General features: G+C 36.5%; 3 protein-coding genes across 5 annotated transcripts; 2 read left to right on the forward strand and 1 right to left on the reverse strand.

Annotated features, from left to right (window-relative positions):
• Positions 1-60992: 60992 nt before the first annotated feature.
• On the forward strand, positions 60993-94381 carry MSH4 (MUTS-like protein 4). 2 transcript variants are annotated; one of them, XM_039051134.2, is made up of 24 exons: positions 60993-61163; positions 61733-61936; positions 62013-62048; positions 62156-62268; positions 62482-62527; positions 63440-63486; positions 63581-63688; positions 63957-64032; positions 65304-65376; positions 65495-65640; positions 65719-65804; positions 65981-66120; positions 66214-66353; positions 66496-66546; positions 88990-89053; positions 89164-89307; positions 89402-89469; positions 89889-89947; positions 90691-90847; positions 90965-91017; positions 91105-91203; positions 92072-92186; positions 92266-92388; positions 92842-94381. In XM_039051134.2, the coding sequence occupies exons 1-24, from the start codon at positions 61098-61100 to the stop codon at positions 93004-93006; spliced, it is 2379 nt and encodes a 792-aa protein (XP_038907062.1). In that variant the 5' UTR covers positions 60993-61097; the 3' UTR covers positions 93007-94381. The 2 variants fall into 2 exon arrangements, with proteins under 2 accessions (XP_038907062.1, XP_038907063.1); XM_039051135.2 differs by having other exon boundaries at positions 91108-91203.
• A 20333-nt stretch (positions 94382-114714) lies between these two features.
• Positions 114715-116029, forward strand: LOC120068432 (3-isopropylmalate dehydratase small subunit 1-like). Its single transcript, XM_039020199.2, has one exon. The coding sequence runs from the start codon at positions 114886-114888 to the stop codon at positions 115744-115746; it is 861 nt and encodes a 286-aa protein (XP_038876127.1). The 5' UTR covers positions 114715-114885; the 3' UTR covers positions 115747-116029.
• Positions 116030-120360: 4331 nt separating this feature from the next.
• Positions 120361-125266, reverse strand: LOC120092560 (Tryptophan RNA-binding attenuator protein-like protein). 2 transcript variants are annotated; one of them, XM_039050681.2, is made up of 10 exons: positions 125035-125266; positions 123655-123714; positions 123484-123523; positions 122838-123016; positions 122643-122681; positions 122336-122422; positions 122157-122217; positions 121442-121566; positions 120904-120995; positions 120361-120811 (listed from the first exon to the last, which is right to left on the reverse strand). In XM_039050681.2, exons 1-10 carry the CDS (start codon positions 125080-125082, stop codon positions 120697-120699), a joined length of 846 nt encoding a protein of 281 aa, XP_038906609.1. In that variant the 5' UTR covers positions 125083-125266; the 3' UTR covers positions 120361-120696. The 2 variants fall into 2 exon arrangements, 1 of the variants encoding a protein (XP_038906609.1); XR_016525175.1 differs by having other exon boundaries at positions 120516-120811; positions 120904-121205; positions 125035-125263.
• Between the last annotated feature and the right edge of the window lie 18913 nt (positions 125267-144179).

Raw genomic sequence — 144179 nt, forward strand, 5'->3', positions numbered from 1 at the left:
CGTGATAACCATTGCTTAGTTTTTAAATTATTTATTTATTTATTTTGATTTAGATTATTGATTGATGTTGTTATTCTCAAACTTTTAATTTAACAAAAATGGCACTATTTTTTTTTTTTTAATTTCATGAGAATATTGTCTGATATTTTTAAAATACAATCTTTTTTAGTTAGATGGTTTGATTAACCACTTAATTTCTACTTTAGTTTAAACTTTTGTTCCAGTTGCAACGAGGCGTGCTGATACTAAAACTGATCCTAATAGGGGTGGCTTCCTTCTTCAATGAAAGAGGCTCTAAGACTTTGTCCACGACAAGGCTAATAGCTTGAGGATCAGGAAGAGTATTATTAAAACGAATCGTGTATGGTAATTCCAAATACTCCCCATTATGGCCATAATTTTCCCCGCATCCCCTTTGTTATTGATTTTACAAAGGTAATCCTAATACTCCATCAGTTTCCAACAACCCCTACCCAAAGACAACACAACAACATTAGAGAGAAAGTAAAGCTTCCACAAGTTTCTAGTCATTTTGCACTCCCAAATCAAATGACTGGCGATTTCCAAGTGAACCCTACAAAAAGAACCTCCCATGTTAGTTGTTATTCCTCTTTTCATTAAATTAGAATGAGTAGGAATAATATTCTGGATAATTTTTCACCCCATGATTTTAGAATTTGGAAGAGCATTGATCCTCATGGAGCATCCCACGAGGTCTTGAACTCAACTTTATCGAACTGGGAGTCTTTAAGAGCCTTGATATTGTGTCTTCTTAATTGACAAGTGCTCTTCACAAAAAAAAAAAAAAAAAAAAAAAATAACTCCACGTAATCTCATTAGAAAATTGACACCTACTAAGAGGGATTTTGAGAATGTAAGCCACATCGTATGGAACAAAAGCTTATTTGACCAATTTCTTATTCCAACTGTCACGTGTTGTAATAAAGTCTAATACCCTCTTCAACTTAAAAGAGTCGTGGACCACAATCAGTTTAAAATTTTTGCCATTAGGAATCCAAGAATCTTCAGACACATAGATTTGTGTACCTGATCCCACTCTTCACCTATATCCTTTCTCAAACAATTCTCCTCCCCCCTCCCCCCCCCCCCCCCCCCCCCCTCATAGAATACTTCTCAAAGTGAGACAAGGGTTCAATCCCAACATAGCCTCTAGATAAACCCATTATGAAAATACCTTCCTTTAAGAATCTTGCAAGGAGACTATTTGGATTCCGCACCAGATTCTAGTTGTATTTTGTTTGCATAGCTTGGTTAAAAATTTTAAATTTTCTTAATCCCAACCCACCTTCTGTTGTGTTTTATGCCAAAAAACTCGTAGATAGTAAATATAAATAATTGACCATCATCAATAAAGAGTTATCGATGTTATATCAATAAGTGTTATTGATCATATTGTATTCTATTTTTTGTCTTAATAAACCTAAATCCAATGAACTAACATCCTAGGCTGTCTTATGAGTCTTGAACTATATGTGGAGACATACATGGATCAATGTTCAAGATACAACCTAAAGGATCCATAATATAGGGATAAGGCTGGATACCTTATCCTGGTAACATTATGGATATAATCCATTTTGTATTTGATACAAATGCAATGATCTAACACGTTTGTGTAGGTGACATATGAGTGGGGGCATCCTATGCAATGAGTTTGAATAAGACCAGACTACAAAATAGTAACCACTAGATGTAACACCATTGACTAATCAAGTTTATATTTCAATAGGATAACCTACGCAACTTAATCTTAATCCTGAATGTATTATGAACTCCTGTTCATGAGGGATTGTCCTTTGATTTGTATGGGTGTGGGTGGCCAGTTCGCCAACCCAATATGCCTACCATTTTGGGGACAATGTTTAGTGGGGAGCTGGAAACATAATAATACAAGATATAATTCATTTCTTCCCATCTTAAGGGTAAGTAGATGAGTGTTCCCTTAAGTGGTGTCTATGGTACTTAAACAAGGGGCCATATCCTCTCACTAGCCCGAGAGGGGTTTATGTTTAATAGTTGGACTATAAAAATGTTATTCATTAGATGAGCATTAGTACTTAAGGATACAAAGGTAGGGACTAAGGCCTGTCAAATCAGTTGAAGATAGGCATCCTCCGGATAATTCAAATCGAAGAAAGTAGATGTCCGACTCGAACCTATATGACATGACCGAGCAATAGAAATACTCTAACACTCCACCTTTGTCATATATTCCATACATTGTTGGGGTTGATGCACATGTCCTGTAGTTTGTAAACAGTTTGTACGAACGCTTGTGATGTATGATATATGATATTTACTTCACTTCTTGATTTTGCTCATTTGGATGTTTTATTTACTTCACCACAAACCAATAAACTAAAATCCCTGGTTGTCTTTATGTAACTTAAGTATGTATATGGTGACATACAAGTGGATCATGTCTTAAATGATAACCAAAATGGTATGTGGTATATGGATATAGGATGGAAACCTTATCCTGGTAATGCTACAGATGCGGTCCGTTTTGTGGAATGGTTATAAGTGCTGTGACTTGCCACAGATGATCTAATCCTGATCATTCGTGTAGGGGACGTGCAAGCGAGGGCGTCCTATATAAAGAGTTTGTATCAAATCTGACCACGAAATGTTAATGTCTCTTTATATAACCCCGTTCATGATAGAGACTTCACTTCACTAGAATGACCATAGGTAATATGACTTCAATCCTGAGTGAGTTTGGAACTCCTGCCATTGAGGGCGGTCATTTGATTTGCATGGGTGCGAGTGGCAAGGTCGCCGACTCAAACCTACCACTTTGGGGATTCGTCTGATTTGGGAGCTGGGAGCTCAGTTACACAAGATGGAATTCACTCCTTCTTTGAAGTAGGGGTAAGTAGATAGATAGCTTTCTTAAGGGCTGATTCTAGGGCTTAAACGATGTAACGCCATACACCTTCTCATGGCCCGAGGGGTGTTCACACATATTTGGACTATGTTGTACTGTTCATTAAAGGAATCAGTGGTACTTAAGAAGTGAGATGTAACTACAGGGGCAAAAAGTAAACTGGCCCAACTGTACTTATGAGCATCTGTGAAGGGTTAACGTACTCATGATTGGTTATATCTGATGGACACAGAAATATATCTGTGGTAAAAAGAGTTCAGTTGTCGGTCTTTAGTAGAATGTCTGACAGTTAACAGATGGTGGATCTCGTGGCTAAAGAGTTTAGTTAGCTATTCACGTACCGTTGGAACTTCGAGCCATAGGTCCAAAAGGTCTCATTGGTAACTTGGATATAAGTTGAGAATCAGTTTTTGGGTGAGTTTGAAATGTTCAAATTAACAAGAGGGAGATCGATTATATATGATATAATTGAATTGGTTAATTATATATGATATGATTGACTAAATGTATGAGATACATTATTTTGGAGGAAATTGGATATAAATATGATTTATATCAAGAAGAGGAGAAAATACTATAGTTGATATATGATATCAAACTATAGGTTATGAATATAATATGATTATATTAATTAGGCGGTTATGAGATAATTGGCCGACATTTTCTCTGAATTCATGCGTTGATGTGAAGTTCAATACAGTTCTAGTAATTAAAGAATAAAATAAAAATGGTTTTCATTTTGCACGAGACACGCATAATCGCTCACAGTATGTTAGCATTTTATGGCTTAGTGTTTGAGAGCCTATACGATAGCGCCTACTTACTAAACGATCGCACACTCGCGCTTTCCTAAACGATCACCCGCGATTTCTAAATGATCGCTTACCTTTTCATAGACAATCGCTTAGCTTTTACTACACGATCTTGTACCCCGCACTAAACGATCGAGCACCCGACTATATGATAGTCTTCCCATTCTCCCATTTGCTTGATCATAGTATACGATAGCCTGTCCTCCTTCCCTCTACCAATTTCATCAAAGCCCACCCTTTGGATTCTCACTCCGAGAATACTGAGGGCTCCGAGTGGTGGTGTCGTCCCTATTGCCTGTTGTTCGTGCGCTGTTCGTGGAGACGACCGTGGTGTTGCTGGGTGATTACTTGCTGGATGAGAAAGAGCGAGAGGAGTTCGTTCACGGTGAGACTGAGATTTGTGAAGAAGATTCTTCAACTGGTATGTTCTCCCAGTCTTTTATTTTTAATCCTTTAAGCATGCCAGTAATTTAGTGTAATCAATGCATTTCTGTATGTTCGAATGTATATGTGGAAATTCTGTCACAATGAATTGGAAAGATTCACTTCCGCTCATAGGTATTCTTGTATAAGAGTTCCTTCTCATCACACTAGATAGATATCATATTCATGGAATATGATTCACTTTCAAGATGCCTTGATGGTGAAATGGTAGACACGCAAGACTCAAAATCTCGTGCTAAAGAGCGTGGAGGTTCGAGTCCTCTTCAAGGCATAATATTGAGAATACTTGTTGAATTGGAAGGAATAAGTTCAGTAGTGGATAACGAAATCTTGGCGATCTTCTCTAGCTAATGAATGGGAGTCCGCTTTGAAATCGTTTGCCCTGTACCCACCCCTCGAGTATATGTTTCAACAGGAATTAAACAAGGGTAGATTGATACAATAGAAACTCTAGTAAAATGCCTACCCGTATCCCAGCAGATAAAGTACATTACATAGTCCGTTGGACATTCCAAAAATGGGGTACTATCGGGTTAATTTGGTTAATGAGCACGTCGTTGGAGCTTCTAACCTGTAGGTCCATGAGGTCCCCTTCCTAGCTCGTAAAGAGAATTGAGGTCATTATGTCTTGAATAGAGTTTGAAATGTTCAAATTCACTTATGGAAATAATAAAATCTATAAAGCTTATTTTTTTTAATTGGTTAAACTTTATAATATAAATTTAATTTTGGATATGATTCAAAATTAATTTATGGGAGAACTAAAAATTTGAAGGAATTCAAATATTAATTTAATATGAATTAGATTCATATTAAAATAATAAATTAAAATTAATGTATATCTGATGTACATTAAAACTATAGGTTATGAGAGAAATATAACTGAATATGATTCATTTGTAAGTAAAATTAAATATTTAATATTTAATTTGGTATTATTTAATTGGAGAATTAAATAATTATTAAATTTAATTAAATTTGATATAATTAAATTAATTGAATTAAAACTATAGGTTATGTGAGAGATATTTCATTTAAATATGATTTAAATGAAATGATTAATTAAATTAGATTTAATTAATGAGTTTAATCAAATAACTCCCATGTAGGGGAGTTATTTGAATCGTGTGTTCTTCTACGTTCATCTCTCTCTTTTGTAAAAAAAGCACTATGTTTTTTTATCACAGGCAACACACAACATACACAATAGTTCTATCAATTTTTTCCCTCTCAAATTCTCCTTCTCTTATCCCAATTAGAATTGGTTTCCACAAACCAATTTTACCTTAAGAATTTTCATAGAATAGCTCTTTGTGGTATTCGTGAAATCCCATTGGAGAATTGGATTTTCATCTTGTTCTACAAAGTAAGGTTTCTATCTCTTTTTCCGTTGAAAAATTAATTGCATGAACCTAGGAAATTTTTGCAGTAGGTTGTAATTTTATTTGTCTTTGTATTTTTTCTGAATTTCTTAGTGTATGGGTGTTTCAGAAATCTTAAATCAATAACGAATTTGATTCTGTGATTTTCGTTGCATTAGGGCTTTCATCCCCTCATCTTCTTACTTCCGACAGTAGAGGCTAAACTAACTCTTCCAATGAATCCTCTTTCTTCTGTTAGAAAAGCCCCACAAGAAGCGTCCACACATCGGATCCAAATCATGACACAAACCATCAAGAAGTTTGAAACAACTCATTGTATAGCCCGAGCCACCGATTTGATAAAAAACCTCCTTACCGTTGGCATAAAACATCTTATCCTTTTAGCTCCGAAATGCCATATGTTTCTCAACATTATATTGTATATATTTATTCTCACTGGAGTTTTAATCCAAGTGGGAGATTGTTGGGAATGTCCTAGAACAGAATTCACAGTTCATGTTAAACATTCTATTTATCAATAATAATGATTTGTTGATTTTGCATCTTATTAAGAAAATCTAATAAACATATCCTTGTATATAGTCTGAATACTATAACTTTATGTAGTGACATAAACAAGATCAAGTTGACAGTATATAGCCTAAATGGTCTAATGACTATATGGATGAAATTGGGCATCTCATCCTGGTAACACTATTGGATGCGGTCCACTCTGTAGTTGTTACAATAAGTTGTAAAGTGCTACAAACGATGTGATCCACAAATTGTTCATGTTGAGACACGTGAGTGGGAGAGTTTGGATATAGACTGAACCACAAAAATAGCCATTTTTCTTTATAACAACCGTTTGCTGTTAAAACTGACTATTTCATTTATCAAATAACCTAGGTTAACTCGATCTTAATCCTGAGCTAGCTATGAACTCCTGTTTGTTCGAGATTATCCTTTGATCTACAAATGGTGAGAGTGGTCCAATAGCACTGCTCAATAAGCTTCCCATTTTGGGGATAAGACCGAATGAATAGCTGGGGACATAGCCTTGCAAGATGGAATTCATTCCTATACGATTTAGGATTAGCAGAAGGTCATTTTCTTAAGTACTAATTCTAGGTCTTGAACAATTGGGGCCCCGCCTTCTCATGATAGAGAAAGGATTTGATTCATAAAGATTATGAATCTGAATTATTCATTAGAGGGTCAGTAGAAACTTAAGGAACAAGATGTATTCACAAGGATAAAACGATAATTTTGACCTAGCTATGACTACGAACAACCTGTGAAGGATCAACTTACTTATTATGGTTATTTAGTAGACATAATATATCTAAAGTGGGAGGAGTTCGACTATGGGATATAGTGGAGTGTCCCATTAGTCAACGAATGGGAGTTAGATTGGACTAATGAGTTTAGTCGATTAATCTCGAATTGTTGGAGCCCATGATCTGTAGGTCTGCAAGGTCCCCCTACTAGTTCGTAAATGGTTAAACTTTAGAGTAGTTCGAGAGATTAATTTAAAACGTTCAAATTAAACAGATTTGGAGAATATATATTTCAATATGATTTAAGTATATGAAGATGATTATTATGCAAAAATTAATTTAATATTTGTATTAAATTAATTAATATTTTAAATGAATTTATGAAATTAATTTTAGAAAATTATTTTTTAGTTTTGAAATCAAATTTTGGTTTTAAAGAAAAATTGGAAAATTAGATTACATGCACAAATGAAAAAACTTGGTTTTTCATTATCATCTTCTTCATGCTCACACAAAGCCCACTTCCTCTTCTTCATTAAAACTCCAAGCATGAGCTGCAAGCCATGCACATCTCTTCTTTGCATGTTCATCTGCAATAAATAAAGAAGATTGGAGTGATTTGAAGGCATGCATTATACATAAATTTTGAGAGAAAATTTCAGCTGGAAGAAAGGGTTCTTCGGAAGTGTGCTGCTGTGAGTTTTTTGATGACTAAAATTAGATGGACGCAATATGCGGTGCATGTCTTAAGTTATGCGTTGGTTCTCATGCGTCGGTGGCCATGCGATGGAATGGAATGTATGCGTTGATCTCATATGCAATGACCATGCGTTCATGTCACAAGTTTTCTTGCGCTCTCACCAAGTATAACGAGAATGCAAGTTTCTCGGGTGATTCAAGGTCGAACTCAGGGACTTGTAGCTAAAGTGTATGCGGTGATGTGTTTGCGATGGATAAATAAAAGAATGATAGGGGGTGATAAGCTAAGCACTACTCCTACTCCTAACGAACAGACAAAGCAGTGGAAGTATGGATGAGAGGTAGAGACATGACAATTGTTGACGCATAGTAAATTGCATGGAAAATTAGATAAAATGTGAGGATGTCTTCACTGCAGCACTAAGCTTGACCGCAAGGGCAACCCCAACCAACGAAAACTTATGTGATCATGCTATACACACCCGACGCAGATGCACGTGATGTGTAATAGTAAACGAAACTTATTCCTAAGTCTCCATTCTTGCTTATGTGATCTTAATCTAGCTCTCTTAAGCCTCGATTCTAACCTAGCTCTCTCAAGTCTTAGGTTCTTTCTTTAGACTCTCTCTCGAGTAGCTCTAAAGGGGTGATGGACGCATACATAAGACAAGGTAATCACATAAGCCTGGCTGACGTAAGATTATTCCTATCCCTAGTGAACACTTGTTTACATTGCTTAATGCGATCAACTATTTACCCTCCCGAGTAGTTGATTGTTGCTGATTTTACTCATAGACAAGCATTGCGTCCGCCTATAGACAAGCGTTGCTACAGCTTCACACTAAGCAAATAAGGTTTTCTCACAAGACTCACGCAACGCACACCTTCCGGTGGTTTGCTACATGCTTCATATCCCTAATCCACATGATTAAGTATGCGATACTCTAACAATCTTACTCAGCGATGCAATGAAAGTAAAGGATGCTAAGTAAATGAGGATGAAGATGGAATCGAAGGAAATATAGAAATGCATTGATCACAAAATGTATTAATTCCCTAAGCCAAATAGTAATACAATACAAGGAAATAAGATAAATGGAAGGACCAGCTGGAAGCAATGTCTTGCTTCTAGCAGATGTGTGTCAAGACTACCGGTGGTGCCATGGATGGGCGGTGGAGCAGACTCTTTTGAGCTCTAACTCCGACGAAGGCCCTAGTCGTCACTCAAAATGGATGAAAGGGATGAAGAACTCTCAAGCTATCTTCTCACGCTAGGGTCTGGATCACAAGGATCTGCCCTAAGGTAGGGAACCTCAGGCGAAAAACCTTGGATGATTTGAAATTCTGCTCAATGGCCTCTATTTATAGAGCCTGATTGTCCACAACAATAATGAACCTGCTCTGAATCTGACACTCCCGCGCAATGGTCCTTTTCTAAATCTCTGCTGCTAACGGCGTGGTAGGTGAAATGTCAACATCAACTTTTGATACTCCCGAGGTATGCGTTCATGCTTGCATTCCACCAACCTTACGTTCATCCCTCTATTAGTTATCATTATGTAGCTGTAATCTCTCTATGATGACCGCATTCGCTTAACGGTCACAACTTCTCTGCGATGACCGCATTCGTTTGACGATCGCAACTTCTATGTGATGGACGCATGCGGTCAATGGCCGTAACATCCATGCGCCGAACGTATGCCTTCGCCTCTGCGATGGAGAGATTCCACGCATGCGATCGTCTTTGCGATAGTCCGGCTTCCGCGTATGCGATCGATTTCTACGGTTGCTACAAAAATAAACAGTTGAACGCATAATAATGGATTAGCTGAGATTCTTAATGCCGATCGACGCAAACTCATTTTCTCATAAATTCTTAAAATAATCGCCGCATATTTTACTTAACAGCCCTCATAATTCTAAATAAAAGGTCTATAATGACGTGCATTTCTGCCTGTCATCACTTTTCTCTGTTCTTCATCACTTCAAGCTGTTCTTGAGTCCTAAAACTTAGTCTAAAGCTCCAAAAAGATAATGGGGAAGATCTTGAGATGGTTCACAATGATCTTTGTTGAAGATTGTTGTTGTTTGATCAAGTTCTTGAAGAGTTCTACAAAGGTATGATCTAAAACCATCTTATTTAGATAAGCATGCTTTAATCTTTGCCAAAATTAGTGAATTTAAATGCTTATGGATCCTTGATACTTCCACTGCATGTTATCTTACACTAACAATTGGTATCAGAGCATCATACAAACATTCAATTCGGTTTAATTTTGGTGTGGTGGGTGTTTTCCATGAGATATATAAAACTGATGCACTGATATGGTTTTCTGAGTTTTGGCATTTTAATTCTCCTTAATTTCTCAATTAAATTTGTAATTGGCTCTTGTTTCATGAGCTTATTGTTGGGGTTTGTGCCCTAAAGTCTCATGTCCTATAGTTTGTAAACAACTTTGTACGAACACTTGTGATGTATAATATAAATGATATTTACTTCACTACTTGACTTTGCACATTTAGATTTTTTTTTTTAATTTTACCACAAACCAATAAACTTAATATCTTTAGTTGTCTTTATGTAACTCAAGCATGTAATGTATGTAGTGACATACAAGTGGATTATGTCTTAAGTGACAACAAAAATAGTCTGTAGTATATGGATATAGAAGGGAAACCTTATCATGGTAACACTATGGATGCGACCCTCTTTGTGGAATTGTTACAAATGTTGTGACTTGTCACAGATGGTATGATCCTGATCATTCGTGTAGTGGACATGTGAGCGGGGGCGTCCTATATAAAGAGTTTGAATAAGACTTGACCTCGAAGTGTTAATGTCTTGTCATATAACTCTATTCATGACTGAGACTTCACTTCACTAGGATGACCATAGGTAACATGACCTCAATCTTGAGTGAGTTGAGAACTCTTGCCATTGAGGGTGGTTCTTTGGTTTGCATGGGTGCGAGTGGCCAAAGCGTCGACTCAAACCTACCATTTTGGGGATTCGTCTGATTTGGGAGTTGGGAACTCTACTTCACAAGATGGAGTTCACTTCTTCCCTAAAGTAGGGGTAAGTAGATAGATTACTCTCTTAAGGGCTGATCCCGAAGCTTGAACGATGTGGCACCACGCACCTTCTTATGGCCCGAGAGGTGTTCACACATAATATGACTATGTTGTATTGTTCATTAGAGAGATCAGTGGTACTTAAGGAGGAAGATGTAATTATAGGGGCAAAATGGTAAATTACCCTACTGTAATTACGAGCATCTGTGAAGGGTCGTCATACTGATTATTGGTTATATCCAATGGACATAGAAATATATCTTTTGGCAAGAAGAGTTCAATTTTTTGGGATTGGTGTCCTAATTCTCCCGGAGTCTTGTTGTTTTGTAAAGATACACATTGTTTAATGAAAAAAATAATTGTTATTTAATTTTGACATTTACTCATATCCAATAAACAAAGCTCTTTGGTTATCTTATATGAACTTAAGCATGTATATGTGATATACAAGTGGATCATGCCTTAAGTGATAACTTAAATAGGTCTGTAATATAAGGATTAAGGTGGGATACCTGATCCTAGTGACACTACGGATACGGCCCGCTTTGTAGAAGTTTGCAAGTGTTGTAAACTACTACAGATGGTAGATCCTAACCATTCATGTGGAGACGTGCGAGCGAGGGTGTCCTATACAAAGAGTTTGTATAAGACCTAGACCACGAGATGACTAGACTCTTTATATAACGTCGTTGATACTAGAGACTTACATCTCACCTAAACGACCATAGGTGACATGACCTCAATCCTGAGTGTTTTGGGAACTCCTGCCTTTGAGGGCAATCCTTTGATTAGTATAGGTGAGAGTGGCCAGATTGCCAACTCAACATGCTTACCTTTTTGGGGACTTGTCTGATCTGGGAGCTAGGAACTCAATCCATAAGATGGAATCCACTCCTTTCCAGAAGCAGGGATAAGTAGAAAGATTGCTCCCTTAAGGGCTGATTCTGGGGCTTGAACATAGTGGCCACGACTTCTCTTTGGAAGAGAAGAATCAGTCATAGTAGGATTATGACTTATGTTCATTAAAGAGATTAGTGGTACTTAAGGAGACAGATGTAACTATAGGGGCATAACGATTATTGTCTCAGCTATACTTACGAGCAATATGTGAAGGGTTGTCACATTGCTGATTGGTTAAGATGAACACGTAATATATCTGTAATAAGGAGAGTTCATCTGTCGGTCTTTAATGGAGTGTCTGACAGTTAACGGATGGTGGATCCCGTGACTAAAGAGTTTAGTCAGTTATTCACGTACCGTTGGAGCTTCGAGCTACAGATCCATAAGGTCCCCTTGGTAGGTCAATGGATTCAGTTGAGGACCAGTTCTAGGTGTTGATTGGAAATGTTCAAATTGACAAGAGGTATTTGATTATATATGATATAATCGGTATGATGTATGAGATACATCTAGTGGAGGATTGATGTAAATAAGATTTACATTAAGTACCATAGAATAGAAAAAGAACTATGGTTTATATGCTTCATGAGATGAAATATTAAAACTATAGGTTATAAATATAGTATGATAAGTTGGTCATCATTTATATTTATAATAATATTAATTATTGAATAATTAATTATTTTTCTTTAATAACCAAAGTAGTGGGTGGTTATTGGATTCATGGTAACCGTGAGTTTAAAAGGAAAGTGGTTTTCCTATTTTGAAAAGAAGTTTTACAAACGCTAATTTTTTTTTTGAGTTTTCTCTCTCATGCAAAAGAAACTCATGGGGTTGTCGAGTGAATACAGATTTACTAAACCATCGCTGAGCGAGTGAAACGATCGTGCATTGGCGAGCTAAACAATCGTGCAGTATTTACTAAACGATCACATAGTTTTGCTAGACGATCGCTTGCCCTAAGTAAACGATCATGTAGAGTCTATAGGCGACAGACCAAGCTAAATGATGAATTAAACGATCGCATAGTTTTGCTAGATGATCGGTTAGCTTTATTTAAATGATTGGGCATCGACCTATACGATAGGTCTTCGCCATTTCCCACTTGCCCAGTCGTGTATGCGATCGTTTTTTCCTCCTTTGTCTGACGCATTCCAAGTCCGAACAAAGCCCACCCTCTGGATTCTCACACCGAGAATACTAAGGTTACCTTGTTGGTGGTGTCAAATCAACTCGACACCATTGAGGTTTCCTGGAGGCCGTTCGTTTTGTTGCTGAGGAGTTCGTAACTAAGGCAATCGTTGAGGACGAGCGCGAAGTATTCGTGCTATGTTCGTTTCTGTGTTGCGATCGTGTAGATCGAGCGTTCGAGGTTTCTATTGTTCGAGCGTTCGTAAGCAAGGAGCGTGGAGACGAGGAGACAAATGTTCATAGAGTTCTTCCTTGTTCATTTGTTGTTCATGCGATAATTTCTGTAATTATTTGTATAACCGTTTGTTTGAAGTCGACTGTAAATGTTTTGTTCATTCATGACTGTGATTTGGAATAATCATTCTTCCGCTGCTCATAGAAATCTTGAATATGATTTCCTTCACAATTGTCGGTCTTTAGTGGAATGTCTGGCAGTTAACGGATGGTGGATATTGTAACTAAAGTGTTTAGTCAACTATTCATGTACTGTTGAAGCTTCAAGCCATAGGTCCATAAGGTCCCCTTGGTAGCTTGGATACAAGTTAAAAGAGTTTTTGAGTCAGTTTGAAATGTTCAAATTGATAAGAAGGAGATATAATCAAACGAGTTAATTAAATATAATATAATTAACTTTATGTATGAGATACATTAATTTGGAGAAAATTGGATATAAATATGATTTAATCTATTAGATGAAATATTATAATTAATATATGATATTAATTTATATGTTATGAATATGATAAGATCACATTCATTGGACAGTTATAAAGGAAAAATGGGATGACGTCTCTTCTGTTCTAAATAACGGATGAGTGCATTGAAAGATCAGTTTGAGATGCATAAATAGCTGACGGTGTGTTGAGCATATAGGCACAGACAGTGTGTTAAAGAGAGTGCCATCGTTTAGAAAATCAGTGCATATACGATAGTGCCTGCACGATCGCTTACATATACGATATTGCTAAGCGATCGCTTACCGACTACACTTTCATGCGCTATTAACTAGACGATCATTTACCTTTTCCTAAGCGATCGTTTATCTCTCGATATTTACTAAAGACGATCGCTTAGTTTTTCCTACGCGATTGTTTAGATGATCGCTCACCCTTTTCCTACACAATCGTTAATACGATCGCTTACCCTTTCCTACACAATCGTTTAGACGATCGCTTATTGTTTTACGCGTTTCTTTATTTGATCTCCTGTAAGAGGATAAGGTTACTTAGTCTCTTATCCTAATTTGCTTTTTTTTTTCTACGGTGAACACATTAGGGCGGGACTCTGGGGCCGAAAACGAGGGGTTACACTTACGAGGATTATTGAGGGTTAACTATTCTGGACCGAACAAATGGTGGCTATTAGGTTTAGTTCCAAGAGTTGGTTCGGCCTAATGGTTAAGAATGTCTCATCCCAGTGAAGAACATCCGATCACCCCACCGGTGACGTTTGTCCTACCTCGCTGGAGCATCATTGCAAAATAGAAGTCTTTTCACTTAGAGTACTTGGAATCTGTTTTGCTAAAAATTAATTGGTTAATTAAAAAAAAAAATGTGGTTTTTACAAAGTCTTATAAAAGTTTATTCATTTTTTTTCATCAACGGGTTTTAATGGCATTGGCCACTATCAATTTACTTAGCGCCGAAAAACTGAATGGCCAAAACTATTAAAATTGGAAACATATACTCACATGATACTCAACATCGAGGATCTGAAATTTGTCCTTACGGAGGAATGTCCTCCTATTCCACCTCAGGACGCTACTCAAAATATTCGGGCGGCGTATGAGCGTTGGACACGGGCAAACGAGAAGGCCCGAGCCTATATTCTGGCTAGTCTTAGTGACGTGTTGGCCAAGAAACACGAGTCAATGGTCTCAGCTCATGAGATCATGGAGTCCTTGTAGGGAATGTTCGGACAACCGTCTGGATAGCTCAAGCATGAGGCTCTAAAACACATCTTCAACTTCAAAATGGAGGAAGGCACCTCGGTTCATGAGCACGTGCTTAATATAATGGTCCACTTTAACATGGCGAAGATGAATGGGTCTAAAACCGATGAAGATAGTCAGGTTAGCATTATCCTACATTTATTTCCGGAGAGCTTCCTCCAATTTTTTAGTAATACGATTCTTAACAAAGTGGACTACTTTCTTACCACTCTCCTCAATGAGTTGCAGACTTACCAATCCTTGCTAAAAAGTAAAGAGAAAAAGGGAGGTGAGGTAAATGTTGTCTCGTCCTCTAAAAATCTCTATGGAGGTTCAACCTCAGGAACAAAGTCTGCACCTTCAACTTCTAACTCTTGAAAGGGGAAAAAGAAGAAAAGTGATAAAGGGAAAGGGAATGCGCCTGCTAACCCGCCACCTATAGCCTAGAAAAAGCGTCCACCGCCGGTTGAAAAAGGAAAATGTTTCCACTATAACCAGGACAGACACTAGAAGAGGAATTGTCCTCATTATCTGAAGGAAAAAAAGGCTGCCAAGGCGGACAAAGGTAAATATGATTTTCTTGTATTAGAAACTTGTTTAGTGGAGAATGATGATTCTGCTTGGATAGTAGATTCAGGCGCCACTTGTCACGGTCATACTTCTCCAACTGTGCGGCACCATGATTCACTCATGATCATGGTCAGCCTTATGGGATGCTTCAGTCCCAATTCACTTTTTACTCGACTCTTTGAAGCTTCATCGAACCTTAGGCGAGGTTATTCCATCCTCGACCGAACTGAACTCATGCGGAACTGAACTCCATTCAACCATACACGTCGCCCGTACGTGTATTTTCCTGTATGTGCGATTCTAGCCGACTTGCCTCTACTCTCGGCCAAGTCCTAAGGCTTCACCTTGCCCATATATGAGGCTAAGGTCATCATAATGCAACGTCACATTACTCTTCATCATCTTGGTTCCCAACAACACGTCCCTCACACTTCTACATCACTTTGAAACTTCACCAGGACGACTCATGACGCTTTGTTGGGCCAAAACAGGCTTATAACCCTCTACCGGGGCTTACCGGGTGATTCGGACATTTATCAGGGCTTTTCGAGACATAACAATGCTTACTGGGCTCTACCGACCTACTTCAGCGCCTACCGGGCTTCTCCAGCCTAATGGTCGCTTACCGAGCTCTACCGAACCATCACACTGCTTATCAGGACCACTCGAGCAAGTATTGGGCCAATCGGGAACTATCAAGTCCCATTGATGCTTTAGGATGCCATCCCGAGTGTCGGGATGTCATCAACTTTCTCTCTTCTTCGGGCACGCTTATCGAGAACCATCATCAACCGACCCATGGACAACAATCTAACTCGGGACTTCCCGGACATCCATCCATCCAGACATAATCGAGACTTAGGCCATTCCAAGCCATTGTCGAATCAAAACGGCATACCAGTTGGTATATCGGACCTCTGGCCCATGGGAAGGGGTGCAATGCCGGCGCACTCGTGCCATCCGACACTATCAATGAGATCCCATTCTCAATGGAAGACGCCCAAGACACTTGTCTTGTAATGGTCAGTCATGCCATGACATACATGGGGTAGCTCACTTAGGCCACAGGTCCCAGGGGTGGTGGAGAGCTGACACCGTGCCTCCCCCTATAGTGCATTCTGAACATTTTCCTCTTTGCCACCCATGCATATTAAATGTGGCGAACTTTCACTCACCAACGTAGAGCGCTCATCTAAACTCTGATTTACATGAAATTCGACGTGCTTGCATATCTTATCAATATGCATTTAACTTTAGAGCCGCTCGTCCAAACTCGTGACGGAACCCCACCTTTCTAGGTCACAGCTTGGGGCCTCATTTGGCTCCCACGGAGCTTGTCACTAACACCACCGATGACACGATTGTTTGTCCTTTTGCTTAATGTTCAACATGGCATGCTTGCCCATTTATGTTGGTGTGTTGGATGATGCACCGTCCTCCTCGGTCGCATCATGACACTCCTCTTGGCCCTCTGTTGCCAGATATATCGACACTTAAGTGTCGCCATTACACTGTCTGCACAAGTGGGGTCACAATCTACCATCTCAAGTTAGATTGTGACACCACTAATCATTTATGTTCTTCTTTTTAGGGGATTATATCCTGGCGACAGTTGGAGGCTGGTGAGATGATGTTATGTGTAGGCACCGGACACGTCGTCTCAGCTTTGGCAGTGGGAGACATCCAGTTAACTTTACAGAATAGGTTTCTTATATTAAAAGATGTCTTCGTAGTTCTTAAACTAAAAAGGAATCCTATTTCTGTAAAGTGTCTGTTACAATACAATTACACTATTTCTTTTAAATTGAATAAAGCGTTTATTCATAAGGATGGTGTTGAAATTTGTACAACTAAACTAGAAAATAAATTGTGTGCTAAGACCTTTAGCCTTAAGTTCCCTTCATAACATGGAGATGTTTAAATCTGTCGTAACTCAATCTAAACACCAACGAGTTTCTCTAAAAGAAAATGCCCGACTTTGGCACCTTCGATTATGGCACATCAATCTCAGTAGGATTGAGAGATTGGTGAAGAATGGACTTCTAAGCGAGTTAGAGGAAAATTCTTTACCAGTGTGCAAATATTGCCTTGAAGATAAGATGACTAAACGACCTTTTACTGGAAAAGATTATCGAGGCAAAGAGCCTCTTGAATTAGTACATTCTAACCTTTGGGGTCCTATGAATGTGTGAGCTCGAGGAGGCTATGAGTACTTTATTAGTTTTACTGATGATTACTCGAGATATGGGTATGTTTATCTGATGCAACGAAAGTCTGATTCTTTTGAAAAGTTCAAATTATTTAATGCCAAAGTTGAGAATGCTTTGGATAGACTAATAAAAACACTTCGATCAGATCAAGGTGGAGAGTTTTTGGATTCTGAGTTCCAGGACTATTTATTAGAACACGAAATCATTTCTCAACTCTCGGCATCGGGTACACCTCAGTAAAATATTGTAGTAGATAGGAGAAATAGAACCTTGTTGGACATGGTTCATTCGATGATGAGTTACGCTTCCTTACCAGACTCGTTTTGGGGTTTCACAGTGGAGACTGCGGTATACATTCTCAACTGTGTTTTTTTTAAGAGTTTTGCAAGAACACCTCTGGAGTTATGAAACAGGCGTAAAACTAGTTTATACCACTTCCGCATATAGGTTTACCCAGCACATGTGCTTGAGGAAAATACCAAGAAGTTGGAATCACGATCGAGGTTATGCCTCTTTGTAGGCTACCCCAAACGTACACGAGGAGGTTACTTTTATGATCCGTCCGAAAACAAGGTGTTTGTTTCCACGAACGCTACTTTTCTGGAGGAAGATCATATCAGGGAGCACAATCCATGTAGTAAAGTCATGTTAAATGAGCTTTCCAAAGAAACTATTGAAACTTCAACAAGAGTTATTGAAGAACCTGCTTCATCAATTAGAATTGTTGATGATAGTTCATCTGGTACGTCGGTTCCACCTCAAGAGTTAAGAGAACCTCGACGCAGTGAGAGGGTTACGAACCCACCTGATCGCTATCTGGGTTTCACGAAAATCCTAACTATGGTGACAGATGGCGACGTTGAGGATCCGTTGTCCTATAAAAAGGCAATGGAGGATGTTGACTGGGATGAATGGGTCAAAGCCATGAATCTCGAGATGGAGTTAATGTACTTCAACTCGTTACGGGATCTTGTAGATCAGCCTGATGGGGTAAGGCCTATAGGTTGTAAATGGATCTACAAGCGCAAACGGTGTGTTGATGAAAAGGTGCAAACCTTCAAGGCGCAACTTATGGCAAAGGATTATACCCAAGTGGAGGGAGTCGACTATGAGGAGACTTTTTCACCTGTTGCCATGTTAAAGTCGATCTACATCCTCCTGTCCATTGCAGCTTGATTTGGCAAATGGACGTCAAGACGACCTTTCTAAATGGCAATCTTGAGGAGACCATTTACATGGTGCAACCCGAAGGATTCATTGCCCAAGGTCAAGAGCAAAGAGTTTGCAAACTGAATCGGTCCATTTATAGGGTGAAGCAGGCGTCTCAATCTTTGAATATTCGATTTGATGCTGCAATCAAATCATATAGCTTTGACCAAAACGTTGATGAACCTTGTGTTTACAAAAAAAATAGTCAACAGTTCAATAGCTTTCTTAGTATTGTATGTAGACGATATACTACTCATTGGGAATGATGTAGGTTTACTGACTACAGTTAAGAACTAGCTAGCGACCCAATTACAAATGAAATATTTGGAAGAGGCTCAGTTTGTTTTGGGTATACGGATCTTTCGAGATCGTAAGAACAAAGTGCTAGCGCTGTCTCAAACATCGTATATTGATAAAATCTTGCTCAAGTACTCAATGCAAAACTCCAAAAAGGGCCTACTACCATTCAGGCATGGAGTCACTTTGTCTAAGAACATGTGTCCTAAGATGCCTCAAGAGGTTGAGGGCATGAGACGGGTTCTATATGCATTTGTTGTTGGCAATTTAATGTATGCGATGCTCTGCATTAGGCCAGACATCTGCTATGTTGGGGGAATAGTCAGTAGATATCAGTTTAACCTAGGCGAGGGTCACTGGACAGCAGTTAAGAACATCCTCAAGTATCTTCGGAGAACGAGGGACTACATGCTCGTGTATGGATCTCGAGATTTGATCCTTACTGGATACACGGATTCTAACTTTTAGACTGATAAGGACTCTCAAAAGTCCACTTTAGGGTCAATATTTACTCTTAATGGATGAGCTGTAGCGTGGCGTAGCACAAAGTAGGGGTGCATCTCCGACTCGATGGACGCCGAGTACGTAGTGACTTGTGAAGCTGCTAAAGAGGCTGTCTGGCTCAGAAAGCTCTTGACAAAGCTGGAAGTTGTTCCAGATATGTCTAGGCCCATCACCTTTTATTGTGACAATAGTGGTGCTATGGCGAACTCCAAGGAGCCCAGGAGTCATAGACGCGACAAACACGTCGAGCGGAAGTATCATCTAATCCGCGAGATAGTGCATTGAGGAGACGTAATCGTCACGAAGATCGCCTCGGTGCAAAACGTTGCTGATCTGTTTACGAAGGCTCTCATGGCTACAGTGTTTGAGGGTCACTTTCAGAGCATGGGTCTACGGGACCACTCGCGGCTGGACTAGGGCAAGTGGGAGATTTTTTTTGCACTGGTTTTCTATGCCCTAGTTTATTGTTTTTTGCCTGTTTACTTATACTACCCACTTCGCTTTAGGACAAGTGAGAAATTGTTGCGGTTTGTGCCCTAAAGTCTCGTGTCCAGTAGTTTGTAAACAACTTTGTACGAACACTTGTGATGTATAATATAAATGATATTTACTTTACTACTTGACTTTGCACATTTAGATGTTTTTCATTTTACCACAAACCAATAAACTTAATATCCCTAGTTATCTGTATGTAACTTAAGCATGTATGTGGTGATATACAAGTGGATCATGTCTTGAGTGATAACTAAAATGGTTGTTAGTATATGAATATAGGTTGGAAACCTTATCCTGGTAACACTACGGATGCGACTCGCTTTGTAGAATGGTCACAAGTGTCGTGACTCGTCACGGATGGTCTTATTCTGATCATTCGTGTAGGGAACATGCGAGCGGGGGCATCCTATTTAAAGAGTTTGTATAAGACCTGACCACGAAGTATTAACGTCTCTTTATATAACACCATTCATAATTGAGACTTCACTTCACTAAGATGACCATAGGTAACATGACCTTAATCCTGAGTGAGTTGGGAACTCCTGCCATTGAGGCCGATCCTTTGATTTGCATGGGTACGAGTGGCCAGAACGCCGACTCAAACCGACCATTTTAGTGATTCGTCTGATTTGAGAGCTGGGAACTCAGCTTCACAAGATGGAATTCACTCTTTCCCCGAGGCAAGGGTAAGTAGATAGATAGCTCCCTTAAAGGTTGATTCCATGGCTTGAACGATGTGGCGCCACACACCTTCTAATGGCCCGAGAGGTGTTCACACATAGTAGGACTATGTTGTGTTGTTCATTAGAGGGATCAATGGTACTTAAGGAGGAAGATGTAATTACAGGGGCAAAACGGTAAATTAGCCTGCTGTAATTACGAGCATTTGTGAAGGGTGATCGTACTAATGATTGGTTATATCCAATAGACATAGAAATATATCTATGGCAAGAAGAGTTCAACTGTCGGTCTTTAGTGCAATGCCTGACAGTTAACAGATGGTGGATATCATGACTAAAGAGTTTAGTCAGCTATTCATTTATCGTTGGAGCTTCAAGCCATAGGTCCATAAGGTCCCCTTGGTAGCTTGGATACAAGTTGAGAGTCAATTTTTTGGTTAATTTGAAATGTTCAAATTGACAAGATGGAGTTTGATTATATATGATATAATTGAACGAGTTAATTATATATGATATAATTAACTTTATATATGAGATACATTAATTTGGAGGAAATTGGATATAAATATGACTTATATCTAGGAGAGGAAAAAATATTATAATTAATATAAAATTAACTTATAATTTATGAATGTGATAAGATCACATTCAATGGACGGTTATAAAGGAAACGGGAAGACGCCTCTTCGTTCTAAATAACGGATGAGTGCATTATAAATAGTAGACAATGTGTTGATCTCGGGGTGCGCGGGTATTGTGAAAAAGATAGTGTCATCGTTTAGAAAACCAATGCCTATACAATAGTGACTGCACGATGCTTACGTATACGATATTGCTAAGCGATCGTATAACGATTACACTATCGCGCGCTATTATCTAAACGATAGTTTACCTTTTTCCTAAGCGATCGTTTAACTCATGGTATTTACTAAATAATCGTATAGACGATCGCTTAGTTTTTCTTACGCAATCATTCGAACGATCGCTCACCCTTTTCCTATACGATTGTTTAGACGATCGTTTACCTTTTCCTACACGATCGTATAGATGATTGCTTTCTTTTGCTAGATCGTATACTTTACCTAAACGATTGAGCATATTGTCTATGCAATAGACGACCGCATCTCCCACTTGCTTGATCGTTGTGTACGGTCGCTCTTCCTCTTTTCCTTCGCCAAATCCGAACAAAGCCCACACTTTGGATTCTCGCTCCAAGAATACTGAGGGCTCTGAGTGGTGTTGTCTTCTCCGATTCCTTCTGTCCAAGTGGTGACTGTTCGAGGCAGATGGTTGGGCTTCAGACTCGTTGTGAAGAAGAAATCTTCATCTAGTATGATTTCTTGATCCCTTTTGCATTATGAAAGTATGTTTGAATGTATATGCGGTAATTCTGTCACAATGAATTGGAAAGAACCACTTTCGCTCGTAGGTACTCTTGAATAAGTGTTCCTTCAATTGGTATCAAACCACTCGGTTTTCTGATATTCCAATTCATTGCTACAAAAGAATTGCAAATACGTTCTTGGTGGGTACATTTCTAAACTGTTTAATCGTTAAATTGTTGTGGGTGTGCGGATTTATGGATGTTTAGTGGATGTTTGCCTTGGTTTGATTTAATGCTTTTACATTTGCGGTTTTTTGTAAAGGCCCCCACAGTTTTTTGGGCATTAATAATTGTTATTGAGTCTGTATTCAAAGTCTGTTTGAGTTTTGAGTCGTTCATGAAGAAGATCGAAGCAAGAGTTGCGGTTCTTCATGGAAGGAGACGATCAAGTGTTGATCGCATCGTGCAGTCGATGGGGTACGCGATCGCTGCTGATCGCATTGTGTAGATGATCGGGTATGCGAGCAAGGGTTGATCGCATCATGCAGACGATGAAGTACGCGATCGCTGTTGATCGCGTTAGTTAAACGATGAGGTTTTCAATCAAGTGTTGATCGTATCATGCAATCGATGGGGTACGTGATCGCTGATGATCGCATTGTGTAGATGATCGGGAATGCAAGCAAGGGTTGGTCGTATCGTGTAGACAATGGAGTACACGATCATTATCGATCGCGTTAGTTAAACAATGGTGTATGCGATCAAGTGTTGATCGCATCGTGCAATCAATGGGGTACGCGATCGCTGATGATTGCATTGTGTAGACGATCGGGTAAGCGATCAAGGGTTGATCGCATCGTGTCAAAGATCGGTTACGCAATCACTTAGTATTGGGTCATGTAGACGATGTGATGCTCGCGTATCGCTTAATGCGCGCGTGCAATAGACGATCGCTTTTGTCAGCAAGCTTCATCGCTTAATAACTGACTAAACGATCGCTTAGTAACGAAGGTAAATTGTTTACCTGACGTCATGTTAAGTGATTGCATAGACGATCGTTTTGGTCAGCAAGCTTCATCGCTTAATAACTGACTAAACGATCGCTTAGTAATGCAAGGTAAATCATTTACTTGACGCCGCGTTTAGTGATCACATAGACGATCGTTTTGGTCAGCAAGCTTCATCGCTTAATAACTGACTAAACGATCGCTTAGTAATGCAAGGTAAATCGTTTACCTGATGCCGCGTTAAGTGATCGCATAAACGATCGTTTTGGTCAGCAAACTTCATCGCTTAGTAACGTAAGGTAAATAGTTTACCTGATGCCGCATTAAGTGATCGCATAAACGATCATTTTGGTCAGCAAGCTTCATCGCTTAGTAACTGACTAAACGATCGCTTAGTAACGTAAGGTAAATCGTTTACCTGACGCTGCGTTAGTGATCGCATAGACGATCGTTTTGGTCAACAAGCTTCATCGCTTAGTAACTGACTAAACAATTGCTTAGTAATGGAAGGTAAATCGTTTACCTGATGTCGAGTTAAGTGATCGCATAGACGATCATTTTGGTTAGCAAGTTTCATCGCTTAGTAACTGACTAAACGATCGATTAGTAACGCAAGGTAAATCGTTTACCTGACGCCACGTTAGTGATCGCATAGACGGTCGTTTTGGTCAGCAAGCTTCATCATTTAGTAACTGACTAAACAATCGCTTAGTAACGCAAGGTAAATCGTTTAGCTATCACCGCATTGAGCGATCGCATAGACGATCAGGCTTCACTGCCTCATTGTCGTCTACGCGATCGTTTAATTATGCTTCTATCGTCTAGTGTGCGTTGAATGATCGCCTACCTACGACATTTACTACATAATGGAGTCCTCCTAGCGGTTTAAGACCTGGTTCGTCGGTGAACCGGTTTGCTCGATGAAAAATGAAATAGATAGGATTATTTCATTTCGGATTTGTAAAGGCTCATCCCGGTCCATTAATCCTTTATTTATTACATGCGATGTATGTTTTTAATATGTCATATAATATGCACATATAGATAAATCTCACCTTAGGTCATGCATATTCTCTTTATTATAAGTGTTATAATTTAGAAAAACATGTTTTAATTTACATAAATGCATGCTCATGCATCATATAATATAAGGGTTATATTTATGTATGCTTTATTTTTTTTAACGTTATATTTGTAAGCATTATAAATACTTCGTTATGGGGGATGGGTGTTTTAGTTGTTTATTTTATAAATGGTTATAAAATGAAATTAGAACTAAAATAATCAGTAAAAGATTAATATGTAGCAAGTCTATCTATAGTAGACCTTTTGTCGAAGGCAGGTTCTGTCTAGGCTGGGGTATTTAAGATGACGACAACGGAACACCCCTACTTGGGAACCTACTTGGAAATGTAATTTAGATAGATTTGATGCATGCAAACTAAGGCTAGTCCATTAAAGAGTTTAATGTGACTACTTGGATTTTTTTTTTTATTTCAAAGACAAAAGTTGTTTTTTAGCAAACTTTATAAATGACTTATATCATAATCAGTAGTCGGATTGTCTAGGTTAATAAACCCCTAGGTAGAACATTCAGTGGGAGGTTCTTAGGGCATTTGATGCCTCATTTTCACCTCTCGCATTTCTCTTTCATAGTTCACACTGTAAGATCTACCCTTGGCCTCGAGGTACCTTTCGCATGTCCCCCCAAAGGATGGTGTTTGGGTAGGTCAATATCAAGGTGGATGGAGAAAGTGTTCATAGTAAGTGGGAGCGAGAAGTGCGACAGCATATCCCTCGGTCTCTCTCATTGGATTGAATAAATTTTCTTCGCATTGCCTCGTGGCACCCTGGGTGTGTCCTCCTATAGGATGGCTGTTTTGCGTGTTTCTTTATTTGATCTTCTGTAAAAGGATAAGGTTACTTAGTCTCTTATCCTAATCTGTCTTTTCCCTACAGTGAGCGCATTAGGGCAGGACTCTAGGGCAAAAAACGAGGGGTTACACTTACACAGGATTGTTAAGGATTAACTATTCTGGACCAAACAAATGGTGGCTATTACGTTTAGTTCCAAGAGTTAGTTCTGCCTAATGGTTGAGATTGTCTCATCCTAGTGAATGGCCATCCGATCACCTCACCGGAGACGTTTGTCCTGCCTCACTGGGGCATCATTGCAAAATAGAGGTCTTTTCACTTAGGGTACTTAGAATCTGTTTTGCTAAAAATTAATTGGTTAATTAAAATGTGGTTTTTGCAAAGTCTTATAAAAGGTTAATCGTTTTTTTCAGCAAAGGTTTCTAATGGCATCAACCACTATCAATTTACTTAGCGCCGAAAAACTGAATGGCCAAAACTATTCAAGTTGGAAACATATGCTCAAGACGATACTCATCATCGAGGATCTGAAGTTTGTCCTTACGGAGGAATGTCCTCCTATTCCACATCAGGAAGTTACTCGAAATGTTCGGACGGCGTATGAGCGTTGGACACGGGCAAACGAGAAGGCCCGAGCCTATATTCTGGCCAATCTTAGTGATGTGTTGGCCAAGAAACACGAGTCCATGGTTGGTAGCTTGTAGAAATACAAGTTATTTATACTGTTTTATTTAGATATTGCGGCCAAAAGAAAGGAAAGTTGCGTCAATTGTATAGAAATTATCTAAGAAATGCGAGAATTATAAATTGTCATCAATACACCCACTGACACCATTACAATGGTAGAAAAGAATATTTCAAGTCTGTTTTGCAGGAGATCAAGTCACCGCATGCGTTCAAGGCTCAAGATAAATTGAACAACGCATCTACGTCGCATTGCGCCCATCATTCAGAAATGAATAGGTGATCAACGCAATGACGGCGCATGCAACAATTGATCAAGAGCTAAGCGATCAACGCAATCTCAACCACATGCGATAATAAAAAATAACACTGCATGTGGGCAAACGATCGAAGATGTAAAGAGCAAAGCAAATGCGGAGGATTCTGACGCATGTACAGCTGACCGTTGTGCATTTTGGATGGGATTGATTGCATAACAGAAGGAATATTCATTCCACCATTTTTGGAACTGCCTTAAGAATAAAGTGGGGACTACAATGCAAAGAGTCAAAGCTTAGCCTATAAATAGCTCTGGCCATTCCACTGAAAAAGGATGCTTGAATACATAAAAAAGTGTATATACTGATATGAGAGAGAGACTGGTTGAGCGACTAATCAGAGTAGAACCGGGAAGAATTAAGAGACAAGGACAAGAGGTGAGTCTCTGGGTAAAGAATCCTTCCGATCCCCGCCGTCGAAGCTCTGTACGAAGGTCACCTCTACCAGACGAGCAAGCCTGAGAGAGAAGCTCATCTATTCATCCATTCCACAAGCCGACAAGCAAATCCACCATCCAGATCTGTGTCAAGACGTTGACACTCTTCTGTATTTGTTTCTATCTCTTTATCGTCAATTGTATTCATCTTCTTAGTCTATCATTCACACCATGTATCAGACGCTAAATCTTAGTATTGAATGTCATGATCATTTCCATTTCCATCTTTCTGCCTATTTTCGTTCTTCCACAATTCACTTTCTCCACGATGTTTTCTTAATCCCTTGGATAATTAGCAATAATTGAGCAAGTAAATTAATTGGGTTAAAGAAATAATTATATTTAGTCAAAGCATGCTAGACGACATCTTCATCTATGAGAGCAAAAATGAAGATGCCATTCCGCCTATCGAGAGAGGGTTGGAAAAATGCGTTAACTAAAGCGAGAAGTACTTCCAGAGATAAAAGTAACCTTGCGTTCATCACGTTCATCCCTGTTTCACCATAGAGATATGGGAACGCGATCGATCACCGAGAGGTGTACGCCAAGGGAAAGCGGAACCTTAGTTACATCTTTAATGCAATTAACAAACTTGAGACGTTTGTACTATTTATTCTTTCCCCTTCTGATTCATCCATAAAGACTTGCCATCACATACCACGATCCTTTGTATAAACTTCACAGTCAGTCTCAAACTCAGCATCATATATATCATGTATCTTGTATCTTGCATCACGTTAGCTTAGGTTTATTTTTATCGCACTTTATTTTATTAACGCAACTTTAGTTTATATGCACAATTTTACTTTACTGCAATTTAATTTCTAGTACAAACACACAATCTTTATTAATTGTAAAAACCGGTCGCATATATTACAAATGTAACACATTAACGATAACAATCCCTGTGTTCGACCTCGGATTACTCTGAGAAACTTGCGTTGGAATTATACTTGGTTTCAGCGTAAGAAAACTTGTAACAACGCATATCATACTACAAGCATTTCATTAATAACGCATACATCTCGAAGTAGTATCGCATAAAGTGTAAATAAGCATAACACAACATCCACACTCCATCTCCATCTTTCCAAGTCATCAAGTTTATGGCAATATGAGCTTGAATGATTCACATTCATCATTATCCATATCTACATGCTTAGAGAATCAATTCACGAGTCTACAATGGTCTCAGCACGTGAGATCATGGAGTCCCTGCGGGGACTGTTCGGATAACCGTCTGGATAGCTCAAGCATGAGGCTCTGAAACGCATCTTCAGCTAAAAAATGGAGGAAGGAATCTCTGTTTATGATCACAGGCTGAAAATGATGGTCCACTTTAAAGTGGCGGAGATGGGGTCTAAAATCGATAAGGGCAGTCAGTTTAGCATTATTCTACATTCATTGCCTGAGAGCTTCCTCCACTTTGTTAGCAATATGATTCTTAACAAAGTGGACTACTCCCTTACCACTTTCTTCAAAAAGTTACAGACTTACCAATCCTAGCTGAAAAGTAAGGAGAAAAGGGGAGGTAAGGCAAATATTGTCTAGTCCTTTAAAAAGTTCTATCAAAGTTCGACCTCAGAAACAAAGTCTACATCTTCAACTACTAACTCTGAAAAGGGGAAGAAAAAGAAGGGTGGTAAAAGGAAAGGGAATGCGCCTGCTAACCTGCCACTAGTTGCCCAAAAGAAGCATATACCGTCGATTAGAAGAGGAAAATGCTTCCACTATAACCAGGACAGACACTGGAAGAAGAATTGTCCTCGTTATCTGAAGGAAAAGAAGGTTGTCAAGGCTAAGGCCAAGGCAAAAAAAGGGGATTAGATCCAGGCGACAGTTGAAGGCTAGTAAGATGATGTTGCAAGTAGGTACCGAGCGTGTCATCTCAATTGTGGCAGTGGGAGACATCCAGTTTACTTTACAGAATAGGTTTCTTATATTAAATGATGTCTTTATAGTTCATGTACTATAAAGGAACCTTATTTCTGTAAAGTGTATGTTACAATACAATTACACTATTTCTTTTAAATTGAATAAAGCGTTTATTCGGAAGAATGGTGTTGAAATTTGTATAGCTAAACTGGAAAATAACTTGTATGTGCTAAGACCTTTAGCCATAAATTCCCTCTATAACATAGAATATTTAAATCTGCCGTAACTCCATCTAAATGCCAACGAATTTCTCAAGAACCTTGTTGGACATGGTTCTCTCGATGATGAGTTACGCTTCCTTACCAGACTCGTTTTGAGGTTTTGCATTGGAGACTGCGGTATAAATTCTCAACTATGTTTCTTCTATGAGTGTTGCAAGAACAACTCTAGAGTTATGGAACGGGCGTAAAACTAGTTTATGCTACTTCCACATATAGGGTTGCCCAACACATGTACTTGAGGTAAATACTAAGAAGTTGGAATCACGATCGAGGTTGTGCCTCTTTGTAAGCTACCCCAAAGGTACACAAGGAGGTTGCTTTTATGATCCATCCGAAAATAAGGTGTTTGTTTCCACAAATGCCACTTTCCTGGAGGAGGATCATATCAGGGAGCACAGTCCATGTAGTAAAGTCTTTTTAAGTGAGCTTTCTAAAGAAACTATTGGAATTTCAATAAGAATTGTTGAAGGACCTGATTCATCAACCAGAATTGTTGATGATAGTTCATCTGGTAGGTCGGTTCCACCTCAAGAGTTGAGTGAACCTCGACGCAGTGGGAGGGTTACGAACCCGCCTGATCTCTATTTGGGTTTCATGGAAATCCTAGCTATGGTGACAGATGGTAATGTTGAGGATCCGTTGTCCTATAAAACGATAATGGAGGATGCTGACTGGGATGAATGGGTCAAAGACATGAATCTCGAGATGGAATCGATGTACTTTAACTCGGTATAGGATTTTGTAGATCAACATGATGGGGTAAGACCTATAGGTTGTAAATGGACCTACAAGCACAAACGAGGTGTTGATGGGAAGGTGCAAACATTCAAGGCTCAACTTGTGGCAAAGGGTTATACCCAGTGGAGGGAGTTGACTATGAGGAGACTTTCTCACCTGTTGCCATGTTAAAGTCGTTCTGCATGATAGTGTATCGAGGTGACATGATCGTCACGAAGATTGCTTTAGAGAAAAATGTTGTTGATTCGTTTACGAAGGCTCTCACGGCTACAGTGTTTGAGAGTCACCATCAGAGCATGGATCTACGGACCGCCCGCGGCTGGACTAGGGTAAGTGGGAGATTTTGTTACACTGGGTTTTATGCCCTAGTTTATTATTTTGTGCACATTTACTTGTACTCCCCACTTCGCTTTAGGACAAGTGAGAGATTGTTAGGGTTTTGCCCTAAAGTCTCGTGTTCAATAGTTTGTAAACAACTTTGTACGAACACTTGTGATGTATAATATAAATGATATTTACTTCACTACTTGACTTTGCACATTTAGATATTTTTCATTTTACCTCAAACCAATAAACTTAATATCCCTGGTGCATGGGTATTGTGAAAAAATAACGAATGAGTGCATTATAAATAGGATGAGGCGCCTCTTCGTTCTAAATAACGGATTAGTGCATTATAAATAACATACGGTGTGTTGATCTTGTGGTGCGTGGGTATTGTGAAAAAGATAGTGTCATCGTTTAGAAAATCAGTGCCTATACGATAGTGACTGCACGATTGCTTACATATAAGACATTGCTAAGCGATCGCATACCAATTACACCATCGCGCGCTATTATCTAAACAATCATTTACCTTTTTCCCAAGCAATCTTTTAGCTCATGGTATTTACTAAACGATTGTATAAACGATTGTTTAGTTTTTCCTACACGATCGTTTGGACGATCGCTCACCCTTTTCCTACATGATAATTTAGATAATCGTTTACCTTTTCCTACACGATCGTATAGACGATCGTTTACTTTTGCTACAAGATTGTAAACTTTACCTAAACGATCAAGCATATTGTCTATGTGATAGACGATCGCACTTGCTTGATCGTTGTGTACGGTCGCTCTTCCTCCTTTCCTCTGTCAAATCCGAACAAAGCCCACACTTTGGATTCTCACTCCAAGAATACTAAGGGCTCTAAGTGGTGTTGTCTTCTCCGATTCCTTCTATTTGAGTGGTGACTGTTCGAGATTGACGTTTGGGCTTCTGAATCGTTGTGAAGAAGAAATCTTCATCTGGTATGATTTCTTGATCCCTTTTGCATTATGAAAGTATGTTTGAATGTATATGCGGTAATTTTGTCACAATGAATTGGAAATATCCGCTTTCACTTGTAGGTACTCTTGAATAAAAGTTCCTTCACGTTCATGACTGAGACTTTAGTTCACTTGGATGACAATAGGTAACACGACCTCAATCCTGAGTGAGTTGGGAACTCCTGCCATTGAGGGTAGTCCTTTCATTTGCATAGGTGCAAGTGGCCAGAACGCCGACTTAAACCTACCATTTTGGGGATTCGTCTAATTTGGGAGCTGGGAACTTAGCTTTACAAGATGAAGTTCGCTCCTTCCCCAAAGTAGGGGTAAGTAGATAGATTTCTCCCTTAAGGGCTGATTCCAGGGCTTGAAATATGTGGCGCCATGCATCTTTTCATGGCCCAGGAGGTGTTCACGCATAGTAGGACTATGTTGTATTATTCATTAGACGGATCAGTGGTACTTAAGAAGGAAGATGTAATTACAGGGGCAAAACAGTAAATTGGCCTATTGTAATTACGAGCATTTGTGAAAGGTGATCGTACTGATGATTGATTATATCCAATGGACATAAAAATATATCTATGGCAAGAAGAGTTCAACTATCGGTCTTTAGTGAAATCCCTGGCAGTTAACGGATGGTGGATATCATGACTAAAGATTTTAGTCAGCTATTCACGTACCATTAGAGCTTCAAGCCATAGGTTCATAAGGTCCCCTTGGTAGCTTGGATACAAGTTGAGAATCAATTTTTGGTTCAGTTTGAAATGTTCAAATTGACAAGAGGGAGTTCGATTATATATAATATAATTGAACGAGTTAATTAAATATGATATAATTAACTTTATGTATGAGATACATTAATTTGGAGGAAATTGGATATAAATATGATTTATATCTAGTAGAGGAAAATATTATAATTAATATATGTTATGACTATGATAAGATCACATTCATTGGACGGTTATAAAGGAAATGGGACGACATCTCTTCTGTTCTAAATAACGGATGAGTGCACTATAAATAGCTGATGGTGTGTTGAGAACAAAGGTGCACGAACATTGTGAAAAAGATAGTGTCATCGTTTAGAAAATCAGTGCCTATATGATAGTGACTGCATGATCGCTTGCATATATGATACTGCTAAGCAATCCCTTACCGATTACACTATTCGCACGCTATTAACTAAACGATCGTTTACCTTTTCCTAAGCGATTGTTTAGCTCCCGATATTTACTAAATGATCATATAGACAATCGCTTAGTTTTTCCTACGCGATCGTTTGGACGATCGCTCACCCTTTTCCTACACGATCGTTTATACGATCACTTATCTTTTCCTACACGATCATTTAGACGATCGTTTACTTTTTCCTACACGATCGTATACCTCACCTAAACGATCAAGCATCTTGTCTATACGATAGACGACCTCATCTCCCACTTTCTTGATTGTTGTGTACGGTCTCTTTTCCTCATTCTCTATACAAAATCCGAATAAAGCCCACACTTTGGATTCTCACTCCAAGAATACTGAGGGCTCTGAGTGGTGTCGTCTTCTCCATTTCCTTCTATTCGAGTGGTGATTGTTCGAGGTAGACGGTTGGGTTTTAGACTCGCTGTGAAGAAGAAATCTTCATCTGGTATGATCTATTTATCTCTTTAGCATTATGAATGAATATTAGTATGTTTTGAATGTATATGTGGTAATTCTGTCACAATGAATTGGAAAGATCCGCTTCCGACCGTAGGTACTCTTGAATAAGAGTTCCTTCACTTATATGTGTTAGCAAGAGTCTATAATTTATTTGGAGTCATTAGAGTTGAAATTAAGATGTAATAGAAAAAACAAGTGAAGGAGGCCAAGTTGTTGTTCCAGTTTTTCAGCTTCTACTCAAAATCGTTGTTGAGGTTTAGTTGCTAAGTGATCGTCTAATTCTAGGCATTACACGATGTGAAAAAAAGCTAGACGATCATATAGCAATGGGCACTGGTCGTTGTGATGTTGAACGCTAAACAATCGTGTACCTGAAGGAGCTAAACAATGCGTTCAAATGCTATACGATAGCACTACGCGATCGTTTAGCTTTTGCGTGGGAACTAAATGATACGTTGGATTTGCTATACGATGGCACTACACGATCGTGTAGTTGTGGCACGCGCTAAGCGATGCGATAACGCTAAGCGATCGTCTAGATGCGACGCTGAGCGATCGTGTAGATGTTGTGCTAAGCGATACGTTAAAGTTTCTATACGATGGAACTAAATGATTATTTAGCTATGATGTTGAACGACGCGATGATGTTTTGTACGGTAGAGCTAAGCGATCATTTAGTTGCGGTGGACACTAAACGATGACATGATGCGCTAGGCGATGGTGTTAAGCGATCGTTTAGTTCTACCCGAGAGCTAAGCGATTGCACTATGCGATAGACAAAAGTCACTAAGCAATCGTGTATCTCTTCTCACCCAAGGCGATGGTGTTAGAAGATTGCCTTCAGTGCTACACAATCAGCCTTAGCAAGACTATGAGGTTGGATCGAGAGCAGCCGGTTTGACCAGTTTTCTCAAGGTCCAATCCGATTCAGCCTCAAAGGGTTTTTGGCTGGTTCAGTTCAGACTTTATTGATCTGATTCAGACTCATCCAATCCGATTCAAGATGTTTGGGTTCGGTTTGGAGCGGTTCAAAGACAGTTTTGAAGTTGTTTGTAATAGTTACGCATCTGTTTGCTTGTTTATGCCAAAACAAAAACCATATCAGTTAGTATTTAATTGTTTATGCCTGTGATGTATGTAATAATTAAATAATTCATGTATATGCATACAGTATGCCATGTAGATTTAAAACCCCACCGTAGGAAGCATGTTACATACATTGAAAGTATGTTATAATTGTTATAATATATAGTATATATGTTAGGGTTATGTTTAATATAATGGTTCTATTAGATGCCTTTGTTGAATGTTGTGGATGTTAAGCATGTCTAAAATTTTGTAAGTTGTTATAAAATGGGTTAGACGTTTAAAATCCATAACAAAGAACAGTTGCATGCTCACTTAGGTTAACAACTAGTTTTAAACGTTAAAATAGATTGTTACCTTTTAAAATCTGAAGGAAATCGAACACGAGGATTTCCATGAGTAGTGAAAAGATCTTTCCAAATTACAATCATATATGAACTTTACAATTATAGTCATAAACAAAAACACACGGTTATGCATTAATTACATAAATTATAGCATGATAATACAAAAGATCAAGGACCAAAGCTACACACTTTTGTCGACTCATCACAGTGCTCCTTGATCTCGAACGCTCGAACATAGAAACACTTCAAACACGAACGTCATCCCACACGATCGCTACACTGCACGAACACCGCGTACTTAAACTCAGTGATCGCCTCGGTCACAAACACCTCAAAAACATGAACGGCCTCCATAGAACCTCGACAGTGTCAAGTTGAGTATGACACCACCAAAAAGGCTACCTTGGTACTTTCGGTGTGAGAATCCATAGGGTGGGCTCTGTGTGGACTTGGTTTAAGGTAGAAGACGGAGGAAAAAATAATCATGTAAATGATTGAGTAAGTGGGAGATGGCAACACCTATAGTATAGGTCGATGCCCAATCGTTTAGCAAAAGCTAAGTGATCGTCTAGCAAAAGCTATGTGATCATTTAGCTCATCGCTTAGCTGACTATCAGTCACCTACTAACACTCCACGATCATTTACCTTATCCAAGTTGTCGCTTAGTAAATTCTATTTACTTGACAACTTCCATGAGAATATTTCTGAGAGAGGAAATCTCTACTTCACAAAATTCAACATTTTTTTCTTACTAAAATTAGGAAAACATTTTTCCTTTTATCTCACGGTTACTGATGCGTTGTAAATGTGATGAAATAATGGTGTATAATTGTGATGATGATTTATGCATTGCAAATGCAAGTTTTCCTAGTAAAACCCAAGTATAAATCTCACTAGGTTTCCTGGTAAGTCCAGGGTTGAACACAGGGACTACTGAGATACTATGCGATAGTAAATTTTGATTCCTTTGCGGTGGAAAAAACAAGTTGCTTGGAGTTTAGTTAAGTATAAATCTACGCAACGGATTTGAGCAAAGAGCTGATGAAATCGAAAGTTACACTGAGTATGCGATGAATGGGTTGAGAAGGGATTTAGTTAACACTTCCTAAGATTGCGTTCACGTTATGCAATCATGCTACACACACACAACAACATGTCATCTCTCAATGCAAATGCCATAGTTCCTATTTCTAGGACGCATGCGATGTATATGATAATGTCGATAGGACTTATGTCTAAGCCTCTATTCTTGTCTATGTGATGATGAATGATACATACATACACAAGGTGACCACATACTATCATATCATATTTCTAGGGTGCATGCGATGCATAATAGTAAACAGAACTTATGTCTAAGTTTCCATCTCTTGCTTATGCGGTTCTAATCTGACTCTCTCAAGCCTAGATTCTAACCTGACTCTCTCAAGTCTAGGTTCTTTCTTTAGACTACTCTCTCAAGTATCTCTAAAGGGTGACTGACGCATACATAAGACAAGATGATCGCATAAAGTGAAGATCTTCGGTCATGCTAGCTGAGTACTTCTCAACCCATTTAGAAATTTAGCTACTCATGCGAAATGTGAAGAGATTGAACAGATGTTGAGAAGAGAATTCAATTTTATAAATAAAGTCAGAATACGAAACAACAATGAAAAGTAGGGATAAGAAGCCCGGTAGAAAGTCTTGCTTCCCAAGGCTTTTACACTGTGTTTTTACTCTACTCTGCCAGAAGAATATCCTTACTTTCGTAAGTGTCGGCCCTCTCTCCTTTTACAATGCTTCCCGGCAGTCTTTCGAGCTAACCAGGAATGATCTCTCGGCGTCTTCTTCTATTTACTCGCCTCCGCCTTCTAAGTATATAAAAAACTACAGACTAACGGCTATCTATTTGTATATGATCTATCTTCTATGTGTTGGTGAACTCTTCAATGATGGTGGCCTTCGATATTTATAGAGCTCAAGGTGAAGAAACTTTTCTCTCTAATGATTGTAATGATGGGAGGTAATTAAATCTTCTATCTGATGTGCCGATTAATGGTCACCGAAAAGTTGAATGTCCTTGCTACAGTGTGTCGTTAACGGCTTGTCAACTAAATTCGGATTCAACCGTCATCAGCTTTCCGTCCCATCACGATTTATTATGCTTTCACCTTGATGCGTCGTCTTTATGCGGCAACCTTCTTGAGCAAATTCCCGTGAGCGCATACGATCGCATAGCTTTACGGTCTCAATCTTTTAATATGAGCGGTCGCCAAATTCCTTGGATCGCAATTTGCTTTGCGCCAACGCATTTTTCTTGCGCAAAATAAGTGAATTAGATGCTTTTATGCGATGGGCGCATGCGATCGTAATCTTCTTAGTTTGACGCTTTTGGACATGATTTTGTATATTTTTACCATCGCATTCCCTCATTATTTTACTTATTTGCTGTAATCACATGCATTTCTGCCCGTCATCATACCCCCAAATTTAAAACAATGCTCGTCTTCAAGCATAAAGTAAAGATTTTCTTTAGAGAGCCAGCCGTCTTCTCCTTACCTAGATTTCTCGAGGTGCCTTATTAATATTTTATGAACCACAATCTTCTTAATTTCTATCCTAGTCTCTTCCTAAAATATTTCTAAAACTTAGGGACCGTAAGTTTAACTATAAAAAAGACTTTACTTATTTCCAGGACATCGCATGGTTTATTTCAAAACTTTTTCCAGGGCTATAATAATGTGCATTTTTGCTTGTTATCAGTGTCCATGAAACAACCAATAACCTCCCACTCAACTGGTTATTAGAGAAAAAGAGTTAATTATCCAATAATTAATATTATTATAAATATAGATGATAACCAACTTATCATACTATATTTATAACCTATAGTTTTGATATTTCATCTCATGAAACTTATAAACCATAGCTCTTTTTCTATTCCATGATACTTAATGTGAATCTCATTTACATTAATCCTTCATTAGATGTATCTCATACATCATACCGATCATATCATATATAATCGAATTACCTCTTGTCAATTTAAACATTTCAAATCAACACTAAGAACTGATCCTTAACTGAATCCATTGAGCTACCAAGGGGACCTTATGGACCTGTAGCTTAAAGCTCCAACGGTACGTGAATAACTGACTAAACTCTTTAGTCACGAGATCCACCATCCATTAACTACCAAGCACTCCACTAAAGACTGATAGTTGAACTCTCCTAATCACAGATATATTATGTGTCCATCTTAAACATTGGTGTGCGTGTAAACGAGCCAAAAGCGACTAGTCGCTTCCCGAATGCCTCTTGACTTTAGTATGGTCTAGTCTTCTTTCCAATGCCTCCTTCCTTGCTGCCAACGGAGAGTGAATTGTCCATACGTAAAATCATAATTATTGATATGGGCCTTTTCCACATAATCCACATAAAAAGGGAATATTTTATTACAATAGAAGCAGACAACGTATTAACTGCGAATGCACCTTTCTTTTATCAAATCTCAGGGACATGGACTAATCATGAGGGTAGTATTTTATCATGGTGTCGGATCCCAAGTTTTTATGGATTCCTTATTTGTTACCGGGGTCGTCCCCAAAGCCATAATGTCTCAGACCCACAGGTCGGGCAAGGGCTCTGCGCTCTTTCTTTCTGTGTCTGTCTGGCGTTCCCTCGCGTAAAGGGCGACTTTGGCATCGGCTCTCTCTCGTTAGGTAATTACCGAGCCTAAATATCCTTGTGGCTGGATTAAAGGCAACGTAGATTCAAAGCTGGTGTTAAATATTATAAATTGACATATTATACTTCTGAATATGAAATCAAAAATACTGATATCTTGGCAGCATTCCGAGTAACTCCTCAACCGGGAGTTCCACCCATCTGGAAATTTTAGTTCAAATCCTTCGCTCCTGGGTGAAAGATGCCTCTTCTTTTCATTTATTACGGGACGATTGGGGCGTGGACATAAAGGTCGCGACAACCCTTCACATATCACTCGTAAGTTTAGCTCGACCAATAACCGTTATGCCCCTGTAGTTACATCTAACTCCTTAATTACCATTGATCCCTCTAATGAACATAAATCATAGTTCTACTATGAATGAGTCCTCTCATCCAAAGAGAAGTTGTGGCCACTATGTTCAAGCCCTAGAATCAGCCCTTAAGGGAGCAATCTCTCTACTTATCCCTGCTTCGAGAAAGTAGTGAACTCCATCTTGTGTAAGTGAGTTCCTAACTCCCAGATAAGACAAGTCCTAAAAAAGGTAGGCATGTTGAGTTGGCAATCTAGCCACTCTCACCCATACTAATCAAAGGACCACCCTCAAAGGCAGGAATTTCCAAAACACTCAGGATTGAGGTCATGTCACCTATGGTCATTTAGGTGAGATGTATGTCTCTAGTATGAACGGCGTTATATATAGAGTCTAATCATCTCGTGGTTTGGTCTTATACAAACTCTTTTTATAAGCCACCCCCACTTGCACGTCTCCACATGAATGGTTAGGATCTACCATCTGTAGTGGTTTACAACACTTGCAAACCTCTACAAAGCGGGTCGTATCCATAATGTCACCAGGATCAAGTATCCCACCTTAATCCTTATACTACAGACCAATTTAGGTTATCACTTAAGGCATGATCCACTTGTATATCACATATACATGCTTAAGTTTACATGAGAAAATCATGGAGCTTTGTTTATTGGATATGAGTAAATACCATAATGAAATAACAGTTATTTTATTCATCAGACAATGTGTATCATTACAAACAACGAGACTCTGAAAGAATTAGGACACCAATCCTAACAATAACCCACTTGTCCTAATGCCTCGGGAGACTAATGTACAATACAATATAAAATATGTACAATATACAATAAACTAGGGCATACCCCAGTACCATCTCCCACTTGCCTTAGACAAGATGTTGCATGTCGCACATACCCAGACTCTCCAGGTGAGCCTCGAAAACTTTAGCCATGAGAGCCTTTGTAAAGGGATCAGCAACGTTGTGCTCCGATGCGATCTTTCGTGACTATCACATCACCACGATACACAATCTATCTGATTAACTAGTATTTTCGCTCTATGTGCTTACCCAGACGATGACTTCGAGCCTCTTTCGAATTTATCGCATCCCCGCTGTTATCAGAATATAGAGTGATAGGCAAATCCATATTTGGAACAACTTCCAAATCTGAAAGAAATTTCCTCAGCCAAACAGCCTTTTTAGCTGCTTCACAAGTGGCTACATATTCGGCTTCCATAGTGGAGTCCTGATGCACCCTTGCTTGATGCTTCGCCGGACTACAGCCCCTCCACTCAAAGTGAAAACTGAACCCGATTTCAATTTGCGAGAATCTCTATCGGTCTGAAAGTCAGAGTCTGTGTATCATGTAAGGATCAGATCCTTATCTCTATATACGAGTATGTAGTCCCTCGTTCTTCGAAGATACTTGAATATCGTCTTGATCGTCTGATAACTGGCAAAAATGCCAGTTATTATAAGCCTTTTATTTAGAATTATGGGGGCTAATAATTAGAAAATGCGGTGATAATACTTGGAATTTGCGAAAAGTTGATTCTGCGTCGAATAGCACCTAAATCCTCATTGACCCAATATTATGCGTTATTCCGTGCCAAAGTATCTATTTTTATAGCTATCACAGGAATCAAATGCATGTGTTTGTAAGAAGCAACCACAGACAAACGAATGCGCTGAAGCCAGGCGACTGCAAAAGGCGAACACAGACGGCAACCCCATGCGCAACACATGGAAGTTGCGGTAAACGCATGCATCCAATCCATGGAGAGCACGGTGAATAAATAGAGATTGCGGCCACGGAGTGACAACCACAATAGAAGATCGCATAATGGGTAGAACGTGTTGATAACTTCAGCTAAATTCAGCTCGGACGCATACCTTGAGAGTATCAACAAGATAAGGCGGTGTGGCAATGCCCATACTACGACAAAAGTAGCAGTGAGTCATACCTCCATCATTACAGCTGTCGGCATCCAAATTCTATAAATAGCCCTTGAGACCTTCATTTTGAGACATCTGAGCTTCTGCCTCAAGGCAGAAGTTTGTGATCACAGATGAGAGCTTGAATGAGATTTTCAGTGAGAGTTCTTCACCTCCATAGACCAGACCGAGTGACGACTGGAGCCTTCACCGGAGATAGAGCTCGAGAGAGACATCTCCACCATTCAAGCACCACTGGCAGCCTTGACGCAGAGTCCTTCATCTCCCTTCTAATCTCTGTATTGTATTACATTTTAGCTTGAGATATTAAGATATTTTTTATCAATGCAAATCTTAACTCCTTCATTACCGTTTTCTTCATCATCTTCATCTCTATCGTAGTTTTTCTTCAGCATTTATTTATCAAAGTCAATCGCATGCTTAATCGTGTAGCCTAGAGATAGGACGCATGTAGCAACCCACCGAGAGGTATGCGTTGTGCAAGTATAAGTGAGTTAATCCTCTTTGCTTCGTGAAAGGCTATGGAAACGCCTGTCTATGGGATGTTGCATTACTTGTCTATAAGTTAAATAACCGCATCTAACTGCCTGAGAAGGTAAGAGATGGTACGCGCTAAGCAAGGTTCGCATTGTTCCTAGAGATAGGCACAATCTTATGCTCAACGCAACCACGCTAGAGATATAGTCATGCGGCTGACCACCGAGAGGTGTGATGCGTCAGTGCAATGAGTTGGGATTACTCGGGCAATTTAAGATAGTAAATATTACTATGCGTTATTGGTTGTTGTGTTTATACTTATTCTTATTGTAAATCTTCTATTGCTCAATCTGTTTAGTTAGGAGTAGAAGTAGTGTATAAGTCATTTAAACTTTCTTCGTTTTATTTTTATTCCTCGCTTCAAACGCATCACTTCACAAATATTATTGAATGACAAGTCCTCGTGTTTGACCTCGGATTACCCGAGAAACTTGCGTTTGTGTTATACTTGGCGCAAGCGTAAGAAAACTTGTGATAGGAACGTACGATTATTGCATGTTAAGATTAACTGGTGATAAAACTTGTGTTATACTCGGGTGATTAGCATGCAATAATCTCACGTTCCTATCACAAGTTTTCTTACGCTTGCGCCAAGTATAACACAAACGTAAGTTTCTCAGGTAATCCGAGGTCGAACATGGGGACTTCTCACTCAATAATATTTGTGAAGTGATGCATTTGAAGCAAGGAATAAAAATAAAGCGAAGAAAGTTTAAATGACTTATACACTACTCCTAGTCCAAACTAAACAGATTGAGCAATAGGAGATTTACAATAAGAATAAGTATAAACACAACAACCAATACTGCATGGTAATGTTTACTATCTTAAATCACCCGAGTAATCCCAACTCATTGCACTGATGTATCACACATCTCGGTGGTTAACCGCATGACTATATCTCTATAGTGCGTAGTTGCATTGAGCATAAGATTGTGCCTATCTCTAGGAACAAAGCGAACCTTGCTTAGTGCGTTCCATCTCTTACCTTCTCAGGCAGTTAGATGCAGCTATTTAACTTATAGACAAGTAATGCAACATCCCATAGACAGGCATTTCCATAGCCTTTCACCAAGAAAAGAGGATTAACTCACTTATACTTTCACAACGCACACCTCTCGGTGGGTTGCTACATGCGTCCTATCTCTAGGCTACACGATTAAGCATGCGATTGACTTTGATAAATAAATGCTGAAGAAAAACTATGATAAAGATGAAGATGATGAAGAAGACGGTAATGAAGGAGTTAAGATTTGCATTAATCACAAAATATCTCAATATCTCAAGCTAAAATGTAATACAATATAGAGATTAGAAGGGAGATGAAGGACTCTGTGTCAAGGCTGCCGGTGTGCCATGGTTGAATGGTGGAGATGTCTCTCTCGAGCTCTATCTTCGGTGAAGGCTCCGATCGTCACTCGGTCTGGTCTATGGAGGTGAAGAACTCTCACTGAAAATCTCGTTCAAGCTCTCATCTGTGATCACAAACTTCTACCTTGAGGCAGAAGCTTGGATGTCTCAAAATGAAGATCTCAAGGGCTATTTATAGAATTTGGATGCTGATAGTTGTAATGATGGAGGTATGGCTCACTGCTACTTTTGTCGCGGTATGGGCATTGTCACATCGCCTTATCTTGTTGATAATCCCAAGGTATGCGTCCGAGTTGAATTTAGCTGAAGTTAACAACACGTTCTACCATCATGCGATCTTCTATTATGGTTGTCACTCCGTGGCCGCAATCTCTATTTGTTCACAATATTCTCCATGTGTTGAACGCATGCATTTACCGCAACTTCCATGCGTTGGACGCATGGGGTTGCCGTCTGCGTTCGTCTTTTGCGATCACCTGGCTTCAGCGCATGCGTTTGTCTATGGTTGCTTCTTACAAACACATGCGTTTGATTCCTGTGATAGCTATAAAAATAGATACTTTGGCACAGAATAACGCATAATATTGGGTCAGTGAGGATTTAGGTGCTAATCGACGCAGAACTCAACTTTTCGCAAATTTCAAGTACTATCACCGCATTTTCTACTTATTAGCCCCATAATTCTAAATAAAAGGCTTATAATAACTGGCATTTCTGCCAGTTATCACCGTCGTCCAGTGATCAAATCCTGGATTGGACTGATACCAATTGACAATCCCTACTGCATAGCAAATGTCGGGTCTGATACACAACATTGCATACATTGAGCTTCCTACAGCTGAAGCATAGGGAGTCTGTCTCATCTCCTCAACTTCTTGAGGGTTCTTAGGACATTGATCCTTAGACAAAATGATTTCATGCCTGAAGGGTAACAAACCCCTCTTAGAATCCTGCATTCTATACGTGATCAACATTTGATCGATGTACGATGCCTGAGACAAGGCTAACCATTTGTTCTTACGATCCCAAAAAATTTGGATCCCTAGAATATACTGTGCCTCACCCAAAACTTTCATTTGGAACTGGGCATCTAGCCATTTCTTTATGTCAGTCAGATACCTTACATCATTCCCAATGAGTAGAATATCATCCACATACAGTACCAAGAAAGCTACTGAGTTGTTGCTGATCTTCTTGTATACACGAGACTCATCAACATTCTGATCAAAGCCAAACGACTTGATAGTAGTGTCAAATCTGATGTTCTAAGATTTAGATGCTTGTTTCAGCCCATAATGGACCTATTAAGCTTGCAAACTTTTTTCTCTTGATCTGAAACAATGAACCCTTCTAGTTTAGTCATATACATAGTCTCCTCAAAATTACCATTAAGAAAGATAGTCTCTACGTCCATTTTCAAAATTTCATAATCATAAAATGTGGCTATGGATAGGAGAATCCTAATAGACTTTAGGATGACAATAGGTTAGAAAGTTTCCTCATAGTCAACTCCCTCAACTTGGGTATAACCCTTTGCCACAAGTCGAGCCTTGAAGGTTTGCACCTTCCCATCAGCACCCCGTTTGTGCTTGTAGATCCATTAACAACCTATAGGTCTTACCCCATTAGATTGATCTACAAGATCCCATATCGAGTTGAAGTACATCGACTCCATCTCAAGATTCATGGCATTGACTCATTCATTCTGGTCAACATCCTCCATTGCCTTTTTATTGGTAGCTAGGATTTCTGTGAAACCCAGATAGCGATCAGGCGGGTTCGTAATCCTTCTATTGTGTCGAGGTTCCTTCAACTCTTGAGGTAGAATTGACCTACCAGATGAACTATCATTAACAATTCTAGTTGATGAAGCAGGTCCTTCAACAACTCTTGTTGAAGTTTCAGTAGTTTCTTTAGAAAGCTCACTTAACACGACTTTACTACATTGACTGTGCTTTCTGATATGATCCTCCTCCAAGAAAGTAGCGTTCGAGAAACAAACACCTTTTTTTCGAATGGATCATAAAAGATACCTTCTTGTGTACCATTGGGGTAGCCTACAAAGAGGCACAACCTTGAACGTGATTCCAACTTCTTGGGATTTGCCTCAAGCACATGTGCTAGGAACCCCATATGCGGAAGTGACATAAACTAGCTTTACACCCGTTCCACAACTCCAGAGGTGTTCTTGCAGAAAAGCTGGTCATTCAGAAAAGCTGTCTTGACATCCATTTGCCATATTTCATAGTCATAATATGTGGCAATGGATAGGAGTATTCTTATAGATTTTATCATGGCAACAAGAGAAAATGTTTCTTCATAATCAACCCCTTCTCTTTGGGTAAAACCTTTTGCCACGAGTCTGGCTTTGTAGGTTTGCACCTTGCCAGTTTGGTTTTGTTTACTTTTGTAGAGCCATTTGCAACCTATAGGTTTGACCCCATGTGGTTGATCTACAAGTTCGCAGACATAATTGAAGTACATTATCTGAATCAACACATTTTAGTAAAGGGAGAAAATATCCTCTCTTGTACAGTTTTCTTTATTTATCACATAGTGGCCAGCCTTGCACCTTAACCATTGAGCTTCAACTTTATCATTTGGCAATACGCCTTCTTCTAAAAACTTGATTAAGGGGGTCATCCAACTGTTATGCTTGGTCTATGCTTGGTCATCTATCTCCATAGCTTTTTCCCACAATATGCTGGGTGCATCCAAAACCTCTATAGGTACCATTCTACTTATGTCGGCATCATAAGCTACTGCCAAACGAGCTAAGGAGTTTTCATTGGTATTCTGAGATTGTGGTATCCGCTTTATCTCGCACCTACTAAATGAGCCTAGCATTCTCTTGAATTCTACTAGATAAATAGCCACTTTACGATCTTTGGTCTGGTACGTCTCGGCTGCCTGATTGACAATAGTTTAGGAATCACTATAGATGACCAAGTTGGTGACTCCAACTCCAATAACTAATCACAATCCAACTAAGAGTGCTTCATATTTTGCCTCATTATTTGAGGACTGAAACTTGAACCTTAGAGCATACTCAAGGTGTCCTCCCTTTGGTGACAACAACAGCAATTCGACTCCACAGCCCTTTCTATTGGATGATCTGTCCATATAAAGTTCCCATGGAGGGTCGTTGTAGCTATCATTTTCTGGAAATATTTCTGTCATGCATACCTCTATGCTATCACCCAGTGAGGCACATGGAGTGAACTCAACGATAAAGTCAACTACAACTTGGCCCTTCATTGAAGCTCAAGGATGAAAATGGATGTCATACTCGCCCAATTCAACCGCTTATTTCATCAATCTGCCCGATGTTTCTCGCTTTTGCAACACCTGCTACAATGGGAAGATAGATAAAACTATTACTTTATGTTCTTGGAAATACGAGCGTAGCCTCCAAGTAGATACTACCAAGGCGAGGGAAAGCTTCTCTACCTGGGGGTATCTTATCTCTGTCCCTACCATCGATTTGTTGGTGTAGTATATCGAGCACTGTCGACCTTCGTCCTCCTTGATTAGGACAAAAATAATTGCATAATCAGACACAGAAAGGTACAAGAAATTTTTTTTGCCTGGCACGGGCTTGGAAAGAAGCGAAACTGAGCTCAATTAATCTTTGAGTTGCTTGAATGCTTGCACATTCGTCCATCCATTCAAAGTTAGCTTTTTTTCCCTTAATACTTTAAGAATAGAAGGCATTTATCAGTAGCTCGACTTACGAAATGATTAAGAGCTGTTATCTTCATGTTCAGACTTTGCAACTATTTTATCGTTTCAGGGGACTCCATCTCTAGTACAACTCGTAAATAGGAAAATAAACATGTAAAATCCAATAACGAGCCCAAATTAAGCTAGGAATATTAGCTCTTTTTTAGAGCTAAACTCCACGTATACCTCCATATTCCTACCAATAAGATGAGCAAACATTTTATTCACCAGGCATTAATCAGTGGCTTCTGCATTTTTTAGCCCAAACAACAACACAATATAACAATAAAACCCCGACTGGTGATAAAGGAGGTTTTCTCTTGATCTGAGGGATGCATTCTAATTTGGTTATACTCTGAGTAAGCATCCATGAAGCTCAATAGCTTGTGGCTGGCAGTAGCATCGACGAGTTTGTCTATTCTCGGGAATGGGAAACTATCCTTCGAGCAGGCTTTATTAAGATTGGTGAAATCAAAGCACATTCTCCATTTTCAATTAGCTTTCCGACGAGCACTACGTTGGACAACCATTTTGGGTAGTGGACCTCTCGGATAAACTTCATCCACAATAAGTTGTCGACCTACTTAGCTATTATTTCATTATGAGCTTGATTAAAAGCCCGCCTTTTTTGGTGCACTGGTTCGTAGCTTGGATCAATACTAAGTCGGTGTACCATTACTTGCGGGTCCACTCCTGGCATGTCGTTCGCAGACCAGGAGAATACATCTACATTGTTTCTTAGAAAAGCTATAATAGCTTCATTCTCATCAACTCCTAACCTCGTCCCGATGCTAACTCTTTGAGTGTCAAATAGTAATGGAATAGATTCTTATGGCTCGACTGGCTCGCCTCAGAGTCTGGGCTCAGCCGTCAATTTGGGATTGCTAACATCATCCGACTCCACCTCACCGACGGATGGGTCTCTCACCAGGGGTGTTGAAGTTTAAGCCTTAACATCACACTATTCTATGTGTGACAAACTTCCTCCTTTCCTTTTCTAGCAACACTGCTAATGACGTGTACCACCTCTACTTTGCCTTTTGGATTTCTTATGGCAGTTCTATAGCATTCTCGTGACATCAATTGTTCCCCTCTAACAATTCCAACTCAACCTAGGGTTGAAAATTCAATAATTGATGATAGGTGGATGGAACAGTTTTCACTTAGTGTAAAGACGGTCTCCCTAAGATGACATTGTAGATCGACATGTCGTCTACCGCCAAGAACTCCTTCATAGCTATCCCGTAGGCTATGCCTCTACCAAAAGTGATCGAAAGTTCTATGTGACCGAAAGTTTTATGTTGCCCTCGGGTATTCCTTTTAGAAAAGAGTCAATCTGCATTACATTTTCCAAACTCTCGTCTCAAGTTTATAATTAAATATGATGAGAGGCAAACTCTGCACACTAAAGACAAGGGAGATAACAAAGAATTATTTATGGAATGCTTGAGGACAAACATTGTTCAAATTTGGGGGTGGTGATAACTTGTAGAAATACAAGTTATTGTGGCTCTTAAGTTAGAACAATTAAGGTTTTTAATGATAAAATATCCACATTTTTAGAAGAAATGCATGGAATTACTTAAACATTAGCAAACTCATGCAAAAGAATGTTTATTACTAAAATACTGCGGCACTAACGCATTATATTGCAAGATTTCAACAAGAGGTTAACACGTGATTAAAAAGTATCGCAGGCAAAGTTCTAACGCATGGACCATGCGTCGGAGGGATTCAAACACAAGGAAGATATATTGATTTAGGTTGTTTGTGTCAAATCACCACTTGCAAGCATGGGCATCTGCAGCAACAGGCATCTGAAAAGCTTCTGAGTGTCAGGCGGCTGACCAGGGCATGGACTTTAATGCTGCCCATCATTAAGCTGGAGAAAACTAACACCTATAAATAGAAGAAATCCCTCCAGATTTTGGAGTTCAGAAAATTTCAAGTTCTCACTCTTAATATTAGCTTAGTCATAGTGTTAGATCTTTAGAGTTGTGTTGTGGTGCCAAGAAGAGCAGAAGGGAAGAGAACCACCATCATCGCCGATCAAGGAGCGAAGGAAGCCGAGCTTGAGAGAGACACTTCGTCCAATTCTTATACAAGTGATTGTACACAACTAGAATTGAGCCAAAAAGGACAAAAGATTGTACTCTGCGGCTTGACTCAATTCCTTTCATCTCAATTATCGCTTTCATTCTTTCATCTGATTAAGTATTGCTTTTGTAAAGACAATCTGCTTCTTTATAAATTCATATATTTGATTTATCACGCATTACCATTGTTTATTTCTTGTTTATGTTGGATGCATCTATACTTCATGCAAAATTACATCTCCAACGCTTAAGCCAACTTGATCAATTGGTAAAAGAATCTTTAGCTTAGACTATCCGAGAGAATAAATAAGCCAACATCAAGGTAGAACGCATAGTACATCTAGAGATAGACTTACTACTGTTTTACTGCATCCTGTGTTTGACGCATGCATCATAGAGATAGGTTTTGTATGTTATTCGCATTGAGAAGTGTCGAATAAGAGTCTAACACATAAAAAAAGATAAGCAAGCCATCTCATTCACATCACATTCTCGTGTACATTCATCTTAGATCGACGCATACCACTTACATTAAAATCCATTTCCACACGAGTCATTATTCTCTACTAAACCCGTTTGTATCTTCTTGCACACATACAACACCTTAGTGTAAATAACACATTTCTTCATACATTTAGGAAATCCCTACAACAGCTACAACGCAAGGTCTGCGTTAGCTTAAACTGAATCCCTGAGTTCGACCCTGAACTTACCAGGAACCTAAATTGGATTTATACTTGGGTCTGATTTAGGAAAACTTGAACGTCAATAGAGGAGTGACACGCGTTCTGTTGTACATCTCTAACGCACCAACGCGTTACGAATATATCAACGCATCATTCATACTTATAACTTAATTTTTCCAAATTATTTTATACAATACACTCCTAGCTCAAATCACGATAGCAACGAACACTTCCACACATAAACAAGATGATCGCATACCACCGTATCCTACTTCTGGACGCATGCGATGTGACCGCATACTTTCATATCCTATCGATAACGTGCATACGCTGTGGAAGAGCAAATAGAGCTTATCTCTAAGCCTCTATTCTTGCCTATGCGATCCAATCTGACTCTCTCAAGCCTAGATTTGGTTTTTAGACTACTCTCTCAAGTATGCCTAAATGATGAATGATGTGCTCATAAGACAAGGTAGTCACATAAACATGGTTGACATAAGATTATTTCTATCTCTAGGAACACTGCTTATTTTGCTTAATACGTTCCACCACTTACCCTTCCGAGTAGTTAGCTACCGCTAATAAGCTCATAGACAAGCATTGCTACACCATCATACTAAGCAAATAGGATTTTCTCACAATACTCATGCAACGCACACCTCTCGGTGGTTTGCTACTTGCTTCATATGTCTATGCCGCATTATTGAGTATGCGATACTCTAGCAATCTTACTTAGTCTTTGCAGAGAAAGTAAAGGGTGATAAGAAAATGAAGATGGACTCTAAGGAAATAAAGAAATGCATTGATCACAAAATGTATTAATCTCTTAACCCACAATGTAATACAATACAGAGATAGAAGCGATATGGAGGTTCAGATGGGCAATGTCTTACTTCCATCAGATGAGTGTCAAGGCTACCGGTGGTGCCATGGATGGGCGGTGGGGTAGTCTCTCTCGAGATCTATCTCCGACGGAGCTTCGGTCGTCACTCGGAATGGTAGAAGGAATGAAGAACTCTCAAGACTATTTTCTCACGCTTTCGTCTGGATCACAAGGGTCTGCTCGAAGGTAGAAGCTCGGATGCCTTCAGGCAGAAAACCCTGGATGCCTTGAAGTTGGGCTCTAAGGCTTCTATTTATAAAGCTTGATCGCCGATAACATTAATGGTCCTTTTCTGAATTTCTTCTGCTAATGGCATGATGGACCTGCTCTGAATCTCTACTTCTAACGGCGTGGTAGGTGAAATATCCACATCAACCTTTGGTACTCCTAAGGTATGCGTTCATGCTTGATTTCTAAAGTACCAGTGTATTCCACCACCCTTGCGTTCATCCCTCGATTACGATTATTACTCTGTAGCCGCAACCTCTATGCAATGGACGCATAAAGTTAATGGCCGCAACATCTATGCATCGAACGTATGCAATCGCCTCTGCGATGGTGAGATTCGCCGCATGTGATCGATTCCTGTGATAGCTACAAAAATAGAAATTTTGACGCAAAATAACGCATAGTAGTGGGTTAGCCGAGATTTTCATTGCTGATCGACGCAAGCTCACTTTCTCATGAATTTATAGTACAATCACCGCATATTCTACTTAACAGCCCTCATAATTCTAAATAAAATGACTATAATAACATAGATTTCTACCCGTCGTTAGTCAGCGATACTACTAAGGCATCATTGTGAGGCTGGTGTAGATTTTCCACGTCTTCCTCAGAAAAGCTAATAACCTGACCTACCACAGCAGTAGAACATACTTCTTGGGCTCTCAAAGACAACTGGGCTTCCCGCGCTCTATTTTTTCGCTTTCTTCTAGAATCGTCCCCAGTCGGTCCACCCATAATCTTATTGATTTCTCTAGTTGGAGTCGACGTATGATCTTTTCTACTTCGAGCCGTTTTACTTTGACTACCATTCTGGTCTCTACTCTCTCCCACACATTCCTTCAGTTGTCCCTCGTTGAATTAAAGTTTCTATGGCTTCCTTGAGGTCAAAGCATTCTATGGTGGTATGGCCATGGTCCCGATGGAAGAGACAATATTTATCTATGGCTTCTTTGAGGTCAAAGCATTCGATGTGACCACGCCTTCAGCTTTGCTGGCCATTTCAACATTTCTTTATCTTGAATCTCTATTAAAATCTGCTCCATAGGAACTACTGCAGGAGTGTAATGTTCAAACTTGCTGGGTGGCAAGCCTTTTTGGGCTATTTTTTTCCGGTGCCATAGGTCGCTCTTTCATCCTTCGCTTCTTGTTCCTATGTCGATCTTCCTCTTCTTGGCCTCTTGATCTTTGGTGGTCCAAACGGATGGTCTTCTCTTCTTAACCACCTCTTGAGCGAAGAAGATCCCCGACATTCATGTACTTCTGTGCCCTAGAAAGAAGTTCGACATAGGTTGTAGCGACTTTCTTGCCTAAGGACCATAGGAACTTCTCATCTCTTAGGCTCGTTACGATGCCTGTCAGGGTAGCACTGTCAGTATAACCTTTGATCTGTAAAGCTTCATTATTAAATCTTGTGACATATTCTCTCAGGGATTCAATCATTCCCTACTTTATGGTGAGGATATGAGTGAGAGGTTTTCTCTGATCTTGACCTCCTAGGAACTGAGTAATGAATGTTCTTGCTAGTTCTCAGAATGAAGCTATCGACCTCCTTTTTAGCTTTCTAAACCATTTTCGAGTTGGTCCTGCCAGGTAAACGAGAACGCCCTACACTTGATAGAGTCTCAAACTCCATGGAGTTCCATCCATGACTGAATCGTATCCAGATGCTCCACTGGATCCTTCGATCCTATTGGGTTTGATGCTCTAAATCTTGTAGGGTTCTATAGTTTATAAATGTTATGTACAAACTCATTGTTTATTTAATAAAATATATGATATTATTTCATTTTTATTGCATTAATCACAAACCAATAAACTAAATTCCATGGTTATCTTGTAATTAAAACATGTATGTAGAGACACCCGGATGGATCATGTTTTAAGTGATAAAGTAAATGTTCTCTAGTAGATAGGTAAAACTAGATACCTTATCCTGGTGTCACTACGAGTATGGCTCGCTTTGTAGATGTTATAATTCTTGTAAAGTGTTACAAATGATCTGGTCCTAATTATTTATGTGGAGACATGTAAGCAGGGATATTCTATACAAAGGAGTTTGTATAAGACCGGACCACGAAATGAGTAGTCTCATTACATAACACCATTCTTAATAGAGACTTCCAATTCATCAAGATGATCATAGGTAACACGACCCAAATCCTGAGTGAGTTGTGAACTTCTGTTTATGAAGGCGGTCCTTTGATTTGTATGGGTGAGAGTGGCCAGATCGTTGACTCAAATGCCTACAATTTTGAGGATTCGTCTGATTTGGGAGCTGGGAACATAGCTACACAAGACAAAATTCACTCCGAAACATAGCTACACAAGACAAAATTCACTCCTTCCCCAATGTTGGGGAAAGTAGATAAATTGCTCCCTTAAGTGCTGATTTTAGGGCTTGAACATTATAGCACCGTACCCTTTTCTGGCTCGAGAGGGTTAGTCATAGTGGGACTATGATTTATTGTCCATTAGAGGAATCAGTGGTACTTAAGGAATTAGATGTAACTATAGGGGCAAAATGGTAATTTGGCCCAACTGTACTTACGAACAATTTATGAAGGTTCGTTGTACTATGGATTGATTATATCCAATGGACATAGAAATATATCTATAATGTGAAGAGTGCAGTTGTCGATCTTTAGTGGAGTGTCTGACGGTTAACGGATGGTGAATAATTAAATTAAAGAGTTTAATTAATTATTCACGAACTGTTGGAGCTTCAAGCTACAGGTCCATGAGATGAGGTCCCCTCGGTAGCTCATCGGATTTTATGAGAATCAAGTTTTGGATTAATTTGAATTCTTCAAATTAATGAGGGAATTAATTATATATGATATAATCAAGTTTATGTAATTGTATATGATATAATTACTATAATGTATTTGATACATTATAATATGAAAGAACTTACGAGAGAAATTAAATGTTTGAATATAATGCAAATGTTAATTATATGAATTAGATTCATATAACTAAAATTTAATGTAAATATGATTTATATTAAATACTATAAAAGAGAGAAAAGAAACTATAGATTATATATTGTTTGTGATATAATTTCAAACTATGTGTAATATGTTATATATGATTACATAATATATAATAAATTGGTTATTATATATGTTATAATTTTAATTGTGAATTACAATTATTTATTAATTATTTTATTATTAAATAAAATTTTAATTATTTAATTTAAATTAGTCAAGGGAGGGGGAGTTGTCTTTTTCTCTCCACCACTCGCGTAAGAAGTGGTGGAAGTCTTTCTTTCTTAAACCTGCAAAAGGAAAAAAAAAAAAAAGACAGAAAGAAGGTTGTTCTCTCTAAGTTTTTTTCTGAGATCTTTGTTTTCCCAAGTTTTTTTTCTCTCAAATCCTTCCTTCTCCCTCAATCCCAACTCTAGAGCCCACACCTCTTAGATTCTCACCAGAGAATACCGAGGAATCCTTTGTGTTAGTGTTCGAGGGATTCGTTTGAAGAACATCTTCAAGGGTAAGTTTTCCTAAATCTTTTTTATTTGATTTTTTTGGCATGTTGTATGTTTTAATTTTTTCCCCAAATGCATGTGCTGTAAAATTATTTCTAAAAAATGATTGAAAATTGGGATGATCTGCTTCCATTGTGGTCTCCTTCACAAGGGTTCCTTCAATTGGTATCAGAGCTAAGTTTGATCCTAAATTCCCCTTTTTTAAAAAAAATTTATTTTATAGTGATGGCGGGTGTTTTTGATATGTTGCATTCTATTTAAATTCATGTGATGAATGACTATTATTGAATGTGGTTTGATTGATGGATGTTTTCCGGATAGGGCATAGATTTACAACATTGTTTTCTTTACAATTTGGTTATAAGGGCCTACGTTTTTGGGGCAAATAATTGCTATTGAGTTTGTATCATTTGTATATCGAGTCGTTTGTGTTGTTCTTGGAGGTTTTTTGGCGTTTTGGGACTGAATTTGGACGTCGAAACGAAGGAGATCAATGTTGTGTAGTAGCAGACTGCATTGTAGCGTTGCGACGTTGTGCCCTAGCATTGCAACGCTCCGAGTAACGGATGGAGAAATTTCTCCGTAGCGTCGCGATGCTAGGCACAACGTCGCAACGTTGCGATGCGGAGAAATTCTCTCGTTCGCTCATGGTTCGTCCAGTTCGAGTGGTGTGAGGGCGGTTTGGTTGGCGGTTGGACTAGTTCACGACTTGGTTCGAGCGGTTCAAGGTTCGGTTCATTTGTATCGAACCAGATGGCTTATATTAATGTAATAGTTAACCCATTTTTTTTAGTGTCCTATCCCTGTCCATCAATCTTTAGTTTTTACATATACATGTGATGTATGTTTTATTTCAATATATGTTATATGGTATATCACATAGATTTAAAAATCCCACCATAGGTTATGCATTTATCATCATGCATCATTTCATATTATAAGGATTATAATATTAGAATATGCATGATTTAAATTATATAGCATGCTCATGCATCATATAGTATAATTGTTAATATATAAATGCATGCATTAATAACATATACATGCATCATATATATTATAAGTGTTATAATATAAAGTATGAATGTATATTTTCTTTAAAGAATTTATTAATATCCTTCATTACTTTATTATTGTAATTGTTATATATATATTAGCAATGAAATTGAGTTTGCATGAAGCATGACATTACCTTAGGTTAATTTATAATTCTTATGATTAACTAATGTATGTCAAGCATGCAATGAATGAATTTTAATAGTTTCATTTATTTATAATTATTATAATTAAAATCAATAATAAAGAGTTGCATGCAAACCCTAGTTTATAATCATTTTTAAAAATATTTTAAAATGTGACTGAAATAGACCTAAGATCACATTTCTAATGAGATTAGAAATTGAACTAAAGTTTCATGCATCACCTCGTGGGTGTCCCCCTAAAAGATGGCAGTTTTGCATGACGCTTTATTCAACCTCTAAAAATGGATAGGGTTGCTTTAGTTTCATGTCCCAATTGGTTTTTCCCTACGGTTGGCTCACTAGGGCAGAACTCTAGGACCTAAAATGAGGGGTCACACTTACAAGAATTGTTAAGCTAGTTTTGGATTGAACAATGGTGACTAATAGTGACAGTAACAAGGAGTTGTTATGTCTATTGGTTGAGAATATCTCATTTCAATGAAGGGATACTTGATCACCTTATGATGACTTTTCTACTGTCTCATTGAAACATCATTGCAAAATTAGATGTCACTTAGGGTACATTAGAATTTTGCTAAAATCGATAGGTTGTTTAAATGATTAATGCAAAATAAACTAATTTGAAAATAGTTTGTCATTTTCAGCAATTTATATAATGAATACCGCTACACTAAACTTGCTCGTCGTCGATAAGTTAACTGGCGAAAATTATGCTACTTGGAAAACCACGATCAACACGATTTTAATAATCGATGATCTTCGTTTTGTCCTAATGAAGGATAGTCCTCCCGTTCCTACTCAAAATGCTCATCAAAATGTTCAAGAGGCATATGAGAACTGGACAAGGGTGAACGAGAAGGTCCGAGCGTATGTCTTGGCCAGTCTTATCGAAGTCTTGGCCAAGAAACATGAGCCCATGCTCACAGCCCGTGAGATCATGGAGTTCCTGAGGGGAATGTTCAGACAACCGTCTGCGTAACTCGAGCACAATGCTCTTAAAGAAATCTTCAATACCCGTATGCAAGAATGTATCTGTTCGAGAATATGTTCTCAATATGATGGTTCACTTCAATGTGGGGGAGATGAACGAGTCTACCATCGATGAAGCCAGCTAGGTTAGCTTCATATTGGAATCTTTACCTGAAAGTTTCCTCCATTTCCGTAACAATGTTGTTATTAATAGAATTGACTACAACTTGACCACTCTACTCAACGAGCTGCATACTTTTCAGTCCCTGTATAAAAACAAGGACCAAAAAGGTGAGACAGATGTCTTTTAAGAAGATCTACAGAGGTTCGACCTCTGGAACTAAGTCTGTACCTTCTTCCTCTGGCACCAAAAAGTGGAAGAAGAAGAGAGATGGGAAAGGGAAAGCTAACCCTTCAGGTGTACACAAGAAGGCATGAGGCCACCCAAGGCTACGAAGGGAATTTGTTTCCATTGGAACCAAGATGGTCATTAGAAAAGGAACTGTCCTAAATACTTGGTAGAAAAGAAGAAGATCAAATGAGGTAAATGTGATTTACTTGTTCTGGAAACCTGCTTAGCGGAGAATGATGATTTTGGCTGGATTATTGACTCTGGGCCACGTTTATTGTTCATTTTAGGAAATTAGTTTCTGGTGGCAACTAGAAGCTGGTTAGATGACGATGCGGGTTGGAATTGGACACGTCGTCTCGGCTATGGCAATGGGAGGAATTCGATTGACTTTACAGAATAAATTTCTTATATTATATAATGTTTATATGGTTCCTGATTTGAAAAGGAACCTTGTTTCTGTAAAGTGTTTGTTAGAACAATCTTTTGTAATCAACCTTTTTGTTAATAAAGTGTTTATTTCCAAAAATGATGTTGATGTTTGTTCTATTAAATTGGAAAATGACCTTTATGTGCTAAGATCATTAGCTACTAAGACCCTCCATAGCATTGAAATGTTTAGGACTGCAGTAACTCGAAATAAAAGACTTACAATTTCTCCAAAAAAAAAAAATGTCCAACTTTGGGACCTAAGATTAGGTCACATAAATCTCAATAGGATCGAAAGGTTAGTAAAGAATGGACTTCTAAGTGAGTTAGAAGAAAATTCTTTACCAGTATATGAGTCATGTCTTGAAGACAAAATGACAAAAAGACCTTTTACTGGAAAAGGTCATAAGCCAAAAAACCTCTCAAGTTCGTACATTCAGACCTTTGTGGTCCGATGAATATCAAGGCTAAATAAGGTTATGATTATTTCATCACTTTTACTGATGATTGTTCCAGATATGGGTACATTTACTTAATGCAACATAAGTCTGAATCTTTTGAAAAGTTCAAAGAATTCAAGGCTGATGTGGAAAATACATTACACAAAACGATTAAAATATTTCGATCTGATCAAGGTGGAGAGTTTATGAATCTATCTTTCTAGAACTATTTGATAGAACATGGAATAGTATCCCAACTCTCAACACCTGGTACACCTCAATAGAATGGTGTATCAGAAAGGAGAAATCGAACATTGTTGGATATGGTTCGATCTATGATGAGTTACGCTTCCTTACTTGACTCGTTTTGGGGTTATGCAGTAGAGACTGCAACGTATATCTCGAACTGTGTTCCATCCAAGAGTGTTGCTAGAACACCTTTGGAATTATGGAATGGTCGTATAGTTAGTTTACGTCATTTCAGAATCTGGGGTTGCCCAGCACACGTGCTTGAGGCAAATCCTAAGAAATTAGAACCACGTTCAAGATTATACCTATTTGTAGGCTACCCCAAAGTAACGAGACGTGGTCTTTTCTTTGATCCAAAAGAGAATAAGGTGTTTGTATCGACAAACAGCATTTTTTTGGAAGAAAACCACATAAGGGAGCACAAGCCACGTAGCAAAATCGTGTTGAATGAAATTTTCGAAGAAACTACTAAATCTTCCACAAGAGTTGTTGAAAAACCCATTACCTCAACAAGAGTTGTTGAAGTATGATCACCTAGTAAGTCAAATCCACCTCAAGTGTTGAAGGAACCTCGACGTAGTGGGAGGGTTACAAAACCCCCTGTTCGCTATATGGGTTTAACAAAAATCCTGACCATGGTAGCTAATGGTGAAGTTGAGGATCCATTGTCTTACAAGAAGGCAATGGAGGATGTTGACAGGGATGATTGAATCAAAGCAGTGGATCTTGAAATGAAGTCTACATACTTCAATTCAGTATGGGATTTTATAGACCAACCTGATGGGGTTAAACCTATAGGTTGCAAATGGATCTACAAGAGGAAACAGGGTGTTGATGGGAAGGTACAAACCTTCAATGCTAGATTAGTGGTAAAGGGTTATACCCAAGTTGAGGGAGTCGACTATGAGAGAACTTTCTCACCTGTTGCCATGCTTAAATCTATTTGGATACTCCTGTTCATTGCCTCATACTATGATTATGAGATTTGGCAAATAGACGTCAAGGTTGCCTTTCTGAATGACAATCTTGGGGAGACCATTTACATGGTGCAGCCCGAGGGATTCATAACCCAAGGTCAAGAGCAAAAGGTTTGCAAGCTTAATCGGTCCATTTGTGGACTGAAACAAACATCTCGATCTTGGAACATAAGTTTTGATACAATGATCAAATCTTATGGCTTTGGTCAAAACGTTGATGAGCCTTGTGTTTACAAAAAAACCATCAACAGTTCAATAGTTTTTTTAGTATTATATGTAGATGATAACCTACTCATTAGGAATGATATAGGTTTACTGACTAAGGTTAAGAATTGGCTAGCGACCCAATTCCAAATGAAAAATTTGAGAGAGACTCAATTTATTCTAGGTATTTAGATCTTTAGGGATCGAAAGAACAAAGTGTTAGCTCTGTTTCAAGCGTCGTATATTGACAAGATACTTGTCAAATATCCGATGCAGAACTCTAAGAGGGGCTTATTGCCTTTAGGGCACGAAGTTACATTGTCTAAGGAATAGTGTCCTAAGACACTCGAGAGATTGAGAAAATGAGACGGATCCCATATGCATCAATTGTTGGCAGCCTGATGTATGTGATGTTATGTACTAGACTTGACATCAGCTATGTAGTGGGGATAGTTAGTAGATATCAATCTAATCCAGGATTAGATCACTGAACCATCGTTGAGAATATGCTCAAGTATTTGCGGAGAACAAAGGACTACATGCTCGTGTATAGTTCAAAGGATTTAATCCTTATAGGATACACTGAATCTGATTTTCATATTGATAAGGATTTTAGGAAATCCACACTAGGATCGGTGTTCACTCTTAACGAAGGAGCCGTAGTCTGGAGAAGGACCAAGTAAAGGTGCATCGTTGTCTCCACCATGAAGGTTGAGTATGTAGTGGCTTGTGAAGCTGCTAAGGAAGCTGTATGGCTTAGAAAGTTCTTGACTGATCAGGAAGTCGTTCTAGACATGTTGAAGCCCATCACACTTTATTGTGATAATAGTGGTATTGTGGCTAATTTTCAAGAGCCTAGAAGTCACAAGTGCGAGAAACATATAGAGCGGAAGTATCATCTCATCTGAGAGGTTGTGTATCACAGAGACGTGATCATCACACAGATAGCTTCGGAACACAAAATTGTTGATCCGTTTACAAAGGCCCTTACAGCTAAGGTGTTTAAGGGTCACCTATAAAGTATGAGTCTATGTAGGTGACCCTTAAACACCTTAGCTGTAAGGTCCATGATTTGGCTCAGGTTCTGACCTGAGCTATCTACTTTGGCAGCTAAAGTCGCATATTTCAGAGCTGGCTAATTTTCGATCAGAATCATCCCTATCAGTTGGGAGATTCTCTTTGTTCACGTTGTTGCTCATGGTTCGCACACAAAATGTGGTGATAGGGCTAAAAGAGTTTGCTACTTCTCCCCACAAACGATGCTAACTGTTGATACCAAAAATAGCACCAAATGATAAATTTGTATTTGCTTTTGAGGAGAATAACTTGTTATCCCGCAAAAATGTGAATATAACTAACACCAGTGTAGTGTTGAGCCAAATTCACTCTGACGCTCAAGTTAGAATCGAGTTTGAATTTGATTCTACCAGTAAAAACTTGTGTGAGTTAAAAAAAAAAACATACCTCTTGAATTATATAGGTCGTCCATGTGATAACTGAAGCTAGCTTGCCTCTTCGACTTCTAAGCTATTACTAATCATTGATTCATTGATTTTCCCACCTGAATCATCACTATTCGGACAGTTACACATTTCAATCCTTGACGTGCTCGACTTTTGGGTTGAATTATGACTATTGATTCACCAGTCGTTACTCTCAATGTAATCATACTTCTTTAATACTACAATAATTGAGTTACATAAATGGAAATGGGTAAATTACCAGCCTTCAGATTAACTATCTTAAAATAAGCTTTTAAATGCTAAATCTTAACGCATGCACGGGGACAATTTCATCTTTAAAATCTAATGCATGGTTAAAAGGCCATGCAAAACTCTCTACCTCAATCGGACTAGTCCAATTGAGGGTGAATATGAGTTGTGGGGTTGGCATGTTTGTTTCACTTAAAACGTGTATATTAACAAGTATATCTTATAATAATCAACATTCAATCAGTAATTTATTTTAAAGTAAAACATGTGTGTTTCATTTTATAAGCATGATATTCCAAGTGTATCAATTCTAAACATATGTGGTTTTGCCCTTTTTCTTCTCATATGTATATTGTTTCAAACATCAAATTTCATATTAAAACTAACAAATCAAAATTTCCTAATTCAATTCTAAATTTCTAAATTTCAAATCTTTCAAATTCTCCAATCTCATATCCAGCTACGCCAAATAACTATTTTATCGATTATCTCCATTGTGGCTCCAAACATAAAAAAGAAACTGCATAATAATTAGCTATGAAGCACAGATACTTCATGTGAGATAAATAATCCGTATTAGACACACATTAGATATCAATACTTCCAGATACTTCCTGGATACATGTCTGACACGCGATTTGACGTAGTTATGCGTACCTTTTTTTTAAAGAAAAAAAATAAACAACTCGTCTAATATTTCTAAATCTAAAACTAGACAGTCTATTTAAAAAACTCACTACTTGAGGCCAAAACTAAAAGAAAAAGAAAAATAAAAGGCCAAACCCTAGAATTATCTAATCTTCATCTCCAAATTTGAGTCCCCACAAAGTCCACCAAAATATAATCCACTTAAATATCTCCGACAATTCAACAAAGAATTTATTCGTTTATCTTCATATTTCTCCCTCTAATCTTCTTCTTCTTCCCTAGTCAATACGAGTCACTTTTCTATTGTATTTTATTGACCATTTTCCTTCAACATCTTAGATGTTACTTTTTATATTGTATTACAATGTTTGTAATGTATTTTGTATTATTGTCATTAAATTGTATGTTAAATTTATCTATACCCCAGATTTTTTAAGAAAAATAAAACGTATTTTCAATGTATCAATATCCTAATCTTTTAGAAATCGACGTATCGTCGTATCCTATCGTATCTATATCTCGTATTTGTATCTGTGTCTGTGCTTCATAGATAATTAGATAGCAGTAATAAAGTAATCAGGATCAAATAGAAATTAGATAACAATCAAATAACAATTGGTATCACTGATTGCTATTTGATTGTCGTAATCAGACAACGATCAGGTAACAATTAGTATCATTGACAATTTGACAATCATTATCACATAACAATCTATATAATTGATAACAAGTATTAGATAGTAATTAGACAACAATCAAATAGCAATTGATATTATTGACAATAAAAAATATTCAATATCTAATAACAATCAAACAACCATTAGATAACAAATTAGTAATTAGATAACAATCAATATAAAATAGCAATCAAACAGTAATCAAACAATAATCACTATCATTGATAATTAATATATCATATAGTAATTAGATAACAATCATATAATAATAAAAATCAAATGAAAACAAGATAACAATTAAATAACAATCACATAGAAACCAGATAACAATCAAATTTCAGGTGAGTCAATCATGACTGCACGGATGAGATTTGTCATGTTTGCAAAAAAGCACAAACTAGTGAAACGCTTCAAATTTTCAATTGTTTTTTTATTAAAGTTGCAATTGCCCCTTATTTAATATATCCGACGCTATTTAAAGCCAAAATTACATCAAATAGGTGATATTAAGTTATACCATCTTTTTATAGTCTACCGGCTACCGAGTCCTCCCATCATAGTTGTACGTATTATTTTTAAAAATAATGTATATAAATTTTGCCCCCCACTGGCATCGTCTCGCGCTAAATTTCTGGGTCCATATCATTTCCACGGCTCGACGTTGAAGTGCTAGAGCTCTATAAATAGGACGTAACTGGCGCCCGCTAAAGAGATTGTTTGAAGTTTGAATAGAGTTCAGCGAGAGAGAAAATGGAAGACGATGCAGGCGAGAGATCGAGCTTCGTTATCGGTCTAATAGAGAACAGAGCTAAGGAGGTATGTTTCTGCAATTCCTCACGATCGCTTGTATCATTCGTTTTCTGAGAAAATACGGAAGTTGAAAGGAAAACAATTCCTACATTTTCTTATTCTGCCTTTAGTTTAAGCATTTCGTGATTCTGGAAACAAGAACAATGAGTAATCTGAGAGTTCCTTGATGCAACGTTTTATAAAGAAATGACGTGGTAATTCTACGGCCAAATTATTCTGCGCCATCTCCTAAAACTAGAATATACAGTCCGCGTATGATGAATTTATATGTACCAATGCTCTTTGTGCATTTCATTTAGCTTAAATGCCTTTGCATGAACTGATTGAGTAATGAAATGATGATTTATGCTGCTGAGATATGCAATTTGGAGCTTGTTTTGCGGTTCAGTAGATCATTCTTTTGCTTAAATTGGAGTGCTTCATTCTCTAACATGGGCACGAGTCTGAGAGATAGAATTTACTTCATTTTACCATATAAAAAATTGTCACGATTGTATGTCCTAACTGCTTGCCGAAGATTAGGCTTCGGCTACCAACATCGGATAATAGCTTAATGGACATCAATCTCCGTACAGGTTGGAGTTGCTGCATTTGACTTGAGGTCAGCTTCACTTCATCTTTCTCAATATATAGAGACCAGCAGCTCGTACCAGAATACAAAAACTTTGCTACATTTCTATGATCCAATGGTTATACTTGTTCCTCCAAACAAGCTCGCACCTGATGGCATGGTTGGAGTTTCTGTTTTGGCTGATAGATTTTTTGCTACAGTGAAGAAGGTTCAGCTTAAATTGCTTGCCTGTGGAGATTGCTTGCCTTTATAGAGAAACTTAAATTGAATTTGAAACTCTGTAGGTTGTAATGGCTCGTGCTTGCTTTGATGACACAAAGGTTTTTTCCTCTGTCTCTTTTCTTTTAAAGTTTTGTTTGATGGTTACTGTATTGGATGCTGTTCTTTTATCAGTGTGCTTAGAACATATCTTGGTCGAACTTTACAGGGTGCTGTTCTGATTAAGAATCTGGCAGCCAAGGAGCCTTCAGCTCTTGGTTTAGAAACTTATTACAAACAGTACTATCTCTGCCTGGCTGCTGCTGCTGCTAGCATTAAGTGGTATTATCTGTATCGGTTTTCTACTATTTTGATATGAGAACTATTGGTTAGGTTAATTTGGTAACAAATAAGAAGGGAGGGAAAGTGTCAGTCTTATGATGCTAATATTTTCTTTAGAGAATTCTTGTCGAGCATTGGCAATATTTTGTTGGGAGTATTCTTGTTGGCTTGAATGCTGAGCTTTCACTAATGAACCAGCTTCTTGATGCTCAGGATTGAAGCAGAGAAGGGGATAATCGTGACCAATCACTCTTTATTGGTAAATTTGCCTCTCTGAGATGGTAGTAGAAATGAACAGAATTCAATGGTTTAAACTTTCTCCTGATGCTTGAATGAGATTCACTATATGAAAAATAATCTCACAATAACCAATATTACTGAGCTAATAAGTCAAGTTTCTGTAGTTCTGTAAGATGGTTACTCAACTTATCTACCTCATCTTGGTATGTGTATAAGATTTCTGACCTAAGATTGGGAAATTAATTATTTAATTTTATTGTCCTTTCTTTCCATCTTGGTTGAGTAAATAAAGAAGCTACACCTTATTTCTTACGTTATTCTCTTCTTTACAGATGTTAGTCAGTCAAATTTATTATATTATTCAAAATATGGGTACTCCAGTAGGCATTCTTTGCTTTTCATTTTCAACATTACTTTACAAAGAAATTTATTTTCCCTATAGCTTTTTTGATTGGTGAAGCTCTGATGCTCCATACGTGTAGGATTACTACATGTGCAAAGGTTGTTTATATCATCAGTAATTATAACCACTAAACAAGGATTTTCCTACATATTGGTTGAGTCACGAATTTGAAACATATCAAACCGAATTTAAGGGTCTGACCCCTTGTTAATACAGTTGTTTTTTTTCCCCTTCCCCCAAATGATAATAATAATTCTGTTACTTCTATTTTCACTACAGCTCATTCCTTTTCACTTTTTGACTTCTGTTGTTCTATATTCTAGACTTGTGTTTTTGAAAGATAAAGTACTATGCAGAGAAGAACCTATCATCTAGATATGTAATTAACTTTAGGGACTAGGCTTAAAATACTTGTTCTCTCTTTGACTTCAAATATCAGTTTTTATTTGTCTTCTGAATGAATTCATGAACCTTACCTTTGGTTCTGGAGTTCTTAGTCCATCCTGATGGTTCAGTTGTAAATTTTAGGTCACGTTCAATGGCTCATCTGATCATGTGAGCATTGATGCAACGAGGTTTCCTTCATTTCTCTTTTCCTTACAACTATGTGTAACAGCTAATCAAGATGACTGTGGATTTCTGATTAAATGCTGAATTGTTTGGTGGCAGCGTTCAGAATTTAGAAATTATTGAGCCACTTCACTCCAACCTTTGGGGAACAAGTAACAAGAAGAGAAGTCTGTACAACATGCTCAAGACAACAAAAACTATAGGAGGGTATGGGAATACACGTTGGTTGATTTTTTCTTTTCCACCTGTTGCTGCAAAGTTGATCGTCTTACCTCATCATGTTGTCATCTAAACTAGTATTTGATGACATGCAATTGAATATCATGTAGATGAGTTGTTAATACCAAAGAAAAAATTATTTTGATGTATAGTTATTGCTAAGTACTCGTGTGCATACGTATGTTTTTAGTCCCATGTTTGTTATAAAGTTTTGTGCTTTACTGTCACTGCAATTTTGGTCAAATTTTTGTTACAGGTCTAGACTTCTTCGTGCCAATCTTTTGCAGCCATTAAAAGATATTGAAACCATTAATGCCCGTCTGGATTGCCTGGTCAGTATCATACGTGATTTATGGTTTTCATAGCTAAATTTGTGGTGAACTAAAATTGTATGGTTCAATTGTCGTGATATTTAGGCACAGAGAAATTTTAGTTCTTATATATAAATACATGTTTTATGATCTAAAATTTGTAAGCAGTATATCAGAGTTAGTTAGGGTATCAACCATATGCACCTTATCTGGAAAGAGTCGTTTTCATATATGGGTTGCATGTCTTTTGTGCATCAGTGATCAGAGGAAGGAAATTCAAGTAGCAGATGAAGTCTTTTTATGTGATTTTTTATAGCAAAATTGTTTTAGAACTTGCTGATGATGGGCTTGGATTTCTTAATTCTTTTAGTAACAATTACAAGTCTTCTCAAAGAACGTGTGGCCGCCCTACCCACTATTTCTTTTTACAGTGTCAAGTAACAACAAGTCGAATTAGAACTTGTAAAAACATTCTTAGCCCTGCCATAGCTCATAGGTTTTCTTTTTTTTTTTTTTTTGGTTGTGATTTGAACCATGGCCTTCCTGAGAGAGGACTTTTTCCAAATCAGTACGAAAGAAAAACCTGTAAGTCAAATAGGCTAGGATAACAATGTTATTGTGAGCTAGCCAACCAACATTGCCATGAGTTGGCACTTATAGAGAGAATGGTGGAGCGAGACGAACTATGCTGGGGCTCCTATAGAAAGTTATAGAATCCTCCTTTTGAATGAATCCATCTATCAAATTCCCCTCAATTGTTACAGGAGGGATCTTCTTACATTGAACTCACTATGACCAACAATTGCAGCATCTTCCTACATTGAACTCAGTGTGACGAAGTAATGCATCAACAATGCACATTTTAAATCAATTCTGTAAAATGCAAAATTTCAGCCTGCACAGCACAGCTTGTTCTTACCGTCTGTGGAACTATTTACTTTTGTCCATAAATTTCTTGGATTAATACCCGATTTCAACCTCCAATTGGCTAGAATATTAAATTTTGATAGAGTGTGAGTGTGATCAAAGTTCCACATTAACTAGATAAGGGGAAGATCCACAGGATATAAGTGAGGACAACTATCTCAATGATATGTGGCCTTTTGAGTGAAACCAAAAGCAAAGTCACGAGGATTTATGCCTAAAGTGGATAATATCATCCTATTGTGGAGATATTGAGGGTCGTTGTTTGATATTGATTAAATAAAACAATTTGTTCTTTTATACTTCAGTAGATGCCAGATACTTCATTGACAAGGTGCTGCTCCTAACCTTTTCCTTTTCTTTTCTAGGATGAATTGATGAGCAATGAACAATTATTTTTCGGGCTTTCTCAAGCTCTTCGTAAATTTCCTAAAGAGACTGGTAAGTCTACATCTACAGCAATGATGAAGTGCAAAAAGAGAGGAAAAAAAAAAAGAAGTGAAACAAAAGATCTAGGTTAAGGTTTTGTACATAATCATCTTTCCATTTTCTAATTCAGACAGAGTACTTTGTCACTTCTGTTTCAAGCAAAAGAAAGCTACAAATGAAGTTTTGCGTGCTGCTAATGCTAAAAAGAGCCAAAATTTGATATCTAGCATTATTCTTCTAAAAACTGCCCTTGAGGCATTGCCTTTACTCTCAAAGGTAATTTCCTTTCGAAATACATAAAAGGTTCTTTAAAACTCCAGTACATACTTGCGATAGCTCCGTTCAAAATTTCAGGTACTTAAGGAAGCAAAGAGTTTTCTTCTTGCAAACATTTACAAATCTGTTTGTGAAAACGAAAAATTTGCAACCATTAGAAAGAGGTAACCTGGCTCCTGCTATTGACTACAAAATCCTAATAATATGATCTTTTTGACTAGCAAACCATTTTTTCTCAAAGATTTTAATTGACTTATGTTTGAATATGGCCTCATCGACAGAAGCCCTCAGTTAAGTGGTTATCTATTTCTTTCATTTTAAAGAAGTTGTCATGTTGCAGGATTGAAGAAGTGATCGACGAAGACGTTCTTCATGCAAGGGTTCCTTTTATTGCCCGCACTCAACAATGTTTTGCGGTTAAGGCTGGAATTGATGGACTGTTGGATATTGCAAGAAGGACGTTCTGTGATACTAGTGAAGGTTTTTCTCCTGTTAATAAATTGGGTCTATCAGTTAATATCTTTGTTCTAGATGTCTTTCATATTATGAATTAAAAGCCTCTGTTCATGCCAGCTATACATAATCTTGCTAACAAATACCGAGAGGAGTACAAGTTACCCAATTTAAAACTGCCTTTCAATAATAGGCAAGGGTTTTACTTGAGCATTCCTCACAAAGATGTCCAAGGAAAGCTTCCTAGCAAGTTTATTCAGGTTAAGCATGACACTTGCTTTCTTGTTGATTTAGTTCAATGAAAAGCTTTGTTTCTGTTTCTGAAAAAAAAAAAAAAAAGACTTGCTTTCTTGTTGATGTCTTTGCAATTGTTTGAGTTACACCTTTTTAACCAAAATTCAGGTCTTGAAGCATGGGAACAATATACGATGCTCTACCCTGGAACTTGCTTCTGTGAGTACTTCTGTTATTATATGACGGTGCCCACATATCGATGATCTAATAGGAGATAGTCATACATTTATATTATTTTTGAAGTTAATTATATAATGTTAATGCACTACGATATACATATACCTACAAATAGTGGGCACACTTTTCCTTTATTACATTTGGTTTTCATGTGAATCGATAATTCATTCAACTAAAAAGGCATATGGTTCATGATTGCCTTTTGTCTTTGAATTGCACATGAGGAACTACAATGAAGGACCTAACTGAATTTGCAAACTTATTGTATCTATTTAAATTTCTCAATTCTCTGTATTTTTCTCATTCCTTTACAAATGGGTATAGTCCTAATATATAAAATGATAAAAGCCAAATATGGCAAAGATAATCAATGGTACAAAGAATGGAAATAATGAAAGAATATTACAGAAAAAGAATGAATACTAATTACAAAATAAAATTCCAAAGAAACAGGGAAAAAGAAGACTTTCTATATTATCTCCTTCAAGCAGGACTGTATATGTTGACTAAGTCCAGCTTGGCTTTTAAGACTTTAAAAGTGTTCTTAAATAGAGCTTTTGTAAGAATATCAACAATTTGCATCTTGGTGGGTATTTAGCATATGGAGACACTTTTGTTTTGAATTTTCTCTTTAATAAAGTGTCGATCAATATCACATGTTTTATGCGATCATATGGACCAGGTCTTTCGTAATACCTATAGTAGCTTGATTGTCATAGTATACCTCCATTGGTTCTTCTAATGTGATTTTAAGTTCCGATAGGATGTTTTTGAGCTAAATTCCTTCACATATTCCTTGAGCTAGTGCCCTTAGTTCAGCTCCAGCACGACTCCTAGATACAACCGATTGTTTCTTGCTCCGCCAAGTGACTAGGTTTCCCCAAACAAAGGTACAATATCCAGTTGTTGATCTTTTGTCTATTTTTTGGCTTGCCCAATCAACATCTGTGAATACTTCAATGTTTCTTTTCCTAGATTTCTTGAAGTACAATCCTTCTCCTGGAGTTCCTTTCCAGTACCTGAGTATTGTATAAACAACTTGCATATTTTCTTCAGTTGGATTATTCATAAACTGACTTACAAAGCTTACTGCAAAACAAATATCAGGTCTAGTGTGTTAGGTAAATTAGTTTTCCAACTAGTCTTTGATATTGATCTTTGTTAACCATGGTGTTTTCTTTGCTTACGTGATGATTTGTGTCGATGGGAGTATTAGCAGGCTTACATCCAAGCATACCAGTTTCCTTTAAGAGATCAAGGATATGTTTTCGTTGAGAAATGCTCAAACCTTTCTTTGAGCAGGCCACTTCCAACCCTAGGAAGTATTTAAGGTTGCCTAAGTCTTTTGCTTCAAATTCCTTGGCTAAGAGTAGTTTTAGTTTTCTTATTTCTTCTTCATGGTCTCCTGTAAGGATAATGTCATCTACATAAACGATGATAATTGCTATTTTACCCTTGCAAGGATGTTGACAAAGAGGGCATGGTCAGATTGACATTGCAAGTACCCGTTGTTCTTTACTACTTTTGAAAACTTTTCAAACCAGGCTCTAGGGGATTGTTTTAAGCCATAAAGGGATTTCTTGAGTTTGCATACCTTATTCATGGTTTTAGTTGATTCTATACCGGTGGGTATATGGATATACACTTTTTTTAAGTCTCCATTAAGGAAGGCGTTCTTTATATCTAATTGGTGAAGTATCCAATCATTATTCACTCCTACAGAAAAAAGGATACGGATAGTATTTAATTTTGCTACTAGGGCAAATGCTTCTTGGTAGTCAATGCCGTAAGACTGGGTGAGAATCCTTTGGCAACAAGTCTAGCTTTGAGCCTATCGATTTCTCCATTAGCTTTGTATTGATGGTAAAGATCCATTTTCATCCTACCGTGTTCTTTTCTGGGGGTAGATTTGTTATTTTCCATGTGTTGTTCTTTTCCAAGGCATTTATTTCGTTTAATACAGCTTGCTTCCAATTGGGGTCTTTAAGAGCTTCATAGACGTTGTTAGGAATGCTATGTTGTATAAGGTAGTTGTGAATGCTTTGAACTTGGGAGAGAGATGTTTATAAGAAAGATTGTTTTAAAGAGGATGCATCGTACAAGTTCTTACTCCTTTCCGTTTTGCAATAGGAAGATCGAGGTCTTTTGTAAGGATTTCCGTTGTGGAGTTGGGGACATGATTTTCCTGTATTTCGGTCGGATTTTGACTAAGCACTTGTCCAAAGGTGTTTATTTTTCTTCGAGTATAGACTATGGGATCTTTCGTACATCCGAGTATGTTTTGGTTGGGAATATCAGTTTCATTATAGACCATGGGATCTTTCCTACATTCGACTGTGCTTTGGTTGGAAATATCAGTTTCTGTAGGAAGGGAACACTTTCTTCAATGAAGATTGTCATTGGGATTCCTTTGTTTTCAACAAGTATGGAAGGTTTGATGATATCTTGCTTTTGAAAATATGTTTGTGTTTCAAAGAAGGTTACATTCATGGAGGTATAAAATTTTTCCATGGTTGGTGAATAGCATTTGTATCCTTTTTGGCTCGGAGCATGACCTAGAAATATACATTTGATTGCCTTAGGATCTAGTTTACTCCTATTGGGTCAATGATCTTGAACAAAAATTGTACAACCAAATATTTTTAAAGGAACTTGAGAGAATAATCTATTATGCCTTAAGTTTTTGTAAGGGAGTTTTGAAGCCTAATGTTCGAGAGGGAATTCTATTAATAAGGTATGTGGCTGTCAGAACAGCTTCTTCCCAAAAACGATGGGGGGTGTTAGCGAAAAGCATTAAAGCTCTAGAAACTTCTAAGAGATGTCTATTTTTCCTTTCCGCAATTTAATTTTGTTGGGGAGTGTTAGGGCATGTACTTAGGTGGGCAATATCTTTTTCTTTTAGAAAGTTCCCTACGGAAGTGTTCAAATAATCCTTAGCATTATCAGTGTGAAGGATTTGGATTTTTGTGTTAAAGAGGTTGAGGATCATGACACACATATTTTTAAATTTGATAGTAATCTCAGATTTTTCTTTCATTAAAAAGATCCAAGTAAGTCTAGTGTGATCATCAATAAAGGAAACAAATTATTTGGCTCCTGTTATATTTTGAACTTTACTAGGTCCCCAAACATCACTATGCATTATAGAAAAAGGATGAGAGGGTTTATAAGTGCTTACCGGATATGAAGTTCGAGCCAACTTTGCCATTTCACAAGACTTGCATTGGAAAACCTGAGGACTTTTATTAAAAATATTTGGAAAAATTCATTTCAAATATAGAAAATTATAATGTCCTAAACAATTATGCCATAACATTATGTACTATCATAATTGTTTTTAGAAACAACAAAAATAGATTTGCTATGACTTAACTCCTTAACATGAGACTTGGAAGCATTTAGTATGTAGAGACCAGAGGATTCCTTAGCATTGCCATTTGTCTTCCTCGAATTCAAATCATAAAATATGCAATTATGTGAGTGGAAAGTTGCAATGCACTTTTTCACAAGTGTTTGCTTATGGAAAGAAGATTGCATCTAAGTTTTGGAACATGTAACACATTTTCTAACATAAAATCTTTAGAGATAAAAATATTGCCAGTTCACATCACTTTTAAATAGGTACCATCAATAATTTTTACAGTGATTTGATCGCTATAGTGGACATAATTAGTTAAAAGTGAGATATCGCCCGTCATGTGGTCTGAAGTTCCAGAATCAATAATCCAAGTACGAAAATTTTCTTTAGTTGCATTAAGGACATAAAGGAAGTCACCTGATTGTGCAACTGTAGCTACACTTGTTTCTGATGTTTTTTTTAGTAGATTTGGGTTGACCAAAGCGTTTTTGGAGAAGATCCAATTGCTCCTTAGTAAACACATTATTTTCAGGGGTAATGTTACCTTCGGTTGTTGCACTTGTTTGGTTGGCCTTTCTTCGTCTATCGCCCGTTCCCTTGTTTGGCTTCCAATCTAGAGGTTTGCCATGAATATCCCAACACACTTCTTTAGTGTGGCCTGGTTTTCTACAATGCTCACACCATAGTCTTGGTTTCTGTGGCCGATTATCAGTTCCTGTGTAGCTCTGATTTCAATTATAACAGTTATCATGAGTATTTATACGTACCTCATTACCAAGATTTCAAGCAATTAAAGCCGATCCTTCAGGTTCAAAGCTTGCAGACAATCCTAACATTAGTTTCTTCCTACTTTTTTATCTTCTTACTTCTGCAAAAACTTCTTTGGTATTAGGTTAGGGTTTGATGAAAATAAAAGATGAAGGAGAAGAAGAACACAAATGGTTTACGTGGAAAACCCTAGAACCTGGGAGAAAAAACCACGATAGAGACTTATTTTTTATTCTTGAAATGATACATAAAATACAAGGAGACTACTCAAATAAATAGACAAGAGGAAACCTTAGGTCAATGGAAAAATTACAAATATGCCCCTAGGGCAATACAACTATTTTCGACACTCCCCCTCAAGTTGGGGCGTAAATATCAATAAGACCCAACTTGCTGATACAATAGTCAAAACTCTGTCTCAATAATCCTTTTGTGAAGACGTCTGCAACCTGCTGATTTGAAGGAATGTAGGGAATGCATATGCTTCCATTGTCTAGTCTTTCCTTGATGAAATGTCTATTGATCTCAACATGTTTAGTTTTATCATGCTGAATTGGATTATTTGCAATACTTATTACTGCTTTATTGTCGCAAAACAATTTCATTGGAAGTTCGCTGTCTTGATGAAGATCTGTCAACACTTTCTTTAACCAAATCTCTTCACATATCCCTAAACTCATGGCCTGGTACTCGGCTTCAACACTACTTCTGGCTATAACCCCCCGTTTCTTACTTCTCCAAGTGACCAGGTTGCCCCAGACAAATGTGCAGTACCCAGACGTCGACTTTCTATCAACAGTAGAACCTGCCTAGTCAGAGTCGGTATAGGCTTCAATGCAACGTTTATTTTTTTTTGAAAAATGAAACAAACCTCTTCATTAAGATAATGAAAGATGTTACAATATAATTGAAAAGACACAAGAACAAGAAAGATAGATCAGCAAGTGCACCCGGACATCTCAACTAGGTTGACACCTCCTTAGCACTCTCATCATATCCTAAATAGAAAAGTAAAGATGACAAAACAATGACATAAAAGCCGTGCCTGGTACAATGGGCTTACACAAGTGTAAATAACCTGAACAAAATACATTCAACATAAGTTGGAGGAAATATGAAGGCGTTCGAGTTGAGGCTGATGTCTTGAATGGAGAAATCTTCAAAATCTTTGTATAGAGAGCACCAAGAAGAGGCATTAATACGAGCTGTCTCGAATCTGTACGTCCAAGGAGAATCTTTGTCATGAAACACTATTTGATTCCTTTCGAACCATAATTCTGATAACAAGGCCTTACTGCATTGATCCAAATTAATCTTGGCTTCTTTTTCATTTTAGGACCAATCAGAAGTTGGAGGACATTAGCCTTGAAGTCATTACCGAATACCCAACTGGTATTAAAGCAATTAAGCAAATAGAGCCAACATTTTTATGCATACACACATCTAAAGAATAAGTGTAGCAGATTTTCAGAGTTTGCCAAGCAGAGAGAACAAGCCTGTGGTGAGATATAGTGAGTAGGGAGCTTCTTTTGCAGAATATCTGCACAATTTAGCAGTCCATTCAGCATTATCCAAATCATAATGTTTATCCTCGGACTTTTAGATTTCCGCAATGCCGATTCTAGGCGTTTTCCAATTGGAGAGGCCAAGGATAGATGTTTGACAAGGGATTTTACTGAAAAGGACCAATTTGATTCTAAAGTCCACCATCTTTTATCTGGAACCAAATTTAGTGTAGAGGTGGAAAGTTGTCCAATAAGGAGTTGGAAATATTCTAACTCATCATCCTTTAGTAGTCTTCAGAATTGGATGGACCATAATTCTAGCGCATCATCCCAAAAATCATGGACAGCTCCGTCAGGCTTAGTAGAAATGGTGTAAAGACTTGGGAAGGAGGTTTTTAGAGGAACAAAGTCCAACCAAGGGTTGTTCCAAAAAGAAACCCTTCTACCGTTGCCTATTTTAAAAGATGCCAAAGCTTCTATTTTTAACCAAGTCCTTGATATGTTAACCCAAGGACTTCGTAAGCTGCAGTTAGCTTTTCCATTGGTATGCCAGCCGAACGTGCTTCTAGCATGGATACTTTTTATCACTTGACTCCAAAGGGATTTTTCATCAATGATAAACTTCCACCCCCATTTGGCTAGAAGGCTTTGGTTTTAAATTTTCAGACCTCCAATGCCAAGCCCACCATCTTCTTGCGAGCGAGTGACAAAATCCCATTTAACTAAGTGCTTTAGTTTACTTCCTGAGTGCCCTTCCCAGAAAAAGTTTCTCAATAGTCTTTCAATAATCTGGATCACCTTTTCTGGCATCAAGAAAATTGACATGTAGTATAAAGGGATGTGAGATAATACAGACTTACAAAGAGTAGAACGTCTTCCTCTAGAGAGATTGTATCTTTTCCATTTGTCCAATTTGCTTTGAATTTTATCAATCATTGGTTGCCAGAAAGTCACTTGTTTTGGATAGCCACCTAACGGGAGGCCAAGGTACATGAAAGGGAGGTGGACAACCATGCAATTCAATCTGGATGCTTCTGCTTTTAGCTTGATATTATCGATATTGATACCATTTAAAGCTGATTTGTCCCAATTTATCTTCAGCCCTGAACACCACTCGAAGAGTTCAATTGATTTCTTTAAGTTTTCTAACATCTTCGCATCATTTTTATAGAATATTAACGTATCATCAGCAAATTGCAAGATGGAGACATGAACTCTATCTTTGCCCACTAGGAAGCCTTCAAATTTTCTTTTCTCATGAAGTCTGGTCAGTAGTGCGCTTAAAACCTCACTGACTAATAGAAAAAGAAAAGGCGAAAGAGGGTCGCCTTGCCTTATGCCTCTTGTAGCTTGGATTCTACCTTTCTGTTTATGAAAATTGAGTATTTTGGGTTAGAGACACAACCCATCATCCACATCATCCATCTTGAATCAAAGTTCTTTTCAACGAGGATTTTTTCAAGAAACACCCAATCAACACAATCAAATGCTTTCTCTAAGTCAAGTTTTAAGATCCACCCTTTTTTTCTTCTTTGAACAATATTCCTCTACTACTTCGTTGGCTATGAGAATTGGGTCTAGGATTTGTCTTCCTTCAATAAAGGCACTTTGTGTAGTATCAATTATGCTTGGCATTATCTTCTTTAGTCTCTCAGCTAGTATCAACAATTTTGTATGTCAAAGTAGTTAAACTAATTGGTTTGAAATCACACCCGGACAACATCTTTTTTCTTTTGAATCAGGCTGATAAAATTCTCTTTTATACATGAGTTCAACTTTCCATTTCCATAAAAATTTTCAAAGAGTTCCTGGAACTTGTCTTTGAAAAAATTCCAGAATTTTATGAGGAATCCAACTTTGAATCCATCCGGGCCGGGGGCCTTATTTTTACCCAACGAGTTTAAAGCCAATCTGATTTCAACCGTGGTGAACTTGGTTGTCAACAAGGTATTTTGAGTACTGTTGACAAGGCCATTGAAATTTGAGAGGGATTGATCTTAGGCCAGGGGATTTGGTGTACAAAGAGGAGTAAAAGTCTAATATTAGGCCTTCAATTTCCTTGAAGGAGTGTGTTGCAATTCCTTGATCATTTAGTAGTTATGAGATAAGGTTCCTTCTCCTCTTTGCATCCAAAAACGGTGGAAGAATTTGGTGTTTTCATCTCCTAAACTTAACCAATTAAGTTTGCTTTTTTTGTCTTAAGTTCCTTTCATCAATTCTGTAAAGAGATAATAACTCAGCTTTCAAGGAGGTTCTCAAATCCCTTTCCATTTCCAGATTTTCGTAGTCTTCAGCTTGTAGGTCATACTTTTCAATTTCTTTTAATAGCTCTTCCTCTATTCTTTTTCTTTTAGTCTTAAATTCTGCGTTCCAGGTTTTTAAAGCAATCTTGACTTTCCTTAGCTTGGTGGCAATAACAAAGCCAGCTCAAACCTGTTGATCTCCGTACTCAAGGTGTTTTTAATAGCTCTGCAACTATCTTTGATGGTTAACCAACTGTTACAAAATTTGAAGGGGGAAAGTCCCTATTCAAAAGAACCTGCTTCAAGTAGAATGGGGAAGTGATCTGAACAGATGCGTGCTTGCCTTATAACTCTAGTGTTTGCAAAAGAATCATCCCAGGCATTGGAAATTAGGAATCTATCAAGAAGCGAACGTGATACTTTGGGCCCTTCTCTTGACCATGTAAATCAACCATTGTTAAGAGAGATTTCCATTAACTTTGCTGAGTCAAAGAATTTGTTAAACTTTTTCATTCCTTTTGTTGATCTCCCTGTTGGAAACCATTCTTGGGTCCTTGTGATTTTAAAATCACCACCTACACACCAAGGTTCACAACAGTAGTCTGAGAGCGAGAATAATTCCGGCCAAATGTGTTTTCTTTCTTTGTAGTATGTGGGACCATATACATTTGTGATCCAACAAGTTTTCTTACATATAATGAGGCATTTTACAGATAACGAATAGCCTCCTTTTAGCACCTCTGAGATTGTAATTTTACTTTCATCCCACATGGTTAAGATGCCTCTTGATTTGCCCAGAGCTTCCACAAAATCCCATCCGATGTCTTTGGAACTCCATAGTTCCTTTATAAAGCTGTTATAAAAAAAAATCTCTTAGTTTCTTGAATTAGGACCAAGTCTGGATTGATTTTCTTAATGCTTCTTCTTATAGCCATTCTTTTAGAGGCATCGCTCAGGCCTCTTGTGTTCCATGACAGGATCTTCATGGTATAGCACTTGGGATTATCCTAAGATCAAGTCACAATCTTCCACGACAAAAATCAGATTGGTTGGAATTTCCTTCTTGTCAATAGGCTTTATGAGGGGGAAGTTGTTGCAATCTGTCATGAATTCTTCTTCTAATTGGAAAATGCATTGCAATGCATTGTGGTGATCATCACCGAGTTCTTCCTCCTCTTGGAGAGTTTCAGGGACTGATCTGTCTAATTCTTCACTACTGATGCTGACTAATGAATCTTCATCTGAATCGTAGTTTTGATTAGCAACTTGTTGAGACTCGGAGGTACCTCGCACAAAGGCTACGTTTGAGCCGCCAATTTTAAAATCAAAATAAGAAAATGGTCGAGGATTATAAAGAGGATAATCCGACTTGTTACTAAAGCAAGTAGGATTTTGCACCTTGATACAACAATCTTCGAGCAGGTCTGCATTCATCATGGATGTCCAGCTGTTTCGGAATGAAGTTTTCTTTCTTATGAAGTGTTTTCAGTAAGGTTTTAGAGGTGAGGCTTGCTTGTAGGTTTTGATGCTCGATCATAAAGAGCTGTAGGGATATTCTTGGCACAAGGGAGGTCCTCTGTTAAAAGTGGACTAGGATTTTGGTGTGGGGATGCTGAAGGGGACCCTTGGGCTTCTTTAGAGAACAATGATTATGTCAATGTGGGACCCGAGTTCTTGAGTAATGGGAAATGATGAGGGGGCTTTTTGAATGCTTAAGAATTCAAATGGTCTGAGTAAGAAGGGTCTGCTACAACCGAATCCAATTCCTGCCTATCCTTGATGATTGAAGAGTCACTTCCGGCTATTTTAGTCTGTTGGCATTCCAACAAATTAAAAGCAGTGGTAAAGCTTGGTGTATGTTATTCTATAATTAGGATTTTCCATTCTTGTAAATATTTTGTGATATTTTCCTTTTCTATGCTTTGTACACTTGTATATATTCATATCTTTGGTGAATGAATAAAGCATTCTGATTCTTTCTCAAACCTAAGAGTTTTACATGGTATCAGAGCTCTCTAAATAAACTTAGGGTTTTTGTGAACCTTTGGGTTTGAGAATTTAAAACCCATTTGTGATACGTTTAGGGTTTTGTGGAGAGGTGAGTTTACTCACAGTCGCCGTCTTCGGTTCGTTCGCCGTCGTTAGTCGCCGCCGCTGGAAAAAAAAAGGGTTGTTTTTTTGACACCGCTCATTCCAAAGAGAAGCCCAGCCGTCGATCTACAAAACCCTCAAAGTCTGGTTGCCATTTGACCAGTGCGTGAGGCTCACGTGCCGCCTGTTCCAGCCTGTTGTCCGTCCACGTGCCGGTGCGTGTAGTTGCGTGCGCCGCCGTTTTTCGTTCGTCTTCAGTGAGGTTTCCTCAGTATTGTTGGCTCTTCTTGGTGGTGTGTTTGTTTGGGATATATAGATATACTCATTGCTTGTGTAGACATCTCTTCGGTAAATTAGGGTTTGATTCTTTGCTGTCCAGTGTCTACTTTTTGAGGTAATGGCTGATAAGAAACCAGTAATGTCTGAGATTGTTCCTATGGTGTCAAAAGTAACTGAACATAAGTTGAATGGATCCAACTACTATTCATGGAGATCAAATCTAGGAGGTGTTGTTTGCTATTATTGTCATAAACCTGGCCATACGAAACGTGAATGTAGAAGATTGTTGAATAAGGGTCAGAGGATGCCATCACCCTCTGCACATGTCGCCTTTACTCCTGATAATCTTGACAATTCAATTACGATTTCTGCAGGGGAGTTTGCTAAATTTCAGCAGTATCAAGAGTCATTGAGGGCATCATCTTCTACTCATTATGACCATCGCAGAGACAGGTAACATTTCTAAATGCCTTCTTTCCTCCACGTCAAAATGGGTCATTGACGCTGGCGCTACAGACCATATGTCAGGTAACCCCAGTTTATTCTCTACCCTTTGTACATCTACCTTGTCACCTAATGTCACTATAGCGGATGGAACCTCCACTCCTGTTTTAGGATCAGGAACCGTCCATCTCACCGAATCAATTTCTTTGTCATCAGTTTTAAATTTACCAAATTTCTCGTTTAACTTGATTTCGGTCAGTAAACTCACTCGTGATCTTCATTGTTGTGTCTCCTTTTTTCCTGGTTATTGTTTATTTCAGGATCTTACGACGAAACAGACTATTGGTAAAGGGCGGGAAGTTGGAGGTCTTTACATCTTTGAACCACAAACACCTATGGCCATCACATACTTTAGCATGTCGTCTCACTTTAAAGAGCATTGTCGTTTGGGTCATCCGTCTATCTTTGTGTTGAAGAGTCTTCGTCCACAACTTCAACATTTGTCTTCTTTCGATTGTGAGTCATGTCAGTTTGCTAAATTTCATCGTTTGAGTTCGTATCCTCGAGTCAATAAACGAGCTAGTGCTCCTTTTGAATTAGTCCATTCTGATGTTGGGGTCCTTGTCCTGTTGAGTCCAAAGGAGGGTTTAGGTATTTTGTTACATTTGTCGATGACTATTCTCGTGTTACGTGGTTATATTTAATGAAAAGTTGTTCTGAGTTACTTTCTCATTTTCGTATTTTCCATGCCGAAATTCAAACTCAGTTTAGTGGTATTCTTAAAATCCTACGGAGTGATAATGCTAAGGAATATTTCTCTCATACACTCAAGTCTTATTTAGATGCCCATGGCATTCTTCATCAATCTTCTTGTGTTGATACTCCATCTCAAAACGGGGTTGCAGAACGAAAGAATCGTTATCTTCTTGAGACAGCCAGAGCTTTGATGTTTCAGATGCATGTTCCAAAATCCTTTTGGGCTGATGCTGTTTCCACAGCTTGTTTCTTAATAAATCGCATGCCCTCTTCCATTCTTAAGGGTGATACCTTTTCGTACTTTATGCCCCAAGCAACATTTGTTTCCCATTCAACCCAAAATATTTGATTGTACCTGCTTTGTTCAGGACGTTCAGCCTCAGCATACCAAGTTGGATCCAAAGTCCTTAAAATGTATTTTCCTTGGTTATTCCTGTGGCCAAAAGGGGTATCGGTATTATTGTCCTAGTCTTAATAAATATTTAGTCTCTTCTGATATCACATTTTTTGAATATACCCCATTTTTCTCATCACCGTCTTTCTTTTCGAATAAGAGTCAGGGGGAGCATAAGGAATTAGAGGATGATTTCCTTGTCTACGCAGTTATTTCTCCTCCCGATCCTCTTCCTGTGGCTACCTCTACTCTTCCTGATTCATCTCTTCCTCCCATCGTTAAGGTCTATACTCAACGACAACCTCCTCCAGTTCCATGCCTTGTACCAGAGTCTTCTTCGTCATTAGATCCAGAAGCGGGTGATGATCTTCCTATTGCTCTTCGTAAAGGTAAACGTACTTATGCTCATCCTATTTCCTCTTTTGTTTCATATAACCATTTGTCACCTTCCACATGTTCATTCATTGCATCCTTAGAGTCTGTATCCATCCTGAAAGCTGTTCATGAGGCTTTGTCTCATCCTGGTTGATGTGCCGCAATGGTGGAGGAGATGACTGCCTTAGATGATAATTGTACTTGGGATTTAGTTTCTCTCCCTGCAGGAAAGAAGGCTATCAGTTGCAAATGGGTGTTTGCAGTTAAAGTCAATCCTGATGGTTCTGTTGCTCAGTTAAAAGCGCGTCTCGTAGCGAAAGGCTACGCACAAACTTATGGCATTGACTATGCTGATACTTTTTCTCCTGTAGCAAAAATGCCATCTGTGAGGTTGTTTATTTCATTAGCTTTAATCAATCATTGGCCTTTACATCAGCTTGATATTAAAAATGCATTTCTTCATGGTGATCTTCAGGAAGAGGTGTATATGGAGCAACCACTAGGGTTTGTTGCTCAGGAGGAGAATGGAGCGGTGTGTCGCTTTTGTAAATCTTTATATGGATTAAAGCAGAGCCCACGAGCTTGGTTTGGTAAATTTAGTCAGGTGATTGAAAGCTTTGGAATGCGGAAGAGTAGGTCAGATCATTCAGTCTTTTTTAAGAGATCTGAGGGTGGTGTCATCTTGTTAGTTGTATATGTGGATGATATTGTGATTATTGGTGATGATGCTTCAGGCATCCAGTCTCTAAAGATCTTTCTTCATAGTCAATTCCATACAAAAGATTTGAGCATGTTGAAATACTTCTTAGGAATTGAGGTAATAAGAAGCAAGAAAGGAATTCTATTATCACATTCAAGAAGAGGAAAGCTAGTGGCGGTTCGAGTATCATATTGCCATGGTCTCCCTAACAATATGTGACATACATCCATTTCCAATACATCGCATACTATTTAGTCCTTGTAGCTATTACCAATCGAAAGGGGAATGGTGCAAATTTCACTTACTTGTGCCTCGCCACCTTTCTTTACCCATGCTATCTTGTATGGGTTTGGATGAGTCTCCACTTTGAGATTTAGAACCGCCACTAGCTTTTTGGAGACAAAATTCTCGCTATTTCTACTGTCTATGATGACATTGCATACCTTGTTGTTGATTGTACACCTTATTTTGAAAAGACAATCACTTTGGGGGTTCAAATCCTCTTTAGGAGTGATTAACATTCTTTGGAGAACACAAGCGAGTCTATCACCATCATCCGGTTCAATGAACTCGGCTTCCTCATCTTCTTCTTCACTGTTTTCAGCCATCATTTGTTCTTCCTCTTCTATGTAAGCTACTGTTTTTCGTTGGGGGTATGCATTAGATAGATGACCAACTTGGCCACATCGAAAGCATTTACCCAAAGAAGGCCTATTGTAGGGATTTTGGGCTCTTTTCTTGAATGTGGTCTCGGTCTTCTTCTCCTCACTTCCTTCTTGATTTTCTTTATCTTTGTCTTTGGTCAAGGCTGGTGGATTTGGAGGATTTGGTGCTTTACTTGCAGCACTAACCCTTTTGCTTGTGGAGGCTTCCCAAGCGGACCTTCTTGATGAATTCTTGACTCGGATTTCGTTCATCTCTTCCACAGTTTCAGCAAAAGAGATAGCTTCAATAAAAGAGTGGAAAGGTTGTAGTTTTACCTTTTCTTTGATATCCATGCATAGACCTCTAATAAACCTTGCAATCAAATGTTGCTCACCCTCCATAAGGTTTGTTCTTGCTCCTAGTCGATGGAATTCTTCAATGTAATCAGCCACCGATCGTCCTCCTTGTCTACAATTTTGATATTGACTATACAAGGTTTATTCGTAATTAGGAGGTAGGAAGCGTTCCTTCGTTAACCTTTTCATCTTCTCCCACGAATGAATTGGTCTTCTGCCAATTCTTCTCCGATTGATCTCAAGTTGATCCCACCAAGCCGAGGTGCCAGCTTTTAACTTTAGTGCCACGAGATGCACTTTCTTGTGCTCGGGAGTGTTCATGTATGTGAAGAAATTTTCTGTGTTCTTGATCCAGTCAAGAAATGCTTCAATGTCTCGCTTCCCACTGTAACTTGGCAAGTCAATTTTCATCTTGAAATCATTGTCCTCACGTCTCTCGCCCATTCCTCTTCTTGGCACAAAGAATTCTTCTTCTTGATCATATTCACTAGATGAATCCCAATCTTGGTTTTTTTGATATCTTTCTTGGCCAATTGGTTGTCTTCTTAGATTTTCATGGTGCTGTCTTTGAATTCTTTGATGTCTTTCTTGAAATATTTCTTTTTGGCCATTTCTTGCCTATCCGCCGCCTCTTCTTCCTCTTCCTCCCCATTCTTGATCAACTAGTTGAATATTCTCTTGATTTTGAGGTGCGGTTGCAAGCATTTCAACTCTTCTAGCAAGAGTTTCCATGCTTTCTTGAAGGTTTGTTAAGGTGCCATGAATTCCCTCCAATGAGTTCTCAACGGACAGCAAGCGTCGGGTTGAGGTTCTTGGAGAGAGGGTGGGAGTATCTTCCACCTCTTGTTCTTGCCCGTGTACATCTCCTTCGATTGATTGATGGGCTCTCCTGGTTCTCAAATATTGGAGTGCTCTGATATCAATTTTGGTGTGAAACCAAAAATCTAATATTTTGAATCAATGAATCTCTCCTCAAAATGAGGGAAGAGGCTTTATTTATAGAGAAAGATTACAAGTTTGTTCAAAACTAACAAACTAACTATAGTTAAAGTCAAAACTAACAAACTAACTATAGCTAATTAAAGAAGTAAGCCTTCTAGTTACATCAAAGCTTTTATTTAAAACGTCTTTTGCATTTACCGAGGGTGCGGCTATTCGACTGCCCTGGGACGTTTTAAAATCTTTACTGACTCTCTCTTCATTGAATTCTCTGCCTTCTCTTTCCTCATTGAATTATCGGCATTCTCTTTCCTCATTGTGTTCACATCTAACCGGTTAGGACTTCCGAATTGTGTGCCTTCTGATTGAGGCTGGTCAGCCTTCTCTTCTGGCGAACTAGTCCCATGAACTACCCTTTGGGATTGGTCTGCCTTCCTTTCCAGCAAGCGATCGATTTTAACATTAGATTGTTCCATCTTAAACGTGGAAAACAGAGGGTTTCTTGAGAAGTTTGATGATTTACTGTTGCTTCAAGGAAGGACCAATCGGAATTCATACTCAATGAATTCACCCTTTCATCTTTCATGACTTGGTTTAAGCGAGCCAATCAACTGGATTTGAGAAGTCTTTTCCACTTAGTTCGCCCTTAGTTTTGCTTGGGGGGTCCAAAAACTCTATATCTCCATAATGTAGAAATATGCTTCCTCTGTTTTCCTCTGAAATTTCTAACGTTGCTGACAAAAAACCACATAGGTTTTTCTTTACTTGAATTTTAGCTTCAACCACATTAAGTAGATTCCGTGTTTCAATTGAAATAGATTCTAAACCTCCGAAATAGGCCCCTATTGCTTCAAACGTTTGCTTACACCAATAATCTAACGGTAGATTTCTTATGGATATCCATCCTCCATATCCTTTTATTGAACTTGGCCGGTTGTGTACTGATTTATTCCACTTTTTGAACTTCAAGTGAAAGTGTCCTACCTTCTGCCAAGTTCCGAGTTGCTCTATTAGATCTTCTAGATTCCCATTTTCCAATTTTATCAAAGCATTTTCATCTGGGAGAGGGTTGACTATTACTTCAGAGTTGAACCAGAGCTTTAGTTTTTTGGAGACTTCTGGCCATTTATTGAACTCAAATAGCCTTGTGACTACCCATAAATTGTTGAAGTCTTCTTTAAAGACTTCTTGGTTTTTTTGGAACCAAAACTCTGTCTTGCTCTGTTTTTCAATAGCCGGAGCATGGGAGGAGCTCTATTTCTTGTTGTTTCTTATGGGTGTGCTTTGATTCAATGATGGTGGAACAAAATTTGTTGAAGACTTTCTTCCCCTTAATATATCCGCAAAGTTGATATCATGAGTGTATTTGGCTGCCCGATCTATGGACTTCAAATGCTTCTTTAGCAAACAAATTCCGCCATATAACTTCATAGAATCACATAACATGTTAACAAAGGAATGCCAACCTGAATTTGAAATACCTGATGGGACGTGTATGAAAAATCTTCCTCCGGACGCAGGCCAAACAACACATCTCAATAACCAGCTCGAAGAGTTGCGAATCTTGGATAACCTTGTAACACCGAATTCATCTTGTCCACTTTTGACAAAGAAGCTTGAGGTTGGAGACTTAATCAGAACAGAGATATTCTCCATGAGCCAAAAGAGCTGCGATTCTGATAGAACTAGATGTTTCTTAACTTCCACGTCTTCTATGAAGAATTGTCCATCTTGGAGGTAAACACAAAAATGTACTTCATTTATCCTACAACTTTTGACTTCCATGGATAATCTGTTCTGCAACTCCGGCGATGAAGTGGCAACGACGTTGGGTAAGGAGGTTAAGAGGGAGGAGAAAGGAGAGAGGAGAGAGCGTTTTTGGGGGTGGGAGGGGGGAGGGGGCGTAGGTAAGTCTTTTCTTCAATGCAATGTTTATTGGACTTCCTGAACATTAAGCCCTTACCAGGAGTTGCCTTCAGATACTGTAAAATGCATTTAATAGCTATCATATGTTCTTCGCAAGGGGCCTGCATGAACTGACTGACAACACTCACTGCATAGGATATATCGGGTCTAGTGTGGGATAAGTAGATTGACTTTCCAACTAATCGCTGATATCTCTCTTTGTTGACGGGAACTCCGTTGTCTGTATTGCTAAACTTTGCATTATACTCCACAGGGGTGTCCACAGGTCTACACCCAGTCATTCCTGTCTCCTTGAGAAGGTCAAGAGTGTACTTTCGTTGAGAGACTGAAATACCTTCTTTTGACCGAGCCACTTCCATCCCAAGGAAATACCTCAACTTTCCCAGGTCTTTAATTTCAAATTCCTCGGCCATTCTTGCTTTAAGTCTCATAATTTCAATATTATCATCACCAGACAGCACAATATCATCGACATAAACAATAAAAACCGCGATCTTCCCTGAACCTGACTTCTTTGTGAACAATGTGTGGTCTGAGTGCCTTTGATTATACCCTTGAGCTTTAACAAAATTGGTGAATCTGTCAAACCACGCCTTCGGGGACTGTTTCAGTCCATATAACAACTTCCTTAGTCTGCAAACCCGGTGCTTAAACTAGCTTTCAAAACCAGGGGGAGGGCTCATGTAGACTTCCTCTTCAAGTTCTCCATTAAGAAACACATTTTTTACATCTAATTGATGAAGGGGCCAATCTTTATTCACTGCAACAGACAACAACACTTGAACAGTATTAAGCTTGGCCACAGGGGAGAATGTCTCAGAATAATCTATTCCAAAGGTTTGAGTAAAGCCTCTAGCGACCAGTCTAGCCTTGTATCTATCAATCGTGCCATTAGACTTGTACTTTATGATAAAGACCCATTTGCATCCAACCGTCTTGTGTCCCATTTTTCTCTAGAGCCCTCATTTCTTCCATCATTGCAGCCTTTCATTCAGGAGTTCCCATTGCAACATGTATACCACTCGATACTATTACTGTATCTAGACTGGTAGTAAGAGCCTTGAACTCAGGAGATAAGTTGCTGTACGTCATGTAACTATGCACAGGGTACTTGGTACAATAGGAAGATCAAGAGAGACATCATGGCTCTCAATTTTGTCAAGTTTCCCACTATAATTCGTCGTTTGTTCCAAGGACCTTCTACACAATCATCTTCCCTTGCACTGCTTTCATTCTCTGGAGTTATTTCCTCAGGATTGTTATTTTCAGCAATCTCTCCATCTCCCACAGTTTCCTTGGTTTCCTCAGTACCGTCACCCCTTTCTCTATCCTTACCCATTCTGCAAATGTCAGTCTCAACACAATTATCCATATCACCAATAGAAATACACATACCTGGAGCTGAAGCTGGGTCGAACTCATGAACTGGAGCCGGAGAAACCACAGATGGCACTATTTCCTTCCTGAGATTCTTCCTATAGTATGTTATCCACGAAACTTGATTGGTAGGGAGGACGGGATTGACATGAACTGGTTCAGGCGGCAAATCTAAGGGAACTGAGTACGTGGACCAATTAGTCTCTTCAATAAGACTCTCCCCCTGAAGATGGCTAACGGGAAAGAAAGGCTGATCCTCGAGAAAGGTAATATCCATGGAGACGAAGTATTTTCGAGAAGGTGGATGATAACATTTATACCCACATTGGTGGAGAGGATACCCAACAAAGACACACCTTTGAGCACGAGGGGTAAACTTCGTGCGATTTGGACCATGGGTATGAACAAAGATGACACATCCAAACACTCAGAGAGGCACATTAGGAATCAATCGGGTGGTAGGGTACGACTCTTTGAAACGATCAAGGGGATTGTGAAAGTCTAAAACACGAGAAGGCATGCGATTTATGACGTGGGCGGCAGTAAGAATGGCATCCCCCCATAAGTAGGAAGGAAGGGAAGTGGACAACATAGGGTAACGAGCAACTTCCACCAAATGACGATTTTTCCACTCGGCCACTCCATTCTGTTGAGGAGTGTAGGCACATGAGCTTTGGTGGACAATCCCTTTAGAAGCAAGAAAATCCCGAAAAGAATTGTTAAAAACTCACGCCCATTGTCACTTCGCAGAATTGCAATTTTTGTGTTAAATTGAGTTTCTACGGTAGCATAGAATTGCTAGAATATAGAAGACACCTCAGACTTATCATTCAGAAAGAATACCCAAGTAAGCCGAGTGTGGTCGTCAATAAAGGTGACAAACCAGCGTTTACCTGTAGAAGTGGTGGTTGGCGAGGGACCCCAGACATCACTGTGGACAAGGTTAAAAGGTCTAGATGGTTTGTAGGGCTGAGAGTGAAAGGGAACACGACTTTGTTTGGCTTGGATACACACATCACAATGTAAGGAAGATATATTAATATTACGAAACAAATGCGGAAACAAATACTTCATGTATGAAAAATTTGGATGCCCAAGACGATAATGCCATAACATAAAATCATTCTCAGAAGTAGAAAAGTTTAAAGAAATAAAACTCGTCCTATAACAATCCCTAGAGGAAGTATCGTTAGTCAGGAAATAGAGCCCCCTTTCATGTTGGGCAATACCAATCGTCTTCCTCGAGCTCAGATCCTGAAATAAAATAGAGTCGGGTGAGAAAACCCCTGACAATTTAAATCTCTTGTAAATTTAATGACTGATAATAAGTTATATGAAATCTTTGGGACATGTAGCACATCACGCAACACTAAATCCTCAAAAGGAGAGAGATGCCCTTTTCCAGCAACAGGGGCAAAGGACCCATCTGTGATTCTGATTCTTTCATTGCCAGCGCTCGGATAGTATGAAATAAAGTGATCAAATGAGCCAGTTAGATGATCTGTAGCTTCTGAGTCCACAATCTAGGATTTTTTTACCATTTATATTAATCAGACCAAAGGACTGAGCCGTACCTGAGTGTGCAATTGCACTGACACGAAAGTTCTGGCCATTTAGCTTTTCTCCAATAATGAATCCTGCAGAATTTTCCATTGATCCAGACAACAAATTTGCAGTAGGTAAAGTATGGAAAGAATTTATCGAGTTTTTGGAATACAATGGAAGATTAGTGGGTGGATCTGGTTGAACACTTTGCGAGTTTATGCCAAGAACCGTTCCAAAATCCACAATCTATTGCTGAAGATAAGCAAATGGCCTTTGGATCTCACTAGGGAAAACACCCATAGACTGCCCATTGCCCGTATCTCCATTCAAAGCTGTCGGATTGAAGCTGTGAGCCGCGTCGCTATTGTCGGACGTGGCTGGACCAACCGGTGGTGGCTGCTACTCAACAGAAACTCTGCTGCTGGTCGAGCTAATGAGATCGATGCAGCTCGTCGTCTGCAACCGAGGGTTCGAGGTCGTTTGGGTTGGTGCGATCCATGGCTGAGCTGACGGCTGGGCATCGAAGGGTTGGGCACTGTCGAAGGGTTGGGCACGATCCTTACCACGCACGGTCTGGGCGCCGTTGAAGAGTTGGGCGCGATCCGGTCTGGTCGTCGATTGGTTGGGCTGTCTCCACGGCTGGTGTTGTCTGTCCGGCACTGATCTGTTGAAGAAGACGCGGTAAAGTAGCCTCCAGGTACTGTTGGACAGTCTCCTTAATTGTGGCAGCCATCTCGGAGTTGATCGTCAAAGGGGACTCATCAATGGCGGCTAGGGTTTCGTCGCCTTGCTCTGATACCATGATGAAAATAAAACATGAAGGAGAAGAAGAATACAAATGGTTTACGTGGAAAACCCTAGAACCAGGGAGAAAAAACCACGATAGAGACTTATTTTTTTTATTATTGAAGTGATACACAAAATACAAGGAGACTGTTCAAATAAATAGACAAGAGGAAACCCTAGGTCAATGGAAAAATTACAAATATGCCCCTAGGGTAATACAACTATTTTTGACAGGGTTTAATAGCCAAGATTCTACCACGTACCTCGTCTCATTCTTTATTAGGGCCGAGAAGAAATTTGAATGCTTGTTTCTTCTCAACTATCTTTTTGTATGTAGCTCTATCTGCAGTGCATTCCCACTTGTGGCTTTCACATACCTCAAGTTGTTGCCAAAGACGAGATAGTTGAGTGAAGTAGTGAGTGACTTGCATATCCTCTTTCCGTATCTCGTGAATTTTGCCTTCAATTTCAAATGATTCCGCTGTATTTTCTTGGTCGGAATAGGTTTCACAAGCTGCTTCCCAGATTTCGCTTGCAGTCGAGAAGAGTAGAAATCTTTCACCAATCTCTGTCGTCATGGAGTTGATTAGCCATGACATTAACCATATTATTTTCGCCTTTCCATGTCTTGTATTTTGGATTAGCTTGGTCTGGGATGAGATTTTCGCTTGATAAATAATCTTCCTTTCCTTTTCCACATATAAACATCATGAGCAAGGGAGATAATTGGAAGTATGGTCCTTTCTGTATTGTTAGGATTCATAGATGCCATACTAGAATGTTAAATTCTGTAAAGGAAGATATTTAGTACTTACTCAAATATTCCTTGTAACAAAGGAAAAAACAGAAGGATAGTTTCTCAGACCTAAAGCTGGAGGAAGAAGGGACCCGAAATAATAAAAAACGGTTTAGATATGTCCAGACCCACGACCCACGAAGACCTGCAACCCACGAACAGATTTAGCAGTGGTGCAAGAAAAATAGGGGAAATGGATATGCTCATGGCCCATGACCCAATTCGATTCAGCCCACAACTCAAATATGCTCGACCCGGTTGGATACACGATGAAAAACCCTTGTTTAGCCGTGATTCGTTTAAGAAGATTTCGATCGAAGCTGTCACGCTCAGCCCACGATTCTTGGCCGATTTGTTTCAGAAGATTTCGATCGAAGCTTGGCTGTGACTTGCTTTTGACGCGAAGCTTGGCTGCGATTTTCTTCTATTCTTCTATTTGGATGATTCCTCACAGATTTGCTTCGGACGTGAAGCTCCCGGTTATAGATAGAGGTTTTCTGATGCACAACTTCAAACTAATCGGTACGTTGATTGAATCTTCAATGATCTATTTTTCTTTGCTAAGGTTTCAGACGTGAAACTTATGGAAATTCACAGAGTAGCTTTGATACCGTATTGAAATTTCTTAATTCTCTGAATTTTTCTCATTCCTTTACAAATGGTTATAGTCCTAATATATACAACGATAAAAGCCTAATACGGCAAAGATAATCAACGGTACAAAGAATGGAAAAAAGGAAAGAATATTACAGAAAAAAATGAATACTAATTACAAAATAATATTCCAAAGAATGAGGGAAAAAGAAGACTTTCTATATTCAACCGTAATTGTTACCTTTTCTGTACTCAATTGTGGAGTGTTGTCATTCTTACAATCATGAAACATCTCGGAAATGATATAAATATATAACCTAAAAAGTTCAGTCATTTAACTATAATGCTAAAGATTTCATGTCATCAAGATGATGCATGGTTTGTTGATCCACAAAATTCTCAAGCAGTTTGGAGAAAGTGTTGTTGGCAACGATTATACACACCTCCACCATTTTTTTTGTTCTGAATTTGCGATCCACATTTGTGTGCCATGCAAATTATGCTGTAGGATGCAGCAAAACTCTTAAGTGTCTTTATTCCATTTTCAGCTGAATGTTAGAAACAAGTCTGCTGCAGGAGAATGCTATATTCGTACAGAAATTTGCCTGGAAGGTCATTTCACATGCTTAGTTATATAGTAAATCTTCAATCATGAGCTACCAATGATTTAGTTCACCTGTATCTCTGAATTTGTAGTTTATTTTACGCCCATTCAAATGCAGGACTGGTAGATGCCATAAGAGAGGACGTCTCTATGCTGACACTGCTCGCAGAAGTCTTGTGCCTCTTAGATATGATTGTCAATTCATTTGCACATACAATATCAACAAAGCCTGTTGATCGATATAATAGGCCAAACTTTACAGGTAATCCAACATATTTTCCTGCCTTTCATTCAATCTGATTTTTCTGAATGCAACAGCAAACCTGACAATGATTGATTTTCCTTGACACAAATAGATAATGGTCCGATGGCAATTGAAGCTGGAAGACACCCAATCCTAGAAAGTATACACAACGATTTTGTTGTACGTATAACTTCATTGTCAATTGCTGATACTTTTAGTATAGGATTGTGTAAGAGACCTAGTTAGGGATATAATAGGAGTATTACTACAATATTAGTATGGTTATTAGAAGAGGTATATTAATAATTAGATAGTAAGCTTGTTAGGGCTTTTTAGTTATAAATTGAGGGAATGGATTGAGAGGAAGGTGTGAAGAATTTTGTAAGATTTCCTTTGGGGAATTTGGGAGAGGATTCCTAGCCCTCGAGAATTTGTTGAGGTTTATTGTAGTTTCGTTAGTGATATTGCTATATGTATTTCTATCTTTTAATGTTCTTGTTTTGTTCTTGGTGTTCTTGAGTGTTCTTGTTAGGAGGTATCCTAACAAATTGTTTTGTATGTAGACACTTTTTATGGAAATTTGAGTTTCTTCTTTGCAGGCTAACAGCATATTTCTATCGGAAGCAGCCAACATGATAATTGTCATGGGTCCAAATATGTAAGAACTCGCCCCATGACATGATTTAAGATTGCACAAAAAAGCTGTTGATTTATTTTTCCTGTTTTATCTTTGGTTGGTTAACTTCTTTGAACAAAGTGATTCAGAAAGAGAAGAAACAAATGATCTACAAAGTGATAGTTGCCTAATAACTCAAAAGGGAGAGCACTTATGAACTAAAAGTACATCATTTGTGGTGCTAAAAGCATCCTCTCATCTTAGTGGAACCTTTACGTAAACTCCTCATGAAACTAGTACATGAGGGAAAATTATGAGCTTAGTCATCATCACTGGAAACACAAGATCAATGTTGTTCCAGTAGTATCAAATATGCATAATCAATGAAGTGTTATGACTAAGAAATGCTTGGAATATCCCTTCTTAATAATAATAATAGAAAAATCACATCATAAACAATCTTGGAAACATTGAAAGAGATTTAATTATGGTATATATATATCATCTTCACTGAAACACTATCTTTTCTATTTCTTGTAAGACAAAAGTATTATTTCCACAAATGTCCAATCCAAAGGGAACATTGTGCAATAAATTCATTGATACTCTAGGAGAATGAGCTGAATATAGATAATAGTAAAGGTAATTTGAATTTCATTTAAACATCTCTTACTCAGTTAAGCCGGGGGAACCTCAATTAATCCTTCCAGTTAAGATTCAGGCTGCCATTATACAACTTGGAAGTCTTTAGATGACATGCTTTAATGTACTATTATTTCTTGCAGGAGTGGAAAGAGTACCTACCTTCAACAAATGTGCCTTCTAGTTATTCTTGCTCAAATTGGATGTTATGTTCCAGCACATTTCTCAACCTTGAGAGTTGTTGATCGTATATTCACACGAATGGGCACAGATGATAGTCTAGAGTCCAACTCCAGCACAGTATTGTTTTCCTAAATGATTCATAATTTATTTTCTTTATCCATCCATAGTTTGAATTTGAAAGCAAGGATTAATACCAAGAAAGCATCTTTTCATTAATATATTACTGGGTTGCAGTTCATGACAGAGATGAAGGAAACAGCTTTTGTAATGCAGAATGTCTCTCAAAGGTAAATTAAATCTACTATGAACTAGAACTTGAAGAACTCTCGAAATGCTTCACGTTTTATTGAAACATATTGTTCACTGGAATGTAGAAGTCTCGTTGTCGTGGATGAACTTGGGAGGGCAACTTCTTCCTCTGATGGATTTGCAATTGCATGGAGCTGCTGCGAACATCTTTTGTCACTCAAAGCGTAATATCCTTACCAACATTTTTACTTGATTGCAAGAGATGCATATAATATTTTAGATAAAGCAATGCATACTATTTTCATCTACAGTAATCAATAAGGTTTTAAATCCATCAACATGGACATGGTTCATTTGGTCAAGTGATATATTATCGACCTAGAGGTTGAGTTTCAAATCTTCACTGTTGTTTATTGCAAAAAGAAAAAGAAAAAAAAAAAAAAATCAGATTCTAGATATTAGTGAAATGCGCCTGGTCTTTTTTCGGCCCATATAAAATTCATGGCTCACCATTTCTCATTCAAATTAAATCACTAGAATGTTGATAGATTTGGAGAATTTTCCATAGTACATTCATTGCTTACCATAATTGTAGCATTTAAGAATGATGAAGGCCCATAAACTAAATCTGTAACATTTAATAAGGATAGATTTGTAGGGAATAGGTATTACAATAGTAATAGAATTTTGTTGGAATGTCTTGAATCTGTTATCTGACACTTTGAGCAACCAAGTACGAAGTCTCATTGATTGGGACAATGCCCTCAAAATCTAAGTAGTTTTCCGTATTTGTCTATTTATGTTATTTATGTTTTGGACCCTAGGATTTATAGAAGTGGATTGTAAAAACTCTCTAACCCTAAAGGATCTTTGCTTTGTAGTCTGAATAATTCTCCCTAATAATAAACTATTCTTTCTTTGTCCGTGGATTAACCCATTGTTTCTGAACCATGTAAATCTCTATGTCGATTCTCTTTTACATTATGTTTTCTGTTCATCATTCATTATCGATTCTTAACAAAAAAAAATTTCTGATTTGGGTCACAAGTGAACTTCAATGAATGTACTTGCCGTGTTCTTTGTCTGCCTCAGTTATACCATATTTGTCACTCATATGGAGGGCCTATCAGAGCTAGCAACCGTCTACCCAAACGTAAAAGTTCTTCACTTCCATGTGGATATAAGGAATAACCGTTTGGATTTCAAGGTACTGTTTTCCAGTTCTGTTAGTCTATCATCCTTTTTATTGTCACTTTTCTGACTTAAAGGTTCGAATCGTCGACTAGTTCCAATTAAAGGATGGAATGAGACATGTACCACACTATGGCCTTTCATTAGCAGAAGTGGCTGGATTGCCCAGCTCGGTAATTGAAACTGCTAGAGACATTACTTCCAGGATCATGGAGAAGGTAATTCAGTCTTGGGTTGAATTGTTAAGTTATAATGAACCAAAATTTACCAATTCATGAACGTTGCTTTCTTCTTTAAACTATAGTTTTTAGTCATCTAAAAACAACAAATTTTTTAAAATTACTTTTTTTAGGTTTTAATTTTGGCTTGGTTTTAAAAAGAAAGTGAATAACAAAACAGAGATACTTATTGGTGAAAGTATGTTTACCAACTTTAACTTTTAAAGACCAAGAACTAGATAGGTAACAAACCATGTCTGATTAACTTGCTTTTATGAGTAATTTAAAAAAATGGTTTGAATGAACACAACCTAAGAAAGAATCGTTTCGATTCCATTTTGTCTCATTCTATTTCCCATTCGCGGAGCAGGATCCATTAATCTTGGGCTTTGATATTTCAATTGTATCTGGAAAATTATGATAATCTTAGATGGAAGATTTCAAATTGTGCAGGAAGAAAGACGGATGGAGATAAACTACTTGCAGTATCATCCAATCAGAATGGCCTACAATGTAGCTCAGCGTCTGATATGTTTGAAATACTCCAGCCACGATGAAGATTCAATACGAGAAGCATTGCAAAATCTTAAAGAGGGCTACATTAGTGGCAGGCTATGATTCTTGGTAATCGTTATATAAGACACAATTATTCATAATTCCATGCTTGTGTGCAGAAACAACTCTACACTTGCAACTGATGAAGTTCGCGTTTGTACAGAAAAAGAGAATGGAAGAGGCGAGGAAACTTAAAGAAAAAAAAAGCTCATCTCGAGTCTTTTTTAAGCTAATCAAATAACACATTTGATACGGATTTAGTGGGAAAATAGGGCTGATTCCAAAACTATTTTGCAAAAAAAACCATCTCCCTGAAAATTATTTGCAAAATTAGGGGTATTGGACTAAATTAGGGGTATTGGATTCAGTCTTTCTGGAATTCAGTCTTTTGAAGAGACTGCAGTCTTGCTCCACCTCAGTGCAGACATGGCAGTGGCACCTCAAGTGGCGGACACCTCAGCAGTCAATTCAGTCTCACTGAATCCTTGGAACTTAGTATATTCTTCTGCCAGCGTCACTTATGGGACGGCACACTGATGCCGTTTGATTCTCTCTCTCTTTTTAATTATAAAATAAATAATCAAATTTATTTCCGTTTGAAGTAAAAAAATTAACCCATGGTTCAATTCTTCAAAGCTCCCTCAAAGTTCTCTCGAACTCCCTGAAGTTTCTCCCAACTCTCAAAAATTTCCCAAACTTCTTTAACACTCGCTCAAATTTCTCCCAACCTCTCCTAAAATTATCCCAAATTCTCTCAAACTTCCCTAAAAAATATCTCAAATCTCTCTTCAACATTTTCATTATGAAGACAAAGATCTCTTAAAACAATATCAACATTTTCATTTTAAATATACGCTTTTTATTTGATTTTTTCTTTTGGTTGTTGATCATGGATGCATGTTTACATATATATATTTTTTGTTTACGTTTACATATCTTTTAACTAAGTTTTTTAGATATTATAGATAATACTAATATAATTTTTCATTTTGTACCGCAACTATATCTCAATATTCTTCTATTTCCCTACCATTATTAGATGGAAAGAAATGCATTTATTTATTTGTTGAGTATACAATCATACATGCATATTTTTGTTTAGTTTTATTTATCTTTTATCTTGTACAGTATAATGTTTCTTTTAATGTGTTTCTCTTGTTAAGGATACCAACACAGCCAACCACGTCACCAAAAGAAAATCCACTCAACAGTCTCGTCAGCAGTGCAAAACTTCATAAATTACAGTCTTACCTCTTTACTAATTGAATAGGATTTACCAAAAGAATAGGATGGTTAGAACAAGTGTCTAACCATTTATTTTGTTGAGTTATTCTTGCATTCCCAAATTAGAGATTCCATATTGTATAAATACAACACCTATGTACATTTCAACATACAATAAAATATAAAGGAAAGGTTGGCATGCCACCGTCGTGTACCTTCTGCATTATCGTCTACCTAGCTAAAATTGTCATTTACCTTTGTTTAAATACTATCGTCTACCTCTTGACGTTATCGTCTACACGACATCATCTATCGCTTGACGCTATTGTCTACCTCTTGATGTTATCGTTTACACGACATCGTCTATCGCTTGACGCTATCGTCTACCTCTTGACGTTATCGTCTACACGACATCGTCTATCGCTTGACGCTATCGTCTACCTCCTTTAGACGACAACTTCACACTCTAACTGTGGACTAGCATTCAACAACTCATCTATCTTATAAAGAGTGTGAGTCCTCTTGGTTTTCCTAATGTGGGATTCTCAACATGACCCCTCAAGATGGTGGCTTTTTTGGGTTCACCATTCTTGATCGGATCACAATTTCTTCTTATTGGACCGACATCACCTGTTTGGGCTTTATGGGCTCTAATACCAAGTTAGAGTGTGAAATTGTCGTTTGAAGAGGTATACGACGGGACAGTAAACGATGGTAGTCAAAAGGTAGACGATAATGCCAACAAGTCGACGATAGTGTCAAACGGTAGACGATAGCATTTAAAAGGAGGTAGACGATAGCGTTTAGCGGAGGTAAACGATAATGTCTGAAGGAGGTAGACGATAGCATCAGAAGATAGATGATGTCATGTAGACGATAACGTCAAAAGTGTTGGGTTTTATGTCCTAAAACTCGTAGTTTGTAAATTAATAACTATATTCTATTTTGTTTTTCGATAAACTTGTTATTGAAATTGTAATCTTGAATCTAATAAACTAAGGTCCTGAGGCTATTTAATATAGTTTGAACTTTATGTAGTGACATAAATGTGGATCAAGTTCAAATATACAGTCAAAATGGTCTATAGTATATGAATAAGGTTGGGCGCCTTATTTTGGGGACACTATGGATGCAACCCACTTTGTAGTTAGTACAAACAATGTGATCCTGAATCGTTCATATAGAGATATGTGAGTGGGGGCATCCTATGCAATGAGTTTGCATAAGACTGAACCATGAAATAGTCACTTTTAAGTAACTTAATCTTAATCCTGAGCTAACTATGAACTTCTGTTCACTCGGAATTATCCTTAGATCTGCATAGGTGAGGACAGCTCATCATCATTGGCCCAATAAGCCTCCCATTTCAGGGGTAAGATCGGGTGGATAGCTGAGAACATAGGGTGCAAGATGGAATTCACTCCTACCTGTTATAGGGATAATAGATAGGTTGTTCCCTTTAGTACTGAATCTAGGTCTTGAACAAGGGGTTCCACACTCTCCTTGGCCTGAGAGGGATTCGGTTTATAGGTTGGACCTTAAACCAATTGTTCATTAGAGGATCAGTAGAACTTAAGGAACAAGATGTAGTCGTGGGGGTAAAACGGTTTTTATGACCCAGCCGAGATTACGAGCAACCTTTGAAGGATTAGCTTACTAATCATGGTTATATCAAATGGACATAAATATATCTATAGTGAGGGGGATGCAACTACGGGACTATAGTGGAATGACCCGTTAGTTAACGAATGTTGATTAGCTCCGTCTAAAGAGTTTAGCCAGCTAATCTCGGATCGTTAGAGCCCATGTTCTATAGGTCCATTAGGTCCTCCTACTAGCTCATATGGAATAAACTTAAAACAGTATGATAGAATGATTTGAATTGTTTGAATTAGGTGAAGAGAAAGAAATCGACAAGTATATGTGATATAGTGGTCGGGTTTTTCGGTTTAGAGATTAAGCTCTAATATTTAAATGTGATTTAAATATCAAGAATATGAATACGTTCATATTCGAAAGCTCGGAAATAATGGAAATGGTCAAAGATGTAGAAAGTCAAAGAGTTGATTTTTGACTTTGAAAAGTCAAACTTTGACCGACCTTATATTCAAATGTGATTTGAATTTCGAGAAAATGAATGTGGATTCATGCTCAGGAGGTCAAAATTAGTCAACACGAAAAAAATCATAAAAAGTCAAAATGTTGACTTTTTGGTCAAAGTTTGACTTTGACCAAATGACTATTTTGCCCTTTGACTAAAGTTAGTGGGAAAATCCAAACTTTTGTTAGATAATTCCACTAACAAAATAGTGGGCTAGGTGTTGGCTTATAATGGAGACATTAAGCTAAGATAGTGGATTATAAGTGTTGGGTTTTTATGGATTTGTTTTATGCAAATGTTGCATGGTTTTTTCTATAAAATGGGCTTTTCAATTTGGTTTAAAGACTTTTGTCAATTTTATCAAATTTAGTTTTTCAAAATTGGGTTGAAAAAAGGAAAACCCAAAACCAAAATTCCATCTTCTTTTTCCCATCTCTTTCTCTCTCTCGTTTTCTTCATCCATTGGGTCCTACAACTCGATTCTGAGTGCAGAGGATAGTAGGTCAACTCTAGTGGTGGTCCGAAAGAGTTCGGGTCGAGATTCAACGGTTTTCGGGAGCTTCAAAGATAAGTTATTTTACTGTTTTTTCCTTCAATTGCATGTTATTTTTCTTTAAATTAAAAGCAATTAGAGTGTAATTAGGTTCTAATTTTGCTGCGTATGTCTCGTGTTCTATAAAAAAGGTAGACAATAGTATTTGGAGGTAGACGATAGCGTCAAGCGATAGACGATGTCGTGTAGACGATAGTATTTAAACAAAGGTAAATGACAGTTTTAGCTAGGTAGACGATAATGCAGAAGGTACACAACATTGACACACCAACCTTTCCTTTATATTTTCTTGTATCTTGAAATGTACATAGGTGTTATTTATACAATATGAAATCTCTAATTTGGGAATGCAATAATAACTCAACAAAAAAAATGGTTAGACACTTGTTGTAACCATCCTATTCTTTTGGTAAATCCTATTCAATTGGTAAAGAGGTAAGATTATAATTTATGAAGTCTTGCACTGATGGGGTTGTTGAGTGGATTTTCCTTTGCTGACGTGGCTGGTTGTGTTGCCAACCTTAACATCTTCTCCATTTTATGATGTTATATCTTTCTATCTTATATATTTTTGTTTAGCTTTAGTTAGCTTCTTTTCAAAGTATAATTTTTTTAAAAAAAAAATCTTGGGTATTATACATAATATTAGATAGGGGTGTTCAAATAATCTCATAACTCGAATAACCTGGACTACCCAACCCAAAATGTAAGGGTTGAGTTGGGTTAGTTTTCTTCTTGGGTTAAGTTCAACTTTTTCTATTTTTGGTGGGTTGGGTTGGGTCGTGGGTTGAATAAAAAAAATTGGGTTAACCCAACCCGATACGAATTTTATATATATATCTTTGTTTAAAGTTTGATTACTTTGTGATCTTTTAATATATATTTTTCTAAGAATTGATATGTTGTCTTTGTTTAAAGTTTGCAATAAATACCATAGATATTTGGTATTTAACATTTGAATTTTATGAGATTTTAATTATTAGTCACGTGTTGTATATAAATTTACATATTTTTAATTAAAAAGAAAAAATAAGTCATAAACTTGACAACCCAACAGTTATAAGGGTTAGGTCGAAGATTTTATTTGAGTCATTTAGGTTACCAATCTAACCAATTCGAATTTTTGGATTGATCCTAAAAAATACTTTCAAACCAACCCAACCAAACCCAATCCATGTATACCCTTAATATTAGATATCTCAATCTTGAAATATAATTTATTTACTTTGTTTAGTATATCTCAATCTTCTAATATATTTAGTTGGATCAACATTGACTTTGTTGTAAAGATGTTATGAGAGTTTATCTGAGATATAAATCAATTTCACACGAAACGAAAAAACCTCACCTATTAAATGAATTCAATTTCAAAACTAATTCTGTAACACAGTAATTTTAGATCTCATCTAAAATCATATACCAATTTATTTTTGTTTTTAAATGACAGAATTTGCAAAAAAAGAAAAAAAAAATTGAAATTGGTTTTGGCTTCCTTAAAGATGGAACATAATTTTTTTTTTTTTTTTAAAAAAATACAATTCCGGTAGAAACTTGAGAGAGTTTGAGAGAATTGCAGAGAAATTTGAGAGTTTGATAGAATTAAGGAAAAATTTGAGAGAATTAAGGAGAAATTTGAGAGAGTTTGAAAGTAGGGAGGATTAGGGAGGCAAAATAGTGAGTTGATAATTTTTTAACTTAAAATTGAAATAATAATTTGATTATTCAAGGAAAAAAAAAAAAGACCAATGAATTCAAACCGCGTCACCAGCATTGGAAAGGGAGGGTTCAGACTCTTCAACAGATTGAAGCAAGTCACGTCCTCCCACATCTAGCTGGGTAAGCGTATTAGTCTCTTTAAAAGATTGAATTCCAGCTGATTCAGTTTTTTGAAGAGATTGAATCCAATAAGATATAAAAAAAACACTCTTAATTTTGCAAATAATTTTCAGGAAGCTCGTTCTCTTGTAAATGGTTTTGGAATCGGCCCTATTTTTCCACTAAATCCCATTTGATACTATCGTAAAAAAATCTGCCAGCCTTAGCCTACTTGTTTAGAGGATCTGTTTATAATTGTTTTTTTTCCCCTTTCTAAAATCATCAATTCATGATAAATTCGACCATGAAAATTTTCAAATATAAATACACTAATGACACATATTTTTGTTTATTTATTTAAGTACAAATGAGGGATTTAAATGGCGGACCTCTTAGTCATTGACATACTGATAGTTGGTTCGATTCTATCGGATTTTGGGGCCAACCAAGAATCAAACCAAACCAAACTAATGATTTTACAAATAATGGATCCAAAACAATATCTATTAAAGAACAAAAGCAATGAATTAGTTTTTATTTAGTTTGGTTTATTATCGATTTGATTCCCAATTTTTGGTATTTTCCTTTTGTCTTCCAAATTTTTATTTTTATTTCTACTTTTGTTTTGAATAAGTTCTTTTGACTAATTTTAAATTAAAATTGGGTCTTTTTTTTTTTTGGAAAAATTGTAATTGTTGTCCTTTTTATGGAAATTAGGGTGGGTAAAATTTTTAGGATGATCAGGTCCTTGAGGGGCCCCACCCCAATCGGGAAGGAAAATCTTCGGTTTGACCAAGTTTGGGGTCAAATCAAGGATAGGGATAAGGTGGGGAGGGTATCCTCGCCTCTCGTTCCCGACCTTGCCTTGATTATATTTTTAAATATATTTTTCTATATATATATAGACATTTAACTTTTTATATTTAGCCTAGTTTTTAATTCAGCCCAATCTAAGTCCACCTAAAGTGTTCAAGCTCAAACCAAATAGAATTTTAGAAAAAATTTAAAAAAAAAAAAAAAAAAAGTCCTTGTAGGAAACAAAAGGGGAAACGGGGAATGGGTCCTCATCCTGATGGGGAATCCCCATCCTTGCTCCGCCTCGACCCCGTTGCCAATCCTAATGGAAATTCACTAATAATATAATTTTTTAAAAGAATTTGCAAATATAATAAATTTTCTCAATGTCCTACCAAATCTTTTATATAGTTTTAAAATAACATTGATTTCAAATGGAAAATATCTTCTCATTCTCTTCACACGATTTCCTCTTTCCATTCTCTCAAACGTAGAACAGGCATTGTACCTATACATGATTTTCTCTTCCTCTTCTCGACGATTCTATTTTCCTTTCTCTAAAAGTCTCTTCTCTTTTCCGTTTGATAATTTTTGGAGATTTTGTAAAAAACGAAGCAAAATAGCTTCTTTTGTTTCTAGAGATCCTGCATAGCCTTCAATCGGTCGCTAGGGTTGACAAAAATTCCAGCAGGGTTAGATCGGGACGGGGAATCTTCGATAGAAAATCTCCATCCTGACCCCGAACTTGTCCCGATTAATTTTCTAATATATTTTAAAAATATATATTATATATTATATAAATTACAAATCTATATTAACAAATTCTCTATTAAATATAGTTACTTATATGACTTTTTTAAGAACTCGGCCGATCTTGTATATAGTGCTATTGTAGTGCACATTTTTTTTTAAAAAAAATCTTATTATTATGTTATTTTCCACTTTTTTCCTTTTTTAATTTTGTAGGGTTGTTATTTAATTTTTTTCCTTTTTTTTTGTTACAAGTAATTTAATACATGATATAATTTTATATAAAAAAATATCAGAAATTGGAAGCCCAACTACCCACCCAAACCCCAATCTTCAAAAGTTTGACACCCTAATTTCATCTCTTCCAATACCTTATACACAATCCCACATTTATTTTTTCCATTGAAGGAAACTCAAAATAGAGATCTAGTGAGCGGAAGCGGATCGTTCCAAATTTCATTGAGAAAGAACTCAAACCATTACAGTTTACAAGAGCAAATTATGCATATACAATAAATTACAACATGCTTCTTTAAATGAACAGACAAGGAAAGAGTATGCAAACATTTCTTCAAGTATCCTTTAATCGTTTAGCAGCTCGTTCCACAGCACGAACTCGAATGTAGCGATCAAAACTCGATCTCAACGAACAATTGGATGAAACCCGATCACAGTCGAGTTCAACTTGATCCTCGACCCTTGAAAGGAATAAGAACACCACCACAAGAGTTATCTTGGTATTCTCAGTGTGAGAATCTAGGAGTTGTGGGCTTTGTGTGACTTTGGATAGAGGAATGAAGGAGGTAAACGATCGAGTAGACGATCGAATATACGACAGAAGAAGGAACAAGCCTATCGTATAGACTTGCTACTCGATCGTATAGTAGCAAGTAACTATCATATAGTGAACTCGATACTTGATCATTTACGCTGTGAGACTCTATCGTTTAGTAAAACTATTTTACTCGATAGACTCTCTTTTGTGAAAATGACACAAAAATGATTCAATCTCACTCTGATTTGGAAAACTTTTCTCTTATCTCACAGTTACCATAACCGTGCTACCAAGGGACCTTATGGACCTGTAGCTTGAAGCTCTAATGGTACGTGAATTATTGACTAAACTCTTTAATCACGAGATCCACCATCCGTTAACTGTTGGTCACTCCACTAAAGACCAATAGTTGCATTCTTCGCACTACAGATATACTTCTATGTCCATTGGATATTACCAATCAACAGTGCAATGACCCTTCACAAATCGCTCGTAAGTACAGTTGGGTCAATTTACCGTTTTGTCCCTATATTTACATCTAACTTCTTAAGTACCACTGATTCCTCTAATGAAAAATAAGTCATAGTTCTACTATGACTGAGTCCTCTATTCCCAAGAGAGGGTGTGACCACTATGTTCAAGACCCAGACCAGCCCTTAAGGGAGTAATTTATCTATTTACCCCTGCTTCAAGGAAGGAGTGAATGCCGTCTTGTATAGTTGAGTTCCCAGCCCTCCAATCAGACGAATCCTCAAAATGCTAGGCTTGTTGAGTTGCCAATCTGGCCACTCTTACCTGTACAAATTAAAGAATCGCCCTCATGAGCAGGAGTTCCCAACTCACTCAGGATTAAGGATTAAGGTCATGTCACCTATGGTCATCCTCGTGAAATGTAAGTCTTAATTATGAACGACATTATATAAAGAGACTAATCATTTCGTGGTTCGATCTTATACAAACTCTTTGTATAGGATACCCCCGCTCGCATGTCTCCACATGAATGGTTAGGACCATACCATTTGTAGTACTTTACAACACTTGTAACATCTACAATGCGGGCCATATCCATAGTGTCACCAGGATAAGGTATCCCTCCTTTATCCTTATACTACAGACCATTTAGGTTATTACTTGAGGCATGATCTACTTGTATGTCTCCACATACATGCTTAAGTTACATAAAATAATCTGGGATCTTAGTTTACTAGATTGAGTAAATGCTTATAAATAGTCACGAAGATAGCTTTGGAGCATAACGTTGCTGTCCCGTTTACGAAGGCACTCACGGCTACAGTTTTTTAGAGTCACTTATAGAGCATGGGTCTATGGGACCGTCCATGGCTGAACTAAGGTAAGTGGGAGATTTTGTATTGGGCCTTAGTGCCCTAGTTTATTATTTTGTACTTGTATTTATCTTGTACACCCACTTGCTTTAGGACAAGTGGGAGATTGTTGGGGTTGATACCTTAAATCTCATAGGGTCCTGTAGTTTGTAAACACTTGTATGAACAAACATTTGTGATGTAATAATATGAGATATTTTCTCCACTATTGTCTATGAAATATGAGATATTTTAGTTGCATTAACCATAAACCAATAAACTAAGATCCCTGGTTATCGTTGTAACTTAAGCATGTATGTAGAGACATACAAGTTAATCATGCCTTAGTGATAACCTAAGTGGTCTGTAGTATATGGATAAAGGAGGGAAACCTTATCATGGTGATACTACGGATACGGTCCGCTTTGTAGATGTTACAAGTGTTGTAAAGTGCTACAGATGGTTTGATCCTGATCATTCATGTGGGGACATGCGAGTGTGGGTATCCTATACAAAGGAGTTTGTATAAAATCGAACCAAAAAATGTTTAGTCTCGTTATATAACGCTGTTCATGGCAGAGACTTTCATTTCACTAGGATGACCATAGGTAACATTGTTGGGTTTTAAGTCCTAAAACTCGTGGTTTGTAAACAAAGGAACTTATTCTGAAAATTCAATAAGGTGTTATTGAATAGATGTTTTGCTTAATAGAAATCCAATAAACCTTGAAAGTCCTTTGACTATTGGATGAGTACTTGAACTTTATGTGGAGACATAAAAGTGGATCAGGTTCGAGTAAATAGTCAAAATGATCTATAGTATATGAATAAGGTTAAGTACTTATTCTGGTAACACTATTGGATGTGGCCTGCTCTGTAGTTGTTACAAAGAGTTGTAAAGTGCTACAAACAAAGTGATCCTAATTCGTTCATGTTAGGATATGAGGAGTGGGGGTGTCCTTGTGCAAAAGGGTTTGTAGAAGATCGGACCACGAAATCAGTCACTCTTACTTTATAACGTTGTTTACTGTTTAAGACTGACTATTTCAAAGCAATGACCTAGGTAACTTGACCTTAATTCTGAGCTAACTATAAACTCTTGTTTATTTGGAATTATCCTTAGATTTTCATAGGTGAGGGTTGGCTCAACAACACCAGCTCAATAACCTTCCATTTCAGGGGTAAGATTGAATAGATAGTTGAGGACATAGGATGCAAGACGAAATACACTCCTACCAGGAATAGTAGAGAGGTTATTCCCTTAAGTGCTGATTCTGGGTTTTAAACAAGGGGCCCTACCCTCTTACTGGCCTGAGAGGGACTCCGTTTTAGTGTTGGATCACAAAACAATTGTTCATTAGGGGATCAGTGGGACTTAAGGAACAAGAGGTAATTTCGTAGGTAAAACAGAGATTCAACCCAGTCGTTATTACGAACAACCTGTGAAGGGTTGACTTATTAATCATGTTTATATCGAGTGGACATAATATATCTACAGTAAGGGGAGTTCAACTATGAGCTTTAATGGAGTGACCCATTAGTTAACGAATGAGAGTTAGATCGGTATAATGAGTTTAGCTGATTAATCTCGGATCGTTGGAGCCCATGATCTGTAGGTCCACGAGGTCCCCCTACTAGCTCGGAAATGGATTAGCTCTAGAGTAGCGTGATAAGTTAATTTAAAACGTTCAAATTAGAATAAAACAAAATTGGAGAATATATATTTAAATATGATTTAAATATATGAAAATGGATTTGTGTAAAAACAAATTTAATTTAATATTGGATATTAAATTAATTAGAATTATTTAAATTGTTTAAATAATTATTTATTAATTCTATTAGAAAATTAATTTGTGAAATTAATTTATAAAATTAATAAGTTATGTTTTTTTAAATCAAAAGTGATTTGAAAATCAAAATATAGATTTTGGAAATAGAAAATTACACAATGGAAAATGAGATTTTCCAACTCCATCTTCAAGTAGCTCACAAAAACCCACCATCTTTAAGCTTTAATTACTCCAAGCATGAGCTATATCTCATGCAGCTATTCTTTTTTCATGATAGTCTGTAATATATTGAAGAGATTGGAGTGATTTTGGGACAAGAAAACCGACATAATTTTAGCTCAAAAATTCGGGTTGAAGAAGGAGTACTTCATTGGGTTGCTGCTGTGAGCATTCTCCAAGTTCCCTTTGATTCTAGCTTTTTGAGTCTCACAACTCAATCTAGAGCATTAAGAGAATAGTAGAGAAGATCTTGTGGTGGTCTACACAAAAATTTGGAGAGATTTGCAACAGGAAACCGAGATTTCAAAGGTTCTTCAAAGGTATGTCTTGAAACCCATTAAATTCTGCTTGAGCATGTTTTCGTTTTTGCCAAAATTAATCAATTAGAGTGTTTATCGATTCTTGTCACTTTCGCTGCGTGCTGGTACCATCCAATAAACATGACCTTAGTCTTGAGTGAGTTGGGAACTCCTGCCTATGAGGGCGGTTCTTTGATTTGCATGAGTGCGAGTGACCAGATTGTCGACTCAAACCTACCATTTTGGGGATTAGTTTGATTAGGTCTGAAAACAAATCTTAATAGTAAGTTTCAAACATCAAATTGAAAGTTGAAAGACATAGAAAGAAATCTAAATATCATGAGCAAAAGCATAAAGCTGATCTCCAGTGGCTCGTTCAAGGATTCCTCTCGTCATTCGTCAGTGTGTCCTTGCCCTTACCTGAAACATAAATATGAGAAAATGTGAGTATAAAATACTCAGTAAGTAACCCCATTATTGGGGTTGGGCTAGGCAACTATGTCCTCTAGATGCCTACCTCTGGTGGAACATAAAAATTGCTCTAGTCCTCATGGGACACATACATACATGCAAAACTGGTTTCGATCCTACTGTAGTTAAGTATGCCACTACCTCTGATGAATCTTGAAGGAAACACAATATATGGTGAATCCCGAAGGAAACACCATCTGGTGAATCCCGAAGGAAACACAATCTGGTGAATCCTGAAGGAAACCAAATATCTGGTGAATCCCGAAGGAAACACAATCTGGTGAATCCTGAAGGAAACCAAATATCTGGTGAATCCCGAAGGAAACACGATACCTAGTGGGCATCTAACTAATCAGAAAAGACACTATCACAGTCTCAACATCACAATTATTACAATATGGTTTTATAACATACATATACACCTCAACATCATGGCTATACATAATGCATATATGCCTCTATATCCTCATATCAAATACACCCTCAATGAATCAAGTATCACCTCTTACTAGCATGCAAGTCTCTACGTGCACAAATAAATCTTTCAGATTCTCATATAAGAACATATATCGGTCATACTATACTATCCATCTATCATGTTATCGTTCTGTCATAATATTCATCTATCATGCTGGCATATATCTAGTATCTAGCCCGTGGGTAGAGTAAGATTACTTACTTTGATATTAGGTTGAATCAAAAAGCAATTGAATCTTTGTGAAATTCTTGAATCCTTAATTGAGCCAAATATTTTAGCAATTAACCCTTTCTAATTTCCACAATCTTTGAATTAAATCCTATTACATAAACCAAAATAAAATTTAACCTTTAGGTTCACACCTAAGCGTTTAATCACACCAAAATCAACAACAAAACTTAATAACTTAATTCGTATAAATTACATTTGAACTGAACAAGTCACAAAGCCCCAAATCTTACCAAAATTCTTGCCGAAATTACCTTAACTCTGCTTGACAGGACGCTAACGACCTTTTAAACTCCTTCAAACTTCCAAATTCAACTTCCAAAATCACGATTGAAATGATAATTAAACACGTTATTTATTGGGTATTCAAGATCCTCAACAAAACCATGAAAATCATTTAGATCTTGTCCCAAAACTACGAACCTCACGACGACGTTCGGCAGAGGACAACGACTGGAAGAGAGGAGGACCAACGGCGAGCAGATCTGGCGACATGAAGGTCGGAGCGGCGCGGTTGCAACTTGACAAAGGAAAGGATGTGGACGTCAACGGTGCGATAGCCGAAGTTTGTCTAAACCAAAGAGAAAGTGAGAAAGTGGGGGTTTGAAATAATATATATACATATCCTTTCCTCTTCTTAAATTCCAAAACCTATATATATATATATTTCCTCTCCTTAATAAATATGTCATATCAAACTCAAATCTTTCGCCTCTTCTCCAATTAATTAAATAAACCTAAAAATAAATTCACCAACTTTAAGTCACTTCTTTCCAAAAATTCTAAATCCCAAAATTAAATTCTAACTTTCCAAATTAATTTGAATCCAAATTTACAAATCTTTTTAAGTACTTGATTTAATTACTTCCAAATAAACTAATTATCTTTTTCTAATTCTTTACTTAAATTTTGGATCCAAGTTCCAAAATTAAAGAGGGTAAAATCTTAAAACCACAATTTCCTCTTTTCCCTTTCAAATTTCACAAAAATTCAAAATTTCTTATACAAATAATTAAATTATCCCTTCCAATTAATTTAAAACTCATACTCAAAGAATCCACATTAACCAATAAAACTTCTTCAGCTGCAACAATTTGTTTCCAAATTTCAAAGATTAGGAAACTAAAACTCAGCAATTTGAGATAATTAACTTAATTTTTCCTAAAAAATCGGGATGTTACATTCTTCCCACCTTCAGAACTTTCATCCTTGAAAGTTCAAATCTCGAAGAGCTTTTAACAGGCAATGGAAGATGTTGACAAGGAATAGTGGATAAAAGTCATAGACGTTGAAATGGAGTCTATGTACTTCAACTCTTTCTGAGAATTTGTAGATCAACCATATGGGGTTAAACCTATAGGTTGCAAATAGATCTACAAGAGGAAATGAGACCAAACTGGCAAGATGCAAACCTATAAAGCCAGACTCGTGGCAAAAGGTTTTATCCAGAGAGAAGGGGTTGATTATGAAGAAACGTTTTCCCCTGTTGCCATGATAAAGTCAATTAGAATATTTCTTTCCATTACCACATATTATGACTATGAAATATGGAAAATGGGTGTCAAGACAGCTTTTCTAAACAACTATCTTGATGAAAGTATTTTTATGTCTGGTTCATCGAACAAGGATAGGAACAAAAAGTCTGTAAGCTTAAACGATCCATTTATGGATTGAAACAAGCATTAAGATCCTGGAATATAAGGTTTGATATTGTGATCAAATCTTATGGCTTTGAATAGAATGTTGACGAACCTTGTGTATACAAGAAGATAGCCAATAAGAGTGTAGCATTTTTAGTTCTTTATATTGATGATATCTTGTAAAGAGATGGTTAACAACACAATTCCGAATGAAAGATTTGGGTGATGCTCAATACGTTCTAGGAATACAGATCTTTCAAAATCGAAAGAATAGAACTCTAGCACTATCTCATGCATCTTATATTGACAAGATGTTGTCAAAATATAATATGTAAAATTCCAAAAGATGTATGTTACCTTTTACACATGGAATTCATTTGTCAAAGGAACAGTGTCTTAAGACACCTCAAGATGTTGAAGAAATGACAAGAATTCCATACGCATCTGCAGTTGAGAGTTTGATGTACGTAATGTTGTGTACACGCCCTGACATATGCTTTGTAGTTGAAATCATTAGCAGGTTCCAATCCAATCCAGGACACAGTCATTGGACTGCTGTAAAAAACATCCTCAAGTACCTAAGAAGAACGAGGGACTATATACTTGTGTATGGACTAAGGATTTGATCCTCACAGGATACATTGATTCTGATTTCCAGACTGACATAGATTCAAGGAAATCTACTTCAGCATCAGTTTTCACTCTCAATGGAGGAGATATAGTTTAAAGAAGCATTAATAAAGTTGTATCGCTGACTCCACAATGGAAGAAAAATACGTGGGCGCATGTGAAGTTGCTAAAGAAGCAATAGGGCTAGGCAAATTCTTGGTTGATTTGGAAGTAATTCTAGATATGCACCTACCTATCACACTGTATTTTGACAATAGTGGTGCTGTTGCCAACTCGAAAGAACTAATGAGTCACAAACATGGAAAACATATTGAGAGAAAGTACCATCTCATCAGAGAGATAGTACACGGAGGAGATGTGATCGTCACAAAGATAGCCTTTGAAGACAACCTTGCTGATCCATTTACAAAGGCCCTCTTGGCTAAAGTGTTTGAGGGCCACCTGGTTGGACTAGGACTCCGAGCAATATAATCTAGGGCAAGTGGGAGAATATCTATGGTATTAAAGATGCCCTAGTTTATTGTATTTTTCCTTTATGTTTCTCAACATTGTATTGTATATATTTGTTCTCACTGGAGTTTTAGTCCAAGTGGGAGATTTTTGGGAATGTCCTAGAACTCGCAATTCGTGTTAAACATTCTATTTATCAATAAAATATTATTGAGTAATTTATTCAATAAAGTTGTTGAGTTTGCACTCTATTATGAAAGTCTAATAAACATATCATTGGTTATTGTGTGAATACTTTAACTTTATGTGGTGATGTAAACAAGATCAAGTTAATAGTATATAGCCTAAATGGTTTAATAAGTATATGGATGGAGTTGGGTATCTCATCCTGGTAACGCTATTGGAAGCAACCCATTTTGTAGGTAATACAAATGATGTGATCCACAAATCATTCATGTAGAGACATGTGAGTGGGGGCATCCTATGCAATGAGTTTGCATATAAACTGGACCACGAAATAGTCACTTTTCTTTATAACGACCGTTTACTGTTAAAATTGACTATTTCATTTTAAGTAACCTAGGATAACTCAATCTTAATCCCGAGCTAGCTATGCACTCCTATTTGTTCGGGATTATTCTTTGATTTGCATGGGTGAGAGTAGTCCAATAGCACTGCTCAATAAGCCTTCCATTTTGGGGATAAGACCGGAGATAGCTCTGCAAGATGGAATTCACTCCTACCCGATTTAGGGTTAGCAGATAGGTTGTTCTCTTAAGTTCTGATTTCAGGTCTTGAACAATCGGAGCCCACCTTCTCATGGTAGAGAAGGACTTGATTCATAAGTATTATGAATCAAATTGTTCATTAGAGGGTCAGTGGGAACTTAAGGAATGAGATGTATTCACAGGGGTAAAACGGTGATCTTGACCCAATTGTGATTACGAATGACCTGTGAAATATCGACTTATTGATCATGGTTATATCAAGTGAACATAATATATCTACAGTGAAGGGAGTTCAACTATGGGTCTTAGTGGAGTGACCCATTAGTTAACGAATGGGAGTTAATTGAATTTAATTCAATGTAATGAGTTTAGCCAATTAATCTCGGATCGTTTTAGCCCATGATCTATAGGTCCGCGAGGTCCCGCTACTAGCTCGTAAATGGATTAGCTTTAAAGTAGCATGATAAGTTAATTTGAAATGTTCAAACTAGAATTAAATGGAATATGAGAATTTATATTTATGATTTAAATATATGAATGTGGATTTATGTAAAATTAATTTAATATTTGATATTAAATTAATTAGAATTAATTGAATTATTTAAATAATTATTTATTAATTTTATTAGAAAATTAATTTATGAAATCAATTTAAAAAAATTAATAATATTTTCAATTTTTAAAATCAAATTGAGTTTTGAAATCATTTAATAAAAATTGAAAATTTGGAAAAACAACACAAAATGGAAATATGGTTTTTTCCATTAAACCTTCAACTAACTCACACCAAACCCACTTAGTTTGGCTTCAATAACTCCAACCATGAGCTACATCTCATGCAATCATCTTCTTTGCATGAAAGACCTGTAATAAATAAAGAAGATTGGAGTGGAATTGAGATAGGCATCTAAAGAGTTTTTGCTGAAAAATTCGGGCTGAAGAAGTTGTTATTCAAGTGGGTTGTAGCAGTGAGTTCTCCTCCAAGTTTCCTTTCATTCAAGCTGATTTTGAGTCCCACAACTCATTCTAAAGCTCTAAGAGAATAGTGGGGAAGATCTTGAGGTGGTTCACAGCAAATTTCGGAGAAGATTACAGCAAAGAATCAAGATTTTAAGGAGTTCTACAAAGGTATGGCTTCAAACCCTCTTATGATTGATGAACATGCTTTAGTTACTGCCAAAATTAATGAATTAGAGTGCTTATTGATCCTTGTTGCTTCCGCTGCTTGCTGATATACTCTAACAGAACTGATATGATAACATGACCAGTAATAGTGCCGAATGCTTCAATGCTATTACCAAAGAAGCAAGAGTATTACCAATAACTTCGTCGCTCAAATACTTAAGAGGTCTACTTTAAGGTTGGTTTCATGAGCGGCGAACAATGTGGTTTAATAGTACATCGACACACTCAATATATGCAAAGGAAACAATGGGTTTAGAGTGTGACAAAGCAAGGCGATGCCGAGTAAATCCAATCGATTGTTATAGATTTCATGTCAAGGACGATGGATTAGATGGTATAGTCAGCATTAACACTTGAGAATGTAGTTGCAAGCAATTTCAGTGTTTGGAGATTCTGTGTTCGCACGCTATTGTTGTAGCTAGAGAGTGCAATATCAATCCGTTTACTTTATGCAGCAGATTGTATAGTGTTGATTCCCTAGTACTAGCATATGCGGAATCAATAAACCCACTTGGTCACGTATCCGAATGGAAAAAGCCACCAGGGTATACCGGGGTAAAAATACTTCCACCAAAAAGAGTGGTACAAGTTGGTAGACGAAGTGTAAATAGGATATGGTCTGCTAAAGAACATATCACATTAAAGAAATGTGGATGATGTGGCCAACTGGGATATAATAAACAAAAGTGCAATGAACCACTTGATACGTCCAAACTCAACAAATGGACAAGGACGACATAGGGGACCCAACAAACGTCCAAACTCAAATACTTGATAATTTATTACTTTGTTATATAGATTGTTCATTCTGTAATGTAAAAACGTTTTGATAAATGCTCGATACATAATACTCATTACTGAAGGAACTCTTATCAAAGAGTACCTATAAGCGGAAGCAAGATCGTTCCAAATTCATTGTGATAGAAATACTGCATTCATAAACAAACATACAAGTTATGCATCTAACAAATTACGACATGCTTTTCAAACTTAAAAACAAAGGAACAAGAGACATACCTCTTGAAGAACTTTTCTTCCCTTGAACTCTTGCTCTCGTTAGAAACGGAAACTCACGCAATTGTTGTGATCGCCAAGCCAATCACCAAATCTCGCTATTGTTTACCACCGAACGGTCTTCAACACAAACAGGCAGCAATGAGGACACTACCATTCAGTAACCTCGGTATTCTCGGAGTGAGAATCCAGGAGGTGTGGACTATGTTGGATTTAGTAAAGGGGAGGAGGAAACAACGATCGTTTACCACGACTAAGCAAGTGAGAGAGAAGATGTGTCTATCGCATAGACGGTGCTTGATCGTTTAGCAAAGCATGCACGATCGTTTAGTAAAATGAGGTTGATCGTTTAGGTAAATTTGTTCGAAGGATAACTTGGCAGACTTATTTACAAAATCATTGGAATGCAGCGACTTACGAATCTCATGTGATGTTCGTGAGGGGGAACAAATATATTGTATTCTTTTAGAAATACAAATTATTGAAATATGTGCTCTTTTTTCTTCACTAGGATTTTTTTTCTCCAATAGATTTTTTCCTAGTAAGGTTTTAAATGAGACAGATTTCATATATATATATATGGGTATCTAAGGGGAATATTATAAATATCATAATATATGTTAAAATAGACACCCATTCTTAGTTTTAAAAGACGAAGTGACATTTACCCATTACTCCATGTGTGTCAAGATTACACACTATTAGTGTCTATATAATCTACCCCTTACTTGCCAAATTGTAGTGACATTTGGTGGATATTGTAATAGGGTGCATATTGGTGTGAAATCCAAATATCTTGGAGCGCATTTCTTCTTTTAATTTCTTATTTTTTATTTTCTAATGTTAGTTATTTATTTTATATTATATTTTTTCGATATTTGTATCCTCTTTGTGTCTCTTTTTTCTACTTTATTTTACAACATTAATTTTTTTTTAAAAAAATCAATATTAATGGCTTAGAGCTTCTAAACAATAACTTATAACGGTAATTTAAGTGATGGAAGATTACAATACATAAATAATTGGTGATTATTCAAAATGAGGTCAATGGAATGAGAATCTAACTGGAGATAAATTCCTTCAAGATGATGTGTATCACATTCTATGACGCTTATTAATATTCAAAGATTAGCAGAAAACAAATAATTTTGTGTGAGAATGATCTCAATTAGTTTTAGAGGATAATAATCCAAAATGTTTGGTTAACTCCATAGATAGGTTCCCACTCTTTGATAAGACCAATTTGACGAGAAGTTTGAAGAAGATTTTTGTATGGATGATTTAAATTTTGTTACGCTAATGTCCAATGATATGAATTTTAAAAACAATGAAAACTAACATTTTACTTACTAACATGCTACAAATCACTAACTAATGTTAAATTGTTCATTTGCAATTGCAAGTTCTCATCTATCGTGAGTTGATGAAACATTAAATGTCATTTCATGTTTGGAAAAAGTTATAAGATTGTGAAATTTTAACAATGTGTAAGAATTTGTGATGTACATTGAAATCATGTTTGGAGTCTCATCAATTTGCAATGGGAGCGAATATGTTATTGTGGATAGGCTCTACTGAGAAATAACGTTGGATGGTACTTTGCAACTTATGCAAAAGGTTACTTTTCATCGTTTTTAGAATCTGGATCATTTGACATTAACCGAACAAATTTGGGTCATATGCGAAAAAAACCTAGTTGAGGAGGGAGAGAAGGAGAATAAGAAAAAGGGGAGGGGAGAGAGTAAAGGGGACAGAAGAGAGAGAAAGGGACGGGGAGAGTAAAAATGAAAACGGGAAAGTAATAAAATCTAAAAACATAAAATAAGTGATAAAATTTTTCAAAATCATTTAAAATTTACCACATCAATATATTCTATCATTCTTCCATTAGTTGACTTACCATCATTTTTATTTTGCAAACTTTACGAACTAAAAATAACTTTTGCACTTAGAAACTAATCTCAAATCTTAGGGGAAAAAAAGTGTAATTTATAAAATATATTCGGTTGAATTATAATAAATATTTTCAAGTTAAAATTATGGAGTTGGTTTCAATTATACCTCTAAACTTTAAAAAGTTTATTTCAATCATTAAACTTTGAAGTTTATTTTAAAACAACCTCCGTAAGTTTTTACCATTAAAAATTCGAAGACAAAAGCTTTATATTCACTTATGAGAACAAATCTAAATATATACATGGAGAAAAATAAAAGCATGATACATCTATGAACCATACCTATTGTCACTTTCCTTCTTAACTTTGTGCCCTCAAATTTTCATTCTTTCATTTATGATATACTAGTTTGATACTATGTGCATTGCCCGTGTTGTGTAAAGTTTAAAAAGAGAACCTAATTATAAGATTTTAATAATAGAACTTTAATTTATGAATAAAAGAGTTTTATTCTTTATTTTTCTATCTAATAATTATAATGTAAAATTATATTATAAACCCTATGATATATCAATTAAAAGGGGCAAACGGAGAAATAAAAAATTTCTCCTTCATAATCCCTTTTAGAAAATATATAGATTTGTTTATCTTAATCACTAAAATTTAGTTTCTCAATTTGTTTAAATTTATTTATAAACAACATATAAATCTTTTTCCACCATAATTTTTTTCTAACGTCAATTTCAAAGTTTAAAAGTTTAATTCCAATTTTATAAAATTTTGGGTATTAGATAGAGGTGATATTGGTTTGGTTTTCTTCGATTTTAAGTTAATCTAAGAACCAAATCAAACCAATTAGTTGAGCTAAAAAAAAAGCTGAACCAATATCCAATTAAGAGTAAAACCGTTGGTTCAACTTTTTTTTTCGATCATATACGGTTCGACTCTCAATTTTTTTCTTTTTAAATGCCGTTGTCCATTTTTCTATTTTTGGCTAAAAGTTACTTCCCCAAATCATTCAAATTTTTCATAACAATTATTCAAAGTTACCATGTTACTCAAAGACAAAATTCCCATACAATTGGCAACAAATCATAATTCAAACAATCTAAATGATTTGTTTGCCTTTTCCTTTCCTACGTAACATAATGGGCATGAAGATTTCATTTCAATTTTAACAATTATATGTACCATTATTTCCTTCCATGTAGTCTTTCTCTCTCAAATCAAATACCTCTTATACATATATTTTATATTTATGTGAAGAATCAAACTTGAAAGGAAATATGAGGAATTTTGGATTTATTTGGATATATTTATATCTCTCGGTTCAGTTTAGATTTTTTTTTTTTTTTTTGTTGGATTTGTCAAATAAAAACCAAAACCAATCAAAAAATTCTTGATTTCTCCAAATTTAAACATCTATCTAATGTTTTGCTAAAAAATTGAACTAAACTATCGATGGATTTGATTTTAATTTTCTTAGTTTTTGGTTATTTGCATCACTCGTATTAGGGTATAAATGAAACCAACAACATGGAGTTTATGTAGAGTCATTAGTCAGAATATTTTATTTTATGATTTTTTTTTCAAGGGATTTTGCACAAACTAATTACGACATAAAACACCAAAAGGAGACCCCGTTCGATCTCACATTTTCTCGGCCAGAAACAACCATGGCGGCTTCACTGTTTCTGTCTCAAAGCCCTATCGCCACTCCCACTCCACGTTCCTCACCCTCCATTTCTTTTCTCTCTTCTCCTCAAACCATCAAATTCCCTTCTCCCCACTCCAGTTTCCTCTTTGATCTTTCCATCGCCGTCTCCCACGCGCCGCCGCGTGCTGCAACTATCATCCCTCGAGCAACCGCTTCACCATCCTCCACCGCTCCTTCAACCACCGCATTTCACGGCCGCTGCTATGTCGTCGGAGACAACATCGATACCGACCAGATTATTCCGGCTGAGTACCTAACTTTGGTCCCCTCAAATCCCAGCGAATATGAGAAGCTCGGATCCTACGCCTTAATCGGCCTTCCTTCATCTTATTCCACACGCTTCGTGGAATCTGACGAGATGAAAACCAAATATTCCATCATAATTGCCGGCGACAACTTCGGCTGCGGTTCTTCAAGAGAGCACGCGCCGGTTGCGTTGGGAGCGTCCGGCGCCGTGGCTGTGGTTGCTGAATCTTATGCACGTATATTCTTCAGAAATTCGGTGGCAACCGGAGAGATTTATCCATTAGAATCGGAGACTAGGATTTGCGATGAATGTAAGACCGGCGATGTGGTGACAATCGAGCTCGGAAAAAGCCGCTTGATCAACCATACGACAGGGAAAGAATACAAGCTCAAGCCTATTGGGGATGCAGGTCCTGTTATCGAGGCCGGTGGGATTTTCGCATATGCAAGGAAAACGGGTATGATTCCAAGCTAATCGCAATGAAGTTGAATTTAAGTTTTTGGGTTCGTGGGAAGTAATTTTCGTTTTGTTTGTTCAAGTTATTTCTTTGCTTGCTACTGGGCTTAGAATTCTGTAGAAGTATCTGTCTTGGTAACGTGTATTAATGAATTAATAATACAGACTGAATTAAGGAAGCAAAAATGATTGCTTTTGGAATTGAAGTCTGAGATGAGTCCGTTGTAGCCTTAGCTTCTTTAGGAGCAGGCATTATGTCATAGTTTTATTACAAGTTATGGAAAGTTTGATCTTGGGATGACATATTGTCCAGTATTTGGATTTGCTTGTCTTTCAAAGTTCTGATCTCCTGCTACTCCATGGAAATCTTGGGGCTTTTATACTTGTCATGTCAACGGATATCTATTTGTTTTTCACACAATAATAGTATGATATTGTCCATTTCTGCTTAAACCGGTGTAGTTTTGTATTTAGATTTCATCCAAAAGGTCTCTGCCAAGGAAGATGTCCTAATTATATATTTAGGAACTTCTCCACTTTTAAATAATGTGGAATTTGTTCATCTTTCTAATAATTGAGAGCACATTGGGGGGCTTGTATGCGTTTTTCTGGTTGTAGATGATTTGATGTTGACTCTTACGTTTGATTTCTATGTGATTTCAATATGAATGAAGTATCCGTAATTAAAATTTCGTACTTATCAATCCTAGGGCCCTACTGGTTGAATTATTGAGTGGCAGTCTCAAGTCTAGCTGATAAATTTGGGACTGAAACCTAGTCTGGGATGTCTTGCTTATATTTCTATATGCATTTGTGCATACACCTACAGCATGGAAAATATAATTGTGAGATTTTTAAACCATTTGTCAACTTTGGTCTTGGCAAGGCAATGTACTCTGCATCAAGAAATCTTATATTGATGGGTTCCATTATGCTGAATCATTTTGCTTTTTGGCAACTGGAGTTTCTAAGAATTAGCTTTTTGGTTCTGAACTTGCCCTTGCTAACATTCCTCTAGCTCATGAATGATATGAGAGATAAACTAGCGCCTGAATCCTTGATCAAATCGTGGTTCATACAATGCCATTTATATTGGCAGAGATCTTTTGGTGTGAGTGGGGCTCGTAATTGGGATGGGTAGTCCTTGTTGGAAGAGGTGCTTCTGCTCCTTCCTTTTTAATGAAGGGCTATGTGTTGTGGCATGCGAGTTTCTTTGTGAGGTATTTGACCTGAGAGGTATAGTAGGATCTTTTGGGATCTTGAGTAATCTAGGGAGAAGGTTCGGGAGTTGGTTAGGTTCTTCTGTTCAGGTGTTGGCCACTAGACCGTTTTGTAATTATGACATTGGTCTTGTGTTTTTGGATTGTAGTCCTTTTCGTAGTTATGAACTCCTTTTTTTTTTGGGACTTGTTTTTTTGTTTGCTTTTGGATTCTTTTTGGGACCTATTTTTCCCCTTTTTGGGACTTATTTTTTCTGTTCGCCTTTGTATTCTTTCTTTTTTCCATAAAAATTTGGTTTCTTATGAAAGAAATATATATAATAATAACAACAAAAGCATTAAGTTTATTATTTCATAACTTGGAGCATCCTACTTAAAAGTCCTTTGAGCTATGGGACGCTAATTTTCTGTGTACCACTAAGGCACTTTTTAGCTACCAATGGACTTCTCTCACCTGAGGTTTCTTACTGGTTAGAAATTAGAATATTTGCCTTTGCCAAGGTCTGTATAATGTTGTCAGTCAATAGCATCCTTTTCCTCTCCTGGAATCAGTCTCCAATTACAGAAGGATTTTCTTGACAGTTGACACTCTGAAGGAATCTCATATATCTTTATCCCCCAGAATCTTATTTTGAGATCACATGGTCCGATTTATAAGTTTCTTGAGTTATATGTTACATCCATCTAATCATAATCAGGAAGATTGAGAATTATAGAATTTTAATGATGGATAATCAGGAAGATTAGAGATTAGAGAAATTTTGTAAGAAGCTTGCTGCTATTGCTGTCGAGAGAGTAGAGCATCTGTATTAACATGATGCTATTGCTCCATTGAGGGCATAGAACAAATCGATTCCTTTCCCTATTTCTTTCGTTCTGTAAGTTTGATTCTTCCTCAAACAGTTTGCAGTTTCAATGAGGAAGGATTTTTTATTTATGTTTTCTTTTTTCCTTTTGTAAGAAGCTCACTGCTGCCACTCTAGCGATCGTTGCTCGAATGTTTGCTACATTATCTGTACCAATAAAACCCGCAAATACTGAAAGATTTGAGATTTGAGGTATCACTTGTTTTTTTCAGCAATTATCAACATGCTTGCTTGCCTTCCCACACAGCTTGGCCGATTAAGAGGGCCTCATTAGCCTTGTTGAGAATTATAGGTGGAACTTTTTAGACTATACGCCTGCTTATAATCCCTTGGCAATGCTATGGACCGATTAAGATTTTCAGTTTGTAGGAGGAAGATACTTGATTCACTCAGATAAGTGATCACAAAAGAGGGATGTAAGAAGAGCATGTCAGATAGGAACTTCTCTTTAGAACTTACCCGAGATGATATGTTAGGCGTCATGGTCATGCTTGTTTAGGACGTGCTGTCCGTGACCGCATGTCCGAACCAACTCCTTTTTATTATGTTTTCATGAAATTAGTTTGCTTTCCTTGTACTTTTTGTTGTAAGTGACTTCTTGCCACTTTCATATACAAGAGTGTGATACTCACAAAAAAGCTTATAATATATTATATGGGGGTAAGATGAACCATCATGCTTTTATATCGGAGTCGTATGTTATTCAGCGATTGTTGTCCCTTATTGGTTACTAGCCTATAACGACCATTTTCTCAAACATGCTTTCAAATGTTTGCCAAAAACTTTTTTCTTTAAGCCTATTATCCAAAACCATTTTCTTCAAAATGGAAGTGGAGGTTGTGAAATAAGCTCGTTGTGTCACTGGCTATCTGAATTCAAATTCGAGTTGACTAACTTGTTCATGGGCAAGAACAAGTGTCACATATTCACTTTGTGAACCTTTCAAAAGTGTGATTATGACACTAGGTTTGATCAGATATTGCATGTGATTTTCCTACCTAGGCGAGAAATAACACATTTCAAGTAATTGTATTAAAACTTTACCCGTTGGTGCTTTGGTTATTGAGTCCCTATTTTATGAAAGAGAGGATGGAGACATATCAAAGTTGTAAGTTGTGTTGCTTTTCTAAGACTCAGGCTTGGTTTCTTCTCGGAGTCCTTATCTTCTTGATAATCTCATAGGGTGGCATTTTGTTTTAGTTTTTAGATCCACATACCCTCAATGGAGGTTGGAGATTAACCTCCATAAATCCCTAGATCCCACATCAATTTCCCTAACAAATAAAGGATTGTAAGATTGTAGAATCGTCATTAGTCTCATTTAAACACAAGGTATGTAAGGTCACCATTGAGTTGCATTAAGCATCTCTCCATTAAGTTGATAACTGAAGTTTCAGTTAAGCTCAGCTCATTAAAAGATGTTTGACCAAGATGATCATCATTGTTCATTTTTTGCAAACATTTTTCAAGTCTTCCCTCTCACATTTATATCATCTATTTGTGAAAGTTGCATAATATCAATATGGAGCAATTTAATTCAGGCAAGATCCTAGCCAAAATTCAACAACAAACCACATTGTTCTCACTTGAAGAGTATAACAATGGTAAGAAATTTGACTTTCCATGTGGAGCAATGGAATCATAGTCAAGAAAGTGAGAACATTGTTCTGTCAACTCTAATCATCGATGACAGTTACTTGAGGACAAATGCAATCATATAATATCTATGACGTTATATTCTTCCATATATAGAATACCAAAGTCACAAGCTACACATGGTTTCTGCGTCCTATCTTCCATCTTAAACAAGCAAAGCTAAATTATAAAAAGTACTCCTAAAATTTTTCATTTGTTTGAAAATTATCCTTATTATTCCAAAAATTGCAATATTATCATTATCTTTTGTAAATGTTCTAGAGCTATCATTGAAATACAAATAAATCAGAATAAAATTAGAATTTAAAGTGATACTGGCTATACCATTTCATATCACTGTCACGTCATTTCAATTCCCATTTTTTATTCAAAATTTTTATTGAATTTATACTTCAAATATACCTTTGGAACATTTATAAAAAGGTCTTAGCAAGAATCCAAGTTCAAAAATAAAATATTTCTTTTAGGAAAATATCAATTCATCACTGCATTTTAGAAATTATATCAATTTTTTTTTTAAGTGTATCAATTTACACTTTCATTACATTATTTTTAGATAAACAACATTTTATATTAATAATTTTATCAATTAAATTCCTAAATTTTGATAAGTAAATCAATTTAAATTCTCCATTTATATTTTCTTAAAAAAGTTGATCGTGCATCCATCATAATCGTCTATTTTATTAATCCAACATTTAAAGGAGTCTACACGTATAAGAATTGAATACATGAACCATTTTCAAACATAATCTTAATAAAACGTATAAATTGATTCACTTGAAAAGTTTAGAAACTTAATTAGAATAACTTTATATTTCACACTATATTTTAAAAGTCACGAGTTTAAATTGATATAACTCTAATAAGGCACAAGTAGCACTGGAGAATTTGGACTCATAACATCAAATTTACTTCCTTTTTTTTTTCTTTTCTTTCCTTTTCTTCTTTTTCATCCAGAACAAGAATCCTGGCACGTCTTTACATCCTTTAGTCAATACAAGTACAACAATTATAAGGCATAGACAATAATGCTAATACAAAATTACAAAATTCAACCTGGGAAGATATCATTCACTCAGCTCAAAATATCTGCACAACTTCAATATATATAATAAAATCCAATAATTAAGGCCAAGGAAAAAAAAGTTATCCAACTCAGAACTAAACCTTTGTATCAGCCTAGCTAATCACCCTGGGAGAGATTTAAGAGGGAAGATCTAGAATCATACATCTGTCAAGATTATTGAGGATACAATCACCACATACGCCAGAAAAAAGAAAAGTGCAAGCTGAACGAAAAACTTTGGATTTTCCCTCATGTTTGGGGATGTAACAGCCCTGCAACCGAAATTGATATTTTTCCAATAAATTTTGAGGCAGAAACGGAAACCAAAACCCTCCGTGGCTTAAAAGAATTCTGAAGTTATTACCTTGCGATACGCTGAGAAAGTCGTTGAAATGGCAAACTCTGTATGAAGACCATCCCTGGTCCTGTTAATGTGGCTGTCACTAAGTTTTCACCCTGCAATTTCACAATCATGGGACGACCTCTTAAAACGTGACAAACATGTATTTCATATAAATAAAGAGAATGAATGTCTTGTTAAAGCTCGAGAACAAGGAGAGTTTGAAATTGTGGGACTGGATATCTTTCTTCTGAACCAGAAGGCTCTGCTAGTTTATAATTTCTTTAGAGATGGAAATACGAGAGAAGGTCGAACAAGATGTCCACCTGAGAGCAGCCCCAAGTAAGGATGGACTATAGTTACGAGAAGTATAGATCTAATGTCATCATCTAACAAAAACTTGGTGTGTGTTTCACATGTAATCTTTATTTCAAGCAAAATATAACCTATATTCGTTCAGCTTTTGTGTAGTTAACAACCCAGAAATCAAACTATTGCATGCCCAACGAAGAGAAGACATGGAAAGCGAAAAGCAAACTCCATAAAAATAAAGAACTCTTACTCCAAATACTGCTCTTCTCACAGGGCCATTGTATTTGATTTGGACATCAATGGAGGTGGTCATAGCCACAATGCAGGAGATATCCACTGATAGAACTTCACCAACCTCGAGATTTTTCTGTACAACTAGCAGAACCCAGAAAAACTTTCATAATCAGCTGCCATAAACTATACATTATTTATTTTGGAAACAGAAAGCTTTCTTCTTCAAATAAAAATAATGCTAATCTTATATTGTCTAAAGGCTGAAGCATGAAGTGTGTTCCATCTTAAATATAAAAATAAATATATCAATATAAATAATGTGATCTCTGTATCCTGCTGGCCATTATATATATCATACTGGGTAAATTTTGAACCATAAATCTCTGAAGGAAAAACAAAACCAGCCCCAAAATTAGTATTACAGAAATTACTCCATCTACTTGAAGTGTGAAAATAAAATACAATTCCAATGTTATATATTAGCATAAAAGCATCTGACTTGGTACAGCTACAGTTCAAGGTCAGCAGTTGTGATTCACCCCATTACAAGCATGGAAATAGATCTTAAATAACAAAACGAACACTTGAGTTGCTCAAGCCAACAGGTTGAGGTCACATGAAAACTCAGAGTAGAACTTCAGGCTTGCTTTCCGTTTTCATGATTGCACAACAAATATAAATAGTCCTCTGGAGAATATGCTAAAATAAAATGAAAAGTGAGAAGCACATACCAGATCCACCCCCAAGGATAAAGGCAAGTCCTTGGCCTGATAACTTCTGTCTAAGAAACCCCTACAGTAAGATCCAGAGTAGCAAGAGAATAGAAAAGTAAAACATTAGGAAGAACAAAAAAGAATACCAGAAAGCAAGAATGCGTGGAGCACTTTAGCGGGATAATAAACCAGCTCACCTCCACACCTGGGATAACATTGCGTACTCTGTGATCAATTGTGTTGTTAACCTTCACATCATTAACAGAGCAAAGGAATGCATCTGGCTACGTACGAAAAAAAATGAAGCAAAAATTGTCAGGCAACGGAGCCCAAAAGAAGACAAATTGAATTTTTGAATTCAAGATATCTAAAATATCAATCTGTTAAACAAATAAATTTATTTTCTTTCAAACACGGTGAGGGGAGGGGCACAGCAGTAAACCAGTTGTTAGGAAAAGTAACAAAGAGAAGCAACTAGGTAACAAAGTAAACAATATTCTCTACCTGGCATAGAAGCTCTCCACCAAACATCGCCATATCAATCTGCCAACATAATTGGAGCAACGTATAAAAAATGGAGGATAAACTGGAATTTTCTAGTTCTACATTGAAGCTAAAGTTGATCAATTAAACTTTTTTTCCTTTTTTTTAAAAAAAAAAAAAAAAAAAATTAAAAGGACAACAAAACACAGCACTAACCGGAAGAATCCTAGCAAGAGAAGGTGCAGCAATTCCAACATATCCATCACTTGCACCGGAGTTCCGAAGAACAATGCTAGTGACACTCTTGCCAAATAGCCAATGCCAAACACCCACTTCATTTTCTGGAAGAAAAACATTTTCCATCTCAATAGACCCAGACATGAAGCACATTGAGCCTGCAACAATAAGTGTATCAGTTGCACAAACAATTGTAGGTAACAAAGAAACAAGAGACTTTCCCCAGTTAAGAAATAGTAGATGAACGATAAGGCAACCTCAATCTCATAAGCAAAATTTTTTGAAATAAGAAAATTGTCAGGACTATTTTGCTAGTTCCATATGAACATTGATAATAATTACAATTGAAACAGGCAAACAGCAAATAAGAAATAAAAGTATCAATTACGTGCAAAACAATCATGTTATACAAGGGTGTACACATAATGTCAATATTGTGTACAAATAAAAACACGTTGAACAAGTGTTGGAGGCACATTGAGGTGAATATCCTAAACACATTAAACATGAACTTGACCTAAGGGAAGCATTATAAGAAATAAAAACAATATTCTATAAGCTCAGAAATGTTTCTCTATAAAGAGATTGAAGACAAGAGAAAAGAATAAATCCTAATACTACTTACCAGGCCTTGCAATAACCTTCTCTTGTGGCTTCAGCATAATCTGCCAATGTAGGATGAACAAGAAAATTAAGAGAGATAGTACTTGAAGAGAGATGATAAATATGAAAGAAGTTAACCATGATCCCACTATGTGACACAAAATAACAATAACAATAACAATATATTATATACCTGTAATACTTGGGCTTCACCACCCAAAATCTGAAAAGGTATCATTGCATCTTGTGGGCTCTACAGCATGACATAGAACAAATTACTGTTAGTAAAACAATAGTAATACAATCATACACTAGATTCCAATTCAATCAAACTTCATGAGAATTATTAAAATCCAATCCTTCCAAATCTTCAAATATTATAGATTGGGAAAAATCAGTTCAAGGTGATCTCTACACCAAGAGGGTGAGAAAATTTATTCTAAGCCATCCATATTTCTCTGATTTAAATACGATGGCCTCTAATGAGTGCTTCCCTGTCAGCAACCCATAGCACTTCTTCTCAAGCTTGTTTCCATATAACAAACATGCATATTTCGTAGTGTAAGAACTGTTATGGGTCAATGACTAATTTTTCTTTTCCGTCTTTTGGTTTTTTAAATTAACATCCAGTATTCATGATTTTGGATTATGCCAATGTCGATTCTGAAAGAATTGGATGTTAGTTAATAAGTAAAGCCTCGCCTCTTAAAACTAGCATTTGGAGTGGGAAGACCCATTTGGCCAATGAGTGGTATTATAACCTAGGTTATAACAATTTTCTCATACGGACTACACTCTACCGACTTCGAGAGATTAGGTAGATGACAAGATCCAACCCAAAGGACCAAAACGTAAGGAGAGATTGTTGGGTCATACCACATTTGTTGTACAGCGAGTTGGATGTTGGTTTGTAAATGCTTAAATACCTCAGCCTCTAGAACTACTTCTTGAGACTAAAAAAAAAAAAGCTCATTCCACACTGTCATAGAGTTCATACTCATACCTCAAACCTATCTATCATATATGTCCATACTTGACTGAGTATTAAATAAACGTACTGGTCAACTCATGTTCATAATTCGTTGTGTTGGCTTTTACAAATTCTAGAAGACCAACACATTCGTGATCAACAATTTGCACATTCCAGAAAAGTCCTGGTGCTTCAATCAATGTATATCTAAAATTTGGTCAGTTGGAACAAGGCTGGAAAGAACATAACTCAAAAATGGTTCGCACATACCTAATTGAATCACAAAATGCCCTCCACCATCAATAACCATCCCCCCCCCCCCCCCCGGTTTACAATTCACAAAGGGGGAAAAAACCTCCCGAATATCAAATCAAATGAGATTTGAAGGGTAGCAAACCCTTTAATCACAAAACTAAAATGCCGAAACTAAACGCGATCAAACACGCCAAACAGATGATCAGGAAAAACAATATAAACTAAGAAATAAGATATATAATCAACGTTTCCCTTTCATCTTCCTGAAATTTTCCAAAACCAAGCAGGATCCAGAATCAAAGTGTAAATTAGAAACAGCAAAATACGAATAAAAGAAGACGAGAGTACCTGGTAAACATAAGGCTGAATTGGCGTTGAGAAGAACGGAGCAGCCATATTCGAGAATCACTAAACTCAAAATTACAAGAGATCGAAATCAGAACAGAAAAGCAACAATCTAAAATCTATGCCACAATTGATGCGCCGGAGTGGCAGTTCCGAATGGAAAAATTCAAGAAGTTGAATTGAAACAGACCAGGTTCTTTCTTCTTTTTTTTCTTCTTTTTATTTTCTTCTTATTCTTTTTCCTGTTTTATTTTTGTGTGATAATTTGTGAGAAGCGAAATGACTAAAGTGACCTTTATTTCAAAGTGTTAATGACCGTGAAATTTTGTAAATTAGCGGTTTCGTGATGGGCTTATGTGTCTATTGACGGACAAATTTCAGCTTTGAAATTTTGTTTATTGGCTCTAATTCATTTGCTGGCAGTGGCCTATGCGATTTGATGGTGGAGTCGACGTCGAGTAAGTTGATGATGTGGCAAATTTTCACTGGTTAAGTATTAAGCTCCTACGTGTTGGATGACACGTGAGCAAGATTGTGCCGTGATGGCAAACCTTTTATACGACGTCGTTGTTGCGTAAGCCCACTTATGTTATGGGCCGGCACATGATGGGTATTTTTCAAGCTGGCCCATTTAGGGAATTAGGAAGGAGAGTGAAGATGGTATATTGCGTCTTTATAGTTAAATCATTTCAACCAACCAAATATTATTTTGAGCAATACCTAGGCAGTCCATGCTCCCTTCTCGTACACATAATAATAATAATAATAATAGTAATAATTTTTTAAGAAAAATTTGAGGAAGTAGTAAAATTGGGAGTGATTTTGATTTTTGTCAAAAAAAAAAAAAAGAAAAAGGAAAATAATAAGATTTTGGCAAAAACGTGTCGTGTACATGACATATATTTTTTTAGTTCTCAAATTTTCCCTGGTATAGTCGATTACCAGTTTTTTCGAGTACTGTGTAATTGCTATATCGTGTATAAATGTGTAATTGCTATATCATATATAAATTCTCGATAGAAATACAATGTAAATAGAATCATCTGTTATGAGATCGTGTATCAATTCTCAATAGAAATATAATGTAAATGGAATCATTGATTATGAGGTTTTAACCTAATGGATTCAAAAGATAAAAGTGTGGGATATTTCTCCCATTTCAAAATTTGAATTGACGGTTTCATATATGTTTTTATTTAATTTAACCACTTTTCAAAAAAATTAATCAATCTTTAATTTGTTTATGACCATTTTGATTTTAATTTATAATATATCTTTAGATTTTACATTATTTTATTCATTTTTATTATTTTAAATTAAGATGAATTTTTTTTAATCCTGATTAGGATTTTACTTAATATTTTATACATATCATCATCGAACAAATTGTATATTTCATTTAAATTTTATCATTTTTTGTATTTTTTTAATCACCTTTTATTCATTATCATCTTATTATATTATTATACCATTAATTTATCTTTTTGACAAACAAATAAGTATTCATTTTTGTAGTCTTATTGTTTTTGTTGTGCCTCTATAATGAGTTATGCTTCTTTCATAGGTTTTGTGGTTGATAGAGCTATCGTTTGTACGAGATTTCAAGAGAAATTTAATTCGTGAAATTTGAACTTTGTATTTGTATTAATTTCAGTAAAGTGAGTACAATTTCTAATACATGATCATTTTATGTTTTCTCTCGAAAAGTAAACTCTAATGTTAAGCTTGGATGATCGGCCTTTAGACGTGTTGATCTTCTTGAAGCAGTCTTTGAGCTTGTTGATCAGTTTGGATTGGGCTGTGGCTTGTTGATCAGCTTGGATTGACCTGTGATTTGTTGATCAGCTTGAGTCGACCTGTGACTTGTTGATAAGCTTGGATCGACCTCTGGTTTGTTGATCGGCTTGTGAGCTTTTCCTTGAGTTTGAGAAGATTGAATATTCAACTTGTAGGTTGTGAAGATACGATCAATTTGTTGAAGTCTTATAATCTTCAATGTTTCAAATAGTTTAGATCTTCAGTTCTTCAAAATTTGAGTGCTTTAGTCTTTGAAATTTGAGAAGCTTCAATTTTCAACACTTGAGAGCTTGAGAGCATTAGTTTTCAAGAATTTGGAGCTTCAGTATTTTGATCTTGGGAACTTAATAATCTTTAGAGCTTTAATATATCTTTTGATCTAATTTGGCCCAAAATTTCACCATAGGCTTGAATTGGGTCGGGCCTAAACTGTTAGGTTTTATGTCCTAAAACTCGTGGTTTGTAAATAATAAACTCATTCGGTAAATTGATAAAGTTGCTATTGAATATATGAATTGCTTATTTCGTTTTAGAAATAAATCCAATAATCTAAAAGATCCATGACTATTACATGAGTACTTAAACTTTATGTGGAGACATAAAAGTGGATCAGGTTCGAGTAAATAGTCAAAATGATCTATAGTATACGAATAAGGTTTGTTGCCTTATTCTGGTTGCTATTGGATGCGACTCACTCTGTAATTGTTACAATTTGTTGTAAAGTGCTACAAACGAAGTAATCCTGATTTGTTCATGTATTGACATGAGGAGCGGGGGTGTCCTATGCAATGAGTTTACATAAGATCGACCAAGAATTAAGTCACTCATACTTTATATCGTTGTTTACTATTTAATTCTGACTATTTCAAAGCGATGACCTAGGTAACTTGACCTTAATCCTTAGCTAATTATGAACTTCTGTTTATTTTGGATTATCCTTAGATTTGCATGGGTGAGGGTTGGCTCAATAGTGCCGGCTCAATAAGCCTCCCATTTTAGGGGTAAGACCGGGTAGATAGCTGGGGACATAGGGTGCAAGCGAAATTCACTTCTACTCGCTTTTAGGGATAGTAGAGAGGTTGTTCCCTAAAGTGCTAACTCCGAGTCTTGAACAAGGGGCCTCACCCTCTTATTGCCCCGAGAGAGACTCGGTTTAATGATTGAATCACAAATCAATTATTCATTACAAGATCAGTGGGACTTAAGGAGTAAGATGTAATCTCGTGGGTAAAACAATTTTTGACTCAGCCGCTATTACGAACAACCTGTGAAGGGTTAACTTATTAGTTATGGTTATATCGAGTGGACATAATATATCTATAATGAGGGGAGTGAAACTACTGGGCTTTAGTGGAGTGACCCGGTAGTTAACTAATGGTGGTTAATTAGGTTAAAGAGTTTAGCCGGTTAATTGTAGATCATTGAAGCCCATGATCTGTAGGTCTATGAGGTCCCCCTACTAGCTCATATCGAACTAAACCTTAGAACAGTGTGACGAATGAATTTGAAGTGTTCAAATTCAGTTTTTGGAGCAAAGTGTTAAATATATACAATATATTTAACCTAATGTTTAATTATGAATTAAACTTAAAGAGAGGGAAAATAGAAGATATTTAAATAAGATTTAAATATCAAGATTATGAATAAGGATCCATATAAATTGGGATTAATGTTGGATTTAATATTAAATTAAATTAATTAAATTATTTAATTAATTATTTAATATTAACTTAATTTTAAAATTGATTATTATAATTAATTTTGAAATTAAATGGAATTGGTCAAAATTGCATTAAAAGTCAAATCGTTGACTAGGTCAAAAATGTAATGGAAGTCAAAATTGTTGACTTTTGACTTTTGAAAATAAAGAAGTCAAATTTGTTGACTTTGGACTTTGAGAGTCAAACTTTGACCAAGTTAGTGGAAAGATCCAACATTTGTGAGTGAGAAATTCTAACTATTGAATTGCAACTGTTGTCTTCATTTGAAGACATTTGTCCCAGTAAATCCCACTTTGAGTTAGTGGATTTTTTAGTGTCAAATTCTCATTAAACTCAAAGTTACATGTTTTGCATGTAATAGTCTTTAAAATGGAGTGTTTGTTGAATTTTCAAAAACTCTTGGGCATAATGAAATTGGATGAGATTATGTGATAATCTCATTACAATTTTCTCTCAAAGTCTTAACTTTTTCCTCTCCAAATTAGTCACTCACCGGATCCCATCATCCCATCCTAAGGTCGGAGAATAGTTGGGAAGACTCTCGTGGTGGTCTATGAATTGTTTGTGAGGAGATTTGAGCTAATTTGGAGAAGATTCAAAGTCTGCAAAGGTTGTATTCTTTTTCCCCTTTTATTAGTTTCAAATATTGCATGCTTATCTTTGTAATTAACCTAATTAGAATATTTTAGATCCGTTTTTCTTCTGCTATGCATGTGTTCGTTCCATCACGAGCGACTTTAATTACTTAGGCCGATCCAACTAATAATTTTTTCAATAGGCTCAGGCTTTCGTTGATGATGTGATAATTTGTGATTTGCCGAAATTTCTCATTCAACAACTATAAATACATTGTAATTGTTGAAGCTTAAATGAAAATGGAATTACGAATATAGTATAATTGTATTTGAATTTATATTTTATTATCAAGTTAGATTTTATCTAACTACTTATAGAATTAATCACAATAAACAAAAACTTCTTGATTTTTCTCTCCAATTTATATTTGAATTTTTTTTTCTATTATGAAATTTGATTTTATCTAATTAACTTTCGATTTGTTTAAATCTTTGTTACAAATTCAAGTGCATCTAAATATCTTTTTATTATTATTTTATATATATTGACATTAAATTTTTTTTTTTTATATTTTCAAATTTTCATGTAAAAATGACTTGTTGTACTTAAAATGAAACATATAAATGAGAATTAAACTTTAAATGTTTGAAACATGTGTATGTTGTTGGACGGTATGGCAACCCTAGAAGAGAATGAATAGGGTTTAATTAAACTTATTCTTAAAGTATGCTCAAATTGATCTAATTAGATAATTTTTAAATTAAATTATCAAAATCCTAATTGATACTAAATAACAATGTTGATAAAGAAAAAATATGTGATAATCTATTCAATCAATATCAACCAACAAGAGCAAACAATTAAAATTAAGTGCAAAAATAACCGAGAAAGAGTTAGAGAAAAAGCTACCGTGATTTTTATAGTGGTTTGGTCAAATACGACCTACATCCACTTTCCCAAGCATCTCCTGAGACTTCGATTAAAAATATTTTTTTGATTCTTTCCATGGATGCGAGTCGAACTGCTATCTTGCTCCTTTTACGGGTTTAAAAGCAAACCCGATCCTTTCCACAGGTTAGGATCCAACCGTTACAATGTTTTTTTTTTTTTTTTGTAAGTTTTAAATCACACAATAAAATTCTCTAAAAATATAGTAGGTATACAAGTTTGAGCTCACATAATTTCATCCTCACAATACAATAGAAATTTCTCTCAAGAATAAGATGAAAAGAAAAAAAATTGGAAGCTTGTAAAGAGAGTAACAATGGTGGTTGTTTTGCTAATTTTGAGATTGTAAAATGTGGAAAGTTGAAATAATTTTAGGGAAGATGAGTATAAAGAGAGGAAACAGAGCAAAAAGTGGATTTTAGTTTAGGCTATTGGACGGTTTAAAAAGATAAATTGAAGGTTGAGATTAAAAACGATAATAAAAGAAAAAGAAAATTATATATATATAATAAAGGTACACTAACGGTAAAAAAAAAATTAATTTTTTTAAACTCTTGACTCATAAATGGTCAAATGCAATTTCTTTTTTTCTTTTCTTTTCTTTTTTTCTTTTTTTTTTTTTTTAACACAAAATCAATTTCTTTTATTTTTTATTTTTTTTTAATAAAATTATGATTCACCAATTGTAATTTTAAGTCCCATGTGTCACTCACCCATAGTTTCAAGTGACACTATCTAATTGATCCAATTTGATGATTAATTTGCCACGTCATCGTTTCGGGTATTTTTTCGCTATGTTTTTTTTTTTTGTTATATCTTTTACATCTGAACTCTGATTTGGGTGATTCAAAAGGCATCGAAATTGTTGTTCCAACCTCTACGTTATGGACTATTCAAAATAATAAAATTGTTAGTAAATAAAATCAAGTTTGTTATCATCAAAATATAAATTAATTAATTAATTTGAGTTTAAGGACCAAAAAACCAACAATCTCCCCCTTTTTTATGATCATAAAAGAAAAATAATTTGAAATTCATATAACCATAGTAACACATGTGATTAATAAGTAAGTTTAATATCAAGTTTACATATCGCCACAAAGATCATGCTTGAAATTCATTCAAAAGAATTAACTTCTTCTTTTTAATTAGTTCTCCCACTAAATAATATATTCAATAGAAACAACCATAACACATTTAGTCATAATACATTTTTCTTATACTTCTCCCCCTTTGGAATAATAAAAAAGAACAATAAATATATAAGTGCTCCCCCTAAAAATATGACATATACAAAGATTCCAATTCTCTTTCTATCTGATGGAGTTGACGACCAATAAACAGAAGCTATTAAGGATCTAAACACTCTAACTACATCAATTTTAAATAATTAGCATGTATGTTCATAGTTTTCAATAATAGGGTTTCAAGTTGAATACCTTTGATGATTTCCACTCGTTCCTTGCAATCTCCATGAAATTGACCTTCAAATCTTGTAGTAGACCTCCACAAGAGTCTTCTCTACTAATCTCAGGTCTTAGAAAGAGTGGTAGAACTCCAATTGAAGGTGAATCTGGGATTGAATTAGAAAGAAACACTGTTTTCTTCTTCAGTAGAGATCTTTTTCTTTTTCAATTTTGCATACTTATAATTCAAACGAATTATGAAGTATTTATGTAAAATAAACATGCAAAAAGGATGAATAGATTATTTGACACTTCAAACATCTCTAATTTAGTGGATTAGGTATTCAATTTGGGAGAAATCCACTATGGATTAAAAAACCAAATTTTCAATTTTAATTTAATTTTCAATTAAAATCAAATTAAACATAATCTTAATTCAATTTCTTAAAACACTAAAATGAATTTTTAAAATTGAAATTGATTTATTAATTCTATTCGCACGAGATTTCAAGAGAAATTTATTTCGTGGAACTTGAATCTTGTATTTGTATTAATTTTGTGGAAAGTGAGTACAGTCTCTAATACATAATATTTTAATGCTTTCAAAATAAACTATAGTTTTTATGCTAGTTGATCTTCTTGGATTATCGACCTTTGGGCTTGTTGATTTTCTTGGATGATCAGTCTTTGGGCTTGTTGATCTTATTGGGTGATCAGCCTTTGGGTTTGTTGATCTTATTGGATGATCGGCCTTTGGGCTTGTCGATCTTCTTGGATGATCGACCTTTAGGCTGTCGATCTTCTTGGATGATCGGCTTTTAGGCTTGTCGATCTTCTTGGACGATTGACTTTTGGACTTGTCGATCTTCTTGGACAATTGACCTTTGGACTTGTTGATCTTCTTGGATGATCGACCTTTGAGCTTGTTGATCTTCTTATACGATTATTGTTCGCACGAGGCTTCTGGAGAAACTTGTTTCGTGGAGTTGAACTTGAGTTGGTGTTGATGTTGATGTTGATTTGATGCAATGTGGTTTTATCTCTAGTACTTGATCCTTTGATTCTCTCTCATTCGAATGTGTATACCTGATTTGAGGAAGCGAAGTGCATGATGTTCTTAGAGTTGAAGTCTTGGAGGAATGTTTGTATCTTCGAAGGACTTCAGTTGTAACGACCTAAGTTCAGGAAGGGTACATGAATGAACCGATATCACATTTGAATGAGAGGGATCCTGAGGACATGAAAGTATGGTTAAGAAAGGCTTAAAAGAATTGAACGTTACTACCTATACCAACAAGATGCACATTCCTTTTCGGTGTCTCAATCATAAGAACTCCAAAGTTAAGTGTGCTTAGCTCAGCATGTTGAAAGAACCCGTGTTGGTGAATGCAAGGAAGGATGACATAACCAGGTCGCAGGGGATGCATGGGAATGTCGAGCGTTTATGGTATCAGAGAGGAACCTCTCCTAGTAAGATGTGGTTTGGGGACGAACCAAGCGGAAGCTGGTGGGACCCGAGTTCGTGCTTAGCTTGGAGCAATCCTATGTTGGGTGAATCTAGCCCAAAATTTCGTCATGGGTTTGAATTGGGTTGGGTCGGAACGACTTTAATTAGTCAACCCAATCCAACTTATAATTTTTCCAATAGGCTTAAGCTTTTATTGATGATGTGACAACTCGTGATTCGCTGAAATTTCTCATTCAACAAATGCCCCTTTTTCGAGATTTATGCACGTCTATATGGTGTGTGAATCTTGAAAAAATAATTTGGAATCGAAGTATGATTTTGACTCTTTTATTTAATGCATCATCATGATCAAAATATGAGAATTTAGCTCAAAATTTTGATTTGAAATTTGTTTGCTTAACATACTTTTCGTCAAATAAACAAAAGATGAATTTTTAGTCCTTGACTTTTTTGTTCCCGAATAAAATTTAATTTAAACTAAAGTAGAATTTATACTCCACTTTAATTTCAAATTGAATTTTAAGTATTATCCCAAATCTTACATTTTTTTAATATTTTGGAATATACTCAATTCTTGATGTAAATTTGAATTAGAATTTTGACTTCGTCTTCTCTTTCCTTCAACTTTGATTTGGTGAAACTTAGAGTACGCCATATTTTGATTTGAGACAATATTTAAATTATATCAAAATTTTGATAGTGGGGTAAATTTTGGTTGACCCAATCTTGCCTTGAATTTGGAACATGATTTTAATTCTATTCCAATTTTGATTTGGCATCAACATCGAGTTTGGAGTGTATCAAATTTTGAATATAATTTGAACTCATTCCAAAAATATGGTTTAGATTAGAATCCAACTACCCACTTGTACAAAAAGAAGTATAGCAAACTTTGAGAGAAGAATTCTACCCCAATTTTGGTCTTTAATTTAATTTGATATTTACTCAAGTTTTAATAATATGGAGTGGATTTCTGACCTACCAAAATATGAGGTGAGTTCAAATGAATTTTTCAAAAAGAAATCTAACCAAATAAATCCTTGAGTTTTGGCAAGCATTTAACTTAGGATGGAATCATAACTTCCAATAATTCCCCAAAATTTCGAAGTGGTTGAGAAAAATGGTTTTTTTTCTATTTAAATTTGTGATTTTTGATGGTTGTGACTTGATCCTTGGGTTTGAGAAGATTGAATCTTCAGCTTGTAGGTTGGGAAAATACAGTTTGTTGAAATCTTCTAATCTTCAAAGCTTCAAATAGTTCAGATCTTCAGTTCTTCAGAATTTAAGAACTTCACTCTTCGAAACTTGAGAAGCTCCAGTCTTCAACACTTGAGAGATTGAGAGCATTGGTTTTCAAGAATTAGGAGCTTCAATATTTGGATCTTGAGAGCTTAAGTCTTGGATCTTGGGAGCTTATATCTTCAGATTCAGTGTTTAACACTTGAGAGCTTTAGAGCGTTGGTTTTCAAGAATTAGGAGCTTCAATATTTGGATCTTGAGAACTTAACTCTTGGATCTTGGGAGCTTAAATCTTCAGAGCTATAATATGTTTTCTGATCTTCAGAACTTTAGTATATCTTCTGATCTTTAGAGTTGTGTTCTTCAGATCCTCGGAGCTTCAGAACTTCAAATCTTTAGAGGCCTTCCATTCTTCCAACCTCCCTCCCAAATGAAGAGATAATGACTCTGTTTATAGAGGTTTCTCATGAGCCTTACATGGTCTTGGGCCTAATTACTTTACTGGCCAAAATTGAGTTGGGCTAAAATTGGGCCTGGGCCCATTTGTTGTTGAGTCGAAATATTGAGCTTAATCTTTAATTTAGTCCAAATTTTCACCTTGGGTTGGGCCCAAGCAACTTTAATTACTCGGCCCAATCCAACTTATAATTTTTCCAATAGACTCGGGCTTTCATTGATGATGTGGCAACTCGTGATTCGCCGAAATTTCTCATTCAACAAATTCATTAAATAATTAATTAAAAAAAATTTAATTAACTAAATAATAATAATGTAATATAAAATATTAAGTTAATAAAACACCTAATTTAAACATGAATCTCTATTCATGTAGTCTTAAATCAATATCTAAATATTTTGAACCCTTAAAATACATTTAATTTCAATAAATTTAAATGTTATTTATATCAAATATAATTATCCAAACCCAAATTCAAATTTGAACATTTCAAATTCACTCAATGTTCTAATCTAAGGTTTAATCCTTTTACGAGCTAGTATAGAGACTTAATGGACCTACAGATCATGATCTCTAATGATTTGAGATTAATTGGCTAAACTCTTTAAACCAAATTAATCACTATTCATTAAGAATCAAGACACACCACTATAACTCAGTAGTTGCACTTTCCTCACTGTAGATATATTTTTGTCGACTTGATTTAACCATAATCAATATATCAATCCTTTGCAAGTCATTCGTATTTACAGCTAGGTTAAAATTATTGTTTTACTCCTATAATATATCTTGCTCTTTAAGTCTCCACTGATCCTCTATTGAACAATTGATTTATGGTCCAACCACTAAATCAGATCCCTCTTTGTCACGAGAAGGTGAGGCCCCTTTGTTCAAAACCAAGAGTCAATACCTTGAGCGGTGATGTTGAACCACTCTCACATATGCAGATTAAAGGATAATTTCGAATAAATAGGACTTCATAATTAGCTTAGGATTAAGATCGAGTTACCTTAGGTCATAGAATTAAAATAGTTAATTTTAACAGTAAACGGTCGTTATAAAGAAAAGTGACTATTTCGTGTTTCGGTCTTATGTAAACGTCTTTGCATAAGATGTCTCCACTCGCATGTCTTCATATGAACAACTTTGGGATTACATCGTTTGTATCAATATACAAAGTGGGCTGCATCCATAGTGTTCCCAGGATAAGGTTCCCAACCTCATCCATATATAGACATTTTTGGCTATATACTAAAACTTGATCCTCTTTTATGTCTTTACATAAAGTTTAAGTATTCATGTTATAGCCATGGGTTCGTTTATTGAATTTATGAATGAATGCAATTAAATAATACCTTTATTGAAAATAGAATATGTTTAATGTTTACAAACAGCGAGGTTTAAGACATTCCCAACACTATCAATATTATCAAGTAAGATAGGAAATCAAGATGCATCACAATGAATAAGCTCAAGCCTATTTTTGAAAAAACTTTCTTCATTCAAAGGCTTAGTAAAAATATCCACTAATTGATTATTAGAGCTTACAAGCAAGAGTAATATTACTATTTTGCATATGCTCTCTAATAAAATGATGCTTAATATCAATATGCTTAGTCCTAGAATGATGGATATGATTCTTAGTCAAATTAATAGCACTAGTATTATCACAAAATGTGGGCAAACTATCAAATTTTAATCTAAAATAAAAAAGAGTTTATTTCATCCAAAGAATTTATGCACAACAACTAGCAATCGCAATATATTTCACTTCGATAGTAGATAAAGAAACCAAATTTTTCTTTTTTACTCAACCAAGATACTGGAACTACCAAGAAATTGGCAAGCCCCAGTAGCACTCTTACAGTCAAGTAAACTACCGATAAAATCCACATTAGCATATACTACCAAATTAAATCAACGTTTCTAGGATACCACAAGCGTACATCAATAGTTTCAAACAAATATTTAAATATTTTTTTAACGACATGCAAATGTGATTCCTTAGGACACGATTGAAATCTAGTACATAGACATACACTAAACATGATATCAGGTCTAATAGTTGTCAAATAAAGTAAAGATCCGATCATATCTCGATAAGTTTTTATGTCCACATATTTACCTTTTTCATCTTTGTCAAGCTTAGTGGTAGTGCTCATAGGAGTTTTTACAATTTTACCTTCATTGAATTTGAATCTCTTAAGCAAATCTTGTGTATTTTTTTTTACTTATGAAGATGACATCCTTGAGTTGTTTAATTTGGAGTCTGAGGAAGAAACTGTCACACCCCGTACCAGATTATCCTCCTAACCTGGATGGAATGGTGACTACAGCAGTTACCAACCCTTTTGGTGGCACTTACCGCCTATCTTACCTGTTAAACCTTGCTCAAACCTTGAATACATACATAATAACTCAGAACTTAACACATTTACATTACAGGGTTTCACAGCATTGTTTATACATAGATAATACAACCTAGTGAGCCTCATCAAGAATACTAGTCACTAGACAAACACATGTGTACTAACTAACATAGGTCTTCAATTACGCTTCCCTCAACCTACTTCTTTGAGTGGCAGAGCAACGGCAAAATAGTCTTTTGGGAACTGATCTCTACCTGAAAGAAAACATTTGAAAACGTGAGCTAGAAGCCCAATGAGTGACTTGATAAAACATAAATCTCATGCTTAAACTAAAAGCTCGAAAACATAATACTAGAACTAAAATATACCAAGCAACCGTGTACATAAAACCTTTACAACCATTGTATCTGAAACCTGAATCTTAATCGAGACCCCTACTTCAATCTCTTCATATTGAGCCATGGCTAGGAGGGATCTCTATGTCGATCTCTTTAAAAATATATCGATGGGCATCTCAAGCAACTTCCTCTAAACATTAGCATTGATAACTACTCTTAAATACCATTAAACACCATTATTCCTTAGTTGAGAACGAGCATACCTCGCTCTAGCTCCTAACGTCTGTTATCAGCCATGAGACCCATGCTTCGGCCTCTCTTTGCTGGTTTATGGCCTATGAGACCCATACTTCGGCCTCTTCTTCAAAACTACCCACGTGTACGTGGAGGTTTCTATGTATCGTCAACACATTAGGTACATTTATTTAGATACCTTTCTTACCTTCAGTACTCCTCTTCATTGTGTTTAGGAATATCAACGCATGTACTTTAGCAATCTTAGGTATATAAACATAACACATCAGCTTAGTTTTAACCCTAACGCATGCTTTATACTTTATAAAATAAGTTGGCTTAAATCATGTTGAACTAGCTTGTAAAAACTATTAGCATACGTTAGATATGGAAAACATACTTAGAAAACTCATACATTAGTAACATCATGCGTTGATAAACATTCATAAGCATTAGCAATTCCAAACTATCCTTCTAGTCTGGGAGAATATATGATTGCCTTTATCCTTAGTTGAGAGTGAACTACTAGATCTAACCCTCAATGTCAACCTTAGTCGGGAAGAACCCTTTTGCTCAATCCCTCAACGTCGTATTACCTACGTGCACGTGGTTATAACAGAGTACTGTCATACCTTGGGTACTTCTGCTCAGATACCTTCTCAAATGTCCTTCAGTATCGAGCTGCTAAGATACCTTCTCAAATGTCCTTCGGTATCAAGTTGGTCTAGTACCTTCTCGAATGTCCTTCAGTACCAAGTTGGTCAAATACCTTCTCAAATGTCCTTTGGTATCTGATTGGACGGATACCTTCTCAAATGTCCTTCGGTATCGCGTTTTAAGTAAAATTAGTCATAAACATTTAGTTGAACACCAAGGCTTAGTGTTCAAATCATCATACTAGTTCATCATAAAAATGGAGTTACTTAAACATGCTGAAAGTATTTGGATAAGATAACATATTTACATCACGTCAATTCCATGGAAAACATGTTTTACTTAGCATGAGAGACAGTTTCACAAATATGTTGCTTGACACTTCATTTAAACACTAAGCATGAGGAATATCTTCAAAGGAATCATAGTTTCTAACACTTAGTATGAGAAATAACTTCAAGGAAATCATAGTTTCTAAATCATTAAAGCATCAATTCATCACATAGTCACTCACAGCTCGTTGTCCTCTTAACGGGTTATATGCCTCTCCTAGCTCTTATTGGCCTGAAAGGACATAATTCCCGATTAAACTACTTAGAATTCCTAGCAAAATACCTAAAATAGAACTTTCATCATCAAAGACAACTTTAGCAGCGAGATACTCATCATGAGTGAATTCTTCTCATGAGCAAGATCCTCATGAGCGAGATCCTTCTGAGCGAGATTCTCCTCATAAGTGAGATCCTCCTCATTAGCGAGATCCTTTCATCCTAGCTATACTCACCTTTCCAGCGAGATTCAACCCAATTTCTAGCGAGATTCCCTTCTAAAACGAGATCCTCATCACAAAATTAGCGATATTTCCTTCATTAGTGAGATTCTCATCACAAAATCTCGCTATAATCTCCACAGTGAACTATTTGCTTGTTCTTCCCAAGTATATGTCTGCTTATGCACAGATTCTCTGTTACAACTTTAAAAATTCATAACTCAAAATCCAGACCTCTTTTGAAGAAATTTCCTTCTACAAACATGTTTAGAATTAGTTAATTTTTTACCTTAAAATTTCAGCCAAAATTTCCTTATAGTTTGGCCTAAAACTTCCAATCTTCACCTCGGGCCCTGATTAACACGAGATTCTATCTCTTCTGTAATTTCATCACTTTCTGTTCTTCTTCTCCTGCAATCTTTCTCCGGCAAGACAACATTAAAAACTAGATTCTCCCAGCTTTCAAATGACACCGATTTCACTAAATTTGCTTATGTAGATTGCCAAAATCAAGCTTTCGAAGTTCCTCTTTCTTTTAATCTTCTTGCCGCCTCCCGAATTCAAGGATTAACTGCCACGTGCCAAACCAATAAGTGAGTTTCCTTATTTAATGTGTTTTTCTTTTCCTTTCTCCACAATTTCTATAAATAACAAGAATTTTCACTTATTAAATATTTAATATATCATTCCTTCGGCTAAACATACTTGTTTAGGAACTTAGAATTCGGGGTTTACAATTAGATACACAAGCTTATTTCTTCTTGCTTCCATCCTCTAACCCTCCTAAAATATGGCTTCATTTAACTCATTAGAAGACATCTCATTACTTACTCTTACTTATAGTAATTAGGGTTCAGGTTTTACAGAAACGAAGTTCTTCCATCATACTCATCTCAAATTCACTATGCATACACTTAAAAATTCTTCATACAAAGATGGATTAGTAGAACTAAATATAATATCATCCACATATATTTGCACTATAAGCATGCCATTATTCTTAACCTTAATAAAGTGTGTAGTATCAATTTTTCCCATTTTAAAGTTATTCTCAAGTAAAAAATTGCTAAGCCTATCATACCAAGCTCTTGGGGCTTGTTTTAAGCCATAAAAAGTATTTTTCAACTTATAAACATGATTAGGCAAATCAAAACTTTCAAAACTTGGAGATTGTTCTACATAAACTTCCTCCACAATATAACCATTTAAAAAGACACTCTTCACATCCATTTGATACAAAATGAAATTCTTATAAGAGGCAAAAGCAAGCAACATTCTAATAGTTTATAATATAGCAACCAGTGTAAAAGTTTTTTCATAATCTATACTTTCTTCTTACAATAACCTTGAGCTACAAGTCTAATTTATTTCTAATGATATTCCCATTTTGATCCATTGTATTTTTAAATACCCATTTAGTTCCAATTATAGATGCATTAGAAGGTCTAGGGACTAATTCCTAAACTTTATTCTTTTCAAATTGATTGATTTATTATTTTTTTTTCATAGTTGAAATCCAAAACTCATCATATTCGGCATCTTTAACACTTTTAGGTTCAATTTAAGAAACAAAATCAAGACTACTAAATAAATTAAGAGAAGAACATGTTTTCACACCTTGTTCGGGATCACCAAGAATCAAATCCTTAGGATGAGATGGAGCATATTTCCACTCTTTAGGCATGGACGAAGAATCATCTTCTTTCTTTTTATTGATGCTCACTTCTTGTATACTTGAGACAACTTCTTTTCTTTGTCACTAACAATTAAATCTCAAAAAAAAAATTTCTAAATCATCACTACAAATAGACTCATTAGAAATATTATTACCTGATTCATCAAACACAACATGCATGGATTCCTCAATAACTAAAGTTATCTTATTCAAAACTATATAAGCTTTACGAGTAGAGGAATATCCTAAAAAAATACCAACATCCGTCTTAGAATTATAATTTTTTCAAGTTTTTATTTGTTATTCAAAATAAAACATTTGCAACAATTTTTTTTAAATACCCAATATTTGAAATTTTTCCATGCCAAAGCTCATAAGAAGTTTTATCTAAAGATGGTCTAATTAAAACTCTATTTAAAATATAGAAAGTGGTGTTAATGGCTTCCACCCAAAAATATTAGGTAAACCGTACTCATTCAACATTGACCTAGCAAATTCTTGCAAAGTACAATTTTTTTTTAACCACACCATTTTGTTACGTTTTTTGAGATGAAAAATTATGAGAAAAACCATTTTCTTCACAAAAATCTAAAGCATCATTATCAAATTCTCCTCCATGATTATTCCCAAGTTTAGAAATAAAAAATCCTTTTTCATTTTGAACTCTTTTAGCAAAACCAATAACAATTTTCAAAGCATCATTCTTATGTTTTATCATCAAAACCCAAGTAAATCTAGAAAAATCATCAACTCATAAATGCATAATAGTTCTCTCCATAACTAGCAATTGTAAAAGGGTCAAATAAGTTCATGTGTAATAGTTGTAGGGGTCTAGTAGTAGAGATTGCATTTTTAGATTTGAAAGAAGACAGTTTGTTTACCCATTTGACAAGCATCACAAACTTTATCCTTTTCAAATTTAAATTTGAGAAGGCCTCTAACCAAAAAATTCTTGGAAATATTTGATCAAAGAGGTGTTCCTACCAATGATAACTCCCGACGCTACCGTTATGTAGTCGGGAGATATTCTCTCTCCCAACGATATATCTTTTGACGATTATTTAAGGCATTGAGAGAGTCTCTTTTTCTTGTAATGTGAAATTAAGTGCATGCTAGCATGTCCTAGTCTTCTATGCTATAACCAAGAATCATCATGCAACACGGAAAGACATTTATCAATAATAGGAAAATAATTCAAATCAAGGGTATACACATTTTCATCCCTATTTCCAACAAACATAACTTTTCTATCACAAACATTTTCAATGTTTCAAGTCTTTTTATCAAACACAATTCTAAATCATTTATCATACAATTTACTAATACTAAGTAAATCATGCTTTAAACCATTAACTAAGAGCACATTTTCAATCGAAATAGAAGATTCATTACCTATATTACCCTACCAATAATTTTACCTTTCTTGTTGTCACCAAAAGTTACCATATCTCCATCTTTTTTGGAGAAAGAAATAAACTTGCGTCGGTCTCCAATCATGTGCTTTGAGAAACTACTTTGCAAGTACCACTTTTTTTTTTTTTAAAGCTTTCAAACAAACCTACAAACAAGAAATTTAAGTTTGATTCTTTGGTACCTACACTTGTTTGGGTTCAATAGTATTAGCATTTACAAGCTTAGGGATCAATTTCATTTTTGCATTAGCATTAAAAGTATTGGATCTAAACAAGTAACAAGAATAAGCTTTATGTCCATACTTGCCACAAGAAAACAAATAACATTATGCAAGGATTTATCTTTAACAACAAATTTATGCTCTTTACTCTTCTTGGAGAAATTATTTCTTCGAGTATTGTAAAATTTTGCTCTTTGAGAAAAGTTTCTTCTTGAAGTAGTGTGACTATACTTCTATTTAAAGCACTTAGGTCTAATATGACCTTCAACACCACAACTATGACATATAGACACAAATTAGATTTAACATTATTAGATACAACATTAGGCATATTAGGCATAATAGAAGATTCTTTAACAAATATAGTTTTAGAACTTGAAGGAGTAGAACATTCACCAATATAGCCCAAAACCTTTATTAATTATCACCAAAAGACTTGCCTACTTCAATTATTTTGTCCAATCTTTTAGCACCTATTGTCTATTTTTTAATAGGTTCTTTAGCTTTATCAAGTTCTTGCAAAATATTTAATTCTTTTTCTTTTACTGATTTAATCAAATGATCATTTTCACAACCATCATGCTCAAAAAATTTAACTTTATCAAGCAATGCATTTTTCTCATCACAATCACAAACATGCTTATCACAAGAGACCTTTATTCCATCAATTTGCACAACATGCTCATTCTCTTTAAAACAAGCAATTTCATCAAGTAAAGACTTATTTCTATTAGTCAAAGTGTTGTATTACTTGTTAAGCACGACATATTTTGAACTAAATTTTCTAAGTCATTTTGCATACTTTCAAAAGCTTCAAACCCTTCATCATAAGAAGGGGGTTCTAGAGTTACCTCATCATCAAGTTTATCATCTTTTTTACTATGAGCCATAAGACCAAGGTGTACCACTTCTTCACCATCACTTCCATTTTCACTTTCACTACTATCATCCTAAGTAGCCTTCATTGTCTTCTTCTTGGATTTCTTAGATGATTTGAGGAATGGACAATCCGTTCTTATATGACCCGTCTTTTTGCATTCATAACAAATTATCTCATCCTTCTTGCTCTTCTCACCTTTTGAATCTCTTTGGGTTGATAGGTGTTTCTTGAATTGCTTCTTTTTCTTGATGAACTGTTTGTACTTGCGTGAGAGATAAGTGACATCATCTTCATTAAGGGCATCCTCATCTTTAGAGTCAACTTTCAAGAAGATGGTCTTTAATGCAATACTCTTCTTCTTTTTGAACTCATCCTCCAAGTGCTCCTTCATAGTGATCTCATGGGTCATGAGTAAACCAATGAGTTCCTCCAATGGAAGTTTGGTGAAATCTTTTGCTTCTTGGATTGCCATCACCTTTGTTTCCCAAGTTTTAGGTAGAGACCTAAGAATTTTTCTAACATTTTTGGATGTTATATAGACTTTACCAAGCCCCTTTAAAGCATTGATAATGTTAGTAAATCTAGTAAACATATCCATTATAGACTCATTAGCATCCATTTTAAATAATTCATACTTATGAACAAGCATGCTAATTTTAGACTCTTTAACTTGATTTGTTCATTCATGAGTAATTTCAAGAGTATTCCAAATTTCTTGAGCAGAAGAACATATGAATATTCTATTAAATTCATCTTTACTCAAAGCACAATACAAACAATAAATAGCCGTTGCTTAAAAGAAACACTTTCTCATTTCATTTTCATCATACTCTTCTTCTACTTTAGGCTTATCAACATTATTAACCTTTTTCATGGGTACATAAGGACCTTTAACAACAATTAACTACAAATTATAGTCAATAGATGGCAATAAATTTTCATTCTAGCTTTCCAATATGCATAATTTGAACCATCAAAAAAAGG

The sequence above is a fragment of the Benincasa hispida genome, chromosome 12, assembly GCF_027475165.1.
Source record: "Benincasa hispida cultivar pf3 chromosome 12, pf3_genome.v1.1, whole genome shotgun sequence".
NCBI classification, from domain to species: Eukaryota; Viridiplantae; Streptophyta; class Magnoliopsida; order Cucurbitales; family Cucurbitaceae; genus Benincasa; species Benincasa hispida.

Bases quoted from the DNA above. Each gene is read 5' to 3' on its own strand.
- MSH4 (XM_039051134.2), top strand. From the start codon at position 61,098: ATGGAAGACGATGCAGGCGAGAGATCGAGCTTCGTTATCGGTCTAATA. The intron at 66,121-66,213 runs GTTTTTCTCCTG...TGTTCATGCCAG, and splicing joins GTTCTGTGATACTAGTGAAG to CTATACATAATCTTGCTAAC. The intron at 89,470-89,888 runs GTACGTATAACT...TCTTCTTTGCAG, and splicing joins GTATACACAACGATTTTGTT to GCTAACAGCATATTTCTATC.
- LOC120068432 (XM_039020199.2), top strand. From the start codon at position 114,886: ATGATTTTTTTTTCAAGGGATTTTGCACAAACTAATTACGACATAAAA.
- LOC120092560 (XM_039050681.2), bottom strand. From the start codon at position 125,082: ATGGCTGCTCCGTTCTTCTCAACGCCAATTCAGCCTTATGTTTACCAG. The intron at 123,715-125,034 runs GTACTCTCGTCT...GTCATGCTGTAG, and splicing joins TTCAGCCTTATGTTTACCAG to AGCCCACAAGATGCAATGAT. The intron at 122,218-122,335 runs GTGAGCTGGTTT...ATCTTACTGTAG, and splicing joins ATGTTATCCCAGGTGTGGAG to GGGTTTCTTAGACAGAAGTT.